Source organism: Falco rusticolus, chromosome 7, assembly GCF_015220075.1.
Source record: "Falco rusticolus isolate bFalRus1 chromosome 7, bFalRus1.pri, whole genome shotgun sequence".
In the NCBI taxonomy this organism is placed as follows: domain Eukaryota; kingdom Metazoa; phylum Chordata; class Aves; order Falconiformes; family Falconidae; genus Falco; species Falco rusticolus.
The window spans coordinates 55,348,058-55,492,236 of record NC_051193.1 but is presented as its reverse complement, the minus strand read 5'-3'; the positions used below and the strand labels follow the sequence as shown (position 1 = coordinate 55,492,236).

General features: G+C 38.4%; 3 protein-coding genes and 1 long non-coding RNA gene across 9 annotated transcripts in view; 3 read left to right on the top strand and 1 right to left on the bottom strand.

The window, feature by feature from the left end:
* The window catches only part of SPRED1 (sprouty related EVH1 domain containing 1), a 59,626-nt gene extending 12,412 nt beyond the window's left edge, over positions 1–47,214 (top strand). For 3 of the 4 annotated variants that reach the window (XM_037394225.1, XM_037394227.1, XM_037394226.1), the window contains 5 exons: positions 22,617–22,791; positions 30,551–30,719; positions 32,023–32,072; positions 40,512–40,670; positions 45,437–47,214. In XM_037394225.1, the coding sequence (XP_037250122.1) occupies positions 22,617–22,791; positions 30,551–30,719; positions 32,023–32,072; positions 40,512–40,670; positions 45,437–46,096 (1,213 nt within the window). In that variant the 3' untranslated portion in view covers positions 46,097–47,214. The remainder of the gene's footprint in view (positions 1–22,616; positions 22,792–30,550; positions 30,720–32,022; positions 32,073–40,511; positions 40,671–45,436) is intronic. The other variant, XM_037394228.1, reaches the window with a different exon arrangement.
* A 28,585-nt stretch (positions 47,215–75,799) lies between these two features.
* Positions 75,800–91,542, top strand: FAM98B (family with sequence similarity 98 member B). Of its 2 annotated transcripts, none has more exons than XM_037393410.1 (8): positions 75,800–75,932; positions 76,734–76,882; positions 77,736–77,870; positions 78,568–78,746; positions 85,639–85,719; positions 86,113–86,229; positions 87,249–87,416; positions 88,232–91,542. In XM_037393410.1, the coding sequence occupies exons 1-8, from the start codon at positions 75,868–75,870 to the stop codon at positions 88,577–88,579; spliced, it is 1,242 nt and encodes a 413-aa protein (XP_037249307.1). In that variant the 5' UTR covers positions 75,800–75,867; the 3' UTR covers positions 88,580–91,542. The 2 variants fall into 2 exon arrangements, with proteins under 2 accessions (XP_037249307.1, XP_037249309.1); XM_037393412.1 differs by lacking the exon at positions 75,800–75,932 and adding an exon at positions 76,005–76,339.
* A 1,002-nt stretch (positions 91,543–92,544) lies between these two features.
* RASGRP1 (RAS guanyl releasing protein 1) lies at positions 92,545–135,118 on the bottom strand. 2 transcript variants are annotated; one of them, XM_037393408.1, is made up of 17 exons: positions 135,013–135,118; positions 132,486–132,655; positions 116,513–116,618; positions 114,305–114,367; positions 112,342–112,473; positions 111,109–111,262; positions 107,822–107,995; positions 107,002–107,118; positions 105,068–105,343; positions 102,758–102,838; positions 102,042–102,146; positions 100,896–101,005; positions 100,104–100,248; positions 99,338–99,374; positions 98,655–98,801; positions 97,114–97,487; positions 92,545–95,761 (listed from the first exon to the last, which is right to left on the bottom strand). In XM_037393408.1, exons 1-17 carry the CDS (start codon positions 135,042–135,044, stop codon positions 95,627–95,629), a joined length of 2,358 nt encoding a protein of 785 aa, XP_037249305.1. In that variant the 5' UTR covers positions 135,045–135,118; the 3' UTR covers positions 92,545–95,626. The 2 variants fall into 2 exon arrangements, with proteins under 2 accessions (XP_037249305.1, XP_037249306.1); XM_037393409.1 differs by lacking the exon at positions 135,013–135,118 and adding an exon at positions 134,348–134,429.
* Positions 135,119–135,236: 118 nt separating this feature from the next.
* Positions 135,237–141,176, top strand: LOC119150720. Its single transcript, XR_005105189.1, has 2 exons — positions 135,237–135,328; positions 139,557–141,176. It is a non-coding gene; the product is annotated as an uncharacterized LOC119150720 (long non-coding RNA).
* The last annotated feature ends 3,003 nt before the right edge of the window (positions 141,177–144,179 follow it).

The following is a 144,179-nucleotide window of genomic DNA, read 5'->3' as shown; positions in this document are numbered from 1 at the left end:
TCCAAAGAAGTATTTTTGCTTTCCTCCACAATGAGTTCTTATTATAGCTCAGCAAGTAATTTTGTCAGGAATTGCTTCTGTTTGACTTTGGGATATGTCCTTCGGCAATAACAAAGCTGGTAAAAAAAAGGAGAAGTTCTCTTGGTCTAACTCTTTCTTTGTGAATTATTCCAGTAAATCACAGACCAATACTTCTCAAGGTTTAAATAGCCAGGTAGTATTGGTATGCCTTTAACTTGCATAGGGAGCATGATCAGAAATGCTCTAATATGTGACAACAGAAGTAGGGAGGATTATATATTACTATTTTTTTTTTAAGGTTTGTTTTTTCCTAATCTTAAAACTTCTGTTCATTCATCTTCATTCTCTTGAGCTCCATTATATACCTTTTCCTTCAAGAAGGAAAATGTTTTTTGTGTGGTTTATTCATTTTAATATGTAACCTTGCAGCAGCAGTTGCTTAGTGTGGTGGTTGAGGCTGCTGCCAAGTAAGGGTCCAGGATCCACAGGAAGTAAGTTGCATTCAGTATTACCGATACTATTTGGGATTGGATGAAATTATCTGTCTGTAGCTCTGAAAGCCTGGAAGTTGATGCTTGCTCCTTTGTACAGCTATGCAAAGAAGGGTACTTCACAAGCAAATCTTCCTAATTCTGTAGGTGTTTTTAAGAGATGTAAATCTGAACTTCTTTTTAAATGCTCCCTCCCCCAAGTGATATAACTGATGTGTGCAATGGGGGGGGGGGTTGTAATGGTTTTTGATAGACTACTTAGATAATGTGAAATACCGAACTGTTCAGAATGGGTTTGCGCTTTTGGTTTTGGGTTGGGTTTTTTTAGATCCTTTCTGTGAAGTATGTCAGAATAAGCTAAAGTTGCATAAGTACACAAGTCATTTAAAACAGAAATAAAAAGAATTCCATTAAGGCCCTACATTTTGCCAACACTGACAAATCCAGTTTCACTAAATAAATAGCACTGGTGCTGTCATTTTGATACACAAAATAACTTATTCTCAGTGTAGTTAATAGCCACCTCTTAAAGCATCTAAAGCAAATTTACAGTTGAGATCATTTAATGAGAGAGAGTGGGAGTAGATTTATTTAAAATCCACTGAACTTAACTGCTCACTTGTTTTGCTTTTTAATGGTAGAACAGATCTGTGGTTTGAAATGGTTTGGGGAAGTTTTTGTGACAAGGCAGATGATGGTTCAGAACTACTTGAAAACTGCAAAAGAGTCAGCTACAGTTTCTCCTTTCTGAGAGATTGGAAATGGAAATGTCCCTTTGAAAATGTTCAAGAAACTTGTTGACATCCTCTCTTTGACTTTTCTACTTGCTATACTTGGTTAAATTCCATATGCATCTGTTTCCTCATCAGGAAGTTTGAGCTGAAATATAGTATGTTTCTTGAATCTTTGGTAGAAAACTTTACCATGTAGTTGTTCGGTAGGACTTCATTTTGCTTTAAGTGGCAGTTTAGTTTTCAGTGGCTTATCTGTTCTTAATACGTGTGTTATGTTTTCAGGCATTCATAAGTTGAAGTGAACTGAAATTGCTAGTGCCAGATGATTCGGTTTAGTATTCTGGTATAGTTTGCTCTTCATGTTTGCATGGTAGAACTTGAAATGAGTCTTAGTATCTAAATGGAGTGTTTCAGAGCATTGTGTACTGCATGGGTATTTCTTTTCTTGAAACTGTCTCACGAAGAACCACGTGAAATAGGTGATGAGACAAAATGGGAAGAGTGAGGTTCTAGGGAAAGACTTGGCAATTCAGTTTTGTTAGGAATGCATTGAATTTATGGTCACATCAGTGTCAACTGCTTGCTTTCTGATGCTGTAGTGGTGTTTTAGCAGAAGGAGAAAGGGGATTGGGGGGTTGCTGGTGCTCTTGGGCTTTGGCGTTGAAAAGGGCCTCATGAAGTGGGGAGGGATCGCCGGTGTCACCTTCCTTCAGTCTCATGCAGTCAGGGCTGGCTCATTAATACTTGGAAACTGCTTTTTTTTTTTTTTTTTAGATGCTGCTTTACACTAGGTACATCTGACTGATTTCTTGATTAAAAAGTTAGGTAAATACTTCAAAATTTACTGTGGTGTTCCATTTGTCTGTAGGTATATCTGTTATTTTGTACACAGACAAAATGTGCTTAATAGAAATCAACTGAATGCAAGGAATTTCCACTGGTTATTTGGACCAGGGCAATGTAAACTGTAAATGTGAAATCATATGGGTTTGAGAGGGCTGTTGAGTGTTTTAAATTACTTTTTCCCCTCATTGCATTAGTGTTGTTGGGCTTCCTGTAGACAATTTCTTAGAAGTAAATTACACCAGGGCTGTTCTTGTTGTGTACAATGCTTTCTCAGCTGTAAAATTGTGATGAGTATCATCAGTGAACTCTTGTGTTTTCAAGGTGGGATTAGAGAGATGAAGGTATCAAATGAAAATAAGGGGAGGTGGGGAATGGAAGGGCAAAAGTAAACCCACTGTAAGAGCTACCTGTGTGTACAAAATATATTAATTCCTTTCCCCTTGTTAGATCTGGGCCTTCTGCCAAGACAGATCTGCTGTTCCAGCTGGAGCTCACAAAAGGAGTAGTGGCTGCAGGAGGTGATATATACTATTCTCTTAATTCTCAGTGACATCAACAGTTACCAAAGTTCCCTTTCTTTGCTCAAGTTTATACTTGCTAGAAGTTAAAATGAAAGGCAGTAAGACAGTAAGACAATGCTGAAAAGATAAAGACTGATGAGAGAAATCTAAGGCCTAGTTTTAGTGATGCATTTAAAAGTCAATTAGGCAAAGTACTGGCATTACATTTCTAAAATTATTTCAGATGCCTATCTTGCTATTCAAGAGCTTTTCTTGTAGCAGATTGTTAAGCTTTTTCATTGAACATTAAGAGCAGTGAATATTAGAGTCCTTTATTAAAACTGCTTCTCATGTTGAGTTACTGTCCTGTCACCCCGTGCATCAGGTTCTGGAAAAATACCTAGTAAACTCCACAGCCTATTTGATGTACTGTTTGGAAGTGTTGGAAGCTGTAGATAGTTTAGAATTGCTTCCAGTCCTACCAGTGGTATCCATAGCACTAGTAAGAAACCATTTCCAGGCAATTCTTATCGGCTTTACTTGTTAGCTTTCTTGCTACTTTTAAAGAATGCCCAAACACTATTCTGAAACTTTAACGAAAATGCAAAGAGAAGTTTAAATGTCTCTGTGGGCTATGCAGCTGCCACTCTTTATATGAAGAATGACAGGCTTCACCAGAATGCCTGGTTCTTAAGGCAGGAGACACATTAGAGCAATGTTATTTATATTCTGCCAAAAGCAATTATCCTGCAAGAGTTATAAGTATGTGTTAGCTTTTGTGTGTGTGATAAACTGTACAGGCTTCCACAGAGATCTGTAGGTCTACTCAGAGTGATGTATTTAAATTTTTGCAGGACTGAAGCTCAAGTGCTTGCATAAAAAGATGTTTCTGGTTGCAGGCATATGCTGATTATTCAGTAGTGTGGCAGAAGTGTTTCTACAAGATTGGTCTGTTACAATTAAGATTGTTATTATGCCAAGGTAAAGAGTTTTTACATTTAATAGTATTTAATAAAAGTTGTTTTAAGAAACCTGTTTTGATCCACCAATATTTCAAATAACTTCTAAGCTCCCAAAAGCTCTTATCTGTCCAAGAACCCTATTTACAATTTCTGTGAATCCTTTACTTTTCCTCCCCATGAAGATTATTATTCCTTAAAAGTATCTTCAGTTAGCTACTTTAAGCCCTAAAGTGGCCTTGTTTTTGTGCTGTGTCTTTCATCGCTCTGTGACAGAAAATGGCTCCACTGTTCAGGGGAAAGGCCTGGACTTTGGGTCTCGGCTACTAAATAGAGCAGCTTTTCTGTTCGCCCCACAGCTGCTGTTAATGTTTCATTCTGCAACTGCTAGAGGATGGGCAAGTAACCATCCTCATACGAGACAAAAATATAACTCCATTAGTCAGCTGGCGTGGGTTGTTGAAGCAGAAATGCAGGCAGTATTTTCTCCTGGTGGAGAAAAATCCATCACATCCTATTAAAGTTGCCATTAGCTGACTATGGGGGAATGTACATTTCCTGAATCCATGATTGCCTGTTCTTCTTACTTTGATGACTGTCTACTTTAAAACTTGTAATTTAGTCATAACTATTATAAGATCATGTTACATCTCTGGGGTTAAATCTATTTGACATATAATCTGTCTCAGAAAAGCCCTTAAGAAATAATGGTGCTTGACACTAACTGAACCTTAAATTATTGTAGTGTGAATTAGAGAACCTTGTTCAAAAAGAGGTTCCATGCGCTTTCCGAAATCTGTATCACCCTTCTAAGATTTAGTATTTTAACTTCTAGACTATTTAGTATTTTAACTCATTGCTGTTAAACATGGATTTCAAACTTTCTTTCAAAGGTGGGTTGGTTTGGGGATTTTTTTGTGGGTTTTTTGGTTGGTCTGGGGGATTTGGGGTATGTTTTTAATGTTTTTATAGCTGTCTTCTGAAGGTTGAGATCTAATAGGCTGGTAGCATCTTTGAGATCCTGTTGCCAGTGTTCATTGTAAGGTTTAAATGAGGGAGAGTTATATAATCCTTCAACTTTTTCATGCTAACCTTTGAACCCTTAAGGTTCCTAAGGTTTTGGGATGTTAAATCTTTATAAACATGCAATTATGACATAAAGCAGGACCAAGAAAATACAAATGTGCCTTCTCTTCATAGCTGCTTATCGATGAAAAGAAAATTGGTTTTCTTTTGTTATTCTGGAAGTGCCAATTTTTAGCCATGTCTAGAGCAATGTCTCAGTAAAGGATGACTTTCTCTCTCTAAGGCAAATCCAGATGTGGTCAGGCTTCCTCTTAGTTTAGTGCTTTGATTAGTTCAGTGCTTAGAGATTTTGTTAAAATCTCTTGGACACCTCCCTCCTTATTTCTTTAATTCCTTATATACTTTTATGAAGTGTGGACAGAGAGAAATATTCAGATCTCTTAATGGATGAATATTTAACCTTAATGTGGGGAGCAAATGGTACTTTACAGTAACACTTCTGGTATTAGTATATTAAATGTCGTGGATCTGTGATTGCAGCTTACAGGTGCTTTAACACCTATAAATTAAAGGCAGAATATTACTCAATCTTATCCTGTATGGCCTGCATCTGCCTCCACACTGCATACAATATTAAAGTTGAAGAGGAAATGATGCAATGGCAAACTGTGGTCTAGTCTTGATTTCTATTGTAATTGTTTTAATATAGGCAGATCCTGGATGTATGTCCAACTAGTTGGCAGTTGTCTGTCTCTTGTGTTTTTCATGCTTCTTTGGAGCAGGTAATAGGCAACGCCTTATGCTGCTTTCAGTTTGGTCCTTTCTGCCTCAGGTATCTTATGGAGAACAAGAATCAACTATATCAATGTGGTAGTAAAGAACTTCCAAACACAGTAGTGAATAGTGAAGTTAAAATAAGAAAATTAGATTGCTGTGGTGTTATACGAATATAATTTAGTTATATACTTAAAGACTCTACTAGGTGAATTAAATAAAATGTAAAAATTATGCAGCTCCAGCTGAGGGAGCTATTTTCTGTTAAGCCAGTTCATTGCATGTTCATGCAAATTATGTTCCCTAAAACTTAGTACAAAATTTTGTGTACATTTCCATACCGTTTTAGACGAGAACTTGTTTGGTGGGCTACAAGCTGTGGTAAAATGCAATGATTATTTTATAAGATTGAAAATGAAGTTTCTGTAAAATCTGTTTGTTTTCCAGAAAAGGAAATGAGCAAAATCCTCCTCTAATGTATTTGATGAGACAATCCTAGTTTTACCGAAGAACTAAACATGACTTTGTGTATCCAAAGGTTGGGCCCTTGTGAGAAACTTACCCACTCTTTGCTGAGAGGGAGTAGTGGAATTTCCTCCTGAGGTGCTGTGTCTTGGGGGTTGTTCTCCTATTGGATTTTTGTACTTTGGTGTTCAATAAAACTTCAGTGTTTTTCCCTCACAAAAGGAAAATCCATCTCCACTACATTTCTGGTTGGTCTGCCTCCGCCTGGCACCTTCCAGGCAGCTATGGAGGTTTCTTTTTAGCTTTCAACCTTTCTCCTCTTCAGTTTTGCTCTCCTGCAAGCAGGCTTGCTCTCCTGCAAGCAGGCTTACTCTCTGCATGCGTTGCTCATCAAACAGGCACTTTTTCTTCAGTACTGTAATTTTATTTATGTCAGAGCCTCCCTGCATGCTGAATAATGCATCTGAGTCTTTGGTTTTCCTTTGGACCACTCAAAGTTGCCTGTTTTGTGTATGGTGGAGAGAGAAGCTGGAGGGTGCTGTAAATGCTTATGTTAGTATGGGCATGGCTGCTCTTACCCTTGAAGCAACGTTTTCTATAGTTCCAACCTGTTACTTTAATGACAGAATTTAGTAACTGGTCTTTGCTGACACAGAGGTATGAACACTCTGGTATCTGTAGACTTTCTCACTTACCTGGATCTCTTCAGATTGGGTTGGTAGGGAGCTTGTTTTGCCTCTAACAAATTGAAAGAGATTGCCATATGGTCTGGTATAGTTCATGTACACAACTGTGATCCGGTAGAGGAAAGGCAAACTCCCAGCCCCCCTACTGCTGTTTTAGAAGGGAACAGACAGGAGGAAGTAGGAGTGAGAACAGATTTCTGGATAGATTGGTAGGCAGCAGGGAGAATTCTTAGCACTTCCCACCAGAAGTTTATTCTAATAGGCATTGGGTTTTAACCATGTAACTGCTGCTTGGGAAGCTGGGACATGAGGATCAAGAGTAAATGCATAAATAGACTTGTAGGCCTAATTTCAAATTGAAATGATAAATGTATTTATTTCATATCTGAAACAAGGCTGTGATGCTCTCAGCCTCTTGTTGTGTGAGGGTTAATCGTTGCTTGATTATTTACTTTTTTTAACTTCTGAGGTTTTTTTGTTTTGGGGTTTGGTTTTTTTTCCAAACTTTATGTAGAACTGAATGTAAGCACTACTGGCTATATCTGGAAGACGATACTGTAGCAGTATTTTGACTGAATGAGACTTTCCCAAGATTCATACCTGGTGATGGAAGTGTATGTATAATACATCTACAGTGATAGAAATATGTCAAATACAACAGAATTTTTTTCTTCGTTTCTGGGTCTCTTAAAACAAAGGGGTAATTTTGCTGATATGTTCCCATACTATACAGAAGGAACAAATGCATTTTTATGTTGGACAAACAGCTATGTTACTGGGCATCAGTTTCAGACTGATTTAAACTGGAGTTAAAGCAGTAAAACAAACAAGCAAACTGTTTAGAATTAAAATTTGTGTATGGACAAGAGAACAACATTGATGGCTTTCCTCTGGATTAAAGATGAATTTCTATGTAAGTGCACACCTCCACACACCCCTCCGCAATGACTCAATTAGTAGTTTAGAGAAGTCTTTAAGTAGTTGTGTAAATCTTCATTTCTGATGATGAAGTACAGTTTGTGGCTGCTACTGAAAGGGATAGTTTGCATTCATCTACACAGCCTTGGCCTTAGATTTAAGGGGTACATGATGGCAGGTGATTTAGGGCACTGATCTGTCAGAATAACCTTTTTGGGTTGATGGATTTTCTGTTTTGGTTGCACAACCAGCTTGCTTCAGTTGCATACTGATTTGAGTTAAGGAAGTAGCAGAATTGTGCTCCAGTTCTGGGGGAGAAGAAAGCAGTAGGCATTCAGGCTGGATTTAGGTGAGTAGGTTTAGTTGCCTTCCCATTATCCCACAAAATTGAGTAATTTTTGCTGCAGACCTACAGATGCTGAATCACTAGTAGAACTGTACATGTATGACTGCTTAGACATCTTCTATGAATAAAACCTTGCAATTAATAAGAAGCTCACAAAATGAGAGATCTATGTAGCATTTATGTGCTATGCACAGTATACTGTACTATCGTATAACCGTTCAATGGAGCATCGCTCTTTAATTTGTCTTGTAAAGAGATGCATCATCTGTCTGTGTCAAAATGCTTGCAAGAGTGTGATCTGGAAGCTGTTTTTCTTCTGAGTGCCAATGTACTGGAACCCAGTGTTTAAAGCTTGGAATTCATGAATTTTGTATTTCCTTGCATTCTCAACAAATACTGAATAACCTTCTGGAAATAATGATCCTTATTAAAGGATGAATAGCTGCAAAACTCGAAGGGTTTTCATGTTGTGGTGTGGTTCTGGTTTTTTTTTTTCTTCTTCTTCCTCTTTTGAAGAGGGGAGTTTTGTATTTCCTCTCCCTTATGTGCTTGGCATAATAATGCAGGAGCACAAACTAACAAAAAAAAAATGGTAACAAGCAACAGTGGTTCATGATGCCAATAGTACTGCAGCTTGGAAAATGTGTTGTACCAGTAAATTGACTAGTCTCAATTAAAATTTAAAGAGTCTCCATTACAAGTAGTTAATGAACAGTATAGTCATTTCATTGATTTTTGTTATTCCTTAAAATGAATAAATGCTTTCTAGCAGAAAGTGTTCAGTTGTCAAAGGAATTTTTCTAGGTTGTTCTTAAAAGCCACTTTTCTATTTTAAAACTTTTTTTGGGGTGATATTTCCGTGAATATTGGTGACTCTGCATCAATGGAAATGAGCTGATGAATCACTTCAGACAAATCACATTTGTTTGGTATGTATTAAACTTCCAAATAGAGGTTGCTATAACTCCTTTCCAGTAAAAAGATCCAGATTGAGTACTCTTAACCCTTGCAGAGTCTCATTACAGTTTGCATTCAGACTTCTAAATTCATAAAGTTGGACTACAATCCTTAGTGTTACTTTACTGTAAAGTTACTGCACTATGAATATAAAAGTTTGGCCAAATATGTGATATCAGTGTTTTAATCTGCGGCAAGGTAGTGCTCATTTATTTTATCTCAGTGTTGAAAATAGTAGGTTTTACATGGATTAGTGATAGCAAAATTAAAAGGTACATGCAGGTTACATGTGCTCATAATTGATTCTCATATTGTGATGTATCTCTTCTTGAAAACTGTGGTTTCTCTATGTCTCTGTTTTCACCGTGTTGTGGGATAAATTTTTTACAGTGTTCAGAATATTTGTTTTATGTTCTGCCAGAATTAATCCTCTTGCATCTTCTGGAATCAGGAGGGCTTTCCCTTTGTGTATTCAGTCATTACATAAGGAAATTCAGTTTGTTTTGTTAGCACGTAAACTGGGCTTTGCTAAATACAAAGTGGGCCAAAACCTCTCACAGTAAGAATTTAGAGAAAGAAAATATATGTTTCTTGGTAGAAAGCTATTCATAACTTTGTTACACGTTTGATGCTCATCATTCCACATGCATGAAGCCAAAAAAAAAAAAAAATAAAAAGGGGAGGGGGGAATTGAAGACTTAAGTTATGTTGATACTGCAGAAAGAGATCAAATGTGGCTAGCTTTGTGACTTTAACCCTTACATGAATGAGAGCTTGGCAACACTTGCTGATGGCCAAGCAAACGCTCAACACATGTTTTCAGCCACTGCCCTGGAACTTGTGTTGAAGTATGGTAATCCCCAGAACCGCTTTGAGCAGTTACAAGATCACATCAGCTTCCCAGTGTTCATAGCTTTTAAGTTGCAGAAGCGGTGGAGAAAGCACATGGCAGGAACAGAGATCCGGCAGGGCAAGAGAAGGATGGAGAGTACTTCTGGCAATAGTGCCAAATTGTATTATTTTAAAGTGCTTGTAACAGCGATGGTAGTGTAGGTATGAAAGTTGCCTTGGACTTGTTAGTAGAAGATAATGTAGAACTGTCAGTAGTTGTATTCTCTCACCAGTCTTTGTTAAAGGACAGCCTTAAATCAGGCTGCAGTGCAAAGATAAGAAATCTGATTGCCATACATTTCATTTTCATCTGTCTCTGCTTACTCACTGTGGAAGTGCTTCTTTGAACCTTTCTTTCCACTCCTTCATGACTTCTTTACACTCCTTATGTAACTTAAAACTATCAATATGGTATAGACTGTAATACAGTAGCTTCTGTTTGCTGGAAATTACTTAATCCATATACAGTTAAAAATGAAAATTTTCAGTATTTGTGCTTTGGTTGTTTTTTTTTTTTTACTGGAACCTATCTAATCAAATCTTTACTAGTTTAGATTCAGCTGCAAGATTTTATACTTCCCTTTTAATGCAGAAAAACCCAGTGTATCACAGAAAGCTATAACCTAAGAATCGCATGCTGAACAGTGATATGCTTTGTGATTATGCTTCTCTTGTTTTGTGTTTGTGCTGCAAACATTGAAGAGCAGCACTCAGTTTTTCCTCATGTGTCTGCTTCTTGTTTTGGAGAAGGAGATGGTGTTTCCTCTCTCTCCTACCTGACCCCGACCCCCCCCCCCCCCTTTTTTTTTTTTTAATGTTATTTGCTTGGTAGGGAAGAATTTATGTAAGCCGTATTCTCCCACCCCCACCCCAGTCTTTTCATGTCACTGACTTCTGAAACTTCTATTACTTAATTGTTGTTACTTGAGTTCTGGCATTTTTAGCTCCCCTTTCTTCCCCTTAAATAACTCTTGGGTAATCTGTTGGGGGTTTTTTTGTGGGTTTTTTTTGTGTGTGTGTGTGCTTCCTAAAGAAACAATAGTGTCAGCTGTTTTTCTTTAAATATCAGCTTTTATGTGGAATAGTCAATATCAGTTTTTTACTCCATCTTTTGTCAAAAAGCCTCAGGTAGATTGTGTTGAGTACCAGTCACACAGCACTTCTCAGTCAACATATGGGTGAAGAAAATAAGGATGAGCTACTTTAGTCATCAGGTAGTTAAAATTGCAGTGATGGTTCTAGAATCTTTTGAGTCAAACAATCAATTCCCTCTTGATTTTTCTTTTAGTCAATAAGTTTTAAAATAATAGTAAAAAAGTCTGTAGTAACACTGGGAGGGATAGATAAAAATTACAGGCAAATTAATTTTGTCTAGGAATTACTGCATGACTAGGGAATATTCTTTCTTCCCTTCAAACACAGTAGCCTCTTAAACGGTTAAGCTATCAAAGTCAAGTAGCAGGACCCTCAAAAACACTATTGGACATCCTGTACGTAAAACTCATACGTGATGAATGCATTCCCAATGTTGGGTTGTGAGCAGTCTATAGAATTGTCAGCTGAACTTTTACAGTACAAACAGTACTTTAGGCTTAATTCCTGAATATTTTGGCTCAAAAATTAGAGATTATTTGTTAGCATCACTAAAGAAGTTACTTGTGATATGTTATTGGTCTTTTGACCTTGCTTTTCAGGATGCATAATAAAATGCTGTATGCTTTGCTTTAGCCAGTAAAGAAATTAATGACTTCTGGTTTATTTGGATTATTTGAACAGTCTCATTGCAGATAAAGTACTCAAAATTCATTGTTGTAAGGGAAAATTATTTGTAATTCTTACTGTTTTAATAGTAGGCCCTGTGTTCAGGATATGAATAAAGGAAGTTCTTCTGTTGCTGGAATGAGAGGAAAAGTCTGTAACAAAACACATGGTTACAAAGGAAATGGCCAAATTGAGATTCCAGTTTCTTGAGTTTGGTCTTTGCCATCTACACCTAATTGTCCATTCCACTAGTTTAATTTCTCCTTGTGTTTATTTGGTATATAAAGTCTTTTATTTCTCTAAGCAGAGCTACTTAATTTTCTGTTTGTATTTCTTCAATTATGCAGTCAGAATTCATTTTCAGTGCTGTTAAATACAAGAACACAAATATTTGTGGAACTACTTAATGTGTGTCTCATTGACTTTAGTAAGATTTTTTTATTTTGTACTTTATACTGTATTTCATAAAGTATTTTATTATACCCTATTTTGTGTAATTGAAGAGGCAGATAGCTAGTTGAAACATTTTTAGGGTGGATAGCAATCTGTTTTGTTTAATAAAACTGTGCCACATAGATATTAGAGCTGCACCAAAAAAAAAAATCTGCCTAGTTGTTCCTGCGTATCAGTTTTGTCTCAGATTGACTGGAGCAGAAAGACCTTTCTTTTACTCCTTGCTTGGATTCTACATCTAAAAACTGTTTTGAGCTTGCATTATGTCATATTGCACTTCCTTCCTTGATTAATCACATACTTTGTGCAGTTTGACTTCGCTGCCTCCCATGCCCTTTTCAGAACTTTGTGCTTATGGTGAAGGCCTACCCTAGACCCATAACTTCCAGTGGTGTTAATGGTTTTGAAAAGTCCGAAGAGGAAGCTACAAGATGTAATCATAATGCTACATCATCTCGTGATCTCAGTGTTGTAACCCTTTGTTTAGGACTTTGTCATTGCCAAAACAAAGAAGAAGTATCTGGTGGATCCCTTTTCAGTTACTGAGTAGACTGAGAGATTCAGTGATTACTGTAGAAGTTCTCATGACTAGTTATCATTTTTGAAAGTGGATGTATTGCTATTTTGTTTTGTTACTTTTGGGGGGGGAATGCATGTATACTTCTTACTCTTTTTCTGCGCAGTCGGTTACAAGTTTCTACTTTTCTTCTGGAACAGCAGCAAGTAACATGACTTAAATAATCTTCCTTTTGAACTGAGAGGCCTTTCAGTGTGTTTTGCGTTATGCTCTGTTTCTGCCTGACCCATGTATTCATTACATACAGCTTATTGTAGAAACTTGTGAAAAGTGTTACTTTAGCAGTAGTTGGAGCACGGAGTGTAGTTACACGAGGCTTAGTTACACTTTTTTTGATGTGAGTTTAGGACTTGTGAATCATCTGTTTCTAGGCTTGAGACTGCTGGCTAGGATCCTAGTTATTACTGAGATTATCAAACATAGATCATACAGTTGTATATTGGCTATGTAAGTTGCATGGGTCATGCTGACATACTGCAAATATGAAGGGCATACCACTTAAACATTTTGTATAATCTTGTTATTTGGGATTTTCTCCTTTGGTGGATTATTGTAATAGAAGTCTCTGTGTTTGTCTTTCACTTGTCTGTCTCGGTTTATTTCTTTTATCCTGAATATTCATAGTTTGTTAAAACTACAAAATGATTGATTTAAACCACAAAGTGTGGTGCCACATAGCAAGGGAATGGTACCTTCCTTTTGGTCACTGAAATAGATCTTTAAAATAGATCTGTAAGTTCACAAGCTATCTATCTTAAGGCTTGTTCAGATTTTCTTTTTTATCCTGATTTTGGTGCTAGTTTTAAGCATTTTGCAGTTTGGCTTACAGTCCTGTTTTGTTAGTGTGGATGTTTATGATTTGTCCATTTGTTTGTGTTTGAAACATCCTTTTGGATGTTTGTTGTTTCCTTATTGTGTTAAAAAGAGCAATTTAGCTTTAGGGATTTTCCTGGAGTATAATTTACTTTGTAAGATCACTTTCATATGGGCAGGTTAAAGTCCTTGAAAAGCCGCATCAATGTAAGCCTTGAGTCAAGCTTTTCATTTAACAATACCAACAAATGATACTACGGTTTTAATTCACATAGTTTTAAAACACTATTTCTTATACAACATTCATCAGCAATCTCACAACTCAGCAAGGCAGTTAAAGGAAGATTATTTTTATAAGTGTGGATATGCTTTTTTTGGTTTCAGGTTCTGTTCTTCTGTGCAGGCTGAGTGGGAAATGCATGCCAGGAATGATCTGGACCTTCTATAAATTTGTTTTAATGTGACAAGATTAAAATTTTAATTTTGTAGTTGCCTACCTAATACCAAATGTTGCTTGAGGTGTGTAAACTCAGTGGGACTGATGCTTTTTTCTTCCATAAATGTATTGCCAAAAGATGAGAGCGTGTAGCAGTTCAGCAGCTAAGCTCTGTATACCGGCATGCACTCAGGTCTTTATTGAATTACGCTCATTGTAGATGGTCTCTGTCCCAAAGAGTGGATAGTCCAGAACAACCTGAAAGAAATTCAGACATAGTAAACCTAAAATCTGAGACAATGTTTTCTGGTGTGTTGGAGAAAGTATAGCAGGGTCTGTTTGGTTTGTCTTTTATTTTTGCTAAATAAGTACTTAGGTTTGTTAGGAGGAGAATAATAGCTTTTTTGAACATTGTGGAGCACAATTCATAAATGCAAGGAGCAGTGGAATAAAAGGTACACAGGTGCTTGTTTGAAAAAAACATATTCAGTACAGCTTGTCATAACTTCTTAGAGTAGCTAAAATTGTTCTTAAGGAATTTTACTATGGTCTTCTTTCCATGTACTAGTTACCTTAATCTTATGTTAGTGGTCAAGAACTTTATTACAGAATGACTTGTTGATTAATGCATTCACATCTCCTGTTAAGAGTCTCCAGAGTCCTGCCATCCTTAATCTTGATGGCTAGATGACTAATAGCTTAGACTACGAGGGTGATCTAATCATGCTTGCATACTTGAGTGAAGCTCAGGGACTATGTAAGTATGTAAGACTGAAGGAAAATGGCCCTTAGAGAAGAGAGAATTCTGACTTATTCAGATATAACTATTACCTGAAAAAGTTTCCTTAAATTATGTATCATATGTTCCATAAATTATGTAATCATTGCTATTCCAAGGAAAATAAAAGGCACAACTCTATCTGTAAGCTTCATTTAAAAAATAAAAAAAAAATTCCTTCTAGACTGGATGGATGCTGTCTGATGACATTGACTGGAAGTGTCAAGTTGTCTTAGTTTCACTGGAATCCGCCTTAGGCTGCAAACTTGTGCTTGTCCTAAGTTTGCTGAAGTGCTGGAGAAAATCAAAAGCTTGTCTTCCATCATTTCTTTAGATGTTCCTCTGTTTTTGCAAGGTTGGAAAGAAATGGTAACTTTTCTTAGCTAAAAAATTAACTCTTTCTCTTGTTTTATTTGTGGAATTTTTCATCTTTGTATGTTCCATGGTAAGCAAGTCACAATTAATACATGGCATCAGTGTCCAATAGCTTGATTGCTACTTGATACGATACAAATGGTGATTTTACAAAATTAGAAGAGGGTACAGACAGTTCTGTGCTATAAGTGGAGTGAAGAGATTCCTCTGGATCTTCAGAATTTCTGTGGTGAGGAGGAAGAAAAATATATGAGAACGTATATAGAGAGGAGAAGCTGGGCTGGGCTGAAGAGTGGATATTTCTGGAGTTCATGGCTGTCAGCTTGTAAAAATGAGGCAAATTTAGTGTTTTCTGGAGGAGGGCCATTCAGTTTGGGGGGATATATGAGTAGCAAGATCTGACCACTCAAATTCTGTTATCTCATCTGCCTAAAATTGGATAGAATTTAATCCAGGAGTCCCTGGTACCGGCAGAGTAACAGCAGTCCCTGTTGTTAAGCAGGCAGCTGTGGAAGTCGTTAAAAAAACATCTTCCATATCTGGCTCATCTCAGCAGCTTTTACAAAGGGGAAACTACATAGTACATACTATTCTTTTAGTTCTGCTACGTGTCCAAAACCTGCGGATCCGTCTTTGAATGTTGCCCTGGTTCTTTTTAACTTCAGTGGGGAAGGGTAGAAAAAAAGTTTGGATTTTTTATTTGCTTGTCTATTTGGTGTCAGATGCAATTTTCTAAGTAATATGCCTTGACCAGATGGTGTTACAGAATCCATGCTATTACGACAACTTAGACCTCCAGAAGGCAGCTTTTTAAAAGAGGTGGAACCCAAGGATGTGTTGTGATCTCCCTTAATCTGCTAAAATACTACTTCATTTATTCAGTCCTTATGGACGACATGCAGAAGTAATAGAACTAGTCACAATTATTAAACAAGAGGAGCTGCTGGGGAGCAGGGCTAAAATGTTATTCACATAAATGTCAAATGTCTACTTTGTGTGTAATTTTCATGGTTTTCAAATCCTTTTAATAGTTTCTTCATTCTTTATGTGTTCTTGTGCTTTGCAAAAGCTCTTGTGGTAGTAGCTATTCTTCCTTGCAGCATCAGTTACTTTATACGGTCACATACCTTAAGTTGTCCATATTCAAATAGGAATGTGGTTCTAGTGCTCTTATTTTTTAATTACTTTTTTCTGATGTTGTGTCTAAGAGAACACTTCATGACAGCAATATGCTGTTTTGACTGTTTCCTGTTCTGGACACATGTTCATTTGTGTCTCATTTTCCCTTTTGAATTGTAGGTGCACCTTGTTTAATAAGCCTCTCCTGCTAAATAATAATTGTGTAATCAAGTATTTTTGGCTCTTTCAGGATACCAGTTATCCCCTCCTTACATAATACCATTTCCCATGTTGCTTTTTCCTTCCACCATTTGCCCTTCAAGTCATTTTGCTCAGTAGTTAAGGTTTCTGTAAGTAGATTGTTTGGGCAGGAGTGTCCCATACAGGTTTTTTGGCAAAGTCCAAAGCTCATCAGTAAATTAGTATGGGTAGCAGTATCCTAAATGTAACAGCCTTTGTCTATAGTTTCTGCTGGAAATCTACGTGTCTTCTTGCTAAACGCCTCACAAAAATAAATTTCCTAGGCATAAGTAGCTGCACGTGGTTGCTGTACCTCCTGTCTTTAGTGTGAAGAATACTTCTTGCCTCTCTTAAAGGAGAAAATCTGCAAAGTTTTGCCTTCTGCCAGCATAATAGTTTGGTGTATATTCTGATTTGCTGGTATAATTGTGAGGAGAAAGAATTGTGAGAAAGAAAGTCATGTAGGCAAAGCCTTATATAGTAGTTGTTATGGCAAAAAAAATTATATTGAGCACATTTCATAAAAATTAATGGGGTATGCTGTCACATTTTCTTGATGTAAATTATGTTGTGTCTTTAGTACTCATGTACAGTGTTTGCATCTCCTTCTGTTGTAGGTAAGTCATTAAGGTTTTGTGCCAGTGGCAGTCATTCTCTAAACCTGTAGTAATAAAGGGCTTGATATCATCAGCAGTGTACCAATATGTTCATGTGATACTAGTGAATTATTTTTTTTTTCTAAATTGAGTCAGTACTCAACGAATGTTACCTGCAACTGAAATAGGCTTTAGCTCACTGGTCTGGTATTACCTTTTGGTACTCTGGGCATGCTTGTGCTTGCATTTCTCTAGCTGGGTATCATAAAATCTTCTGCTAAGCTGTTTGGATAATAAGAACTGTAAAAAGCCAAGTATGGTTGATGTGTGCTCTTTGGGTGAGGCTGCAAACACATAAGTATATTGCACCAGAAGTTGGAGGGGTTAAAGTATGTGTCTAAAGTGCCAGTCAAAGGTAAAGAGCCTTGATCCATGACCAGTTCACATCTGGAGATCAGCCTGGAGCTGTTACTTGTGTGCCAGTAGAGATACTGTAATTTCATAGCAGTGTGTCATGATTTTTCAGAATGCCTTTATCTTATTCCCTTGTCAGAAGTTTTGAAATGGCAGCTGTGCACAGTGACAGCTCTTACTTCAGAGTATCGTGAATTCTCATAAATTAACCCATATTAGTTATATTTATAAAGTTGTCTTTTATTGAAATTGCTGTTCTTTGAAGTAAGGTATTAAATAAAAGAATCATGGAATAACTGAGATTGGAAGGGACTTCTGGAGGTCATCTTTTCCACCCTTCTGCTCAAGGAGGGCCACCAAAAGCAGGTTACCCAGGACTATGTCCAGGAAGCTTTTGAATTTTTTTTCCAAGGATGGAGACTGCACAACTTCTCTGGGCAACCTGTGCCAGTGCTCAGGCACCCTCTGGGTGGAAAAAAAGTGGTTCTTGATGTTCGAATGGAACCTCCTGTGTTCCAGTTTGTGCCTGTTGCCTCTGGTGCTGTCACTGGGTACCACTGAAAAGAGCCTGGCTCCATCCTCTGCACCTTCCTTTCAGTTTTTTATGTATGTTGGTAAGATACCCCCAGTCTTCTCCAGGCTGAACAGTCCCAGGTCTCTTAGTGTTCCCTTGTATGACAGATGCTCCAGTCCCATAATCATGTTAGTGGCTTTCAGTGGACTCCCTCCAGTAGGTCCATATTGCTGTTCTACTGGGGAGCCCAGCACTGGGCCCAGCACTCCAGGTGTGCCCTCCCCAGGGCAGAGCAGAGGGGCAGGATCACCTCCCTCGACCTGCTGGCCACGCTGCCCCTAATGCAGGCCAGGACACTTGGCTTCCTTTGTCTCAAGGGTGTGTCACCGGCTCACATTCAGCTTGGTGTCCACGTGAAACTGGAGGTCCTTTTCTGCAAATCTACTTTCCAGCTTTGAAAAAAAACATAAGGCTAAATATTTTTACTGAAGCTAAGAGGGTCAGTTTCTGGCATGGTTCAGTTTATAGTTCAGCTTGAAGATCCAAGTGATGGTAGTAGCCTTATAGTATTAAGAAACAATCTGCAGTTGCAGTTCACTTGTCTTAATGTTTCTGAGATCACTTATTATTTTTCAGTCCTATATTAAAAAAGAAATGTGCAAGATGCAATACAAATGAAAGAATTGTAATGTTTAATACGAATCTAGGAGAGGGAAGATTTGCATACTGTTGAAACTGGGTTAAAATAAACAATAATAAATAATGCAACAAGATAGCTGCTTTTTTTTAACATCTTTTCAATGATTTTTTTCAATTTTTCAATAATTTTTTTCTTCAACATCTCTTCCCATTTTTCTCTGGGAAAAATACTTTGGCAGAAAATTCTTAACCTTCACTCTCTTGGATCACTAATGGAAGAAAGAACAAATGTTGTAATAACGTTTGGTGTCTTTAATTGGCTTAATATTACACGTAAGAAATACCCCATATTACCAAGGTAACTTATTTTTTACCAAAAAAAGCTGGAGTGTTGAAATTAAAGTTGTTCTTCCACCCAGCCATCAAAAGCAGGATTGTTCATGTTGTTCATTAGTTGCTGAGCTGAAGATCCCAGCCAGCTGAGGTCAGTGGAGTGCTTCCTGGGCTCGAACAACAGTTTGGTCATCCAGGTCATAAGTCAGTTTGGGCCCAAGAGCATTACAATGATATAAATACACAGCTTTTGGAGGGAGGAGAGAACCTTTAAAACCTGTGGTCAGATTTTAATGCTTGATGCTCTTAAAATAAAGTTGATAGTGGCAAAGGACTGCAAGTCGTATATCTTTCCTGTCCACTTAAAGTTTCTAGCCCTTTGTTTCTGCCCCCTAATGCTTTCTCAGGCTTCTTAGTTAACTCCACTCCAGCTTTTGGTTTTGGTACAGGAGTCATCTTCATGTGCTAATATTTTTAGAATGAAACTTTACACAATATGCTATTCTATCTTAAAATTACTTCAAGTTTAGTAGGTATACCACTCAGACACATGCTGTACTTTTCAGTAGCTCTGAACTACTAGGGGAAAATAACACTGTAGATAACTTTTGGTTTTCTTCCCCTGCTTCATCACAATCTATAAGTCACTGTAATCACATAAGAATGCCGTACTCATCTCCTTACCTGAGGCACTCAGAGAGATCTGTTTCCATAATTGTTAGGAATTGATCTTGGATTCCAGAGTGGTTGTCTCCGATTTTCACTGGTGCTCAGCACTGACTTGTGAAGCAGCATGTTCCTATGGACAGAATCCCATTTGGCTTTTCCTGTATACCTTCCTCTGCCTCAGGAGTTTCCAGTGGACACAACTGAAATCAGGACATCTCAGGAACGGTTAGATACGATGCAATAGGTCTGAGCCAGCTGTTGGCAATGCTGTTGCTCTTGCTATACTTAACATGTTTGTGGTAGCTAGTAGAATTTTCCTAAGAGCAATGCTCAGCTGATCACCCTGTTGATTGGTTTTATTTGTTCAGTTATTCCTGATAGAGCTGCTAAACAATGTAAGAGTACGGTTAAAATGTTTAGGCTGTAGAGGTGGTGCTGGAAAACACTGTAGCCTTGTCTGCCCTTTTTCCCACAGCTAAGCTACACCAGCAGTTTAGCAATTTGTTCCAAAATTCCCAGAAGTAGATGGGGCTATAGTGCTTAGAGATACAAGGACATCTGGGTGGTTTCAGTAGTATAGTAGTGTGACAGACAGATGCTGTTTTGTTTGCAGGGATTCTGGGAAATGGAAGTCACTCTTAAGTCCTGCTGCTGCTTTGTGGGTAATTGCAAACCAGCTTACATTGTTACTAAAAATAGCTATTGTTAACAGTTGTGAGTTCCTTTAAAATATATATTTAAAAAAATTAAGGTACAATGAACAACAACAATAAAAACACAAAACTGAGCGTAATATCTTTGTAGTCTTTGGCATTGTTGCAAGTGCGGTTACGTATCTGTCTAGTTAATTTACAGAGTGGTTGTCTGGAAAAACTGTTTCGTTTCAGTTTAAGAGATTATTCATTAAATATTACCTGTTGGGGAAATTTATTTTGGCTCTTGCACTAATGCAGTGGATTTGACAGCGGTTTCTAAAATATTCAAAAGGATAATTTTTTTTTTTAAACAGTTTACAAAATATGGAAGCAAAACAGAAGATTGTGAACTAGACCTGACTAGGCATCTCTGTATAGGGAAGGGGTGAAAAAACCCAACACTGACAGAAAACTTCTGGCAGATGGGTATAACTAAGCCACTGAGGTATGATATATATCCTCCATCTTTGCTTCTCCTTAGCAATTCTTGAAAAGAAAATTGATGTGGTGTGTGAAGTTTCACTTAATTTTTCTTTTTTTTTTTTCTTTATCTGTTGTAGTTCAAGTTTTCTCATGTAGCCTAAGTGAAGTTCTGTGATATCCCTAAATGATGCTTGACTGAACTCTTGCTGCAGTCTATGGGTATACAAAAGAAAGCTCTAATATTCAGATTTGGAACCAAGTTTACAGATTAATAACTTCAAAGATAAATTTGTAGTTTGCTTGAATGAAGAATAGCAAAGAGTGTGGAGGTTTAACCAATTGGTACATCTTATTTCTGACTGTTTCAGAGGAAAGTCCCAGTGTCCTCAGTTTCTGTCAGAAGAGACTCTTCACCTGAGAGAAATGAGGCAAAAGACTACCTGTGTCTGAAGTGTACAGCTACAATCTGAATTTACCTCTGAGTGAAATACAGTGATACAGACCAGTTAATGATTCAACTTCCAGTAATACTACTGAGCATCAAGATACAGCCATTTTTATTTGCAGATATTAGCACTGATAGATGCATACAGTGAAGGATGGATTTTTCTTGATTATATTTGTCTGCTGTGTGGGAGGAGTTACTAAAAGATGTTGGTACAGAAATGGTGAGAAACACTCACTGAACTGTCATTTTGACTATGATGTTTAGGGGGAGGAGGAGGCAAACAAAGTCCCGCTAAACAAATTCACTTGCCTGTAAGCTAAAATTGGATAGTCTTGTTTTATTTCCCATTTTGCAAACTGTTATGTATTAGTTTAGATGCTTGCAGCAAAATTTTTTATATATAAAAGTGAATCATATACATGAATCATATGTGTGTGTGAGAACATAATATATCAATTACGCAGAAAAGCCTACCTTCAGTTATTTTGGGACATTTAGGGTGTGTGTGTGTGGAAATAAAGCAGTGATCATTTTAAAATACAACAGTTTGGTGAATGGTTATATCACAAATAATTTTGTCAGACATGAATGAACAACTTTGTCCTCTTCTAATATGTCCTCTTCAGTCCTTAAATTTGACATCACCAATGCAACTGGCATAAGTATTTAAACTCTCAATCAGAAATACGTTGCAAAAGATACCATGACATTTATTTCTTTAGAAGTGTGGAATGTTCATTCATGGACTATGGAATTCGCGCAGTAAACCATACTTTGAATGTAGGCTCTTAAAACATCCGTGGTAAACCATGGGTTTTTCCAACTCATGTAGCAGCAAATTCATAACCAAAACTAGAACATGTCTTTTAATTTAAATGAAATAAAAGCTGAGAGAGAGATCACCAAAAACTTTTTTCCAAGACTCTGAAAAAGGAATTTATATTTTAAGTAATGAAGTGATAACCATTTTTTTATTTAATAAAAATGCTAAATTATGGAAAAAGCTGTTAAATTGTAAAATGCAAGTAATTTTTCCACACACTGCGAGTACAGGAGAGAACCAGCTGGTAGGCACTGCAAATATTAGGTTTTAAGTAGCTATAACTGGTTCTGTTGTGGAACCCTAGAACGTGTGTGTCCTGACCTACCCTTGCAAAGGAGGGGTTATGTGCGTGGGGAGGAGGGAGGGATGGACGAAGGGAAGCGGGGTTTCTGGCTGGAAGCCTGTTCTTGTTTAGATTTCAGTGGCAGAAGGCCTGACCTCTTTCTGCTTTCTTGTTCTCTTTTCTGTGCGATTTCATGGTGGCTGACTGGCTTCATGATTAGTCTAAAATAAATCGGGAGTTGATTCTTGTCCTTTTCCTGCCTCTGGCCCTCTCTAGCTAGATCACTGACTGTAAAGGTTTTCAGAAGAATATCAGTTTTGACTCTGAGGAACTATATTGTCCAGTTAAGTTTCTTTACAAGGAATCTCACGTAAGATCCAAGAAGTCTTAACGACATATATTAACCAAGGTATAGAAGTACAGAGGAGCATATTTTGTAGGGTGGTCTTAGACTGGTTTCTTCTAAGTGACTTAGGAAGGACTGAACCTCCACAATGTTAATTAACATCTTCATGGTTGTGGGTTTGTTGTTCGGTTTTTGTTTAGTTTTTTAACTAGACTTAGATGATTTGCGTTTATGGAAAACTAATTTCTTCTTTTGCATCTCTTCCAGTAATAGTTATGCACGAGTGCGAGCTGTGGTGATGACCCGGGATGACTCAAGTGGTGGATGGTTACCACTTGGAGGGGGTGGACTAAGCTGTGTCACAGTCTTCAAAGTCATTCCCCAGGAAGAGAATAGCTGTGCTGATTTTCTTATCCATGGAGAACGACTCAGGGATAAAACGGTAACAATTTACATCCGTTTAATGTTCCCATTAAAACTACGTAGGACCTAAGAATAGATGTTTGCTTATTGTTGCTTTCAGACTAGAAAGTAAATTTATAGTCTCAGTCTAATGTTGTTGCTGAGCTTTTCTTCTTATCAATGATTGTATACCTTAGAGAGCCAATTATTTAAGTGTAATACCATGCATTTCTAGAATTAAGCATGTTGATCTTTTTGAAAGTTGAAAACATGCTCTTTTCATTGCAGATTTCCATCCATTTGGGGAAACGTTTTGCTATTCAGGTTTTTTTCCACTGGAGGGTTGAAGTTAATCTTCTTGTAACCTGTTTATACATAATGATACTGTGTTTAATAGGATTATTGGAAGGTGAGATAACTTGTTAGAAATGCAAAATCTGAAGGAATTCCTCAGTAATGATTCAGTTAATTTTGGAGTTTGGCTATGATAAAAAGTAGCCATTTTACACAAAAACAACTTTTATATTGGAAGAAAGCATGAGCTGACAGGTCCAAGAGCTGATCTGGTTTGATGAACACATAGGCAATAGTCATTTTTCAGCTGTGTTAACTAAAATACCAGTAATAAACTTGTCTTGAATGGCATCACAGAAGTCAGCCTCACAAAAGACAAACTGGTGTAGGAACCCAGCTGTTTCTGCCTGCAGACCTATAGAGGAGGACGTTGGCTTAATAAGGCTTGCTTGGTTACTTGTGTGCCAAATAGGTTTCTGAAAGGGGGGACAGTTCTCACTGTGGAAACAAAGAGAAGTGGGGAAAGCACAAAACCTCCATCTTAATGACTTTTGTGACAAACTTTTTTCTGCCAATCATTATGACTCCTGTGTAAGCTTAAAAGGTAGAATTGCTTCTGAGACCATGCTGCTGATTCTTTCTCAAGCATACCAGTTTTTCTTTTGAGGCAGGACTGCTGAGTTTTCTGCCTTGATGTGGCTGTTGTAGGAAGAGAGCATATAAATAGAAATTCTGCTGACTCAGTTGTTTCAGCGAGGCGTAGTGCTATTAGCAGAGTACCCTGTGTTCCTGCACCGCTATGAGCACCTGCAGTTCCTTCCTCACTTTGCAGTAGTTCCCTTCAGAACTTTTTTTAGCCTTATTGAGGCTGGTTTTGAGGAGCTTAATTGCATTTAGAGATACTTGACAATTTTCTCTTAATACTTTCGACATTCACAGCTTGCCTTCAGAATCTGAGGGTAATAAAACACTCAGAACTGAAGGCTGGTTCAGTGTTTCTCCTGCATGCCTATGAAAATGTCACAGCCATCGGCATCCTGATCTGTTTGTGCTCTCTCTCCTGCTTCCCCTGGGCAAGCCTTGTTTTGTTTCCACTTCTGGTAGAAGGCTTGAAATGTCTTTGCTCCTCTTCCTGTCCAAAAGAGAGCTCACGTTAGTATGAATGTTTTCTGAATTTTGGTTGTCCTGAAAAGATTTTTTTGAGTCAGGTTTTGTTTTGTTTGGGTTAGGTTTTTTGTATGTCACATCCTGGGGCTGTCTGTCCCCCCCTTCCCTGCTACTGTCCCCAGATGTGACCTACTAGTCTGCAAGGCAGATTTTCATCTTACTGCAGGTTTAGGAAGTTGCTGTTGGAAGTGAGCCCCTCAAAATCACAGGATAAAAGATGGAAGAAACGCAGCTGGGAAGAACATCTATCCAGTGTATATCGAATAAAGCTCAGGGAACTAACAAATACGGATTTAGGCTGTGGGGAGGAATACTGTAGAGCCAGTGTACTTCGGTAAAAGAGTAAAAGGAAGCTATGTATGCATGTATTTCCTCGGATTTCAAATATTGCACTTACAAGCAACAGCTAATGTGTAATGAATTAACAACAAAGTTGCACAGTATTCAGCAAGACCCCTGTTGGCATAAAAGTAACAAGATCCTACGTCAGGTACGTGAGGACATTGCTAGGTCATGACAGTTTTTAGAAGGACAGTAGCAGGGACTGGAAGAGAAACACCAGACAGGGATCCAGTCACTGATTCTGAAACTGTTCTGAACTTTATGCTTTCAATATAGTTAATGAGGTTTACATTTGTTCTTAGGATATTCCTGTGGATTCTTCCTGCTAAAGCACAATTTTTGACCTTTCTTTAATGAAGCCAAACAATTGGGTTTTTTAGCCCAATTGAACTGATAGGTGACTATTATATGTCATAAAAAAAGTAATAAAAAACAACACCAAGACGTTGAATGTAATTGTCTATTCCACACTGGAAAGATTGAGAAGGCTGTGCTTCTCAAAGAGACAACCCTGAAACGGACTGTTGAAGATTACTTCAGTGGCTTAAAAATGCTTTCTTTTTTTTCCCCCCTTTAAACATAATCGTAAAGTGGAAGTGTTTATGGGTTCACTCTGTCTCTATTCTGAGTATGAACCAAATAATTTGTATTCATCATCTGCTCTGAGTAAGACTTACATTGCATTCTGCTGTTTCTGTGCTCCCCAGCATTGCTCTGATCTCGCTTTTTAGGAGTGGCCTCGCTTTGGTGTAGATCTGCATACGTGAATAATCTTTGAAGGTAGTTGTACACTGTTTCAGTCAGCTTGCCTCTGCCATTGTATCTGCAAAGAGAAAGTAGCAATATTGTTTTAAAAAAAGCTTCCTAAACCATTTCAAACATTTCAGCTATTGAGCACATGTGTCTTCAGGAATGTGTGAACTATTGTAGTATTTAGACGTCATTACAGCGCAGGAAGCTGGACCACGATTTCCAGATCACTCACCTTTTTTGCTGGGTACACACAGACATTTTTAAAAATACTTCTCTGGATTAAAAATGAAAGTAATCCTTACAAACAGAGTCTCTTCCTCACTCCAAGTCCCATTACACACTGTTAAAATACCTTTATAACTGAATGATATTTTTATTTCCTCTGCCCAGTAAGTCTTTCTTTTGTGCACTAGCGCAGCTTGCAGAAAAGGTGCAGATATTCCCTTATCCTGGAAAACCTATAGCATGGAAGTTGGAACACTTTTCTGGGACACAGGGAAGTATGGGTTTTAAAATACCTCAGGTTAGAGAGCAAGTGAAATTCAGACCTATGGCTTTTGCTGAAGGTACATGGGAATCATGATGCCAGTATTATTCTTCAGCTTATGCATCAGTAGAAGGGTGGAATTTATTCCAAAGCAACCTGAAATCCATAGGTGAGGTATTTGTTGGAGGTATCTTCCAGATGCTTCTTAAAGGGTTATAGTCAAAAAGAATGAGAACTTTTACCTCTTGTAAACTAGCTTTACTTGCTGCTTTTCCAGGTACCGCTTCTGACGCTACATTGGCAATTCCATTCCAATGTGCCAGATGTCCCTATATATTTTATAGGGTATGCAGGCATTTAATTAGGATTATAGATTCAGTCTGTAAGTCAGCTGTATAAACGAAATACTTCGGGACTGAACATAAAATACCAAAGTTCCTTGTTGGGGGCATTTCTCATCATTTCTTTATATACCTGAGAAGTTAGGTGGTTCACAAAAAGCATCCTAGTTATCTGAGAAGAAAATCAAAAGTTGATGGCACCATTGAAGTAATTCAGGAGAGGGAATGCTCCCTGCTAGTTTGCTCAGGTTGTTTAGCTCTGCTTTGGAATGTAAGGGTATTTTGTGAAGACTTTGACATAATTACAAGTTTCCTGCTTTATTATATTCACTTTCCTAGATCTGGCTCCAGCCAGTCTGCTTGGAACAATTGCACTCCCTCCTAACCTGGTCAGGTCTGCTGCTCTCTTTTACTGTGTTTACTGTGTCTTCTATCTTAATAGCACTAGTGTTAAACACACACTAGGCTCAAGCTTACAGGTTTTTAGGCTTTGGTGAATTTTACATTCTTGAATGAAAAGTCTAATAGACTTCTCTGTTTTATTTTTTTTCTCTAGTCCTCTAGTCCTTTGCCATGCAAGTTTTTGTTGAAGGAGGAAAAAAAATATGACTAGTATCTTTTGGATTGTGAGTCAGGAGTGACAAATCAGTTTAAAACCTTTCTTTTGAAGAACAGGTAATTGTGTAAAGGGAGAGAGAAAAAGCTGAAGCTGAATATAAATACTGTTCTTTTCTAAAAATCTTCTGTTCAAAAACTTAGTACATCATTTAGTTTTTAAATTGGCTTTAAAGTTTGAGAAGAGGTTGATTATGATGGGCTGTAGTACATTGTCTTTTTGAATTGGAAAAAGAAAAAAGGACGCATAGAATAATAATCACGTCACAGGGTCGTGGTGGCACTGGGGCCACATGCTCTGTAGTATGCATAGGCTCAGGTCGTGCTGCTTGGTGCCAACACTAGAGAAAAGCCTTTCATTCTGTTTAGCTGAAAAGGCATTCAAAAGTTTAATCAAAAACTGTATACTTAGGTGTTTGTAGATTTGGGCTGGGAATGAGAAATTGTGGAAGTCTATATATAATACTGTAAGCTGTTGAAAGTACACCTAGAAACTAGTAAAATAATATCCAGTGTCTAGAAATATTCAATTATGGGGTCTGTTATCAAAATAGAAATTTATATCAAATGCAGTAAGGTTCTATTCATATTTATTTCCAAAACAAGCCCTAAGTAATGATGCCAAGCTCTTAAATAGTCATCTTATTTTTGTTTAAAAACACTTGGTTTTGAAGTGTTGAAGTTCAAAGTTTCTGACTTCAGCAATTCATCTTGTCTATACAAACTAAATAGTTCCTAATATCTTTAAAGAATGTAGGTTGTAGAGGTGAGGAAAGAAACTTGTAGCAAGCAAATATTTTTATGAGTAGCTATGAACTCATTAGTGTTGTACTTGTGACATCTGGATATTAAAAGATTTTTTTCAGTAAATAGTAGTAAGTAGACATACAGTCCTGTTTATGCTCTGAGAATTTAGATCTTGATCACGTGTATGTGGAGGTCTTCTGTCTCGAGCCTGATGACTCTGCAACATTTTCCATTACATGCTGAGGTGGCTGCTTCATATTGGTATGGAAGTCTTATAGTCTGTCTCCAGATGAAGAAAACAGACCAGTAACCCATGTTTATTAAAAAATGCATTTTTTTAAAAAGCCATGACCACTTAATTTACAATTTTGCATGTCTTTGTGCTTATCAGTGGAGATCTTAGGGAAGGTCTACCTCAAAAGGTTTGAAAGGCAGATGTTTGGTAACAATGTAGGAAAGTATGATATCATCTTCATAAATAGGGAGAATTCTGAACTGTATCAAAGTGTAGTAAAAAATAATTGAAGTTTTGGATGTTTGAAGACTCAAAAAAAATATCTGTATTGCCTAAAGCTTGGTTTCCGTTTCCAGGCTTTGGAGATATGTGTGTTGTGGTACTTCCTCCCCAGCCGCAGTGACAGTTTGCATGCTTCAGCATAAAGAAGCCTTTGACGGCATTATGTTTAGCAGGGAAAAAAATACATTCTTGCTGCAAAACATAGAAGTGTTTTGGGGGAGAAAAAATGTGCTTTAAGCGATGCTTGGGATTTTTTTTGTTTGGTTGGGGTTTTTAGTATTCTGGATGCAACAAAAACTATCGAAGTCTGAGTGTTTATAGATTTGTGTCCCACTGCTAAACCTGACCTACAGGTTTTGAGTTTTCTCTCTGGTAGCGCAGGCATAAAGTCTCACCTGTATAGATTCTTGTGTCTGATAACACGTACAATTTTGATGCAACTAATTTTTCCCCTTTCGATACCTTTAACTGCTTATATCTACTGTGTTTACTGGTCTGTTTTCGTACAGCTTTAGACATGAAAAACAGCATCGTCCTGTCAAATTTGTTGTTTCCTTAAGCTGAAAATTGTTACAGCGTTGGATAGGATATTTGCTTGTTAATGATTGCTCGTCTTATAAAATGTTTTGAGGGTTGCACATGGGGGGATGCGTGGTAGCAGAGTTGCTTTTGGGGTTGGGGGGTGTTGGTTTGGGGCTTTTCTGAGTTAGTTTAGGTTTCTTTGAGAATCATATCTTCTGCCCAGTAAAGCTTTAATCCAGTAGTTTATCTCTAGTGCTGCTATCTTAAAAATGTTTGTCATCCAGGTATGAATTTTTAGTATAATCTGGATTAAGTCCTTTGGGAGTAGGTGTTCATTGAGATGCTATAAAAACAGTCCTGTGGTACTTTTTGTGGATATTTGGGTGAAACTGCACACAAAATACAGTGTGTAAATAGTTGGTATTTAGTATAGTAGAGACGGCCCAAAAGTGCTCACAGACCTAGAAAACGCAGTGACATGAGAGATCTTAATTTTTAACTCCTCTTTTTAGGAGGAAGCAAGTTTAAAATCATCAAAAGGAACAAAGAATGATCATGTAATACACCTTAGAACTGCAGAATGATACTTTTGGTTTTTCTGCAGCACTTTTTTTGCACATTTACAGCAAATAATTAGTTTCCTTCCTATGCTTTCTTCTAGGCTGCTGTATCTACATATTGTTGACTATTTAGGGAATTTGGAGTGGAGTAGCAAAATTTTTGTAAACTCTTTCAGCATTAAATGTCCAGAAAGAAAATGTCATCCTTCATCGAAAAGGCAGTAAAACTCAAGAGGACATGATTAGCGGTGGGATGTAGGGTAGGGGAAATAAATAATGAAGAACAGGAGAAAAAAAACTGTTTGCCTATGTAATAATTAGACAGGGAAAAGAGTGGAAGAACAAAAAGGATACATAAGAACAGACAGATTTTTTTAATCTGGAGATTTTTTTTCTCAGTTTTGTTTATGATTAACCTCATTTTTCCACGTGCTATAAGAAATGTTGTATTTTTCTCTCAAAAAGCTGCATATGTAACAATGAAAATTCTGAAAATACATTAATGTTTAAATGATAGAATATTAGAATTCCTCATTAACCTCTCAGTGTAGGTTTTCAGAATCTAGTAATACAGAGATACAGGTGGTCTTGCTGTGCATTTTGTTATACCTAGTGCTACAGGAGCAGATCACTGTGTGTCCCTTCCACTTACTGTCTTGTTCACCTTGAATTTTTTTTTATCAAGAAACATTCAGTGTAACAGTGTTGCATAAAATAATTTTTTCAGTTAAATTACATATGCAAATATATTTTAAAAACCAGCCAATTTAAAGTGGGAATATGATGTAAAGACTGAGACTTTGCTTCATAACTGAATATGCCTGTATACCTGTAACGGTTTTGTAGCCAAATAATTCTGTTAACTATTCCTAATTATTGTTTTAATTGTAGTTGAACATGAGCCATAAATGTATTTGTCTCTAGGTACAGGCAGTAATGCATTAAAAAAATATTTTAGCTTTGGTTAATTTCAGTTTTTAAAACAATTCTCCTGTATTATTTTTTCTTGTCTGATAGCCTTTCTGGGAGAAAATGGGTATGGCCTGAAAACAGCATAAAGTTACTCTAGTGCCCAAAAATTTTATGGAATATGTGTACAAATAAAATTCCAAGTGATGCAGTAATACTTGATATCAGCACAGTAATGTTTTTTCAAGGTGTGGCCTATTTCATTTGCTGAACATGTAGCAACCCTGTAGTAACAGAAGTGCTTGCTGCAGGTATGAGATACTTCTGAGGCTGGGAAGATACAAATAGTGTCCTTCACCCATACCCCACTTATCAGCAACTGTTAGTAAATAATTTTGCCATAATAGAAACAAAGTTAAAATTACATCCTTGTAACAGGAGGATATTTATGATGTATGTTTTCAGGTAATTCATAAACTACATTTTGTTCTCAAATTTGATATATTGGTCAATGATATCTTTTCCTCCCGTCTTCTTTCTGGAAGGTGGTCTTGGAATGCACATTAAAGAAGGACCTCGTTTACAACAAAGTTACTCCTACTTTTTACCACTGGAAGATTGATGACAAAAAGTTTGGCCTCACATTTCAGAGTCCTGCTGATGCAAGAGCATTTGACAGAGGTATTCGGAGAGCAGTAGAGGATATTTCCCAAGGTATGTATTTCAGGTGAAGGGGCTAGCAGAGGTGGGGGGGTTGTTGAGTGTTTAATAAATGCGATAAGTCAAAGAACTTTGCGTAACGTTACTATTGACAGTATTAAGAATTTGGATTGATCTATAGCATATTGAGATTTTAACAGTTTTTAAATAGTACTTCTGGCGTTTTTAAAGTGCCATTCATCAAAGTGTCTTAAATTGTTTCACAAACACTAACAAGGTAATTTCCTGAAACATCCCTACATAATAAAGCATTGCCTTTTTTTTTTTAGAGATGAAGAAATGGAGGAAGCTAGTGTGTTACATTGTCTTACTTGGATCTTCTCAGAAGCTTGTTATAGCTTCTGTGTTCTTGGAGGATAAGCTATGAAGCTCAATGATTTGAGACCTCTTGAGTTCTTTTTTTTTTTATCTGAACATACTTTCACTTAATAGTTTTACTTGTTTGCTAACAGCTGTCAGAGTAGTTCTGAGGGCAGGTTTATATGGGACAGTAATATGACTTAACTGGTTCCAGTGCTTCACTGACCTCATGCAAAGTAGTAAGCAAAGTGCGGAAGATGATCAAGCCTCAATTCTGAGCTGAAAATATGATAAATGTATTGCTGGATAAGGAGAGGGAGGGAGGGAAGAGAACAGGTGTCTGTTGAATGGAAAGAACATCTCTTTCAAGCTTGTAAAAAGTAACTCAAAAGGGAGAAATTTAAAAAAAAAAAAAAAATTCTGTGCCGTGCTGTAAATTTGGGGATTTAATGTGTGTTACCATATTAGCAAAGGGAGAAACATGTTTCTGAAGGGAAATGCTTTCTGACATACTAGAATGACTTCTTTTGAATTGTGCTGATATCATCCATATCCCTGCAAGAGAAATAATTAGAGAACATGTGAGTCCTTTTCTCTCTTAGGGTCTCACAGTGCCAATTTGTGCTGATTTATAGCAAAATAAGCACAGCATGCATTCATGCCAACCAAATGTATCTGCCTTTAATTTTCAAAATGCTACATTAACAAGAATATACTCCCTTCCTTCTAACTTATGGTGACGCTTTCAAAATGCTTTTACAAGGTGTGAACATGAGAGGAGTGTGGCTAGGAACACTGATTATATAAAATCGAGAATGTAGAAATGAATGATACTAAAAATGAAATACAGTGATCTACTGGTTTAAAAAAAGTTAAAAAAGCATATTTGTATCGTTATAGTTGGATATTGAAGGATGATGTGAACTACTGGAAGCAGTAAACTGTAAATAAAAAGAGATTAAGCTTATCTGCTTTGGTTTTTTTACTTTTCCTGTAGGTTATCCACCCTCCCAAAATGATGTTGAAGTGGCAGAAGACTGCTTTCAAGTGAGTATTTAAATTTTTAATAATTGCACAGTTATTTTTGAAGAAATTTATTGAACAGTTTTTGTTCTCATTAATGAGAATAAGCAAAATAAGAGCAATAGCAAAATTCATTTTAATGAAATACGTTCCAGAACAGTTATCTGGAAGACTTACAATATTGTCTATCCTAACCTAAGTAGTCAATATTTAATCAATAGGATGATTAACCATCCTGAGATTAACTTTTAAGTTTACAATGTCTGTTCTAGGTTATGTGTCCTCTTTGAACTCATGGGAACATGAAGTATTCTTCTGGGGAAAAAAAATAAATAGGGGATCAAGAATCTTCTTTTACACACACATCCTATTTGTTTTCCTAGATTTCAGTCTGCAGTGATAGACACTTCTACCGTTATGTGGTTAGAGTTGAAAAGCTTGTAACCATGCTGAGACAATGGTTACAAGAATCTCATCCAAACAAGGGTGGAAGTTCAGGTAATTTTTTAAACCACACTGAAGGTAAAGCAGTCGCTTATTGAGATGCAAATTTTTATTGATCCTTATTTGCATCGTTCAATTCCTATAGGTCATAGGAGCACCAGAGGTAAAAAACTTACCTCCTACTATGCTTCAGAGTTGTAGTGCTTTACACAAATACTGTGTCAAGTACTGTAACACTGATGTGTAGCACTGCCTGGTAGTATCCAAGAATCCATGTAATTAAAAAGCCAGTATAAACAAATATTATGGATGCATATATAGAGTAAATAGCTGTAATATAACTGAGTAAAAACCTACTCATGTCTGTGTGTGTTTGTCATGTCATTTCCTGTTTACAGTTTCAGGGAAAGTCTTGGCTCTATTCACATGTTCATTTTTTGGCGTGTAGGTATTTAAGTTAATATGAAGCTGGTACAGAAACAAATTGACTCATGGGTCTTGGTGACAATTCAGAAAACTGATAGTATTTCCTAAGGGGTTTCTTGAGGGAAAGAGTTTTGTCGTTTATGCAATATTGAATTCTTTATCGGTGTAGATAGATGCGGTGTATCTATCACCCATAGAAAATTAGCAGTCTACTTTGAAGATACAGGTAAGAATCAAATTATGATAGGAGTCTTGAGAGTTAAGTATTTAGAAAAGATACTGTAAGATACTGTACAGTGGCCAGGTGGAAGAGTCTCCTGATTTCATTTTATGGTCGAAGTGTATCTCTGTGTAAGTGTTGGCTGTGCAATCACCTGTTCTTTATTTGCAGTGCTTTATTTTAAGGCAATTTAAAGTAAAGTTGCTATAAATATTACATTTTTTGGATTTAAAATAGGAATGAGATTTTGATAAGGTAGAGGAGATGTGTGCCAAAGTTAATGCGATCCTTGATCAGCTTTTAAAAGACTTGTTTAAACATGCTTTGTTGCAAGGATTAATAATTGAGCAATTTCTACAGGCCTAATAAGATTAGAGGAAACTAATTACCTCTTGATTATGCAGCCTAGTTATTTTGTTTCTATATAAGGATGCCAAAATTGAAGCAAATATCTGCGATTCTTTATGTTTGCAAAGTTTCTTATTGGGAAAGTGGAGAAAAGTGTGTTTACATCATCTATTCTATATAGGTGTAAACATTACATATATTTAGATATGTAAATAGATGATGTATGTTTACTTTATGTATTTTTTAAATAAATATATATTATAACTTACAGGTACAGACAATCCTGTTTGGTGCAAATGGCTGGTAGAATTATCTGTTACATTCCATACAGGAAAACATACTTCATGACTTCACCACAACACACTTTTGCTTAATTATGGATTCGTGCTGTGGATAGATGGCAAGAATTAACTGTTTTCTAGAGGCAAAAAAGCTAGCTAGTTTCTCTTACCATATCTCTGCATACCAAAGTAAAATAAATGATACTAGAATTGCCTATTGATAACAATACCAGAAGTGGGGAAGAAAAAAAAATGCAGGGAAGCCTGAACCCACCCTGGTGAGGTTAAGTTTGATCTAAATCAGGTTTATGTATCAATACCGAAGCCATAATTGCAGGGTTATGAATGTCAGTGTGTAGAAGGCTGCAGCATTTTAATTACAAACACCAGGTCTAGTCATCAAGAATATACCAAATAGTGTACATCCTACTCCAAATGATTAATTCTTACCTCCTTTTAAGATTGATACTCTTGTAAGTGGAAGTTGGTACCCCAGAGTTTTTTCATTTGAAAGCCTGCTCAGACCATTTTGTTTAAAGATAATTCATTACGTATTTGAAAAGTCATGTTGACTTGTCCCCCCTTCTTCCCACTCCACTATAGTTTAAAAGGACTAGTGATCCCCCCACCCCTGTTTATTTTATAAGCTGTTTTCCCAAGTGTCTAATAGTATTTTTGAGTAAGTTTTGGAGTATTAGCTATGCAAGGGCATTTTAGTGTGTGGATAGAATGCTAAAGAGCAGGTTGACACATGGATATGAGGGCAATGGGATATTTGTTATTTTGTCAGAACAGTCCCCCATAACTGTAACTTTTAACCTCATGAAGTATTACAAAATCAGGCAGTGGAGCCCCTCCATTAAAAATATTAAGTAGTCATAAGCTGTTTCTAAAATAGCAGAATATCAAAAAGAGGAAAGGGTATTTCACACTTTTCATAGCGTGTTTGTTAATGCACATATCTTTGTCTGTGCCCTGTAGTAACACGTGTATTGGTATTCTTCAGTTTCATTTTTTTTCTTCACTAGTTGGTATGGTAGTCCCCAGGTTGTCATCAAGGTGCACTTGAAAATACTGATTTTAATAGGCCTTTGTCAGTTACATCATCTGCTGCCCAGGTGTTTTGCCTACGCTGTCCTAGTCTTCTTACACAGCAGGAGTCCTATATTTAGTGCATATTTGTAGTATGAATATAGTTTGTGCATAAATTTCATTGGCAGTGGTTTTTTTTTTTTTAAAGGAAGATGATAAGTGATGAAGAAAGCAAAAAATGCTTCATAAGTTATTTTGCTGGCTGGTTATATTCAACAGTACAGAGAACAAACAAGACAATCCAAATAAGATCAATACAGACAGCCTTCTGATCTAGTCAGTGACACTGCTGTTACGCTCCAATGCTTACTTGTGATAAGTACTATCACATTTTATAAGTGTAGCAAGCAGAAATAGGGGCTGTCCAAAATTTACATGTGCAACTCTTAGTTTAGTGTTTGGATTTTCATTTCTTATCTTGTGCTTTCTAGGCTAACATTTTGCTCGCTATGCTTTATCCTGGGTTACTAGATTTTTATTTTCTTTTTTTTGTACAGTTTTTAAAATCTCATAGAAAAAGCATTCTTCTTACTGAAGATAAAATATATCATTTTAAGAAGAAATAGCTTTGTTATAGATTGTTTAGATGCTCTGTTGTTCAGAAATAATGTTAAAATCTTAGTATCAAAAGAAATCACTTAAGGGTGTTCATACTTGCTTGTAAAGGTTGCTTAAATAATTACAATTACTATTAGTTGTTTAATGAACGTATCATTTGCAAATTGTTTATATCATTAAATAAGCCTTAGTTTTACTAGATTAATTTCAAATAGAAATGCACAAATGAGTTAATGGGGACCTATCTGGCTTCCTGTAACGCTTGTAAATGGACCCTGGGAATGTATATATACTTATATGGAAATACATACTGGGAATTAAACCAAATAGGTAGGAGGTTTGGATTTTTTGGTGTAAACCCAGACATTTTGGACATTTTGAATGTAGTACGCAAGCAACTTGCTTTAAGTCAGTTTGCTTGTTTATTCAAAGCTTGTCTCAGATTCTTTTCCTCTACTAAATGTAAACTTGTTGCTTTAAAACTCATCTAGCCTAACTGAAAAAATATGTAAAAATCAGGTGGAGTTTTTTTTTTATAAGTAAATCTAAATGAAATTTAGAGTTCATGCATGTAGAAGTACTTTTATGTGTGTTTTGAATGCTGAAATTGCTTTTGAGAACTGAAAAATTGAGCAGTTGAGTTTTGATTTCCTTCAGGTTTTGTTGATTCAGCCATACTGGCATTATTTATAGGCTACCAACACATCTTAACAGTTTTGAAGTAATAAGAAATGGAGCACTTATACTTCTGAGTTTCTTACTACTTGCAGAAGACTGTAGACCGATAAATTATAAACACAAAAATAAGTTTGTCATGTTCTTTCAGAAATGAGTACATGGATTATTTTTTTGTCGATATGAAGGGGTCTGCAACTTACACCATCTTACATGGTTTTGATGCAGTCAAGGAGGACAAAAATGTTTCGTATGCCTCTTTAAATGCACTATTTAGTGACCATTTAATTTATTTTGTGTGTTAACAAAAGGTTCACGGTTTTAACTTGCAGAAATAACTTGACATTATGACTTGTAAGGAAATGTGAAATAGTTTACTCTTGACGCTATTGTTTTTATGGAGCAAAAAATACTACATGATAGAACACTAAAGATTAGCAATATTTAGTGCACCTAAATTGACTAGGTGTAGTTCCTAGAACTAAAAGTAATATGAATTTATATTATTCATTTAAAATAAATCTAATAATATGTGGTGCTAAAATTATTTGTGTGTGTTAAGCTTTTTTGTGGAGTAGTATTCAAAAAAGAGGAGGAAGTTTCTCCCCACCCCACCCCTCACCAGCATTCCTAACAGCCTCTTTACATCTCCATCTCTCTTATTTCCTTGGAGTTATGTTTTGTGGTTTAATTTATTAGGTCCTTCCTCAGAATCCCTAAAAACCTCTCGTATGCTTTATACATTCAGGTAGAAGAGCCCTGGAAGAAAAAGGCATGTCAAATGCCTTATTTTTTACTTTAAACTGTGTGAAATGTTCAGAGTAATCTAGGTAATATTTCAGTCAGTATCAGAAATAATACCCGATTATAACAGTTTCTTTGCCAAATATGAAAATAGTTGCTCCATCAGTCTTAGAAATAGATAAAGCAGGAAGAAGTTACTCAAATATTTTTGAAACCTGTATCATTAATTCACCATTAAAAATTTAAGGAAAAAACTTTCAAATACTACTTGTGTTGGTTAGCATCAAACAGCAGATTTTCATGCTTCGTGGGAAGTAAATACAAGAACTGGGATGCAACGGAAATGTGGTCTCTTCCATCCTTCTGTGTAATCATTAAACTTACTTTAGAGCAGAACATTTTAAACAATGTTTGCAGAACAATGTTGAATTCTCTCCCAGACTTAACTCTGGCAAACTGGGAGAAGTAAGGAGAGAAAAATTGAAGAAGAGAAGCTCAGTCTGGTTTTCATTTTCTCTACAGCTGTCATCTGGCTTTGAATTCTGCTGGAGAGCTACAGCTGGAGTCATTTTATTGCTTTACCCAGCATCCTTTTGCCTGCGCGCACAGAAATGTTTTAGTAGTCTTGGAAAAAAAATTCAGAGTATCTCTTAGCAACCATAGGACAGTAATTATTATACCAGCAGCTGGGAGCAAACCAGATTTCCGTTGTGCATTAAAAACTGGCGTAGGTTACTTTACAGATGATACTGAATAACCTATGCCAGTACTGTACTTTGCAGACTGTGGTTAAAGATATTGAATGTGGGCGGTGTAATTGCTTTGGACAGTATAAAAGGGGAATGTGTGCATCTGTGTGTGTGTCTAATATTCTGTATATTTAATATACTAAGCTTAGTTCTTGTGGAAAACTTTACATGTTTGGGTTTTACTTAAATGCATTTTCAATACAATAGAATTTTTGTTTCTAGGGCCTCTCCCTTCAGGTTGTCAGTGTTTCCATTATAAATGTGGGTTTTCAGGTGTTTATGACCTTGTCGTAAAATGTCCCATTGGAGTGGGAAGCGTTGTCCAAAGGAAGCCTTTTTGATAGTAATAAACGTGGTTTGGCTGTATCTAAACTATCAGTTATTTAAAAATAGGGAGTTCAGGATATTCATCTGGCATTTCTGTAGCTCTGCATAGTGAAAATTCATACACTAAATAAGATCGTAACAGACCTGATGGCTTTTAATTTTTCATAAATACCAGAAGTGAGGCTGTGTCCCCTTACCTGTAGTTCTGGGTTGGTAGGCTGAGTGTTGTGCTTTCCGAACAACTCAACCGAGTTCTTGCCTTACAAAGGTCAGATGCCTTTCTCTGTCTCCTGCCACCCCCAAATTTGTCCTTGAAGTCAATTAGCTTGAATTGTGGTGCCTGTGCTGGAATTTTATAAAAGCATTCCTTTATAATTGCTGTGTATAGGGCACAAAGGCTTGCTTTAAGATTAAGGTTTGTATTTCATACATCAGTGTCTGGCACTGCTAGTTAGCACTGTAATAGATGAGCAGTGCTTGCGTCCTTTATTAGATGGAGCCCTTCTTGACTGCCAAGGGGAGAGAGTGTCTGTCTGTGTGAGCATGTGCATGTGTCCTTTTTGCTCTATATTATAGGTACTTTATTTCCAAAGAAAAAAGGTGTGAATCACCTGCAGGGACAGGAAATAATGCAAGCTGTTGCAAACCTTACCCAGGGAAAAAGACTGGCTTGTGCGTAGTATGTTTTTTATCCCTGGGAAGGAAGAAGCAGTAGTTTCTGTAGTGCTCATCCTTCTCCCTAGACTACTCAAGTTGATGATAGCTGGGGAGAGTAAGGGGGCTACATAGTGCATATCACTGTGGTTTTTGTAAAATGGCTTCTAGCTGTTCAGTGTGTTCCTAGCTTAAATAATTTCTGCTCATAAGCATTTTTAACATTGCTCAAACCAAAAATAGTTGTAGACATTTCTTCCTCATTCTGAGTGCAGCTCTTCTGTGGTTTGAACCAGTGTTTTGGAAGCTTTTTATGTCATTGGGCAATGTACCTGCAGGAGTACCTCCTGCTAGGAAGATGTTTGAGATTGCACTAATATTTGATGCTTTTTGCTCTTAAAATAAGTATACATCCATGAAACCTAACTCTTGCCAGTCATTTTAACATTTCTTCTGTACTCCTTTCCCAGCGATGTTAACCAGAAAATTTAATTTTGACAACAAGGTCAATTGCTTAGCGGTGGTGTCATGCTCAAGGATCTGCAAAAAGTACTTCTTTCTGTAGTTTTGCCTGTCTTGAAATTTTTTCAGTGAAACTTTAATCTGATTGAGCTATTGTCTTTCATGGGGCCTATGCTTTTTAGTATTAATTAATCCCCAATTTTAATTTTTTTCCACTCAGAGTGCTTCTGAACAATATATATAAATTCTTAGGGATGTGATTATTTCCTTTCTCCTGAAGATCAGCTACAGAACAGCTACTTCCACTTCATCTAGATGTCTGAGAACTTGATACGTTAGGCTTTAACGTATGTGAGGTGCTAATGTAATCCTAGAAGTTCCTTAGAATCCTAGAATTTCCTAGAAATCCTAGAAGTTCCTTAAGTGTTTTGGTAAATGAAAACTAGTGAATCAGTGTTAGTACTTAACCTGCCAAAACTTCAGGCTTGCCTCTGCCTCGGTAGTTTTCTGCAGTACTCTTATTGTTTCCCACTTAATGTTTTCTTGATATATACAAATCCTTACAATAAAGCTGAAGCATTCTCACTGCTGGAAGTTGGATGATGCCAGAATTTTCTCAGTGCTATCAGATGATGACAGCCAGTTAACTTCACGGCATCTCTCAGTACAAACAAAACGTTGTACAGTACATTTTTTGGCAGCCCAATGGGATCTGTATCAATATGCTGTACTGTATCCTAAGTATATCCCAGTTAGTTAAAGAATGAGAACTGTTTGTTTTTCTATTCTTTCCGGAAACTGGATCATCTCACAAGCCAATTTTCCACCCAAACATACTTCCTCCTTATTCTGTGTGGCACATGTCCTGCAGATATCTCATTATATATTGCCACGTGGTCTCATTTTTGTATCAAATTGCCTGGTAATAACCTTAATGTCAAAAAGACAGTTATTATTAGGGGGTTTTTAATACACACTTGCTGTAATTAGCTATTTTAATTGAACCAGTATATGTTAAAGCTAATTTCTGTTCCTTTCCAGTGGATCTTGCCTTTAATTTATTAATAGGTCTGACTAGCTTTTGCCTTATTAGTCTCAGAAATATTTTCCTCCAGTTGTATATTTTTCAATACTGACAGCCTCGTGGGTAGTTAAAGAAAGTATAATCTCAGAGACTGAGTTAATCCTTTCTTGAAGAGGTTTCTTGGTCTCATTTGGCAACTGAATTACAAAGGCATGTATCTCTGATGTCCAAGTTGTGTATGCTCTGCAGCGAAGGAACCCTTATTTTCCAAGGCTTACTTGGAGTAAAGAAAACACAACTTATAAGTACTTCAAAAATGTGCATTTAAAAATACTTGTGTTTATAGATGCCTCTAACACATTATGTAGAATATTAATGCATTTATGTATGAACTTGGTGGTTTTGGTGTGGTTTTGTATAAATGCAAAATCATTTTAAGGGAGTTCTTATGTATTCTAGACTACTCAAGAAAATACATCCGGTTCATTAATGAAAGATCACCTTTTCCAACACGAAACTGTAGTAACCAGTGAACCTTACAACAGTACAAATTTAAGGCCTTCAGCATTTGAGGATTTCAACACCAGGAGAGCCTGTTTTCCTAGCCAACCTAACCAGGTAAGGCTACCAACAAAAAAAGCGGTTCTTTACTTGCTGCATTAATGACACAGTGTAATTTCTGACAAGAAAGGACTTTCATTCTAAATCCCTGTATATAGCATTATACCCTCAACTTGTTGAAATGATGAATATAAGCCTTGCAGCTGAAATGTTTCCAGCATTATGATGGCAGAGGTAAAGCTTTGTGAAGGTATTTACCCATGCTTGTAGGGCAGCAAACATGAATAGATCTTTCACTTTGAAGTCAGTTTTCTGTATTACAGACTTCTGTATCTGCATCCCTGAAAATCTGTTTATATTTGTTCAGAAACTGTTGATTGGCCATGAGCTCAGTCTCGGTTACACATGTACTAATACTGTTTCAATTAGAAATATTGAAAAGTATCTTTTAAATTGGTATCTTGGATGTATTACACAGTGGGGCACTTGTGCTAAAAATTTTTAGTGGAACATTGTTTATGTTTTCTAACTGCTTATTTAAACTAAAATACTCTTATTTTGATACAGTAAGGAAAACAGTGTATTAGTTAAGCGTAAAAAGTATTAAGCTATTGATAAACACATTCTTAAAACAGAAAAAAAAACACTACTGTGAGGAAGGCTGATATACAGGCATTTTCGTGAAGGTGGTCATATTTATATAACATTAGATCTGAAAGGCAGTGTTACAGCTTTTCCTTTAACAGTATACATTTTGCTTATTTGTAAGCCTCAAAAGAACCCACATTTTCTGTAGACCGTAGAAGTAGGCTTAACAGCAACTTGGGTAATAATTAATTTGAGGGTCTTATACCTAAAGCAAACACATGGGAAGATTTTTAGAATAAGCTTAATAACAGAAGTCAAAGCAGAATGCAAGTTCTAGTTGTGAACACTTCATCAGAAGATATTTCTGCTCCTAGAAGTGAAGCTTTTTAATACCCTCTGTCATTGTTGCAAAGCAAGATAGGATTGTGTTAAAGTCTTGTATCATCTGCTTTCTGTTTTATTGGGCAAAAGAAGCAAACAGTGTCATCTGGAGAAGTAACTTGAAAAAAGAAGGAGCTTGAAATCATGAACTTCAGATTTTTAATCCTTTATATGCACCAATTATCTCTTTCTGTAAGTTACCTCACCAGTACATATTTTTCCCTCTTCCCATTTACTTGCAATGATAATTTTAAAATTTCTTAAGTAGAATAGATGGGTGATTAGCTTATCGGAGCTAACGCTTAACAGCTGCAGTAGCCAGTGATGTATGTGCTGTTTGTCTTCACTGAGTTGTAAAGACAAGTGCAGTAGCCTAAAATACCTGTATGTTTTAAGAGCACATACATAATTATAGATACTGAGAAAATGATAATTTAAGCTGTGGTACACTGGGTAGTGTCTGTCTGATAGAAATGAACTAAGAATTTCTTTGAAATGACAATGCTAGAATTCACGTCTTGTAGACTGAAGTTACAGGAGATTCCATGGGAATTTAAGTAGATATTCTTTAAAATACTTTTCTCATATTGTAGCACCACCTGCATCTGACACTCCATGCTTTTTGCATGGTCCTGTGGTGCACACATTTAGAACATAGGCAAGTCAGCAAAATCTCACATTCAGTATGTGTGCACACTGCACTGTCCCTGCTGAACTCCATGTGTGTGACCGTGTGGCACAGCAGATCTTGAGGTAAATACCTATTTTGTTTCAATTTTGTATAAATTAAGTTTGAATAGTCTTACTGAGATCGTTAAGTTGAATAGCTCAAGAAGAAAATGCTCAAACTAAAGAAGTGATTAATGACAGTTCAGCTCTTTACCTGTTATACTTTGGCTGTTACTAAAAAGTACCAAAGTCCCTCAACTCTTCAGCTTCTGATATACTGAAATGTGCTTATCTTAAATTTAGTACTTGACAATGATATATTCAGCTGCTGCTGTCCTCGTATTGTGGAATTGCAAGCTGAGCAAAATCAAGTATATCCGTTTGAGGAGAGACAGGGAAGGCTACAACACCAAGCAAGTGTCTGTGCCTTCTTTAGAGGTGCAGCCCTTCAAGTAAAGTGTAATACTAGTGAGTTCAGTCATGACAACAAAAATTGTCTCCCTTCATGTTTCAGCTGTTACACAGAGATGGCACTTGTACTGAGCTACAGTTTTGAATGGCTAGAGGACTATGTGTGTTACTGTCATTGAATTTTGCTTCTATTTGTACCTAACTGAGTCTGGATTGTGTATTCTTCAGGTTTCCTGTACCTTGTGATTTCATATAGGTCCCATTAAGCAGCCAATATGTAACCACTTTATTTATAGAGCTTTTCCAACGTTTCTCCTGTTTGCTTGTGTTTCAGGATTTCCCACTTGCTTTCTTAGAAACTTATTAATATCAGTTGCATAAAGAATGTAATGCTGCCTTTTTTTGTAACATGTCAGACCTTAAGCACTTCAGTAGGTGTTTGGCTATGAACTTGGAAAAAAGAAATTAGTTCTATGTATTGTGTGTGTTCTGCTCAAACAAAACAAAACAAAAAAAGACTTGAAGAGAGGTCAGATTTTAGTTATTAGTCTTTATAGTGATCTTTAATGGCTGTTAGCTGTCTGAGGAATGGGAGGTTGAGGTTGGGTTTTTTGGTTTGAGGTTTTGGGTGGGTTTTTTTTCTTTTAAACAATGGGTTTTATTTAATGTCTTAAATGTATGCATAATATTCTGTGTGGACAGTGGGGTAAGGATCCTTTATGCTTGTAACATGCAGAATCATAATAGCATTTTTTTGCTTTTTCCCTTAAATTTATGCTGTTAACTGTTTAAAAAAGCCAATTAGCCATGGCTAGTTATTGATGCTAAAACAATAGGCTCTTTTTCTTGTTTGAAAACAGAATAGTGTTGAGAAGCACTCCGCTTTTATAAGCAAAGGAGAGGCCCAACTGCTTGCATCGGAGCCTGGGGAAGTATGGAGAGCAGTGATGTTAGCTGAACGGGATATAACCTTTCTTCACCCTGTATGCTCCAGACTTTGTGGAAGTCCAGCTATGTGGCTCAGAGCCAAGGAAAAAAAATTATTTTTGTTAGCATACTCCCGTTGAAACTCCCAGGGTAAAGCAGCTCTAATTACAGTTCTGTACTTATCACACAAGGATTATTAAGCAGGGGGGAAGTGATGGTTAGAGCAGGCTACAGATATTCTTACATAATCAGAAGTTGGCATATTTTAAGAAGCTATCCCTTCCTCTTTCCCAGCTGCCTTCTGTCTTCCCCCCTCTGCCTTCCCAGGGCCTGCAGACCTCAGTGCAGTAGGAGCATAGGCATGTGCAAGTGAAATAGAAATGTGTTAACCTAAAACGAGATCTTCGGTAGTTTGTTGTTACACACTGCAACAGACTAGGAACATGCCGTTCAGCTGTTGTCCTTGACTATGGAATGGTGACACATTAATTCTCATTAATTTGATCAGTACTAATAAGGTAAAAACACTCTCAAAGCAACAGTACTGATGTTGAACATGCATTCCCAAATAGTTCATGATTCTGGAAGAATTTGTAAGGCTGATGGTTTATGGAGTTATTTTTTTTTTTTCTCAGTCTTTTCTGTGAGATGGTTTGCAGGCTGTGCACTTGACAGGAGAAAAAGGCGGAATTTGACTTGAAGCTCGCTTATATTCTGGCTCCGATTATAATAGCCCTACAGTGTAGGAAAATAATTGCCTGTCTGTAAGGCAGGAATACTGGGACATACTGAGACTCTTGATTTTTTGCTGCACTATCTACTATTTTCAGGAGGTCCTTCCATACACGTGCTACATTTTTATCCTGTCATTATTTGCACTTTTTCTTGAAAGTCATTTGTAATGTGATTTCAGTAACGTTTAGTGGCAGTCCCCTATCTTACACTTACCTAAGGTCTGCAGTATTTCATTTTGGACGATTCAAATTTGCCACCTTCAACAACTTTTTCATGCCCCCATGCCCTTTCATTGTAAGGCAGAATAAACAACTATCTTATCTTTCTGCTGTTTGTTTTGTATGTTCAGCATGTTCCTTCTTACTTGCCTTTTGAGGCAAAAGGTCTTGAATTATGGTCAGCTGGTTACAAGTCGAGAATTTAAAAAGTACTTGGGCATTTGGTGTCCTAAGCTAATTGATTTAAGTACTGTGTGTTAGCTAAAGGGAGATGCATTTAGAAGCCCCTGTTATTTATTGATCCTGCTACGGAATATTATTTTTCATCTGGCAAAATCCTGCTCTAGATTACAGCTTTGAGAATAACTAATGAGTATTCAATACTCTTGTTGCACAGGTGGAGAGAGATTGAAAACTTAGAGCAGAAATAAAGAGAAGCTTCTCCTAAATAACATGAGTAACTCAAAGTGAATATATCAGGGAGTTAATTTTAAAGCACTGTGTCATCACTGACGTGAAATCAGCAGGTTCATGTAAGGCGTAATTGATCTGAGGAATTAGTTGCCACTGTAAGATGTTAAAACCTGAATTTTGAGCATAATTCAAAGAATAGTATCAAGTTCTGTGCAGATACGGAAACATCCAAAGCTCTTACGAGATCCTAAAAAGTCAGAAGAGAATACTAAAGCTCATGGTCCTAATATCATGCAAAAGGCTCGTTATTGTGAGGAAGTCTGTAAATTGTACTGGTAAGAAAATAAGCTGCAGTTTTTCTCTTCCAGCAACAAGGAAAAGAAAACCTGTTTTTTAGTTTTCTAATCTAAGTTTTACTTTGTAGGTAGATATAAATTTGGAACTTCAGTATAGTAAACTTACCTTGCTTTGCCATTTCAGGTCCCACGGAAGTCAATCAGGCACGTTAGCTTTCAGGATGAAGATGAAATTGTTAGAATAAACCCTCGTGACATTTTGATACGTCGTTATGCAGACTACAGGCATCCTGACATGTGGAAGAACGACCTCGAGAGGGATGACGCAGACTCAAATATACCATTTTCTAAATCAGACGGTAAAAAATCTGACTATTTATACCCATGTGGGGATGGAACTAAGTTGAATTCCCTGAAAGACTCAAAGAGTTCTGTGGTATTTAAAACTCAGCCTTCCTCATCAAAATTTAAAAACTCAAAAAGAAGAAAAGAGGATGGTGAGCGTTCACGCTGTATTTACTGCCAGGAAAGGTTTAATCATGAAGATAATGGCAGAGGAAAATGTCAAGATGCGCCAGATCCTATTAAAAGATGTATCTACCAAGTTAGTTGCATGCTTTGCGCAGAGAGCATGCTGTATCACTGCATGTCAGACTCTGAAGGAGATTTCTCTGATCCTTGCTCATGTGACACTAATGATGACAAGTTCTGCTTACGCTGGTTAGCACTGGTGGCACTCTCGTTCATTGCTCCATGTATGTGCTGCTACCTCCCCTTGAGAGCATGCCATCACTGCGGTGAGGTATGTGGGTGCTGTGGAGGAAAGCATAAAGCTGCGGGATGAATCAGTCTTGTGCCAAACAGAGCTGAAAAATCTTTGTTTCCAGGAAGCATCTAACTTGGATTTGAGGAAGCTTTTTGGCAAGCTGAAGGGAATCTTCTTTCATGTAAGAGATGCTTGATGTGGAGGAAGCAACAAGACTTGTCAGACCTTGGCATTTTACAAGTGCTAGCCATGCCTAACTATTTCCTTTGAGTGCGTGGCGTTTGTTGCAAGTTGTGAAGGAGATTTTGCAAAGGAAAGCCTATTCTTATTATTGGCTATAAAATGAGTATATAAACTATGATTATACTAAAAGGGATTAACTTTTGCCACTTTGTACATTCATGGTTTAGGTGAGGGGGCTCTTTTAAAAGGATTAAAACTTATCTGAGGGGAGATTTTAACTAAAAGTGCACTAGCGACAGTTGATTTAAGATTAAGAAAAGTTAATACTCGGCAAATGAGAAATGAAACTGATTTTAAGTGCAACTAAATCACTTATTAATAGTTTTTTGGAAGCGACTTTATGTATAAATAACAAATGTTTATATTTAACTAAATGTGTAAGGTACGAATTATTACATGTTAAACTTTCCTTCCCTCTGATGTAGTAGGTATGGACTATATCTACTGTCACATTCCATGGTAGTATTTTAAATATTTATTAGTTAATTTAGTCTCATTTTTATTCCAGATGGACAAATTGGTATTTTTCAGTCCTGTTTCCCTTCAGCTACAGTTTGTGTTGAGTTGTATCCATACATTCTGATAATCTAAAAACCTTTAAAATATTAATTATTCTAGTCTTGAGTGACCAATATTTTTTTTGTTAAGCACAGATGTAATTGTCTAAAATGTTCTTGTTAGAACATAACATTTATTTTTATATATAAATTACTTTGATTTCAACATAATAGCAAAAAGGAAGTTGTTTCTGTTGCTCAACCAGCAAGTTGTTTTCTTTTGGGGTGTCCTCCAAAAATACTTTATTGCATATTCAAATGTTCATTAAGCAAAAGGTACATTAAGGCAGTTGTAACAAATTGTCATCAGTGTTCTTGTTTATCCTTCTGTCAAACTAGGATCCTGTTCAGCTGTTTATCAAGTACTATGATTAAAACAAAAGATTAATAACAAAAGTGAAATTGTTTTCATTATTTTGAACTGCAACTTTTTCTTACTTGAACGGGCAAGAACAAAAGTACTGTGTGTTTTGCTCAAAAACAACAAAAGACTTAGCTTGAGAAAAAAATTACAGCCCAGGCAAAACTGGAGTGAACTTCTTAATTGAGGAAATTTGGAGGGAGGATGGGGGAGGGAGTGAGAGAGAGAGAGTGTGTATGTACGTATGTGTGGTGGTATATTGTGTACGATATTTGCTATGGCTTTGTACTTACTAAGTGTTCAACTTTCAGGTAAGAATTAACTGATTAACCCATAGAGAAATTTTTTAATTTTTTAATGCGGTGCTCTGTCATAAAGTAAGAAACATTTCCTTCTCATTAAAGATAAGTGAAACACTAAAACCAGTCATAATTCATTAACAAAGGTGCCTATTTGATATCCGGGCTGGAGTTGGGGCAGGCTGTCCTCAGTATACCCTTGTTATTAAACAAACAATTTAAAAGATGCACGACCTTTCTCACTTCTTTTGCATTTCTTTAGTATATTTTGTGTAATTTTTCTTTCTGCATGTGTCAGTGCCCTTAATTTTCCTTTGTAGCCCAGAAGTAAAATGAGCAAATGTATATAACACTGTCTGTAAAATACTTTTTAAAAGAAAACATTTATATTTATATTACAGCTTGAACTGACCACCTTGTGTACATAGATCATCTCAAAGTATTATTTCACATTGAAAAGAAGACAAATATATTGATAACTGTAGAAGTTACGGAAGAGCTTCTAGTTTTGTATTAAGAGTTGATTGCATGAATTAAGTCCAAGAATATGACACGGTAGCAGCAGTTTTAGTTTTTACTGTTTATATATTTGAAAGCTGCTGCTTTGGTTGATTATCATTCTTCACACATTTTCAACTAAACTTGGTTGCCTAGAATAGACTGTTAACTTTAATAACAAATTTGATTTTAAAAATAGTGATGTTTTTCTAGTGAACTGAGAGGAAATTAATATTTGTAAGTGCTAGGTTCCTAATTCAAGGTGAAGAGAGTTACGAACAACCTAAGAAAAGAACTTGCTGGCTGTATAAGAAAATGCTACAGAATCACATTGTGTATATACTTCAGAAAGAAGCAAGTTTAAGTTTCCTCTGAGCACTATACAACATAGTGAAACTTCTGGTCCTGTACTGTATTTTATATGAAACATATATGCTTTAATATTTTTATTGAATGTGTGCATTAATATTTTCACCTTGCATTTAACCATTTTGCTGCTAAAATGTTTTCACCTTTTGCTTTCCTCTTTGAAGGCTTGATCCATCTAAAGAGGGTTACTGAACTGATGTACGTTCACTTTTTCTTCTTGTGCTTGAAAGTATCAGCCAGCATGCCCTGTTTGAGAGCAACTAAAAGAGCTGCAAAGATACATGGTTACATAAGGTTGGCTTTAGCAGGATGCACATGTACTTTTTCTTCTGGGGTTAGGGATCTTACCCGCTGTTGCAGTTAGGAGATGTGTAGTGGAATGTTGGACATACAGCAAACCCATTCCAGAACAGGCTGTTACATCCATGCATCTTTTGGGTTTGACAGCACGTAACATTTATTCTATCTCTTTTGAAACACTTTCTTAAGCATTTGGGAAAAGAGCAATTTCTTCCCCGATCCTTACTCCTCCCCTTGAGCTTAACATCAGAACTGTAGTTTGTTAGGCATGTAGTTGCAGAGCTTTGTGTTGCTGGGAGGGGAGACTGGAGCCTTGGGAAACCGTCACTGGATATGAAGTCACTCACCTGTTGAAAGCCTCAGTTACCGTGAAAATTAAGTATTTCCCCTTGAAAGTGGGATAAAAGTGAAATGACAGCAGCACTCCTGCACCATCTACTGGGGGAAAAACATTCAGCTGCGTTCGGGCAGAATATTTGATTATGTAATAATTTAACTGTCTGTCGGTGCACTACTTAAGCTGCAAAAAAATATGTTAAGCTTTAGTTATGAATTTACAAAACAGTAATTTGGACTTTTACTATGATTCTTGATCTCATCATGCTTCTTAAGTTTCATTATTAATATTGATTGAAAGTAAAAATGCTTTAACTATATATTTTGTTAGGTTTAAAATAGCCACAATGGCTTATTACACAGAGGCATAAAAACTAGGAATGAAATGAAAATTCTTTTGATTCTGCCAAATTAATTAATTTTATTTTTGCTCTTGAAATTCTTTCCCACAGCAAAGTGATGGAGTTTTGATGTTCATGTGGATGGAATCTGGCCTTTTGGTTTGTGATACTAGTCAAATTTTGAGTATGCACAGGTGGGTCTGTGCGCTTGCACGTGTGAATCAGTAGCAAGGGGTGTACCTACAGCTGTGTGCAAGATTAAAGCAATATTCTGATAGGAATCTACAATTACTATGGTAACTGTTCAGTAGATAGTAAATGATGGTGTAAAACTGGGATGCCTTTCCAGAGTTTAGGAAAGGGATGTTCCAGTCTTGACCAATCCAGTTCCCTGTAGAGAAACAAAGGTATTTTGAAGAATGTCTTAATTTTGCATGGTGGAATATAACATTCCCACTTCAGATGTGTTCTCTTCAGAATGATCTCTTCCCGTGTACCTGGAGGATAATGTTTGAATTCCTGTGTAAATAATGCACAGGTTTAAATTAGACTTTAAATCTTTTCAGAGCTTATGGCACAGTATGCAGCCAGTACAGTGATCCATTCGTGCTACTAAAATGAAGATCAAGGGTGGTGGCTGGCACAAAAGAGTTAACTTTAAGAAGATGGTTTATGGTGCTGTTAGCCCAGCAGCTGGGTGGATAAAACTTCCATTTCCTTTGGTGCAATGATAAATACAAGGAGGGGTTGGAGGGGTTTTGGGGGGGGTCGGTTTTGGTGTATTTTGTCCCTGAAAGCTTCTCTTTCATAACTGTGAAAGTTGTGGTTCATTTAAGAAGTCAAAGCATTTGGTGAAGAAGAAGCCTTCATGTTCAAAGCTGCAGTAATAAGCTGTACATAGTTTTCCTTCTTTCACGTGGTGCCGTTTGCTTTCCACCTAATGACCTCAAAGTGCCTCATGTGTATATTGTTTCCATTAAACCCGAACTGCTATTTCTTTCTACTGAATGATGTATGATTTAGTTAACTCATCCGATAGCTGTTTCCTCTGTGTATATGACTATAGCTTGTTACTTTGAGTGTACAATGTAAATATGCCTTTAAGTTTGTAACTGGTTTGTTACATCATATCCTTGTAAGTTGACTTATAACACCATTAAAATTGTTTAAATGTTTTTTCCTGTAATTACCTGATTAAAACTATCTTGAAATGAAACAACTGACATGTTTTTGCATTCTGTGTTGGTATTACTTAGAACTATGTGTGAAATTAAATATTGCAGCTCAAGAACAGAATAAAAAGGTGTAAATACAGGTAATCATTTTGCCAAAGTATTCTGCTTACTAGTTAAACAAAATGTTAATCAGATCATTTTATGGTTTTAGGACTGGTCAAATAAACATTGTATTAGCTTCAGCTCCAGCATCATAAGAACCATTTTTAAGAGTTGCTATGATGTTTTAAACAAACATGTGCCTGTACCAGCTTGCTTTGTATCTACAGCAGTACTTGTCCTTGACATCATTTGACATCATGTGATGGAGGTCAAGATTCCTTCATATAAATCATGTTTGAGTTTCTACTCAACCCCACCACAAAAGTGTCTTATCTGACTATAATTCTAAGCTTTGTGCAAGTTAAAGAACAAGATACACACCAGAAAAGGAAGGAAAATGCATCAGTCCATGAAGAAAAATGGAGATGAACACAAATCTGTGAGTCTATCATTTGAAAGCTCAGTCGTCAGGGTTTAGGATGGATTATTGTAAACTGAGTTGTATTTGCCGCTAGCTTTTGCAATGTTTCTTACTGGTTACAACCAATAGAGTAATTTTGTTCATCTGATCAGTTTCTAATGAATTGTATTGCTGGTGTAATCATTACATGGACTATTAACTGTTGATACTTGAGCTTTTAACTGAGGATTTGAAAATGCAGCTCTACCAGAGAAATTCAGTGGCTAACAAGGTGAGGGGTTAATAAAGCATATTATAGGATTGTGTGAAGACCGCATATGAGAAAGTGACTTAGCATTTAAACAAGGTTTCATAAAGATTAAAAACCTAGTATTGGATCTTGGACAAATGCACCTTAACATCATGGGTAATGCACGATCTTCTGGTTTTGAACAAGGAAAAAAAAAAAAAGGATAGGTAGGGGCCTCTTCTTTTTTGGGAGTTGTTTTGGGGTGGGTTTTTTGGGGGTTAAGTCAAACTCAGTTGCTGGGGGTTACAAATTAAAAACTGAATTTAATCCAGAGACTATAGTCTGTAGACCACAGACCTATGGCCAATTTCTAAAGAGAGTTCACAAAAATATCCCAATTATTACCTAGTATTTTGTATCGCTGTTTCTTGAACTTTTTGGCTTCTTGTCACGGATCACTGTGCACTCCTGTACCGGAACAGAAAGACTTTAGTCTGTAGGATTATATCATCACTTCCATCATTTGGGAGCACTGAGCTATGTAATGTAATTGAACAGCTTGGCAACAGACATAGCAAGTAAATGGATGAGAATAAAAGCTAATCCCAGATTTCATACCTTTAACTTCAGGTTGGAAAGTGTGTGCATGCACACACAATGGCATCTGACTAAATTATGCTTCAAGTACTGCGTGATGTGAATGACTAGCAATATTTGTTTCTACCTACAAGGAAAAGAAAGAGGTAAGTTGGTTCTTCAAGAAGCTTGTAGCTCTAGATATCCATGCCTTGACTTGAGAAATTTGGGAATACTTGTAAAGATAATGACTTTGACTGACAGAATGAGCTTCTCAGATGAATTGTGATTTCAGCTAAGTGGTGATTTGGCAGACTCCAGGCACATCTCAGTACCCACCAAATTATATCTGATGTGGTTTTAGCAACGTACAGTTATTTATGTCAGTTTGAAGTAATGCACAGGAACAGTTATTTCATATTTGGCATTTACTGCTCTTATTTTTATTTTTTTAAAAAACCACCAACAAAAAAACTCTTCTGCATTCTAATTTTGAGCAATACATATCAGGGTAAGATAAGCTGACCAAAAAGCCCGGTGTTTGGTGGGAGGATGGGTGGAGAGGAAAAAAAAAAAACCCAAACATGACCAGTAAAGCTCTCTTTAGGTCTTACCTAGGCCTACATGGTGGGCAATGAAAGAACTCTTAAATGAAAGCTGTTGGAGTATGACCTGCTGTTTAAAAGTGGAGACTTTGTAGAAAGATTTAGCTGCTTTCTGCAATAATGATCAACCTTGCTAAGAGATGGTTCTGATCTCACCACGTGCAGATGTTAATGAGCTTGCGAACAATGGAAAATACTGGGGGTTTTGTGATAGTAGAACCATATTTAGTGGGATCAACAATAAATGTTTCAAAGAGGAGGAATTATCCTTTTAAACATAGATCCAGTATTGATTGACCAACTCTTGTTTCTCCAGTCAATGCTACAATTGGCTCTAAGAAAGCCTGTTGAGATGATTAAACTTCCTGTTGCATGCAAAACTGGCCTTGAATTATGGGGCTAATCTCACCTGTTCCAATACTGCAACCTGCCAAACCACTGCTGTGTGAGCTCTCACCTTCCACTACCACATTTGTAGAAAACAAATCTCTTTACATGTGCTAACGACCACCTAGCCCCCAGTGTAGGTAACTTGCCATTTTGTACCCACATGAACAGCAAGTAGTGTAGTGAACTGTTTCTTTCAAGCTGAGGTTATGAGACCATTTTCATTATTTCTGAAGTAAAGGTGGATGTGAAACCATATTCCTGCTGTTAGCAGCTGTCACTGTCCCTTCGCCAGAGCTGACTGTCCCTGCGTACTTGCCTTTCTGTTGTTGCTGTATATTGCCTACGAGAGAAGTGTTACAGTGACTTGATCTTGCCTGTCTTTTCCTTAACCAGTTCCTTTTCATGTTGTCTGAAGTCCTCTTCAGCTTTCTGTGCCAGCATATGGAGTTTTTACAGTCTGTGTGTGCATCTGATAAGTATAGCTGCTGATTACTGGATGCCCATTATAAATAGTATTTAGAAGTTGTATTGCAAGGGCCAGAAGAGTATGAAATACTGCCCTTCTGCTCAATATGGTAATGCTGAGAAGGTTTCTGTTGTGTGGGCATCCAGCCACAGGCTGACCGATCCAAAGAATTTGTTTCCAAGTCTGGTATTGTTTTACCTAAATTTTAATTTCTCTCTTGCCTATTTGCATGTAGCTGCCTGTAAGGTAGGTAGTGGGATGAACTCTCCTGTACGTTATTGGACAACTCTAAGGGAAGGGGGGACACGACCAAACCCTGAAGGTGTAAACAACTCTTAGTTTGCTCTCTTGCCCTAACAATCACATTTATAAATACAGTTAAATAATTTTAACAGTTGTTGAAACGAACATGGTAGGACAGATTAGTTTGGGAGGGTTGTCACTATGGGCCTTCAACAGTACTAGAAATGCTGCTGAGTCACCAGCTGTGCAGGATCTACTGTTCTGGTTTTCCGTGATGTTAAAATGCTGCTCCTGGAGGAGAGAGCTCTTTCTCTTTCAGGGCTACTTCTTTCATGAGAATGATGACTGTTCCTTCTTCCTTGGGCTTGGTGGTCTTCAGTGAGTTTTTAGAAGCCTGGAAATCAGTGGAGGCATGAAATGCAAGAATGCTGATCCCTAAGCTGAAGAGGTATAGTGTGGGAGAGAGGTTAAATTTTGTGTGTGTGTGTAATAATGGGAGTGGAGAGGGGAGAGCAAAGGAAGAGCATTATCTGGGCCCTGTTCACCAAATTAACTTCTTCAGGGAGAGTTGACAAGTGATGCAGTATTCGCAAGAGATTTCAAACTTTCTGAATACAGCTGTGCAGCTTCTGACTTCCCCAGAGCCTTTGAGCCTCATTGTGTACCTGAATAAATATGTAAAGTCTGTTAAGTCCAGGTCCTGGCCCTTCCGTAAGAGGCACTGTCCCTGAAATCCACCAAGTCACAGTACAGAACGCTTCTCTTCATAAACACTGTTTGTCGTCTGGGATTTGCACAAAGGAACAGCTAAGTGATTGGTGTTGAAGGCTGACTGATCTCCAGACATTTCAGTTAACACCCTCTTCTAGTGTGGCGGTTTTACTCAGACTAATGAATAATTTTGGCTTGTGGAAGACTTGCATAGACATCTCTGCGTTAGCTATGTTAGTAAACTTTAGAAATATAAGTCCTGGTTGTGAAGGAGTATTCCCAAGGCTTTACTGCATTTGGAGCTGGTTGCCCGGAGAGGTAGACAAGTCTCCATACTTGGAGACATTCAGAACTCACCTAGACATGTCCCTGAGTAACCTGCTCAAACTGACCCTGCTTTGCAGGGTGGGGTTGGGCTAGGTGATCTCCAGAAGTCACTTACGGCATCAGCAATACTGTGGCTTGTTTTTCAAGAAAATGAAGATTTTGGAGAAGCAAGAGAGCAGTCTCAGAAAAGTGATGTGATTTTTTGTGCAGCTAAATCTGGTCTCTAGTTTGGAGGCAAATCCCCCTGTTAATGCTTGGATGTTTCAAGTGCCATAGGACTGTCATTTCAGTTGTGTCATCATTATGCCTCAATATTTTTCACTGACAGAATTATTAAAATACGAATATGTTTCAGAATAAAGTCTTCAATGTAAGTTATAAGTATTAGCATAGTATTGAGGTGAGGGGGAAAGCTATTCCAACTGTTAGTAAGCTTAAAAATATGCGCAGGTGTTTGCATAAGTACTGAACAGCTGCTTCACATGCTCTTTTGGCAAAGAAAATGTTTTCCTAGATTTGCTAACTAAATTTAAGATAGTTTAATAATAAATAAATAAATCTGACTCTCCAAACTTTTTCCAGATTACCAATCTAACTTAAAAGCATCTCTCAAACCTGGCTGGAATCTGAGGCAAGTTTCGTGAGCAAAGCCAGGCAAAAGTGCCCGAGCAGTGTGTACTTGGAGGGCACATGCACATGCTCAGACTGAAGCATCAGCGGCAGGGTGAGACTAGACGTGGGTGTCCTAACGCACGCAGAGCTATCAGCTAGTAATAATAACCAGCCCAGGCTGTGGCTGTGGGACTCTGTACCTACTACAAAATTTATACTGTGCTTGGTAGCTAGAGCCAAAGAATGGGTGGGGAGCTGAGAAGATTTGAGTCATACCCCTTCGTGCCTCTCCTAAGAAAAAACATCAAAGTAATGTTACTGCACACAAACATCCATCCCATTTTTAGATAATGTTTGTTTCAAGCAGTTACTAGAATAGATTTTTAACTGTATAATTGCCAGTTCACATTTCTTAGTCTTGTTTCTCTCTTACAAGCTTGAAATAATGAAATATTCTAAAAACTTTGGCCATTTTTGTGCTTCTAGAATATGTGAAAGTACCTGCACTACGCTGTTTGCTTGTCAGGTATCTTATGGTCTATGGATGCCTGCTAGCTTACCTTCAGTTGGTTCTGAAGTGGTAACTCATTCATCAGCTTACTTGGTAACATGCTGATCATGACTCAAGTCCTTTCTGCACTATCCTTGATGACTTCATGCTCTCTGTAGCTTTTCTCTCCATTGATCTACCAGCATTTCCAAAAAATGCTTATTTCCTGAAGTCTCTCTTCCCTTTGGACCTGTCACCTCTTTGCTTTCCTCTCTGTCCTCATTTGTTCAGTCTGACACCTCTGAACTGACTCAAACGGCCATGAGTGTGGTACAGTTCTGACCACGGACAGTATTGTCTTCCTGTATTTATTACTTGCAGGTCTCGTTTCCTGGTAAACACTGCCTTGAGGCCTTACAGTAGTGTAAGTAAAGTAGAAGGTTTTTGCCCCCAAGATAAAAAAAAAACAAAAAAAAAAAAACGAAAAACAAAAACACTGCAAAACATAAAGCAACTCTGTGACTCTCCTTCCAGCAAGGTGGGAAGTAAGCTGAGGGGAGGCGGGAGTGGGTATGTTGGTTGTACTTTTCCATGACATCCCTCCCCGGTCTTGCAGGAACGTACCCTTGGACAGGGGGAAAGGTCACACAGACAGGCACTGTCAGGATTGTCAGCTGCTGGAGCTGCAAGACTCGCTCTGACTTCACAGCCTGAACATGTGGCCCATGTATATCTACTGAAACTCCTTCACTGCAACAGTTATCTCCATTCTCTCTTCAGCTTCTCTGGTTCTACTTTTTGATTTCTTTAATGTATATGTTTACATTTAGAGGGAAAAGCAGGGTGAGAATGCTAGCAGGTTTGTATTGTAACAGTTTGTTAGGACAGTTACTATTATTTAAAAGGCTTTAGAGAACAGGCTCAACCAGTTGAGCTTTATATTTCTAGATCACTTGAGTAGTTTCAGATCTTCGAAACTAACTTTTGTGCTGTGTTTTGTCCAGTGCAGATATTTCTAATCGGCTATATTGAAGCATGACCTAGAAGCTACCTTTAACGTACCCCTAGGGTTTAGGCTTCAGTTACATCTCAAGTGCAAAGCTACCTGCGCTTGGCAACTGCTTTTTTTCAAGTCCCTGATCCCTTGATTTGTATTTTTTCCACTCTCTTCCTAAGCCACCTGCACTTGAAAGTCTACTTTTAATCTCCTGAGGATGATACAGAAGCCTTCCTCTTCATGGAGCAGGGAAATGTTAGGTAGTATAGTGGAGGTTTTTTGTAGACCAGGACAGAACACTGTATGGGCTTGCTCTTCAATTCACAAGTAGCATGTACTGAATCAGTAATGGTTTGCGTTACCATCATTTATCCACAAATGAACTTTTAACAAATGTAGGTGCCCTTATCAGGCTGTTGGTTATCAAGTTATCAAAGTGATACAGATTTGTAAATGGTCAAACTAGATTCTGCTATGTGTGTGGACTTCTGGGATTACATGCCTTCTGAAAACTGCATGTCTCGCTGTGTAATTAATTATTATATTGTAGAAAAGATCTTTAAGCATGCTCAGTTCAAAACAGTGTGTGTGGTAACTGGACGTAAGAACATTTAAATGAAACTGCTCCCATGTGTTGCAATGGTTATTTAGGAAAGGTTGACATCATGAGTGATTCACGTCTGCAAAAACAGAGCGACTGACATACTATCACAACATCACTTGAGATGAAAGTCTTGGCTGTCAGAGCATTTGGTGAACATGCTGCCAGGACTTGGCGGAACTTTGACATCTGTGGTGCAAGCCCAGTTTGCATATTTACGTGGATGATCAGATGGCACCTCATCAGTCGCAGTCTATCTTGAAATGATTTTTTTTTCTATTTCCACTACATGGTGTAGTTAGGGCTTAACCTCTGACTTGAAAGACCAACTCTACTTGCAGTAATCTCACCAGCTGCTGACATGTTTGGATACTCACTTACCTGACTTTAAACAGCTTCTGAAATGTGGCCGGTAAAGACATGCTAATATAATTTTGCAGTGAGTTCTTTGCATCCCTTTTTTGGACAGTAAGTAGCTTATCAATAACACATCTACGGTGACAGTTTAGAGAAGATCATGAAAGATTGCCAGTTCAATCTTATCTTGTTTTGTTACAAAAGAGGAGCACGCTAGTCAAGAGGAGGGTAGGTATCAACAGGTGCTTCTTATGTCACTGCACATAGCTAGAATGCAGAAGCATTCAGAAGCATGCCATGTCATCACGTGTCATCACAATATCTGAAGAAATAGTGTCTTGCCCTTCTCTTCATGATACTGACCGTTAGATGACAGTTGACAGTAATTTGTGATGTCAAATCAGGACTGAAGCAAAGATTCTTCCCAAATGGTGGGGTTTTTTGGTAGCATCTTCAAAGTGAATCATATGGTGGAATATAGAAACTTATAGTGGCCATAGATATTCAGCATTCAGGATGTAAATTGCGAAGAATTGCTGAGTGCACAGTCTTGGTTTCTTCCAAAAATTTAAGCTTGCTGAAGACTTCTACAACCTGTAGGTATGTCAGTGAGCAAGCAGTGGTTTATCAGGCAGCTAGATAATGCTGTAGACAATGTCTTAAAACAGCTTATTGAAAGTCATCTTCAGGTGAAATAGCTCCTGATGAGTAATTGAGGGCTGATAATAAACATCAGCTGTACAAGGTAGCTGCCATTTTTTTTCAAGGCATTACTGGTCTAGAATGGGATTTACCTCGGCAGCTTGGTATTCAACCTTCCTCGGCCCCGAATTAGTTCTGTTCTTGTGTCCAACTCTTCTACCAATGCAAATATCTCATGCAGCACTTTGCAGAGACATGGCATGAAAAGTTTCTTTTCAGTGGGGCAGAGCTTAGTGAACCACGGCATGTCCCCAGGAATGGCAAAAACATCCACTCCCTTGTTGAAATAGAATGTGGTATCTCAAGCAAAATCTCCACAGCGAGGTGATTCTGCTCCTCTCCTGTCACCAAATACATCCTAGAAAAGTGGGGGTTAGTTTTTTTTCTTGTTCTTAGTCATTTGTTTGCTTGCATGGTGTTCCCTGTGCAGCAAATGTATATAGTTAGGCTCTTATGGTATTTACCAACTGTAGCATTAGGAGGACAGCAACTTTGGGGATGCTTGTAGAAGTGTCTCCTCCATATACATGCTGCTTTAGAGTCCTTTTGAAAGGGTCATGGCCAGCTCTTTAGGAGATCTGTTATGAGCTTGCTATGACAGCAAACATCAGACAAGAACATGGTGAATATCACTTGCAGTCTCACAGGTTCCTGTGGTGTGACTTGAAGCCTCCTGATGCTTTTTGTTAGTCTGGCAGTGAGTGTTACATTTCATCAGACACCCCAACAATGACATTGTAATCTTGTGCTAATATGTACAGACCATGACAGAGTTTTCTACTGATCATCCCCTAGGAACAGAGAGAAAAAACTTGCAAAAAAAAAGCATCTCCTAAACAACACTTCCAGAAAGAGAAAGCATGTATCAGAGTTTCTAACGAAATAATTTTGCAATATTATTGTTATTAGGTTAGAAGGCAGTGTACCTTCAGTTTGAGGTCCCAGCAGAGGAACACTCCTTTTGAAATTAGGAGGTCTGATTCGATGGGTTCCCTCATCTCATGTTCTTTTTTTTCACACCAGCTTTTCTTCTTGCCTCAGAACTTCAATTGTGACCCCACTCGCCATTTAGTGTTTTCATTAAAGGACATTATTAAGCACTACCTGCACAGCTTCAAATGTTGCAAGGCTAATCTAGCCATCTACAACTGCCCCTACATGTCCTGATAGGCCAGGTGGGAATCCCTCGCTTCCTATGCCACCAAAGCTCCCAGATACCTAGTTTAATTTTTATATATTGAATCACTACATAACCCGGAATGCAGCACTGCCAGTGTGTGACCCTCCTGCATGTCGTGTTCCGATGGCCTTGTTCTGCTTGATTTTTAGCTCACTTTCAGACTGTGATTGTTCCAGTTCCACTCTCCCTCTTTGTTCGGTCCAGTACATCCATTCCAGCTGGTAACAGGCCTCTGAATTTGTCATTGCTCAGTGAATGAACTACATGGATAATGTTTTTGTAAGTTGCATGGAGAAACCCTGTTGTGCTTTTCCCTCTTCACTCCCTCTGCTGTAAGGAGCTTGCACTTAGTCACACATGAATAAGACTCTTTCAGTGTCGTGAAAAAAATTGTCATTGAAAGGCCAGTTATAAAAACAACTGTAAATTCCCTTAAATCCAGTAGAAGCCATATATACTCACTTTATCTCTGGATCAGCCCTTTAGCTAGTAAAACTTCTTGTTTAGGTCTGTTATTATGCTATATGTTTTGAGTGACTACTTTTTTCAAGCAAAACGGCATAACTGCATGGATTTCAATATATGGATTGAGGAATGTCAACAGACAAACACATAGAATACTTCCAAAATTGTTTTAACCCATAAGTGGTTAATGTTAACACTTGTCTAGTGCCAATAAAGTTAAATTTATGTGGCTCATAATTTAGGAAATTGAGTAGGCAGAGAGCTGGTGGATGCCTTCGTAGCTAAAAAAAATGTTCACTTTCCGTTAAACACTCACTCACATTTGTCATAGCAACCTTGAAGGTGGCCATAATGCTAAGCAAAATAAACAGTGCTAGCATAATGTTCACTGTAATAACATGTCTCATGAGCTAGTTCAGTACTCCTTTTTATTACTTTATTTTCATTGCTCATTCACTGTGTTGGAGTTCTGTTTTGTGGTTTAATCATTATTACATCATTTTCCTTTCTTAATTTAAAGCTGCTGCCCTTTTCCTGTCATTCCATGCCACCTCTTTACTGTGTGCACATATCCCTCTTTACTTGCTTTATTTCTTACTGGTGAGTTCTCTGCTCTATTTGTTCCCAATAAAGGCTAATAGTTGGATAAATTTTGTGTAAATCTAACTAAATAATGCTTTGTCATTAGGAAGAAAATAGAAAGATTAACAGGAAAAGCCAAAGCCATTAACAAAGTATGACAACACAAAATGCATAGAAAAGTTAATCCAATTCCATCATAGTCACATCTGTGCAAAAAAGAATTTTGAATTTTATAGCTACTGTTCATTGCATTTCGCAAATCATGATCAAAGCACCCAATATTTTGTAATATCCTTAGTGTAAAGTAGAAAAACCGTTCTTAATTCCAGTCTTCTTCTATCCTCCTCTTCCTTTTGTAGATGAAGAAACCTAGATAAAATCAAGCATGTTTACAGAACAACGTATCGGAGATTTCCGGCAGATGGACAATTGCTACTTTATGTGCCTTCCCAGTCATTCCTAATATATATGGCAAAATCCCCGCTGACTCTCCCTGGGAAAGGCCACCTGCCAGGTCAGGACTGAAGAGGGACAAGGATTCAGGGCTGGCGCACTCTATTTTGCTCCTTTAACCCTTTAATAACTGAGCTGCTTATTCTTAAGCAGCATAGATGTACTGTATGAAGAAAAATTGAAAGTACTCTATTACCCTTTGCCTTAGGAAAAACATGCTAGTTCATCGTACTGGTAGCTATTTTTATCTGGTAGTCCTCCTCATCTGAGAGATGAAACTCTGTTCACCTCAGATGGCTCATGCAGAAGAAAAGAAATACTTTTCAAAAACCCTTCTGAGTCCCTTTCACTCAATTCTATGTAAATTTGGGAAAATAGGCAGTTTTAAAAAGGTTTTGTATTGTCCAGCCTCTGATATTCTGTCCAGGTCTCTGTGTATAGATGTATAAAGAAATGACCCTTGTCACATCCAAAGTACCTCTCATAACGTTTATCCACAGTGCCATATTCACGGAAGGGCTATCTACAAGTGACGTAGCGTCCTCCAGGTTTTAAAGAACAGCAGAAGGAACCCACAAGATGACAAGAAATCGAATTTAATGATACATTATGTGTATTTGCTTGTAAAACCCCAAAGAAAACGTCACAACTCCTTCCACCCAATCAAAAATATAATCCACAGAAAACCTACTTGTTTTAAGGAGCGTTTCCCAGGTGCTGATGCTTCAGTGATTGCTGATGCAAATGCTGAAGTGCAGCAAAAGCAGCAAAGTTGCTCTCATTTAACTGTCTGCACTGAATATGATAGGATTATTATTGCAATGGTTGCATGGTTTCTCTCATTTCTCACTAATCCCCCTCTCCCTGCCCAATGCCCATCTACCAGAATAATGAGGAGGAAATGCCATTAGGCAAAACTCATTTCCAAAGGTCTAGCTGCATGGGTAAGCACTTGCTTGCAAGGGTGCAGATTGGAAGTCTGGGTCAAATTTGTCAAAAGTATGATAGCTTTCTTTAAAACCAAACCAACCAACCAAACAAAAAATCCCAGCCCCTTTCTTATGCCAAGTGAAAAGGAAATCCATATAAGCAACATCATATAAATGGAAAAAATGGCCTTTACTAATACTTTTTCAGCACTACAATGTGACAATTCAGTTATGGAATTGGGTTTATTTGAGTACATATGCCCTAACCTTTTCACGCGATGGTATTCTGAAGAAAGTAATAGGTTAGCCAAGAGCTGGTGGGCTAAGCTGTTTGTCTTTATTTTATGATGTTAATTAGGTTTACTTGATTGTCTGCCATTTACCTCAGACCACAGGATTAACTGAGTGCCCTTCATATTAACTCTCTCATCAGTTAATTATCATTGCTTTTTCCATGCAGTATTATTACATACAACATTTACTTTCATTTCCTCCAAATAGTGAATAAAAAGTGTATTCATTATATAATGTATTTACTTTTAGAGTCATGAAGCCATGAACTCATTTTAAGGACTGAGGAAAAGAAGCAAATACAAAATTACTATGGGCAAGACATGCTGTCTGCCTCAGCAGTCAGTTTAATGTCTATCATGGAGAAATGTATTTTCCAAGGCCAATTGTGGCACAAGTATTTTTAACTTGCCCTTGCTTATGCTGGTTTAAATCTGGAGTAACTCACTAAAGTTAGAGTAGAAGCCTGGATGAATTCCACAAAGTGAGAAAAGAATTTGGCTGCTAGTATATAAAGCTAAAGCTGTTAATCTTCCTTTTGATTCTAGAGTTGGTCATTTCTTTATAAATGTTTACTACATCGTAGTATCTAGGAAGTAGTATCTAGGAAGAGACCTATTGAACATTTTTGGCTTAAAATGTATTTTCTCCTCCTGAAATCTGTATTGCAAGGAAATGTCTTACTCTATCAAATACATTAATCTCCCTCCCTTTCTGTACAGCTGTACTGCCTCTACACTTCTGAATCTTACCAAGTGGTTTCCTTTACAATATTTCCAGGAAGTAAGAATGTGATAGTGTTCCCATTTCATGGTGAGCCAACGGAGTCTCATAAGGATTGTGGGCTAAATTCAGGAAAAGGATTTTTTCCTTAAGCGTCCTTGTAGGCCTTACAGACATATTCTGTTGCCTTATCTACTTCACACGGAAAGGCATCTGAAGTCACTCAATACCTAGTCTGTCATGAGTGAAGCTATACTGTCTGTTGGACAGACATACAGATAAATCAAGTTGCAACCATATCAAACAGCTAGCTGCTGGGCAGCTCCGGAGCTCTGCCAGGATTCACAAAACAGAGGTTCCTCATCCTTTTTTACCCATGATTCTTGATTTACGACCTAAATCTGGAGTAGAAATTCTCCAGTAAAACGGGCATATGAGGTGTTTCCAATAGTTTGGCCTGCCAGAGTAACCCCTTGGGCTGTGGGTCCCAGGCTTGGTCCCCATCAGTGCTGCTAGCCGATTGCTGCATCCACCAGGTACTCTGATAAATTTCTTTAGTGGAGTTTGCTTTCTACAAAACACATATTGGCTGTGCCAAAAAGGTGTGTTTTCAAGGCATGCAGCTGGGCAGAGGAGAACTGGGTTCTAGAAATTTCTCTGTGAAACCAGTTTATTTATAACTGATGATCTCCAGGAATAGGGCTTGCCTGAGAAAGCCTCAGCCTATCGGCTACACAGTAGAGTCTTGAATTTGGATCTCCCAAAATACACAAAATGCTGGAATAGTGAGTTGAAATGTGCCACATCCAACCCTCCTTTCTTAGCTATTAAAAACCCAATTTGACTGTTGCTTAGAGAAGAACAGTGACACTTAAACCCTTGCCCGCCCCTTGATATCTTTTACTGGATAACCAAGCTATCTCCTGCTCAGATCACTCCATTTTATGAACCTCACCCTTTGACATCTAAGTCTTTTCATGCTTTATGGAGTATAGGCTGGGAATTTACATCAGGGCATTCATTACAGCTGGTAGCATGCAGAAGCTGAAGATTTGAGCACCTCCATTAACTTGACTGCAAGAAGACTGACCTGGAAACTCTGCTCCAGCATGTTGCCTTCGTTCCTCTCTTCTGTCTGCCGTATTTTTCTTCCTGAAATACATTTCAGTGGAATCACGAACTAAACCTTTTTTTTTTTTCATCTAGAAATACTTTCTTACTACCTTTATTTTATCTTTATGTCTAGAAAGAGAGCAAGGAGCACCAACCCTGTGTGAGAAAGGAGTGGTTAAAAGATCCTCCGGTGCCCACATGATATACTCAATTTGTCTTAGATTAAAGGAGCTTTTCTGCTGACACTGTGGGACTAGAGGGGGCCATTGCCAACTTGTATACTTTATACATGCTGTGATCTGTAAACTGCTCCCAAACAAAGAGCTTCCTGTTTTGCAAGATGCTGAACTCTTCATCTTAGTAAAGCCAGTAGGAAGCAGCATGCCTCAAGGTTCAGTCATGTCTCAACACTACTCTTTTTAATTTGTATTTATGATTGGAAATTTTCTAGGTAGTCCGGTGTCTGAATGGATGTCTGTATTGTAAAAAATAAAACAAGGATGAGCAAAAGTTCCTACAAGAGAACTCTTAAATAGTACTAACATATGTATAGATGTCACCTAATGATGGGAACAAATAAGGGGAATGATAATTTGTGAAGATCGGCATCAAGAGCTAACATAAAATGTATTAAAAGTAAGTTTATTGCTAAAATGGGGGGCTTGAAAGACTATTAAGGAATATCGTTCTCGGATAAGCACCTAAATGTATCTACTACATGAGGAGCTACGTGTAGCTGTGTGTATGGGGGTTACGATGAAAAACAGTTAAGTTGTGAAGACAAAAAAGACAAACTTACTTGTCTGTTTTTATTTATTATCTTACATGTTGATGCAGAAGCTAGAAGACCTACTGAAGCAAAAACCTAAGAACACACCTAAAGAGAAAGAGGAGTTAGAAAGAAAATAAGGTCAAAAAGTATATTTTTAAGTTAATATAACTAAAGTTATAAATAACTTCAATTGAATACACTTTTTCTCCCCAGAAGTCCTTTCCATTTCACTAAGGCAAGGCTACATAATAATCATCGTCTATAAAACTACTCTGTGCATAAATGTTGTGTATATAGACAGTATACAGAGCACCATCTACTGACATACGAAGAGCATGAAATATTCTTCCTTCCTAAATCACCTTCACTGCAGCTCATAACTATTAGTGACTTTAGTTTCGTTACATGCCACAATCTGTCCTTCATTTAGCTATGTCTTCCAACTCTAATCCACACTGTATCTATGAGGCAAATAAAAATATGTTGGGAAGTAATCAGGCTAAGGACTTGCTCTTCCTGTGTCTACAGCCAGCATATGTCCTGAATGCAATGATTTCTGTGATCAATCACATCATGTATATAGTAATAAGAATGTGAATTAAAATTAAAAAAAGTCATCTTGATATGGCAGAGTAAAGCATACCTTTGCATAATCTCTCATTCATGTGCTCATTCTGCATTATTTACACCAAAACCCAGCTTGGATGAATTAATCTTTCATGACAGTACTCTTAACTTTGCTTGCTTGTGGGAAGAAAGGGTAGAAAGTAATATATTACAGGTATCACCGTATCAGCCTCTCCTGTTAAGCAGAGTTTAAAAATTTTAGTAGATTTGAGAGCTGTTGATTAAGTACAACTGTCCTTACTTCCCTCAAACAAGAGGAAGTGGTGTATGTTGCTCTTCCTACTCCTCTGGCTTCCACCAGATGCACTGAAGTTCAAATTTCAAGACTGCCCATAGCAGTTTTACTGCTGTCACCCTCCAGATATGAGCCTGTGTCCCTGAAGCTCAGGTAACACAGTTTGCTGATACAAGACAGTGCAGCAATGTGAGAGCTGTATAGGGCTCTGCGGGCTAAATGTTTCTAATGTAATTTCCTCCCCCCCCCCCTCAGTTTTATAGAAATGAAATGCAGCTCCACAGAAAGAAGATATGAATGACAAAAGGTGTCTTAGAAATAAAAAGAAAGTTGAGTCTTCCTTACTTCTCTGTTCCATAGCATATTAATTTTTTTTAAAGTATATAAAAAGCCAATAAAGTAAGCAAGAAATCCAGATACTTTTCCCTGTGTAGTTTAGCCACTAGTTACTTGGTGTATGGATTAGCAATGCAAATAGTGAGAGGGAGAAGAGTATTTACAGAGTAGCTGGAGGATTTGTGGAAGCCGTCATGCACGCATGATGACAGTGTCTTGGTTTCACCCACATTACTCCTTCTCAGTTACAGAGCCCCCAGTTCTTTGAGGAGCTACCATATGGTTAGGGAGAGGGGAACTGATGCTGCACAGACATGATCTGGGTTTTTTTACCGTGCTCTCAGACAGAGATCTCCTTAGGGACAAGCTGGGCTTCGCTGGTTGCATAATTTTCCTCTATTTCCTAAGATTTTTTTTGCAAAATCCTTTTCAAAGGCTTGCACAATTCTGCTTTTCGTAGTTTATAATCTTATCTTAGTTTATAATCTTATCTTTTGGTTTCTGTCTTAATAACTCATGTGGCGCTATGCTATTGGCAAAAATCTGTCATTTAACAAAGGCAGTCCTTCACAGCATAGCAAATATTTTAAATAAAGGACTACACTAATATTCAGAGGATGCACAAAAATCCTGCCAGATTCTTTCTGAAAGAATTGAAAAAATTCTCAGCTTCCTGAGTATTCCCCAAAGGTTTTTTTTTTAAAAAGTCATTTGTGGATGACCCTTCTGATTTCATCTTAGCAAGAGTATGTTGAGGTCATCTGAGATTTGTGCAATGCAGACATCTGGGGAAAGGGATACAATTCTTAAAGAGCTTCAAGGGTGCTAACAATTATTGTCGTTATATGTTACCAGTAAGGTCAGAAATGTATTAGAAGCCTTCTAAGAGCATCAGCCATGATGTTATCATTTGAAATTGGACCCCCCAAAAGGAAAGCATAAGCAATAAATATGCTGGAAGGTCAGAGGAAGAATTTGGCACTGCCAGAATGGACTGGGTCTAAGCGTTTTTCCTGATGGGGAAAAATAGCCATTAGAAAAATGATTGTTGCTATTTATGAACATCAGGTTGCTAAGTGACATCATGTGATGTTCACTGCTTCATTTGGCCACCCACAGTTCTCAAGGAATAGAAACAGAGGGGGTGAAAGGGGTGAAAGAAAGCCAAAAGGCTGAGTTACTATTAAAAAAAAAGCCTACAGTTCAAGGCAAAGCTAAATAAGCTTTCTAAAAATGTCTTCTTTCTTTTTCTTGGAGAATGTAATAGAATTAGGTTAAGAACTTTTCACAAAAGCAGTACATAGGTGAATCATTTGAAAGAGAGAGCCTAAGAACCAAAACCTACCCCCGACCTCAAATATAAGTTAGTCACCTGGCTTTATATATACATATGTATATGTATGTATGTGTGCACGTATGCATGTTTGTATTAAATTTTCCATGAAAGACTGTACACATTAAAGGCCACGTCATAGATTTTTTAATTGCTTCTAATGTTGTCAGACTTCAATCATTTGCACTCAAATGCTTCTTGCTCCTTTAATTTACTCAATTTTTTATTACTTTATCCATGTCGGCTCAGCTGCTTCATGTAGATTAGACTATTTGAGCAACCATTTCACTGAAGCTTTAGCACTTCCTGTGCTTTGCAATCTCTTGAAATTAGGAGGAGGAGGAGGAGAACAGGGATAAGGACAAGAGTGAGATGGAGAGGAGAAAAAGCCTGGATCAAATACCCCAGGAAAGAATGCATGAGCAACTGATGAGCTTGGATGTAGAAACAGAGAAGATGGAAAAGAGACAACAGACTGGACAATATTTTTTTCTTTTCCTGTAGTCTTATAAGAAAACCTCTAACGGTATGGGTTGGAGGCCAGCATCCAAATCCTTACCACTTCCTATTTTGGATACTCCGCACACTCAGGACTTGAGAGGCACGAGGCATAAAGCAAGCATGCTCAGCCTTTCTAGCCAGTGTATCTTTTTAGCTGTTAATAATTAGTAACTTTCTTAATCACCTCTCCCATTATGATTTCTTTTTGATGGCTTTTTGAATACTTTACTCTGGACCACAAGCATTCATATTTACTTTATTGATGCTTTGCTTTAACCTTTAATACAAATATATAAAATGATCAAAAATATACACACGCACCCTAGATGTCCCTTCTCCTACCCTCTCACAACCTCTTGTTGCCTCTCTCCAGATTCTTTTAGTCGTGTTATCCACAGACTCTGGCAGTTTTCATTTTTAATGACCATTAAGTACAACAGGTTATTAATTTGATGTCTGTTGTCCAGAGAAAACCGTTTAGAATATTGAATTAATTTTCTCTATTCACACACACAGTGATTAGAAAGGAAAGGCAATTTGGCATTAGTGAGTGCTGGGATAAATGTGTTAGCCAGGTGAGTTAGGAGGAATGCTTGTTGTTTTTTCCCTCACAATGTGATTATCAGTAAGTACCCATTATTGATACATCATTATTAACTCTCTCAGTTAGAACACACAGAGGTGAGTAGCTTGTTTAAAGTTCCAGAATCACAAATTTATGGGATTTACATTCAGGTCACACTTTGATTTGGAGTTTAATTCCCTACCTAGAAGGCAATTTCTGTCAGAGAATGCAAAATGTCGGGTTCTAATCTTGCTTCTTGAAGCTTTTCTATTGCCAGGCTTCCTGAAAACTGCTTGTGTAGCACTACTGAAGACTTCAAATTAGAAGTGTGTCCTCTTTTAGAGAAGGAAAAGCAAGAATTTCATTTTATGCACACTTCTTTGTTGACATTTTCATTTGTGCTTTAAAAAAACCAACCAACCAACCAACAAAAAGACCAATGTGCCCTCAGTTAATTTTCCCATGCTAACAAAGTAGCTCTTTTTCCTGTGGCAAACACACCTTCCAGACAGGGAGTTGCTTTCGGACTTTAGTGGTTCACTCCCTTCCTGTTTGAGACCAATTAAGTCTCATTTGCAAAACCATTAGTCAAGGAAGTGGCTATCCTGAGGTCACTTCTCAGCCCACCCTTCCTAAATGGCACTGGTATGCCTTTCTTCCAAGCCACCAGGCCGTGAGGTTGGGCCCTCTTTGTGGTGTAGGCTTCTCCAAACGTACAAGCAATGTAAACCTTTCAGGACTGGCCACAGCTAGTGCAAGTTGAAATCCTCCAAGCTAATTTGAAAGCTGTGGTTTGAAAAATGATGCTGGCTGTTTATTAAAACAGCAAGCATGATCAGACCAAGCCAACTTGCTGGTTTAACAGATGGAAGCTTGTTAAAAATCTTTATTCCAATATGTTAAGAATCCAGTTTTGCTACAAATTGTGAAGTATGACTTGTGAGTCAAGCCCCAGTGGAATGGATGTCTCATACTTTGAAAGTCTCAGCTTTACATTCAAGACCCAACATTTGCCACTTTATGATGTTTTGATTCAGGGTTGGGTTTTTTTCAGAAGTAAACTATTCCCATCATTTAATAATATTCCATGTTTCCCGTCTTTTATTTTAACTAGGACAGATATTCCGATACTTTACATTTTATTAGTTGAGGAGAGTATGATGATGATTATTATTTATTAAATATATGAAGTTCTGGTCTACCATCTTTACTACCCGGATAACATTGGTTTTTACACCTGAAGCACATAGAGTTCTAAGTAATTTCCCAAGGTCACGCTGTGTACATGACTAGCAGAGAAATAATTTTCTTACTCTTTGCAAAAGATCTTCCTTTCTCCAGTTTTGTTCTCCTCCTCAGAAAGAATCTAATGGGGGAAACAAACCACAGAAAATTCACTTAACTGTGGCAAATCCATGGAATAAAGAAACAGGTGGTGATAAAAAAAAAAAAAAAAAAAGAGTTGTAAGCTGAGAGAGCTTTGCAAATCTATATGCCTGGCTTCCCTATGCAGGCAGCACAGCACCTGTGGTGCCCTCGTGCACACACTTTTCTGGAGAACTCCTCTGCAGCCTTTCAGTGTTGCTGACATAGGTTATGGGCACTCAGCAGCAGGTTTCTGACCTCAGGGAATCCCTCTCAGGTAACTTACACACCTGGTCACTTACCTTCTTCACTATTTAAATACTCAGCATATCTTAATTAAATTGGTATTTGCATAAGAACTATCATAAGGCTTTTCTCTGTTGGACTTTCTTAAAATGTAAACAAGTTTCAAACAGGCACCTATGACTACATCATACATGAGTATAAAAGAGTAAAATTAAAGTTTTTGTTCATTTATGAGGACATTAATTTTCAACCAGAAAATCTAAAAGCAGGAACAGTTTCTGCTTGGTTTTTTACTCCTGTAACTCTAGTTTTGAGCCGAGATGAATAAGGTTACCTTTCAGTGAAAGAAGTGAAAGAAGTGAAAGAAGTGAAAGAAGTGAAAGAGAACAGAGGATGGCTGTAATACATGAAGCTCCTCACAGTGAAGCCCCAACACTTAACTTCTAAGAAATAATGTCAGTGTAAATCATGATGTGATGAATGCTTCACTGAAATGATTCATGCCATATGGTCTGAAGAGCAAAACGGGCACAGTTTATTTTTAAAAGAATGAGAAATATGAACTTGGAATATTCATTGCTTTGTCCTGCCAGGCTGAACATTTGCTGTAGCAGGGGCCAGACTTACTGCAGGTCTGTCTTTTTTTGCTCACTTAATATGTTGCACTAGTTTGAGGCTTCAGTCTCATTCATAATGGAATCATGTCTGCAAAATTATGACCAGTACTTAGCAGCCTCTTCTGCAAGCTAAATGTTCACTGGGGACCTACAGACTAAATCGTCTTCTCACTTTCTCTTTTAAAAAATCCATGAAAAATTTCAGAAACAAATAGTCCTCACAGTGCAATGGCTATCTTGGTCATGAGAAGACAATCAAATTGAGTCCCCTTGACAGAGGTGAAAGGTGCTGGCAATTCCATGAGTCACTCAGCTTTTCCTTTTATAAAGCTGCTTGTGGTCAGCACCTTTCTTGCTACATTGCTGTGTATTAATATATTCAATGTGAGACTCCACTTAAGCAGAAAGAAATCTAGGCTCTTTCAATAGTCATAACGTTTCTCTTGTAATGCACTAATAGAAAGAAACAGAAGCAAATAAATGTAGATGCCTGATCTGCAAGGAATTATTTATTTTTATTAGTGATGCTAAAAGGTGTGAGCACATCTCACTGAAATATTTAGGCCCCACACCTACTCCTTCTAAAATAAATGACAAAAATGTTAGTGTCTTCAACTACGTGCAGTTAAGTCTATAACATTACAAAGCTAGACTGTGCCTTACTCATTTTATTCCAACTCAAGGACAATGAAGAGCCACTGTCTCCTTAGACCAGTACTAGAAAAAGAGGACTAGTCAGTATGCTGCAGTCATTGTGCAAGGTGTTGATGACTACCTGGTTCTGACCTCTCCCCCCCCATCTGTGCAGAGACATGTGCCCCAAGAAAGCAGTTTGAGAGCAGTCCATTTTCAAGAAACTGAAATTTTCATTGCCCTGAATTTATCACTGTCCATAATTTCTAGAAAGAATTCTTTTTGGATTGAAAACTTTGATGTCACTACTTCAGGTGGCTTGGTTTAGTCCGGGAGATGTTAGAAGGGTAATTTCTAAAACAAATGTTTATGATGGGAGGTCAGCTTCAGTTTCAGTAAGCTGCTCTCTAAATTGGTGGGCAGGAATCTTGTAGCTAGTGTAAATCCATTCAGGTTCAGTGAAGTTAGTATACCCATCATTCACATTTACTTTATTTGCAAGACTGATGTAATTTATATATAGATCAATTTTAACTTGCAGCTCAGTTCCACAATGTGTAATTAATTTGATACTGCCTGGGGTGGGTACCCAAATCATCCTTAAAGATAAGAAGGAGTTTATCGAAAGATTAAAAGCAATTTAACATTAGTTTTTAAACAAGCATGATACACTTGTTTAAATGTCAGCAAGTCTGAAGAACAGTACTTATTATTTTAATAGGTTAAAAGAATAGCTAGTAAGTTTTTTTACAGATGGAAGTTGAACAGGTTTAAGATCTATTAGTTTGATGAAAAAGATATGTGCAAAGAAGTTACCTCATTTTAACAATTAAACCTGTTATTGATCTGTTTTAAACTCAATTGATAAAAATTTCTTACATTGCGTAAGCATGCAAGAAGTGCTGTCTTTTCTCGTTTTTAAACTATGCACATACAGTACAACATCGCATGCAGGCAAGCTTGTGTTAGAAGAAAGCATTTGTTACGCAGTGTATTCCATTCCTTCTCCACTCCTATGATCCCCTCTAGTGGTCAGTAATTGTCTGCTAAATGTTTCTTAGTATTCTAAATTATTTGTACCTCTTCTGCATTAAAACAGAGTGTCTCCTGCTCACTTGAATTCAAGCGATCTGTTGTTTATTCCTGTGCTGCACATGAGAAGCACAAAGCAAACGAATCTTTTGAAATGTGCAGCTAGCTTGTCTGCAGGCGGTTTTACTTTCCCTACTAGAAGCAGACAGATTGTACACAGCACATACAACTAAAACCCTGCTTTGTGGGCAGTGTAGACCAGGAGGGGACCACTCTGTTGCAGCGGTAAGCAGGACCCTTCCATCTCGCCCTTGCCAGTAAGCAGTATTAGAATGCCCAGTGCCCATTTGCAAGCCTGGCAGTAGGAACACTTCCTGAGCAGTTTTGAACAGCGTAACATGTAACTTGTTATATTCATAGTAGTTTGGTAAGTGGTTGAGATTTACCTTCGTTTAACATCTATAGAAAACTGAGTTACGTATTTTGGTTTTTTAGTAAGATTACAGGGAACTTGTAATTGTGGATATTTGGTATGAATTGGCAGAAGACCTGTCCCCCAAGTTCCTATCTTCACCTGGCTTTCAACTCAGGGTACTTCCCAATATATTTAAGAGAGATGTAGACAGCTGCAGCTGCATGCTCAGTTAAGATGCCATTTCATATCAATTCAAGTTGACCCAAGTCAGTGATCCAGTGCTATCTTCATTTTCTAACCTTGGCTGTGCATTTCTACTCAGTCCTTGTGCTAACACCAGGACTTATCTGACTGCTGAGGGAGATGACTAACTGGTAGATTAGTGAAAAAGAAATCCTGACAAAACCCAAAAAGCTCTAGGGTGCTGGTGGCCTAGTTGAAGCCACATACACCTTTCATGTGAAAGTAATAGCTGTATGCTGAGACCTCTTCCTTTGGTGGTGGTGTTTGTGTATTACAAATGCCATGAGGCAAAGGCAAAGTCCAGTCCCATGGGAGCAGGCTGCTACAAAATATTTTTTAGCCGCTTTATCATGATATTTTTTCCTCCCTCAGGGAAGAGAAACTCAGGAATGGACATGGAGAAAGTTGTGGACTGAATGAATGACAAAGTTGTGAGAAGGTGTTAGGCAACCTAAGTAGATGATCACAACCAAAAATGTGTTTCACTTGTGGGTCTCAAGACACAATTTGTGAAATTCAAACTTGTATGTCCTCATATACATAAATATCTCTGCTATACAGAAAAGTTGGGATTTTTTTAAAAAATCTTGTGGAATTAAAACACTGATTGATGCATGTGCTTGTCTATCATATATGTGCAACATTATCAAAAGACAGTAGGAGAAATTACTAGTTTATGAATTGTCCTATAACATAAATTAGCAAAATACATTTATGGCATGTAGGAAAATTTACAGGAAGACCCAGGAAATGATGCTGCCACCTATTTATACCACACAGTACCTCTTAAATTACCGGATTACTTTTTAGTTTTGATAGATTATGTTGTGCTTGTTTCACTTCCAGTTGTTCCCAGTTATGGGAACATTCAGTGTTGGGCGGTATGAAAACTACTTGGTTTCTCAGAACGACCATACAGTGGTGATTCATGGCAGGTAGCATAAAGATACAACTTTAGAAAAGAAAGGGAAAGAAAACTGGCTGTTTCTGTCTGCATATCTTGTTCTCTCTCTCTATTAATTGGACATTAATGTTGTTTAAACAGGAGTAAAGAGTTCTTATTTTCAGAATCTCTGCTCTCAGATGTATGCACCTTCATTTAGAGAAATTGTGTTAACCCATTTGAAACAAAAGTCCTTTTAAAGCTCAGTCACATGCAGTGAGACACAGTTGAGAGTTGTGAAAGAGACCGCTGAGCTACTGGCACCAATGTACATCATACAGTCAACATAAGCCTATCAAACTTTAATATGCTCATCTTTCCACTGACTGCCATGACTAATGTTTTTAATTTCTAGATTTCTGTCTGTGTTTGTGGGAGGATGTCATGGCTATCCTCATCCCCATTTTTAAAAAAGCTTAGTACTAAATAAAACCACACCTAAATGGAAATAATTCAAAATAGTTGCTTCAAAAACTGTGGAGATTTCACTCATTAAGAATATCTATGTTGTAATTACTTCAGTCTGATTGCACATCTTTATAGGTCTTCATCACAGATTCAGCCGCTGGATTTTCTGAAGGTCCACATGAGGCAACACTGGTAAAAAAATTAAAAAAGGAAGCAGAATATTCCTGCTAGTTAATAGGAAAGATAGGAGTCTACGATGAGCTAGACGAAATCAAAAACTCTGAGAAGCTAATGTTGCAATATTGTTTTAGAGGGAATTTGGGGGATGCTTCACCAGAAGCGGCTGTGCGTGAGGGATAAAACAGGGATAGTTTGGGACCAAACAGACAAAAAATGCTAATAATAGTTTATGCTTCTCTCTCAAAATTGCTGTCACTGAGGAAAGTTTGGAAATGAGAACCCAGACCTCTTAAAATAGAAGACAAAAGAACATCAAAGAAAGTCACATGTTTTGGGAGACCTGCCTTCTACTTTTCCAAGAAATAGGTCTAATGGTACTGGATCTGGAAATCCCTGCAGGTCACAGGACTGAAGGGTGATGTGCTCAGAGAGACACAGCAGGTCACACAGAGACACCCACACAGACACAGACACACACTACATGCAGTACGCAGTCCCACTCAGGCTACACAGCTTCCACGGCAATGGCCACATCCAGTGGGAAACTGCATTCCTGGGCAGCTGCTGGTCATGCTCATAGCGGGCACCAGTCAGCACAACACAACCCACCTATTCCACATTCCCTTTGTAATTTATTAAAAATACCATGAACAGCCTGGATTTTTGGCTCAACCAGGCTCCGGGAGCAGGTACCCTCCAGGCGCACACCCCTGGGGCAGGGCTGAGGGCGACCACTGTGCAAAATGAGGGCCACGGAGCCCTGCAGTCATGGCCTACGCCACCTCAGGCGGATTTTCACAGTCTGGAATACAGTGAGATCCCAGAAACACTGCAGAGGTCCAGGCCTAAAAACCTGCTTTTTTAAACCGTCTCGCAGAGGAGGCGTGAGGCAGGCCGCAAGGGCGGGCGGCGGGGCTGGCTCCCCAGGCACAAGCCGTGTCTGGAGCCCCAGGGGCGGCCATGGGCTCTCCCGGCCCTGTATTTCTCCAGGCGGCCGGTACCTGACGGCGGGTGAGCCGCCTGCAGCGGACTGTGGTCTGGGGCCAAACGCGGGGCAGGGCAGCAGGGCCAGCCGCAGGGCCGGCACTCGAGCCCCGCCAGGGAGGAGTGAGGCAGCCTGGCCACCCCTGGCTAAGGGAGGAAAGCTGCCGGCCTGTGTGGCAGGTCACGGGTGGCGCAGGGCGGCCCCACAGCCCCTCCGAGCGGCGGAGGCAGCTGCCGGGAGTGGGCGGGGGCAGCCCGGGGCCTCCCGCGGGGCGCGGAGCCGGCGGCGGCGGAACGTAGCGGCGGGCGCAGGTTGCGGCGGGCCGGTTTGAGCAGGGCACAGCGCGGCGCGGCGGGCCGCGGTGCCAGCATGAGGGAGCTGGCGCCCGGCGCGAAGATGGAGTGCGACATCTTGGACGCGCTGGAGGCCTTGGGGTAATCGGGGAGCTGCAGTGGCTCCCCCTTGGCGGGGCGAGGGGCCGAGGGAAGCCCGCCGCCGCGCCACCCGGCCGTGCGCCGACAGGGGCCCCTTCGCTGCGGGCGTGAGGCCGGGCCGGAGGCGGCGGGGGGACGGGCCTCGCGTTCCGGCGGGTGCTGGGGGAGGCCCGGCGGCGGCCCTGGCTGGGCCTTCTGCCTCGCTCGGGAGGCCGGGTCGCCCGGGCTGTGATGGAGGGAGGCAAAGGACGCGCGGCTGCGTGGGCGTTGCTTGGGGTCCGCAGGGTGTGAGAGCGCTGGGGCGAGCGGTGGGGCCGGGGCTGCCACCGGCCGGACTGCCCGCCCCCTCCGTTCGTGCCTGCCTGCCTCCCGTGAGGGCGCTTCAGCTGCAACAGAGCAGAAAAAATGTAAAATTTGGGTTAATTTTCAGTTATCTTATTGCTAGTACTCTAGGGCAGTGAGTTGTTAATGTTGGAAGGAAATCTCTTTGACTAAACACTTGAATTAATACTTTAATTCTTGCTTGTTTGACACCTATTGAGGCGTGAAACTGTTTTCCTGTACATGTGATATGTGAAAATGCCAGCCTCCTATTTGCTGACAAATAATTTTGCTTGTAAATTACCACTTTTTTTTTGTTGTTGCGTTTAAAAAAGATCTGAATTATTTCTCGACAAAAGTAACTTACAAAGATTAATTTCTTTCAGAGTAGTTGCTTACCAGCTTATAGTAAAATTATTTTTAAAATGGGTATGTTTTATGTTAAACTTGCTTCTTATCACGATGTTTTTCTCTGCGCAGGTACACGGGTCCACTGTTGGAGGAGGAAGCCCTGAACAAAGCAGCAGAAAATGGATTATCTTCCCCAGAATTTTTTGAGCTTTGTGTTTGGTTAGGTTCCCAAATAAAGTCACTTTGTAATATGGAAGAAAGCATCACTTCAACAGATGGTATATGAATGTTAATTTATTAAAGCAATTTAGTGTATGTTCAAGTGGATTTAGACCCATACTGTTCAACACTGTAGTCTCACTATTAGCTGAAATTTAGAAGATAGCTGGAAGATAGCCAAACTGAGACTGATAATATTTCTGTGCATGTGGCTCTTAGATTAAAGTCTTGTCCTTAAAGACAAGAAAGAAAAGAGAGAAAAAAAAAGATGCTTTTGAGTTGGTTTTCTATCTACATAAATATAAAAAGTACATTCATACATCCCCTGAGTGGTAGTTATATATAATCATATTTTGATGGCTTAAATTGCAGTGTCTGGTATTTTCAGCTAGTTGATCCAGTGCAGTGTGCCATTCAGCACTGTGTGTAGATACGCAAGTTGCTTGTTAGTGCTACCTGATTTTTTCTGTTGAGTGTTGGAACTTCAGTGAGATGTTATATTGCTTGTGTTTTCACAAAAAAAGTAGTAAAACTAAAAATGACCATTGAAAATAATGGGCTCATGACTCCTGTAACTTGTTCATCAGAAAATTAATTACATTGATATGCTGTTTTGTGACATAAGCTGTTGAGTTCCTAGTGATGTTCGTTTGCATTCATGTCTTCAAAGACTGCTGTAGCATCGCCTTCTTGTTCAAAGTATGGGTGCAGTATTGCTGTAGCTATTAAAAGGCTTGTCTGCTTGTATGTAGGACTTCCTTAAGCATAAGAAAATATTACTAGGGTGGTAAGTGGGAAATCTTTCTCTGGGCTATTGAAACCTGCAATTGAATTGTATAAATTAAGAAAATTAGATTCAGATTTTATGTTTCTGTAAAAAGCCATTAGCTTTGCGTTTATTTATTCCCATAGGTGATAAAGATATAGAGAGCTTCCAGCTTGAGATTAGTGGCTTTCTGAGAGAAATGGCTTGTCCATATATGTCACTTACATCTGGAGACATCAAGGACAGATTAAGAGAGAAAGAAGATTGTCTTAAACTCCTTTGTAAGTTATAATTTACATTTTTCCCGTTTATAATACAGGTTTTTTATATACATCCTCCACTGTTACTGTATAATTTACATTGAATAGGTCTTTATGTATATTTGAGTGTATATGTACAACCATTACAACCTAGCTGAGCATGCATCAGCTGCTCAGGGGTGCAGAAATGGAAAATAGAAAACTATTTTAGTAGAAACTAAAACTTCTTTGTGAAGTATGGGTCAGCCTCCTGAGGCCTCCTGATCGCTTTCTTGATCCACTTCCAGCTCAGCTGAAACTGAGACCTTGCTTGCCATGTTTCTGAGAGATTTCTGGGCAGCTTAAAAGAAAATGCTACATGTTTTGAAGGTGCTGAAAGCAGGATTGAGAGAAGCAAAATCTACGCTTAAGCTGGACTTGGTCGAAGGTGTAGCAGCAGGAACCAGTGTGATAATATGAAACTAGCCAAAGAACTAGGGGTCTGGTGGCAGAAGTGGGTTAAGCAGTTAAATATGATGTGTAGGCTAAAGGTAGGAAGTCAGGTGAGAATTAGTTCAGAGTGGGAAACTGATACTAACCTGTCCAGGAGAGAACTGAGAAAGAGTCTCCCTTTTATCATTGTTGTCTTATAAATGTGTATATTGTATTTGTATATAAGAAGGGATGCAGAAAGATTTGAGTGTCTCTAAATCTGCCATTATTACACTTTTCTCTCTAGTATTTCTAAGTACAGAACTTCAGGCTTTAAAGATACTGCACAGCAAGAAAATTAAAGGCTCTCATTTGGAAAAGCACAATGAAATTCATCAGGAAGTGCAAGCTATTTGCGATGCACTGGGCCTGCCAAACTCCTCGACTTCTGATATTCCTCCCTTGTTAACCAATGTGGAACAAAAGGTATGGGCTTTTATGTGTTCTCTCTGTTGTTAAACTGTAAGCATAATCTCTTTAAGCATATATCTTAGAGTTAAGGGGCCAACAGCCTGATCTATAAAAGCCCTATCTGACAAGTGCACAGAATTTTTTATTCTGAAAGCCAGCTTAGTGTTTGAATTGTTTCAGTTATGAGGTGAAGTATTTCAAGTACGTCGCATCCGCAGGGAGATGCTGATGAGGCATACTTTGCCATGCAAAAGGTATGAGTTGAAGTAAGTTAGTTTTCCTGTTACCCATTCAGGTGTGCTGCAGCAAGGAGAAGACTTTGGGTAATAACTGATTGAGTGTTTATGTACCTGTAGTCATTTCTGGCATGTATTTAAATTTAATAGCCAAAACCTAAATTTTTGCTTTTCAGTTTATGAATTTCTAAATTGCAAGTATTGATTTGTTAGTGCCATTTCCTTAGTTGTAGAAGAGGATGAAAATGTCTGAATTACCAGTGAATAAGCCAATTTAAACCATACTCAACAGGATAGCTCTTTCAGTTGTGTCCCACCGGTTTCTAACTGATGTGATCTTTAGTCTGACTTCCTCACTGCAGAATGTAAATAGGCTCTTGGGGTGGAATTTATCTTCTGTCAGGCAGCTAGAAGTTCTGCTCTTTATTTCTCCCTAGTATTTGGAGAAAGAGTGGGCGACCAATCTCTAAGAATTACAGGAGATACGTGGAATGAATCTGTCTGCTGCTGAGTCTTTGAGTTTAGTAATTTTACGTGATTATGCTTCTTTATTTTTCTTCCTCCTCTTCTCATCAACAGCAGGCAGTTGAACATTCAGTGGTTTCGGGGAGAGGGCTTGTTACTTGCATGGTTTTCTTACATTTGTATAACTTTAGCGTGACAAGATGAAACCTTTCAATACATTCATTTATAAAAAGCAGCATCCAGGTGGCTGAAGGCCTATTCCTGCACCATTAACTGTGCTTGATCTATTTAATTCTAATGAAATCTTTATATCCAGTCTTTCCGTTAAATATTTTTGAAAGGATAAAGATACAATCCTAGCACTGTGTTCTCTGGATTAAAAAGTCAGTTTTACAAGTAATAACTAATTGATTGAAACTTGCCTAGTACTGTTGCTCTCCCTCTGGGTGTTAGCTGTGTTTATATTCATGGGGGTTTGTGGGCTGCAGCCATGGGTAGTGGCCTTCCTTGCTCACTTCCTTGCTTCAGTTGAGTACAGCTTAAGTTTCATCCCATGTTAAAGGGGTAGGACTCTAGTTCTGCAACTGCAAGACAGCAAAACCAGATCTGATGGGCCAGTTCCTTCACACACACATAGAGAGTCTAGAAAGTTTTCTTTGAGTTACTAGACTCCTGCCACCTTTTGCAAAGTCCAGGATTTCTTTTCATAAGGGATCAGTGTCTTGAGTTGGTGTGTAGGGTGTTACTGTTACAGTTTATGTAAACTGTTCCAGTTTTGTAAGTACTAAAATGAGCTGAATCTTTAAAGCATGTTATCTTTTTTTTTCCCCCCAAATAATACTGTCTGCGCTGTTTTGCAATTGTTTTCAGGTCTGTCGGTTCCACAGTAGTTATACGACTTGTACTCACTTCATACTGTAGAAAGGCGGCAAGACTAGTTTGTTCCTCTTCTGCGACTCCAGATTAGTAGTGTAATTTGTTCTCTGCATGTTTCATCCCTTACAAACAAAGGATTTATTTTTTCCTACTTCTCAGGAGATTTTTGTAGAATTTCTACCATATGTTTCCTTGGCCTTCATCCCTCCCTTTAATATCGGACAGGCTCAGAGTTACTCTGATACAGTACAGAGTTAGACACATTCGTAGCTGTAGCTGTGTTAGATCAGTGATACCACCAATCGGAATTCCTTTGCTTTGTACACTTTTTTCAGTGCTATTTGTTGCTCTTTTTAGATTCTCACAAAAATTCACTTGAAATTATTGATTTCCTTTTCTAAATATTTTGTTGCTTTTGATTTAATTAGGTTCCATGTGAAATTGCACTGTGGGTTTTTAGTATTATACTATATCATTTGTAATAGACACTTACATACCTATCTAGTATTTTTGTTGAATTTGCAAATGTATCTGCAGCATTTCAACATGTCTACTCTTTGTCTCTGTCTAGCATCTTCAACATTGTCAGTAGCTGTGGGAATAGTTCTGAGAATAGTTGGGCTGTGCAGCAGCAGTCTACCAAAGGGACAGATCACACATTGTATTTTGGTATGGACATTAGCACGTTGATTGTTTTTAATAATTTGTCAGTTTATTTAAAAGACTAGTATAAAATCAGGATTTCTTTCTTCATTCAGACTATGAGTTTTATAGTAGCAGTCACGGGAAGTACCTTTGGAATTTGCATCTCCTGTAATAAACTGGGGGGGTGGTTGTCAACATACTTAAGAAAATGTGAGAGATGAAATGACAGTGTTACAGCCTCCTATCGCTAAATATATTTTATTCTATAGCATTGAAAAACTAATAGTAATTTTGTAGTTATTTGGGTTTTTTTTTTTAATGTTGTTCCCTTGTAAAGTATGTTTACAAAGGGTAACTCTGGGAGGCATTCTGGAATTCAGTACCAAAATCCCCGTAAATTCTAAATGACCATTCATCAGAGATTCAGAAAGGTTTATGCCGGTATTGTGCTTTGTAACTCATGCTCACATCTGGCTTTTTTCCTGTCAAGGTAGTGTGCATTTCACACCTAATTACAAAGTGACATTCTAATAGTGTTTATTTGAAAGACTTCTTAATATATTTTTCAAAAGACCAACAAAAGGTGCATATTATTTGTTTTCTAGAACATTTTTAATTTGTAGAGAATGAAAAGAAACTATAAAGGGCTAGCAAAGAAACTAAATCAGAACTAAGCTAAAAGAACATTTAAGTGAAATACTTTAAAAATATTTGGGAATACTTCCTAGAATTTATTCATATTTGGTGTGTGCTTTTAACTGTTGGTGTTTAAAAATTTTGCAGACATAATTAGGCCTGTATGTGAAATATCAGTGGAGTTACAGGGAGCAAGATGAAAGAGTTGTTCTGTTCACCAGGCATAAAGGTCAAACAGAAATGTCTTTGAAGTTAGTTAAATATTGAAATTAAAATGATCTGCAGGTAAATGGAAGACAGGTAGAGGGTGGCTTAAAAATATTTTGTGCTTAAGATTTTAGGTGATCTTTCTGCAGTTGTGCAGTATGCCTCATGACTAATCAAGACAGTGTTCCTTCCTTAAAGCGTTGCTAGTTTAACTTAAATTAATAACATGCCACCTCTCTCCAGGTAAGGTTTTTTCAAAATCTTGGAAACCCTGGAGGTGCGTGCGTGTATGATGTTTATCTGTGCAAATGGTGTTAAGCATAAAATTACTACTCGCTTTTGACAGAGGGTAAAGATAATAAATATATGGAACGCAATAGTGAAACATGAGCTATAATTTTTTTAAGTAGTATAGACTTATAAAACAGATGAGAAATTTCATGTTCAATACATAAAGATATGCTGTATTTGGTAACAACAGAATAACTATATTTTTATACAGCAGATTTTGAAGTCAATGTTTTTGTCTCAAACAAATCCAGTAACTGATTCATTCTCAAACTGTTTTTAGAGGGTGTGTGAACTTCCAAAGCAGTCCTTTAAATATTTAATGTTACCAAGGTCAGTGACACAGTATGTCCAGTAGTGAAGTATATTTATCTCCATCTAGCTTTTAATTAGTTGGTTTGCTTTTTACAGCTGAGGGTGTGAGAACTTTGTGATGATTTGGCTGTTGCAGTTTGTTTTACATTTCTATGAGTATGTTTTCACTGCTCTTTCTATCTGGGCACTGCTTTTAGTGTTGTTCCCACTTACACATACGGACTTCTTTCTGGGTTTTGGTTGTAGTGGTGATTTTTCTTAAAACTCCTGCTTATCCTTTTTAACGTAGGGCAACTGTTACATTTAAGAATGTGGGTTATAGCATAGATTCTTGCATCAGTTATTTTCTCGTCTTCTGGTGGAAGATGCTTATGTCAAAGCTCTTGTGCTCCTAGTTCTGTCATCAGTCAAGGCTGGACAATGTGTTCTGCAGCGGTAAGGCGGCTCAGCTCATGTCACCATTATAGCTGCAGGATATGCACTCGGAGCCCGGCTGATGGCAGTGAGGGAGTAAAGTGGAGATGCAGTCGTTTGGGCATGACTACAGTATGTCACAAACATGAACGTAGACCAGTTCTTCAGTGACAAGATTCTTCCTTAAGTGTTAACTTGATTAATAAACCTGTCACTGGATAAAATTACATAGGTATTCTCTAACCTGGAAATAAAAGGTTGCAGAAATTTGGGAGCAGTTTCCCAGTCAGTAAAGGATTGTTTCATTTAGCTGCTCTTGTTTCATCTAGTTCTGATTTTCACTGATTCTCTTAATTGTTCTCTCTAAACTTCCTTTCATTTTTCAGTTTATGGAAATCAGGAATATGTAGTGCTGGGTTAGGTCTTTTAATTGTGATTGACTTGTGGCAGAATGTGTGGCTTTTGTATGTGAAGCCCAGTGTTGTATTAACCACTTAGCTGCCCTTGCAGCTGCAAACTTGCTGTAATTCTAATCTCTAGATAGTATTTAGCATCACTGGTTTCCAGATTTTCTTCCACTCTGTAGCTATGAATGACATTGAGAATTTGTTTTGGTTTTCTTGTGTTTCAGCAGCCAGTCTCTTTTGATAGATTCTCTTCCTTTCAACTTGTTAGAACCTTTGAGGTTGTATTTCTGACCTTAGTGGTATACAGATAGACACCTCTTACCTAACAGAATTTTTAATTCATCTGCTGTTTATTCTTTCTTCTATACTAATTAGTGATTTCTCCATCTCTTGCTGTCATGCTGATTTTATTATATTTTTCATTGTTACCTTTATTTTTTCATTCTTCAGACATTTGTTTAAATTCAAGCGTACTTTGTGCTTAGGTACATCTGAATTGTGAAGTAGATTATGAGAAGCATTGTGTACATGCTTCACTAAAATCAGCACAAGTTGGCTATGTTTAGAAGACAGACAAATTGGACAGCCCTGGAGGGCTTTTTGGAAAGAAAATAAAGGTTCTAAAGAAGCAAGAACTAGCAAAGAGGAGCATAGAGATCAGTAGGCTACATGGAACTGAACTTCACCTCTTATTGTAAACTTTTTTTTTTTTATATGGATGGAGTATAACAGCAGGGAAACTAGATGGCCACTTTTCAGAAACTACTAGGCTGTCTTTTCTGCTGGAGTCAAAATACTGGTTTTGCGTAATTTGCTTACTGCACAGTAATTTTTTTACTTCAGACTTTTCCTGGGGGTATTGCATTTTTAACTTGCCACAGTGCTGTCCAAAGGTGATGTAAAAAGAACAAAATATACACCCTGGCTTTCACACAAAATTTGAGATCAGATTTTTTTCCTTAGTATATGCAAAAAAGGGAAAAAGAGATAACTATGAAATCCCCGAAATACGAGAGTTGATTTATCAAGTATTCCTTTTCAAGTAGCTTTCTTTAATCAATTAACTAAGTGCTCTAGAATTTTATTTCTGTCTGAGTTGGTTTTTTTCATAGCGATCACAGAAAATGATACTTCTATAATACATGGAACTCAAAACTCTGACAAGATGAACTAAGATAATACTGGAAGAGTGAGCTTTGAACCATATCTTTATGATAAATTTATTGTAAACACCTGTGTGACTAATGAAATCTTATAATCCTTGCAGATGTATCTAATGGCTGTCCTCAGCTACAGGTTGTAATGTAGATTGTGCACTACCTTAATCCTTCTTTGTGATATCTAAAAGAAAATTAACTCTTGGTTTTAGTCGTTTGACTTGGTTCCCCATAATTATTTATAAAAGCTAATGAAGATTTAGGTCAGGGGTCCTCAAACTTTTTAAACAGGGGCCGGTGTGCGGATGAAGTGGCAGGCAGCCATCTGCGGCTGCTTGGTTTCCACCCCCAACCCCCGGTGGGGGTTGGGGGGGGCAGGGGTGTGTGTCTGTAAATACCGGGGGCTGGATTGAGGACCCGGGGGGGGCCGTATCCAGCCTGCAGGCCATAGTTTGAGGACCCCTGATTTAGGTCTTCTGTGCATCAGAGTGTGTGCAAAGCTTGCAGGATCAGTGATACGCATGCATTCTACTCCAGCTGAAAAATCAGTTGGCTGGAAAGTTATGTACAGGTGTTGTGGGTATTCATGAGTTTTAGAAGAACTGTGCCAAAGGAGGTTCCTTCAAGAGGAGGAGGTGGAGGTTTCTTGTAGTGAGAGAAGAGAATGCAGTGGAGTCTGGAAAGCAGAGAGAGACCATAATGATCAGGGATGAAATTAGGACAAAAACTAATGGAAGAAGTATAAGCAAGGCAGATTTGGAGTGAATGCAAGTGTTAGACATAATGTTAAATGCCAGCAATTACAGGAATAGAAGACAATTAGTGAAAGTGGTTGCATACCCATCATATCCCCTGCCTTTCTTACTAGCACCCATCACCAGATTTTTGTAGCCAAGTCTAGCATTTGGGAACAGAACTCATAGTAGCTTCCAATTTTTACACTTCCTTAGTTGTAGTTACAGCACTTAGTAATAAATAAAATGAGTAATTTAACTAGTCCTACTCCCTCTATGCACTTGATAAATTTGCTACATAGATACTGTTCTGTTATAATTGGGAGGAGAAGTGGTGTACCATAAAATATTTTTGTGTAGAGGTTGGTCACATAGTGAAAGTATTCAGGAAATCTTTGTAATGGATAAGTCAGATGTGTATCTGTGCTATACTTGTAAGATCAAATAGCAAATTGTGATTGCAGAAAATTGTGCTGAAATAAATGTAAATATAATTTGTATTCTGAGAAGTATGTGTTTCGTTTCAGATAAAGGAAATTCTCTCAAAAGTTCAAAATAACCACGTGGGGAAATCACTGCTAACAAAACCTCTGAATTCCGACCAAGTGGTAAAAAAAGTCTCTCCTTTTCTTTTCTGCATTTAACAGGATGGTCAAAATTAATGCATACAGCTTCATCTAACTTTGTCCATTTCACAGTCACTGTTCTATTGCTACATATTAATACTAAAATTTAGTTGCTAAATATTAACAATGCTAATCAGATGCTTCCAGAATTAATGTTATAAAACAGACTTTGGGTTGATTCATCCACTTACTAATTTCCCAAATATTTTGTATATGCATACTACTGTAGCATTACACAGATGCACCCCTAATTCTATACAGTTTATAGTGGTGACCTGGGGATAGACATCTTATTTGCTGAATGGGGTTAGCTTTAAATTGACTTCTATAACTCTATAGATGTGAACATTTGGACTTTTTATTGTAACACTGCAGGAAAGATTGGAAAAAATCAATGATGCGCTTTGCAGTGAGTATGAATGCCGCCGACGTATGTTAATGAAGAGGCTAGATGTGACAGTACAGTCTTTTGGCTGGTCTGATAGAGCAAAGGTAAGCTTGATGCTTTTTTTTTTGCTTCCTGTAGTGGGAATCTGCTACAGTTCCATGGGTCTTGCTACCAAACATACATACTATGTAAATACACTTCAGTTTTGTTTATAACTTCTCCAAGAAGGTTTTGGGGATTGAAAATGTTTTGGCATTTAAATAATTTAGATGATTTTTTTTTTTTAAGCCAAGAGGCAAATTGTTGTCTTTTTTTAATTTATTTGTTAGCTTGCCTTTTTTCCCCACTGTTGAATAGGTTTAGATACCTTTCTCTACTTCAGATGCTGTGGCATTTTTTTGTGGTTTTTTTTAACGTGTTCAGTCCCCAAGACAGGTAAGTGTGCAGACTGAAATGGATCCATAAATGGTGTAGTAACTGCCTAGCAAAACAGTCATGTAAAGAAACAATACCTGTTGTCTGGTCCATCCAAGATCAATTTATTTTTTTTTTTTCTCTGAATGGCGATCATTCTTGATGTTCCCAGAAAGTGTACTTGTTTTTCTTTTTTGTTAAAAAAATGAAACATCAAGGTGTGTTTGGAAAAAATCTTTTCTCTCCCTTTCACGGCTTGCAGAAGTGTTTTGCTCCATTGATACATTTAAATTTTTTTCCACAAATTTACTGTACTTTGAAGCTGCTCTTTTTTAATTACATTTAGAAGTAATTTGTTAAATACGGCTATGTAAAGTTTTTGAGAGAGCAGGCTGGACTCCTAAATTTAGATCTTTAAATATGCTGGAAAACCTCAAAGAATCTGTTTGATGCCAGTGGATAGGAGAATTTCTTTTGTAATGGTGCTAAGTTTCAACATCCGTTAAAACATAATCAACATTTTTGTATAGTAGCTCCTCAGCATGAAGAGAATTGGTAACAGCTGGCATTGTATTTTGTAAGGTAACTTAAATTTTCAGACAGTGTGTGTTCAAATTGAAACTTACAGAGACCAATGCATGGCTTATGGTAAGTGTGTTTCTGTGTTTTATGCCTAGCAAGTAAGTTGCGTTTGATTTTTATCATTTAGGTAAAAACAGATGACATAGCACGAATCTATCAGCCCAAGCGCTACGCGTTATCTCCAAAGTCAACTATTACATTAGCTCACCTTCTTGCTGCTCGAGAAGATTTATCAAAGATCATAAGAACAAGTAGTGGATCAACACGGGAAAATACAGTCTGTGCAATCAACAAGGTATACTTTTTCTTTCTGGGATGCAATAAAAGGACATGGGGATTTACAGACCTATCAAAAGTAATTCTGGAATTATACTCCTTGCTTAATACTTTCATTTCTTTTTGCAAGATACCTGGTGCTTCAAGAAAGGAAGGTTTGCAGCATTCCAGTAGGCATTGCAGCAGCTTCTTTTTTTATCTTATTACACAGTCATTCTTGCAACAGGATGAAACAGTAGTGGGGGCTGTATGTGTGCACATGCATGTGTGTATATGACCTCTTGAGTTCAGTGGAACTGCACGCCTCAAGTTGAGTCTTTCTGGTATCATTTCCTGGGCTACCTGTTTGCAGGATTATGTTGTTCAGTTTGTAAACGAGTGTCTTTAGTTAATCAGTATATTTGAAATTTATGTTTAAAAATTATAAAAGTTTCTGTGGATTTGTTGTTTTGCTGCAAAGTAGATTTATTTGGTTTGGCTAGAGTAATTAATCAACATTGTACTGCTTTCTTGATGATAAAAGCTGGAGTTACTAGTTTCACCACTGTAATGGTGACTAAGCCCATTTTATTTACAGATTTTTCTAAAGTTTTGTGCTTCATTTAGATACACTTTAATATGTTCTGATCCCAAAGATTCTGAAATTTCTTAATTATTGTAGGATCTCAGAGAAAAGTTTTTTTCTTTCTTGAGAGGACTTTTAATTGGAGTGCCTGGGACTGACCAGAGTATGTTAACATTCATCACACAGTGAGTTTAGGAAATTCAAAAGCAGTAGCAAAAAGACCTACTACATTTTTTTTTAAACTCAAAACAACCTATTTTTCCATACAGGTTCTGATGGGGAGAGTACCTGACCGTGGAGGCAGGCCAACAGAGATTGAACCACCTCCTCCCGAAATGCCTCCTTGGCAAAAAAGACAAGAAGGTGGTGGAAGGGGTGGCTGGGGAGGTGGTGGTGGTGGAAGGGGTGGCTGGGGGGGTGGAGGGGGTAGAGGAGGAGGAGGAGGAGGAGGTGGTGGTGGTGGGTTTGGAGGTGGGGGTTTCAGAGGTGGTGGAAGAGGTGGAGGTGGCTTCCAGGGGGGCAGGGGAGGTTATGGGGGCAGGGGAGGTTATGGTGATAGGGGAGGTTATGGTGATCCATATGGTGGAAGAGGAGGGGGAGGATACCGAAGATACTAAAACACTGTAAATATTAAGAGAGTAATTGGCAAAATATAGTGGTGGTGTTTACTGGTATGAGAAATTTAGATATGTTAACTCGGGTTTAGGTTAGAATTAAGTATGACCGTATGAATCATTGCATTAGACCAACTGATGTTGTCATTGAATTCTTTTAGTTAACTGAACAGAACTTTTATACTAAAATGTGATGACTAAAGTCCTTGTTTTTCGTACTGCTCATAGGGTGGTTTTTATGTCATTTTATTTAAAATAAGCCTCAGAAAAATGAATAAAACCCTTTCTAAACAAACAAAAAATACATTATGTAACGTTCAAGCCTCTCCAATTATTGCATGTTGCATGTCCACTCCTCTGCTCCAAAATGCCGTGTAGAAAACAAAATAGGCCTAAGAACCAGATGGAAACACTTGCAGGAGACTCTAAAGTGCTGCTTTCAGGCTTTTTCTCTTCCACCTAGTTTTCATATGGGACGTGTAAACAAATTTTCATGTCAAATGTTAAAATCCTTAAGGCTTTCATCAAAATTATTCAATTGAATTTCTTATTCTTCCAGAATTTCACATAAAAGTAGCATTCTGAACTAATACTCTACAGAAACTAATAAAATTAAGGTTGTTTTGTGTGTTCGTAAATGTATCGTAGACTACTTGAAAGTCAGAGCATATACCGTAAACTCACAATCATGGTGAGTTTTGATAGCGTCTATTTTCATTTTACCTGTTCTCCATTTTATTTGTGTTTCATAGAAATATTTTAAGTAAGATCAGATTGGGCAGGAAACTTATGCAGCCATCGTGTCTCATAAGAGTTCATTTATATATTTCTTCTGAGTCAGGCTTGAGACATAAAGGTTGAATAAGCTGAGCTTCTTGAGAAAGAACATACCAGTTCTTTCCCCCTGCGTGCCACCCTCCCTCCCTTTTTTTTTTTTTTGTCCCCGCCTGCTCTGTGTTCAAGAATGGCCAGCTGCCCAGATAGTAAGGTGTCTCACACAGCAGTTGTCCTTCCTCCGTGACTTTTCTCTCTCTTACTCTGCTAACCCATTGGTCTGGTAACCTGAAAGCAACCATCTTGTTACGGTGTGGGTGCCTTCTCCTTCATAAACAGTATTACTCTAGATGAAGGAGTTAGCTTTCGTACAATTATGGCTCTAAATACATGTAGACAAGAATTTAATTTTAGAGCTCTCAATTAAAGACGGCAGTTTCTGTTGTCCAGCATCTTTTAGATCTCCCCTGTTGTGAGGCCGCTCGTGAGTACAGAGGTGGAACAGAAAGATGATGCCCCAGTATATACTCATGACAGTATTTATCAGGGTCAGGTTACTGCAGAGAGACTTGGCGGTGTCTGTTGATTGCATAGCACAGAAGCCATGAAGCATTTTAATTGAGCATGTAACTGCAGGCTTAACTGCGTGTTGAACTTTAGGATTTGATTTTGGGTTTCTGTTCCACAGTTAACGAGTTCTTTCTGCACAGATTTTCTATTGGTGTCCATGTTTGGTATGCTTTAAAGGTGTTACTTTACCTTCAGGAACACATGCATCATGTGTTTCATAGGCAGCTTTATGCATGAATGTAAAGCTGTTCGAAATCAGTTATTATCTCTTCCAAAAGCCTATGGCAGATTTTAATAAGCCATCACCAGCCTGCCTTCTCATTTGAAATTTTAATCCAGATAAACTTCAGAAGTTTCTCTTCTGTTGTTTCCTCTCTGATCATAGGGTGCTTGAGAATGCTGCTTGTGATGCGGTAGATACAGCATTATGCAAACTTTAAGGTCCCAGCAGCTGCCTAACAAAAAGGGGCAGAAGTTTTCCTTGCTTGAACGTGTTAGCTTGGATGTGAACTCTTGAAATAACGGCTTAACTTCACCCAGCTGCTAGCAGTACAGTTCCTTTGCCAATTTTTTTTCTACATTCCATGCTGGCCTAAGCTGTTGCCAGCTTCTGCATTCAGTATGGAGAGACCCTCATGGATCCTGTGGGAGCACAGTACTGGGTTTCTTGCTGTTGAGCTTGGGTTTTGCCTAATGCTCTGGAATAGCTTGCAAATTGATGACGTAGCAAGTGAGACTGCTGGCCTTGGAGGTGAAGTGTTGGTCAGCAAAGCAATGGAGAGAGCAGTTTTTGACAACCAAAGCCTTGATATAAAATTCTGCTTGCTCATCCCAGTGTTGTGTTTTGGTAGAAGCAATTTACAAACAGCAGGCAAGGATTTAGCTTTACCAAGGAAATATGCTAGGAAAATCAAATGGCTTATCTATACTTAAAGATTTCATCAGTCTTAAGGTGTGCAGTTGTACTGGTTTAGTTGAACTGTTGTAACTGTGGACGTGCCTTGGTGCGTTTACACTCGTCAATTTATCCTGTGTGTAGCAGGCAGGATGGTTCTGAATGAAGTAAACCCTGACGTGAACTAGCTGTGTTGCCCACATGTAATTCTGACAGTTACATTATTTCAGTACCATACTTAAATTATATTTATGTAGACCATGTAAAAGATGAGACATTCAAATAGGTTGGAGGTTTGTTTTTTTTTAATCTGGCCATTTCACTTTTTCTTGAATAATTCCAAAATGTGAAGCCAGTAGTGGAAAACTAAAGTAAGCACCACCACGTTTCAGAGGTATCCTTTTCTGTCCTGTTGTCATAATGTATGCTTTTAATTTATCAAAAGATGCAATAATACCATAGAAATAATTGATTTAAACCTTTTCTCAAAATTTGTATGTTCGTCTTGAAAAAGTATTTTCAAAAATTCTGTTGCAAGTAAAATATTTTCATATACATGTTTGTGAGATTTTTATGTTTATTCACACATAGTGAACATCTACCTGAATATTGTTTTGTTTGATTAAGAATTGGAAAGATAGGTTGGGTTTTTCTTTTTTCAGGATTTGAGAGTCACTTTTGTTAACAGCTGTAAACACTGAGGAATAAAGTACTGTATTTGAAGTTATTTGCATCACTTGTGTAGTGTGATTTGGCTCCACTATCACATGTTCCTCCTATGTTTGTAAGGAATAATTCCTGCTGGTGACTTACAATAGTGATGGAACTTAACTTTTTATGATAAGGAAAAAGAACAGATATATTTATACCAGCATTGAGAAGGCTGGAGATAACAATATAGGAAAAATTCAACAGGCAGGACATGTCACAAATACATCCCTATTACATTGTCTGTGATTACTAAGGAATCTCAGTTAAATTTTTCTTAGTAAAAAAACCCAATGTTATAGATCTGTACAATAATTACTTTTGTCTCTCCATAAAGGAAATATCCTCTAATTACTTCTGAAGTTTCCTTTTCTTAATTTCTGTAATTATGATGTAAAACACAACTACTTTTGTGTGTGCAAGACTGTAGAGTAGATGTGCCCATATAAATAGGAATTCTGGTTTTGGTGGTTAGTCAGCACTCTACGTCTTCATCCCTTGCCTCCCTCAGATGATTGAAGATAACTGAGTAAATGTTCATTAGCCCATGTAAGAACACATTTGAGGTGAGGTATTCTGAGGTTTACTACACGGACAAGAATAGCAAGTCTTTAGGGTTATATAGTGCTGCCTGTATAATAGCCAGCAGTGGCAGATGCTTACAGAAGCCCTGTTGAAACTTGGCTGGCGGGCTGTGAAATCTTTTCAGAATTAGAATTTTTAACAAAAGTGAGAGATTCTGCTAATGAAGAGTTGTGCTTTCTGCTAATGAAGAACTGTGCTTTGTAATACTTGGAATAGTGAGTAGCAAAACAGTGTACTGTGTCAACCATTAAAATACCAAAAGAATAATGCGCAAATACCTAGCTTCCCGAGTTTTCTCAAAGCAATGTTCCAAGGATTTCAGAAGGTGGAGCTAGACTGGGGACTCGGGTAACTAGGTTAATTCTGCAGCAGTGTCTCATATGACTGAGTCAAGGAAGATGAATACAGGTGGTTTAGATTTCTTTGAGATACAAACTCTGAGGCATGAACTGTGATTTTATTTTTTTTCTATTATAAATAGTTAACAGTAATCTTACAATTTATATAAAATCTTTACAATCTGTACACTTTTTCAATCTTCTCAAACAGCATCAGACCAAAAATTTTTCAAGTTGCCACAGAGATCAGTTACAACAAAATAACAGATTGCTACTGTAACAAAAATGTATTTCCAAAAACATATAAGCTATTTAAAGGTAGTTGTGTTTAATCTGAATATGAACAGTAGCCCTGCCTTAATTAATTGTGATTGTTAATTGTGATTATGACTCCATCTATTTTTATCTTAAATTTAGAAATTAAAAAGAATTAAATATCTAATTATCAGAATTCACACTTGAAAATAAACTGTACTTGGTAGGGGGTAGGCACTTGGTTTTTCTTCCTTCCTGTATGTACATGAAACACAGCTGAGCCTGGAGAAGGAATACAGGTGAGTGCTTTTCATTTAAATTAGCCATGACGACAAAATTTCAGTATCAGTGTTTGCTAACATTACTTTTAAACAGCACTTAGTACTTTAATTGTATTTTTTTTCCTAGCATGAAGCAGCTTGGGAGATTAATACAGATATGATTTTTGTTCAGTAGCTCTGTCAGTATCCCTGTAGTCAGTTTCTGCTATTAGTCTCTCATGCAGCAAAAAGGAAGTCCCCAAAGAAAGAAGGGGCTCCCATCATAAACAAGCAAACAAAACCCCAACTGTAAGGAGCTTTGGGCAAACAGAGAACCTGAAGGTACTTTGAGAGCTCAGAGATTCTCCAGGTACCAACTGACTTCGAAGAAGGAAGTTTTCAGCTTATGTCAAGCACCACATACTTATTCTGTAAGGCATTCCTGCAAACAGATCCCTTCTAAGGCATTCAGATTGTAGGAGCAAGAAGAAAACACAGAGAAATGTTAAGTTAGCAGTTAAGGCTGTACAAATCTTTGATTGTAACTCAATTTTGAGTATTAAGTACTCAACCTAGTAACACAGTAGCCTATAGGCCAGCTGTTGATGTTAGGGAATTTTCTTAAGTAACAGCTTTTGTTCATGATCTCCACCCCCCAGCACAAAGTGTATGCATACACACAAATTCTGTCAGAATCCAGAGTTTAGACCACAAGCAAACAGTTATCTTGGCTGCACAAGATTCGTAAGTCTTCGCTGCTCTTTTTGGGGTATTTTCGAAGTACATAAAACATTCAACTTTTATCTTGTTTATTCCAATTGTTGCAGAAACAGACTTACTTGCTAAATGCCTATTAGGAATATGCCTTGCTGTAGTTCCTTGAGTAGAGGACAAAATCGAGAAGCTTGCAGAAAACGGGCAAAGCAGGTTTGCAGTCATGACCTGAAAGCCATTCTGACTGCTTCATTGATCAAAGTGCAATTCCATGTTAATTGTTAGTAATTCAGGTTTAGTGTATGAGGAAAAAAAGCTGCACAATCTTCACAGCTGCTGGTTTTTGTCCTATGCGTTTCAGTTATTTACAGTAAGGTAACAAAATCTATTATTACTACAGTTTCCCTCCATTTGTTTTTACTTATACATGGGGATGCAAGCACAAACAAAATTCAAACCAAGAATTTAGAATCACTTAAAATTAGCTTCAAATGGACTTTTTTTATAAATAAAGCATTCATATACTTGATAATGACTGTAAATTGCAGATGGAACATACACTTATACCACTTTCAACAAAGCACGCATGCTATTGTAATGGGTTGACTAAATTTCAGCCTATAACGGACTTGGAACTTACAAGTTTTGAAAAGCATTGAATGGACTTTGTAGATAAACATATCAAAGTCATAAGGTTCTGATGTTTAAATGTGTGATGATGAATCCCTCTGAGAAATGCAAGCAAGTTTTATGCAGCTGTCAGTGTACAGACTAAAATTGCATTTGCATTCCAAGACAAAGTTGGCTATTCTGATGAGCAGATTTACCAGGAACTTGAAAGATTGTTTTGTCATCTTTTACAATATGTACACTTTGTAGCTTTAAGAGAATTAAGTTACCTGCCTAGGACCTTTTACTATACAAAATTTACACACATAAGAGCACACTCATCTTGACTCTTTACCTAAAGTGCATGTGAAATATAGAAGACAAACCCATGGAGAAACCCTAGTAGTTAGAATCATAAGTTAGGAGCTCTGGAATACAGTAACTGTGACACTAGGATTACTGTACAGATTCCCTCATCACATGGCCCTTGAGGTTCTACTCAACAATGCCATCCACTCTGACATGACAGAAAAATAATCAGCCTTGTCCTGTATCTACGGTATGTGGACAACAAGTTATCCCTTAAGCCAAATAAGTAGGGCTAAGTGTTCCAAGCTGTGGCGTGGAACACAAAAACAGGAGCAGTATTCAATGTAAACTCTCTCTAGTTTCATCTGTTTTACCTCAACAAAGGTAAGTGTTTGAGCAGCAGGATTTCTAAAGCTCTGAAAGAGGTTTAAAAAAATTGTCAGTTTATCTTAAAGTCTAAGAATCAAGTATCATTAGCTTAACCACTTATTTTAATATTCTTGCTAAACTTTGGAAAGATGACAGTTCCCTTCATAATTTTAATTGGTTTCAGCCACAATAAAGAACCGTTCCTCTTAATGGAATATTTCTACAGTTTTACTTAAATACTCTGATTTTTTGAACATTTGTTTCTACAAACCTGAATTTGGGGAAAATCTGAGACGACAGTGTCTTACGAATACCTACTTTCTAAGAACACTTGTAGAGTAAGGTGTGCTGCTGCCAGACAAGTCACTGGGGAATCCACATGGTCTTCATCATTAACAGAAACTTAAGCAACAATGTCACTCCTTTTAAAAGCAATCCCAGAAGATAGCATTTTCATTGCACAGATAATGCTAAATGACCTTTAAAAGTCAAAGGAATGGATTTATACATTTGGGAGTGTATGTTTAATCTGGAAATGTGTTGAGTAAAGAGTATTTCTGTTTAACATCCTTCAGACTCTCTCTCGTTCACTTGATAAATGTGCCTTACCACAGCTCCGCCTTCAGTCTTACGTTCTTCCATAGGAGATTTCCTCTCTTGTCTGCTAGGAGCAGTCTCTGTATTGTAGGTTATTGACTACATGGTTTCTTCTCTGGATCGTGAGAGACTCAATTGTTTTATGTGCCTGTTCCAGCTGGATCTTTAAACCTTCATTGTCTGCCTTTAGAATATTTCTTTCCTAAACAAAACCAAACCACACATGCAAAAAAAAGAGAATGGTATTATATTTTGAATTTGCTTCAGGACTGTCTGATTGTATGTTTAGGTTGACTGGCATAAACGTTAAGTTGGTGTAGCTCTTATCAGAACAGAACCAGTAACTTGCTTGAATGTTTCCGTAGTCACTGGTCTGTCCTTTGTGTATACTCCCCAGCAGCTGGCGTCTGACACCCTGTCCACAACCTGCCTTTATCCACCCTCCACTGTTCCTCTCGTAACAGCAGCAGTCTAGGGGAAACAAGAACACAGCTCACACTTTACTGCTCTACTAATGCAAAATTTGTTGTCCAATAATCTGAGACATTAACTTACAACATCAGCTGCTGTTCAGTAATTGAGGTCAGGATCTGCTGAGGAAGCAAGGTAAACTGTGGGACTCAGATGAATGGGACATTTTAAAGAACCAGTTCTTACTAGTACATCCATGCTTCACACCCTTGTCTACATCGAATGCATTGTGTTGACTGAAAGTGGTCTACACTGAAGATTCTTGCTAATTGTCTTAATCTCTGTCTTAATAAGCCAACCATCTTTCATTAACTATCAGCAGCAAAGGATACTTTGAAAGTTATACTGATCATTCAAAGATCAGGCTGTGGCCTTGTTGTTGGACTGTTTCCATGTTCTGTCTCAGAATAGTGACAGTAATTAAGTATGAAAGTAAGTTTGCCTTTGCTCCTCATAATCACATCTGGATCTACCCATCAGTTGCATTGTTGATACTATGATTGTCTCTTTAATCTGTCTCAAAAGGTGGTGTTTCTACAAACCCGAATGTGGGCCAAATCTGGGGTGACACTGTCTTATGAATAGCTTATTGTCAAAACATTCACAGAGTAAGGTGAGCCACAGTGGGGCTGATGCAGGTGAAATCTAGCAAGAGGTGTCATGTCTGTTCACAAAACAAAACTTCTTGGTGACTTAAAGTTATCCAGAAAAGAAAAAGGGACTGTCAGTTGAACAAAAGCAGAGCTCCCCACTCTGTGTGTTCTGTCACTTGGGGGAACAGAAGCCATCTGAAGAGTCCTGAATTTCTTCCTATGTTGCTTGTTTTATGGAGTAACATCCTGTCCTAAGATCATAACAAGGGCTTCAAAATTTGTGCCCTACACTAGTATTAAAATTTCTACTTAAAGCAAAGCATTGCTGGAGTTAAAGTGGCTAAGAATTTATGATGTCACTCATGGATTGTTCTGGCAATTAATGATACAGGAGTAAGGTGACACCTTCCCACCCAGCCACTCCTCCATACCCTACAACCACTTCATGGTACTGTTGTGTCAAACAGAAGTTGTGTCACCACGTATATACCTGCTCAAGTTCCTGATATGAGGGTTTACAGCTGTGATGCTCCTCCTTCGTTTTCTGGCCGGAGTCCTTGTTTTCCCATTTAACATACGCCTTTTTGCGGCCTAGAATTGGGCTTGGACGTAGGGGTGGTGCAGCTGCCTGGAGATAAGGATTTTCTGGCATCCTGTGTTCTTTCTTCTCTGTCTGCCTACGAGATGCATCACCAGCCGGCGTGGCAGAATCAGTCTGTGTACCTTTATGAACCACAGCTGGTTTCAGTCTCACTGAGATTTTCTGAGCTGAGGAACCCATGAGCATAATGGTTCGGTCCTTGCTGTCTTCACTGTGTTCCACTAATTCTCCATTAGGAAACATGAACAGTCCTTCCTCTTGTCCTGGAGAATATATGCAGTAAATTGACTCAAGATCTTATCCCAGGAAAGGAGAAACAGGAGGCAAGTGGAGGCAAGTGCAGGGTCCTGCACCTGGGGAGGAACAACCCCAGGCACCAGTACGGGCTGGGGGGGACCTGCTGGGGGGCAGCTCTGCGGAGAAGGACCTGGGAGTTCTGGTGGGCAGCAAGTTGCCCACGAGCCGGCAGTCAGTGTGGCCTGGTGGCCAAGAAGGCCAGTGGGACCCTGGGGGGCATTAGGGGCAGCGTGGCCAGCAGGTCGAGGGAGGTGATCCTGCCCCTCTGCTCTGCCCTGGGGAGGCCACATCTGGAGTGCTGGGCCCAGTGCTGGGAGGGTCCCAAGAGGGACAGGGAACTGCTGGGGAGGGTCCAGCAGAGGCTACGAAGATGCTGAGGGGACTGGAGCATCTCCCTGATGAGGGAAGGCTGGGAGAGCTGGGCCTGTACAGCCCGGAGAAGACTGAGAGGGGATCTTATCGATGGCTACAAATATCTTATGGGCAGGCGTCAAGAGGATGGGGCCAGGCTCTTTTCGGTGGTGCCCAGTGACAGGACAAGGGGCAACGGGCACAAACTGTCATACAGGAACTTCTGCCACACAGGGATGTGAGGAAAAACTTCTTTACTTTGAGGGTGACAGAGCGCTGGGACAGGCTGCCCAGAGAGGCTGTGGGGTCTCCTGCTCTGGGGACATTCAAAACCCTCCTGGACATGACTCTGTCAACCTGCTGTAGGTGACCCCGCTTTAGCAGGGGCTTGGACTAGATGATGTCCAGAGGTCCCTTCCAATCCTGACCAGCCTGTGAGTCTTTGAGAAAGTTAATGGAACCTGTCAACTGTTCAGTTCATGGCAACTAGTTCTCAAGACAGTCTGGCAGATTTAGACAGGTTTTGAGGAATTCGTACACCGTACATTGTGTACTGTGCCGAGTCCTCCCAGAAAGGGCGTCCTTACTTATTCAAACTAGAACCGGAACAGTGTTACTTGGTACAGGCTCACTTACACCTGGTTCTAGTTTATTTGTGGATAAAACACTGCAGTTAACTAACAAAACCTAAAACAATGCTGTACAACTCGGCTTTAGAAGAAAAAGGAGCAAATGAAAGATTAACAAGATCAAAAGATCTAAATAATGTAATCTTTTCTCACCATGGAATTGCTCTTTGACTCCTACTGGGCAGAGGCTGGAAGCAAGAGCAGATGTTGGGCTGCTGTCTGCAACTGAAGTTTTGGGTCTTCTCTTGCACTCTATCACAACCAGATCTTTGCATTGCTTGTGACAGTTCATTCCGCAGTCTGTAAACAAAACAAAGTTTACATGATTCAGTGGCTCTGTTATAGCATCTCAAATCAGCTCTAACACTGCACCTATAACAACATACATCTGGTAAACAGACCAACAACATCCCTTTGCTATATAGGTCTAAAAATCCTTTTCATTGTGAAAATGCAAAATAGCAACATGGCAACAGTGTTCTGATGGTAGGAGTTACAGAGAAAGACACCTGTACAAGCAAGAAAATTCTGTTAACATACATGTTGTGAATGTGCTGCACAGTTTTCACAGTGTTGGTGTTTGCACCCACTGGACTAGAAGGGTCTGTTCCCAAACACTCTGAATTCAGTGACGTTTTGCAGAGGGTTACAGCTGTCAGTTACGAGTTCCTTCATTGCATTTCTTCTGGACCATCTACCTGTCACACTATTCTGGCATCAGTCTTCTCCTCCCTGACAGGTCAGATTAATTAGGTCCATAGACACAGCAATGGATCTTAGGACGATGAGGGTTTTTTTGTCATTCACCATCAATTACAGAGTAAAATTAACAGTACCTTTGCATCTGTATCCTTGTTTAATGACTCCCCATAGCTGAAATTCAAACACACAGAAAGACTATATATTAATACATTTCCCTGTACATGTGATACCTCCAGATATAAAAATCCATTAACAGCTCCACTCATTTCTAAGATCTGAGAACCTGAAGAACATCTTGGTTTTCTACCCTTTTAATTGAAAGGTCAAAATATGAACTATTTACCTCTTTAGCATACGGTAAACAGAACATTTTGTGTGTGACCTTCAATCACAAACAAAATACCTTAGAGCAGTCTCCAATGAATAATACATCACCAGATCTGACAGCCCCCAGAGCAGCTATGGAGCTGGAGTAGACTGAGAACTCCATCTCAGCATCCTTGTTTGATCTCAGGTAAACTGGGGACTGGTAGGACAGTCAGTTTTACTAAATCTTTCGATAACACAGGCAGGGGGCATCTTATGTCTGTACCAGAACATGAGTTCTAACAGCCTCACAGAGTGGAAGGCTCTGGATTTGGAAGTCTTTCCTGTGAGATTGTGTTTGGTGACACAGCCAAACACCACAAGAAAGGAGCCATGTTTAAACAGGTAATAGTACTTCCCAGAGGGGTGTAAAGGCTACCTTAAATAGCTACACAGGCAGAAGCCTGATGTTCTGTATAGCTTCACTGCTGTTGTATATAGATCCATTTCTGTACATGACACATGGTGATTATGAGATAAAACCCAGTGTTATTAAAAACAACATTAACATAATCTACTAAAAAGTAAGCTTACAAATCCAGCACAGTTGTCGCAGAAAGTAGGCCTTAAGTAAGTGGTCTCTTGGAAGTTGTGAGCAAAGCCAAGTCCTAATTTGGAATAGATTGAGCTAGCCCTCATAAAGTAAGCTGTTATTTCATCCCTGCTAATCAGACCTTCCCTGAAAATAAACAAGAAAGTTGTTTGTGAGGCACACATTTTCTTAAAAGCCTAAGAATTAAATATATCTTTCTTCCAGTTTATAACGGCAATAGTTTCATAGGCCAAAAACTACAGCGATCTCAGTAATCTTGTCAACTGCTCCCAAAGTCTACAGAAGCTTATCTAAACATTTAAAATGCAGCCTGTAAGGATAAATGAAGTATCTACCTATGTGATGCAACTTCAAAACTACTTCACATAACACCTCTGAATAACCACTACTGTATTTTTCCATACTTTTAATAGGTTAAGAAAAAATGTTCTTAATTTGACTACAGTACACAATTGCCAATTTTCTATTTTTGAAGGACAAGTTCATCGTAGGGAAGTTCTTTAGTAGTATATACTGAATATAATTTGAAAAAATATTTTTCTTTTATCTGTTCTTCCTCCTACATCAGCCTGGTTACCAATGATATAAGCTCATGAAGACGTCATTCACAACAAATTTAGAAGATGCTTTTGTCTGTTATGTTTTCACTTCTATTTGTGGGTGAAAAAGATGATTTTACCACCCTCATGATAGAAATAAAATCTAAACACAAAAAACCCAGACCCCCTCCCAAACAGATGCTATGAAGTTGATAAGCAGAATTAGGTACTCACCAGTCCTTAGCCATTACACAAAATGAGAATGGAAAACTGGCAGCTATCTTTTCAAATTCTTCCTGGGAAATGTATCCATCCTGATCATGGTCATAATTTTTGAAGACAGACTGTTCAAGGTAATAGTAGAGTAGTTTACAGTGAGGATGGGCTGAATTACCACTTTAAAAATTCTCCACAATATTTATGGATTTCCCCTCTCACTTTCTCCCAGTATCTATTACACAACAGTCTAACTGCTTCTTTTGCTTGAGACCAAAGAAGCATTATGATTTCTCGATTTGTGGCAAAGCGCGGATAAGTCAACATAGACTGGACTAAATACTTCACTACACAATGACAGCTCTTTTTTAGTTTCGTTTTAAGACCATCATGTCTGGGCATACATATACAACTTGTACTAATGCTCTCAATTAGTGCTCTCAGTGATTACCTCGGTAGCTAAATCAGTGTAGCTGCCTGGCTTGTTTCATCAGGTCAATGTTATGTGAAAAGTAGTTATGTGACAGAATTGTCATGTAGACACCTGTTTCCAGTTGTGGAATGACATTACTGTTTGTCTCTGGCCCTAAGGCAAGGAGCACATCTAGGCCAAATTTAGAAATATATTCCAAAACAGCATGTATCAAATGATACCTAGCAATAATAGAAGTGTTTAGAAGGAAAAGAGATGAAGCAGAGATGCAAAGACAAACTCTTTATCTCTCTCTCTGTCAGTTCTGGAACCAATCAACTGATTACTTGGCGATTTCAAGTAAAGTGGATGACCCAAAAGAGAGAGAAAAAGCAATGGCTGCTAGTAACAAAGCTGCTGAGAGGTCCACCTTCAGACTCCACCAATACCATGATGTTGGAGGCGCTGGTAGAAACAGGCTGCCTGGCTCCTTGGAAGAATGACTCTGGAAGCATACCGCCCAGCGTTCACACTCCCCACTGCCTCCATAGCCATTTACGGCACTTCCTTCCACACCTCACGGGCTGCTGCTGCTATTTACAGCTAGGCAGAAGTATATTTGTGAGGACAGAAGTGCTTATAAACTCAGCACAGCTTTGAACGTGTTCAGTGTCTTTCCCTTTCTTTTTATCTTCTCACACCTAGAGACTAAGAGACTGATGCACAAAGTAAATGGGCTTAACCATACTTACATCTACCATCCTCTGAACATGTTTGCTAATGGTTTTTGGATCAGGTTTTGGGGCAACTCCTGAGGCCCAGTCTGCAACTACCGGTGGTCTGGAAGGTGTCAAAGGCTAGAATAAATTGAATGGAACTTTATTTTAATAAATTAGTACCACACGGAGATTTTCAGTATTACATTTCTTTCATTTGTGACAATGGGCTACGTGATACAGGACTGCAGAAACGGGCCGGTTGGACCCAACATCATACTTCTGATAATTACATGATACTTCAGGGAAGTTCTTCCCTGAACTGTCCAAAACAGTGGTTGTTCCTTAAATTGCCACCGTTCACTGACAGCCCTGTAAATTCACTGTCTTTTCCATATTTGTAAAACAGGAGCAAAAACTATAATGTAATACTCATGGGTTTCATCATTTGAATCACATAAGAATTATTCTTTTAAAAGAATCAGTATCAATTGTCAAGATTGAGCCTGATGTCCTGTCTCTACACAAATAACTTTGCTTGTGTTCATATTATAAAACCTGATATGGTGTCGACTCTCCTATATATTCCAGCTTAGGCTTCATCATCAACCAATGTATGCTTCAACAGATTTTGCTCAGTGTATAAAGGTAAATGTTTTCAATTAAGCATAAAATAAAATACAATGAATGCAAGGGATAAAAGTTACGTTACTAAAAAAATCCTTTTGTTAAGAATCTGTAAAGGCCCTTACAGCAGCTCGGTGACTTCGTGGCTCTCGTGCATATGAAAGCTCATAAATTTCATCTTCAGTGTAGTAAAGATCAAGGGAGAGCTGAAAACAAACACAACTTTAGTTTAATCTTGAAACAGCCTGTTTGATAAACTTGCTTCTGGTGTGCATTAGTATTTTTTCATGGATTAATTTTCAATTTAGGTTGCAGCTATAAAAATGCACTGGAGCTGCATAGGGATTCAGTGATTTGAAAGAGGTACATTTCTAAATTCCAGACTGTTATTGCCATTATCTGAAAATCTGTAACATTACACAGCTACAGTCATTAGCACAGCAAGTGACTGTAGGGATAATTAGCAGTCAATTAATAAGTAACCTGAAAAAAACTGTTACTCCCATAATATTAAAAAAAGTCTATCGTGCAACTAAGCATAAAACCACTCCAATGAAACTGTCCAACAACTCAAATTCTCAGAAAATTCTTGTTTAAACATGTCATATTTATCCTATCCAGCTGTGACCATGATGAACTAAGAACTATATGATGAGGATAGAAGATGGACTTGCAGGTATTTATTGAGAACATTTAGCTGCCAACAGCAGTTATGTAAAGCAAGAAACTTTACGCCTGGGTAAATAAAGGAATTTGAAAAAACAATCAGATTTATACCTTTGCTTTTGCATGTGTCCATGAAAATAGTACAGCAAATATTTTAATCACTGGAAAGAAATTTCAAGCTAAGATTGAAGACTGATAACATGAAACTTCTTGAATATTTATATGAAAATATTCACACTAGACATGCAAATGAATAGAAAAGCCAGGCTTAAATGTGTTATAAGCCTCAATCTATTGCAAGTCCAAAGAAAATATAAACTTGTTAGAGAGTCAAGATTGCTGCAGTCATATGCATATAAACTAGAAAACCAAAATATGCTATTTTATTCAATGAAAAATTTACTCAAATTGCAGATACGCATCAATTTTCTTGTGAACAACTGCAAGAATTACTGTTGTAGTCTTAATAGTGAATAATGTTAGATTCTTGGCAAAATTTTAAAGGAGCTTCTGACACTCAAAAAAAAGTGCAAATGTTATGATACTTCCATGAATTATTGAGTTATGTATGTAATTACAAATACCTCTTCAAACTGATTTGCCTGCTACTGGAAAAGTAAATGACTAAAGGAAACAGAAGGAGAAAGACTGTTGGAAAAATTGGGGAATAAACAGGAAAATTTATGTGCCCTGGAATATTAACAGATTAGAAGCTGCTGCTTTGAAATGAAGTACTTCTTTTAATTTATGTCTTGTCATATATAACGGCATGAAATTGTAGCCAAAGTTATATATATTTGTGATAGCCATTTTTATAAAACATTATTATTTGAAAAACAGGGAAAAAAGGAACTTACAATAATTTGAGACAAAACATTTAAAACGTTTAGCAGAAAGAAATTCACCACCTCATGTATCTCTATTCCAGGCCCTGGAATATGTGCTTAATTTCACACATGAGTGCTCCCAGACAGAATAAATAACCTCAAGCACATAAGCACTTTTATCTATTAGCTTTTTGCTGAAACAGGGCTTGTAACCAGAAACTGGAAGCAGGCTATCTATTTTTTCCAAGATGAGGTACTTGTTAAGGCTAAACAAAACTGAGAAAAGGTAGTTTTACAGTTTTAAGAAAAGGTAGTATTTTAACTTACTAGAAGCTAAAATCATTGTCGTGACATATGTCCTAGGTAGTATTAATCTAGTTAGTAACATGGCACTAACTAGATATGACTGGAAGAGTAATACTACAACTATATTTGATTAATGTTTGTGTCAAGACAGTTTTTTCAGTACCAGAAGAAACTTGGCTAGAAACATGGTATGTTTAACCCTACACATCTTGAGGGACTAACTTCTACGTGAAAGTTTGTGTGTTCAACACAAAGAAGTTTTTTAAGCAATCTGCCTCCAAGGTGCATCTAAGGAAGCTTTGTACCTTTCTGCCTATTTAAGCAGAAGATTCAGAGTGCTTCCTTAGTGAAAGTACAGAAAGAATGCATACTACTATAGTGAAGCAGAAATAAACATTTCCTTCCCTTGTAGAAATAACTGGAAGCATACTGCTGAACTGGCACCTCTACCCTTGCTGCCAGATAAATCAGTATCACTAACTTTTTGTCTTCTTCTGTTATTGTATGTTTCCTTAAGGAAAAAAAATCTTACGATATTATGTATTTATAATTAATGGAATCCTCTACTTAATTTCATATACCTTTTGAACAACTATTTTTTTAAATGGAGGTATTTATCTCATCTAACGGACTTACTGTAAGCAAATGAACAAGGTCCATATTAGCCTCCAGGGGAAGTGGCATTTCCTGGAGTTGTACCAGCTCATTTATGTGGTTATACAGAGAGTACAGTTTGTATATGTTAATTTTTTTGTCCTCTAAGTAGTCCGGCATGCCCTCATAAAGTGATATCAAGTCTTTCAAGTGGACCCCAAGGATTGGGATCTTAAAGTTACTGCACTCGTTATAGGCACGTCGGTAACTATCATAATTTTTGTAAGATGAAAGCAGTTCTGTCATTTCATTAAACACCTAAAAATAAAAAGAGAACAAAAATCAAAATTGGTTACTGCTTTTGTTCTGGTCATCCAGCACATCAACTTCCCACATTATTGTTAAGGAGTTTACTCACAATGACTCTTGAAAAGGATTTCAAAACTTTAGGCTTCAAATGAAATCTAGGTATTCACTTCACCTAATTTAACTATCTATAATACATAATTCTAGACAGTTAACCTATAGTCTAAACTACAATGCTGGTATTCCTACATTCCTATTTAGTCAATGACAAGAAATAGCATCCTCTCAAATCAAGGAGTTGTGCATGCAATTAATGCATAAGCACAGCACAAGCTGTCTGGCCTTCATAAAACCAACCACCTCCACCTTAAAATGTGTAAGGCACTTATCTGGCTTCCAGGTCACCAGCTGGAATTGCTGGAACTGGAAAGTCCTGGCAGAGAAACCCTAGACTGTGCTACAGTCCCGTCACAGTGTGACCAGAACTCCTACTATAGTTGAAGGTGGCACATCTGTGTCTTTAAGAAAACTTCTGTTCCACAGAAATGAAGAAGAAACAATATATTGGACTTGTAAAGGCCACATGAATCTCAAGTCTAGCAGTATAAGTATTTCCCTTGTTTAAAACAACACAGGTACAAAGTTGACTCAGTGTTACAAAATCAATGGACCAATGTTTTCATATGGAAGTTCCTGTCTAACTCCTTGATTTTTAACCCTCACAAACTTGATGCAAAAAGTTATTCATATGATTGACACATATGCAGTTCACTTTTCATAATGACAAAATTTTTCAAAACTCCATGCTTATTCTAAAATAAGCTTGCTAACTGGTTTTGCAGATCATGAAAGCTGCAGCCATTGTCAGTGGGAGGTCATACTCCAGGTACGTACAGTTCATTCAAGCTGATCACACTGTGATCAAAACAGGTCCATTAGATACCTACATGAAATATTTATGGTCCCAAATAAGATAAAACAACAAAGCATATTAGTCTCTTAAGAAGCCATTTCACTGCTGAAAAGTATGCAGCTACTAAATCTGTGAAGAAACGCAATCTCAGCAATATGAGCATCTGTATTTCACAAGAATTTAATCGGACATTTTAACTGATTCCTAAACGTTCCACTGTATTCTAATGTGTGTGTATTATGGCTCAGTTTGTTCAAGACTGAACGAGACAAAATCTGTCATAAGGAAAGATCAGATGAACAAAACCAGTCCTTTCAGTTTTAAACTCAAAGTACAGAGCTCTGTGCTAGCATTTCATAAATTCAGGTTGGTCAGTGTTGCTATGGATGACAACAGCTTTGCTTTCAAATGTTCTAGGATCCCATTCTCTGCCACCATGTTTGAATGCTATTCTGTACTACTGCATGTAAATGAAAATGCAGCTTGTCACATCTGAATATTAAAGAGAAACTTTAGAGAAGCTATACAAATCTTGAAGAAAGGTGGGGTTGGAAGTGTAGGAGTTACTGGTGACGTAGAGATGAAATGACAAAGAAAACCCCTCCAAAACAAACGGAAGTCTTAGTTTTTCTCCCCCACCCCCACATCCCGTCTTTCTCTCCATCTTATCCAATGAAGTAAGCTTCTTTTTTGTGGGGGCAATTACAAAAAAGTTAAAGGTTATCTTACTTGTAAAACTTAGAGGAGAAATACCAACCTTAATTACATCATGAGGAACACATGAGCTTGTTTCCTTGAGTCTGGAAATGGAACTGTGACAGAGACCTCCTATCACTGCCATTAATGTATTGAAATTCTGCAGCTGGTGGAGCTTCTGTGTTGGCATACAAAAAAAAAATCAGTATTTATTATTTAAAGGTTCAAATTCTGTATTTCCTCTAAAGTCTTAGAGGTTTTGTGCCACTATCCACTGGACTTCATTAATTTTGGTAATGAATTGTGATTTTACTGGGTGTAACACGTACTTATTCTGCTGTTATTATATCAGATAACAATTCTGCAGATTCAGTAAATCTTCAAAGGACTTCCTCAGTCCTTCTCCCCCTTCCTACAGTCTGCCACAACTAGGAAATGCTGCCTATTATGTTGGTTACGACTGCAGTTGAATTAGCATGCAAAGAATACCAACAGGACCATAGCTCTGCTTCTATCCAGTAAGGTCTATCTGGTAGAAATGCTTTTAATTAGAGCCAAAGGCAGGACAGTGGTTCAAGCTTTGGAAAGGTATGAGGTCACAGCTTGGAATCTCACCAGCTGCTTCAAAAGCAAGTCTAGTTTTTCAGTGAAAACAGTTTCTTCAGAACGGATAGGAGAAAGTCATGGTGCCATGACACAGTAGTATCTAAATACTTGGTATGAAGCCAGAGCATACACAAATATGCATGCTGTATGTACGAACCAGGAGGCCAGTGCCACCACTCCCAGCTGACCCTACAGTAGTAGCGTGGGAATAGCAATTAAGGGGCTCTATCAGAGAAAGACAAAATAAACAGAACACATGTCAAAATTTAACTGACCTGTGCAACATGAATAAACTTGATGAACACTTCAGCCCGAAGCTGTGGCGTTGGTCTGCTGAGAACCATTAGCTGCACCCACTGAGAGATACCATTGCAAAGAGCAATTGATCGTTCCATTGTTGGATTCTCCTTCACACAACTATTCACAATGTAGTTCTGATAATCTGAGAACTTTAAAAAAAGTTAATTGTAAATGAAAACTCATCTACAGTTTTATACACCTCGTGATCTGTGTGCAGATACAGCTCTGCTGTTTAAATGAAATATACAAGATATATTTTACACCTTAAATATCTGTAAGACTGAAATCTCTCCTTTGTCAAAGCAGAAGGCTTTAACTAATTGGATCAACTGAAAGTATCTTTTTACTTTAATTTGTATCACATCATTTGCATCATGTGTATCTCAGTAGCCTTGGCTCTTATAAACCCTAGGACAAGTAGAACTGGGGCTTTCCTCCCAGCCTCAGTGGCTCCATCGATTCATTGAATGTAGGCTTCTACAGGGAAGGTTAAATGGAATTTAAAGTAACTAAGTAATCTAGTAACTAAGTGATAGTTTAAGGAAGTATAAGGAATTTCAGTGTTCGGATTACATAGTTAGGGCACACTTCTGAATTATACTATGCTAATACAGAAAGCAAGTTCAATAAAATTAATATACCTGAGGCAAGACCTTCAAGAACGAGGGCTACAGATTCCTTAATATTTTTAATACAGCTTGTGAGATTCTCTTATTTAACCAAAGCAATCTAAAATTGTTCAGTTGACACCTGTACATGATAATGGGAAGAATGGCTTAAAAAAATCTGTTTAAGATCAAAAAGAAGTAATCATTTGTTTTTGTTGATGCAATGTTTATCCATTCTTCTGATTTATCCATTAACAAGAACACACAATAATTTGAATCATCAGAAAATGTGACATGGGATTTATACATCCATTTTTACTATGACCATCTATGAGCATCTTACCAAAAACATTCACTGCTCTATTAGACACCTAATCCTTTCTTAAGGCCACAGGAATATGCTGAATGGCATTGAAACTTAAGAAAAAGTTATAAATTGTGAGCTGCTGTTTGTTTCTTGCTCTCCCTCTCTAATTTTCTCTCCACTTTTCAACCTTTTCCAATCCACGTAGTAACTACTGAAACTTTAAAAACAAGACATGACAGCAGACATCTCTGGATTTGTCCTCTTATTAAATAAAAAATGGAAGAAACATAAACATTAATAAGTAAAGCTGCCTCTGAGTTTACATAGTACTCACAATTACTCTTTGAATTTTGAACCCCAGCCAGATTTGGCAGGATCTTGACATTTAAGCAACTAGTCTAATACAAAGAGATAAGTTTTCAATTCTATATTTTGTTCTCAGCAGCTCTCTTCTTCAGATTTTTTTTTTTAAATGCTGAACAAATTTATATCTAACATACTACTGAAATTTTCAAAATAATTTTGGTAGAAGAATTTATTAACGAGGTTAGCTGTAACAGGATTGTTAGTTGCAGATAAGGTAAAGAAATCCAGGTACTTCAATAATGCAACAGTCTGATATTGCAATGACTAACATGAGCCTCAACAGAAAAGCAGAATCCAGATTCTTACAAAACAGTGTAGCCTCCATGTTTTTTATAACCATAAATTAAAATGGTTTCCAAACACCAGCATACCCGCAGTCATTACCCTGTGAACACCACTCTGCACTTCTCTTTGCTGTAAGATACATGGTATCTTGTGGAAGATTTTGCTAGTGCTCTATGTGTTCAGGGGATCAACTGTTCCTTTCTGACTTTCAAATGACTGAACCTATGAATAGTTATTCTAGTGACTAATAACACTGCAGGTCATTTGCAGCCTTCTCCCAGTATATTTTAACATGTTAGAATAACAAAAGGAATCTGTGGCTTAGCATATCATGAACGCATTCTGCAAAGAGTTAACGAATATAGCTATTTATTAACATTATTTTCTGGCCTGAGTTCTCAGTAAACTCAATTTATCCCAAAACATATGCAGGGGACCCTGCATAAAAAAATGTATACAAGTATGTAACTGTTGGAATTCTATGACACATCTGATACTGTGACTGCAATCATCCTTGTTATGTTCATTAGTCATTAATTACTTTATGTCTGCACAGAGCTTGAAAATGTTAACTTATATAAGCTTTGCATGTTATTACTGCCTACAGACAGCAATCTGTGCATGACTTTGGTTCTATGGCTTTTTGAATTTAACCCAAAACACGAAGAGTCATGTATCGTCAGCTCAAGATAAACTACACTAACACATGACTCTGAAACCTTCCACAATCTATTGAGAGCCTCTTTCCTTACAAGACTTCATCTGCAAATTGTAGTGTTTCAAAAAAACCCACTAAAATACCAAAACAAACAAAAAACCCTAAAAAAACCCACTTTGCTTTCACTGTTATCATCACACTGACTTCGCAACCATCTTAGATTTTAGCCTCTAATATTCGCTTTTCTTTTCCGTGTGTGAACTGCATCAGGTTTGAATAAAAGTAATGTTGTAGCACATAAGGATGCAAGTGAAGCCAAGGTGCACAGGGAAGTTAGCATCTTATTGGTTACCAACATAGCTAAGAAAACAAATCAAATGAAAGAAAACATAAATGAGAGAAATCCTTAAGAGCTGTTTGTGTACTTGAAAGCTTGCCTGTTAACATATTTTAAACCCTTTTTACATTAAAAAAGGCATTTTCTCAAGTGCTTTCCCACCCCTAGTCTTTGTTATGCACACTCAAAAATGGCAAGCGGAGTCCAGTGGACATCTTCTACACAGACAGTCCATTAGTCACTGCATAAGAATGTTGCAGTTTCCTACAATCACAGGAGGTTAGCACTCTAAGAGAATATTCCAAGTATCCTTCATCCCATTTCAGCCTGATTACTGATTTCAAAGACAGCTGTTTGTTCCTGTGCCCAATGACACCATTTGTTCTAACAAAAAGATTACTTGGAAGAAGATCAAATGGTTTACTCCTCTTCCTTCCAACTGACCTTTCCCCAACTCTGTTCTACAGTTGCTTAAAAGGTTCACTCTCCCTCAAATGACTGCAGGAAAAGGGTAATGTATTCAGAATTTTTAAGTACCACTGGCCACCTTCAACACTAATAAAACAAAGTGTCTGGACACAGACTCAGCTTGGCCAATGGCTTCCATTGCAAGGTTGATCTTTTAATAATATCCTTCTCCCATCTTTTCTACATCCTTTCCATCTTTGTTTAAGATAAATAAATAAATAAATGTCACTTACTGATATTCTTCTGAAAGACTTAAATTCAAGGTATGTAAGGTGGTCTGACAGCTCCTCTGGCTCAAGATGATCAAAAAGAAGCGAGACTTTCCGTTTCTTACTGGTGTTGACCTTCACACGCTGTGTCAGCTTTCTAGACCAATCCCTAGAATTTCTTTTTGACAAATTTTAGAAGAGAGTTACCTTGAGTTATCTTCCAAAGAGCAAACTTTTCCTCTGTCCCTAATACAAAAGTAACAGTTTTCATGCCTTACTGCAATAGAAAGTGAATTATTCTAATTTCTAAACAAGCTCCTTTCATGCATTAGAGATTATAAAACAAAAACATTACTTTTAATCTTTATTATATTGATGTAGCACATAAGTACAATACAGCTATATTACTAAACAGCATGAGATTATATATCACACTTCCAGAATCACTGTTAACTTTGTCTTCATTGAACACACCCAGTGCTCCTCCATTTAATAATTCTTACAGATTTCCTTGACCAGCCTCTGAGTATGAACAGTCCCCCTATGCTATTTGCCCATGGAGTAATGAAATTTAATTCTGGATGTGAAAAACTAAATACCCTCTTTCATAATCAGATATAAAATGTACGCAAAATTCTGCTTTTACCTGTACATTTCCAACCAAAGTACGATTTGACACTATTATAGAGTTCCACAGAACTATCATACTCTCATAGAACAAGGAAGGTTCTCTTCCCAAAAAAGAACTATGTGATGTACAGCTGTAGGATTTATTCTTGACAGGACAAGTAATTTTATAACTAAAATCACATAAAATAGTATCAAGAGTTTGACAACGTAATAAACTGTATCTTCTCACTTAACTTAGGTGTTAAAAATACAAACACACTTTTTGTACCTCATCTGTTACCCAGTCAAAATGTATTCTCCTTTCTCATTGACTTCAAGTGATCTTTCAAAATCATTAGACCTTTACAGATTTTCCAAGTTCCCTGGATGGAGTAAGTTATCTAGCATAGAAAATCAGCACAAAGCCTACACAGCAGTTAAATTCAACCTAAGCCATTCTTGAAAGGCATTCTGTTCCTCTACATAATTTTAATCTATAACGATGTATAAACTCTTCTAAGGATAGGTAACATGACTTATTAAAGCTAACACACTATAGGACCATTATCCTGCTACACTGGAGAGACATTATATTTGAATAAAGGAAATTCAGAGCACAGGTTTGTTTTCCGAGACTTTGGCACTCACATTTGAGTTGTGTCGATCAGACGACAGTGTAACTCCTCACCATTAGCTTTAACCAGTTCCTGAAATTCCTCCATAGTTGTGGACAGTTTAGAGTCCATTTTGAACATAACCCAGAACTCTGTAATCCAATACCTATTGCACATTGAAAATACAGAAACACAAAAAATAAAGGTTTTGCTCTAACATCAGCAAGGTTGAAATTTATGCTCCTTTTTATGAGTTGTATTTCCTCTTGACCAACTTCAGGGAATAAATCTTGCTTTTAGATGCTTTTGCTAGGCTACCTTGATTTTATCAGCAATCAGAATTTCAAGATTAAAAACAAATTAGGAACTACCTGGCTTAATGCCATATAGAACTATACTACATATATGTCTGCAATAAATTCAATATTAAAATATTTAGTTTCACATTAAGTCTGGAAAAAAATGCATGCTGGTTTTCTCTTCATGAGCTTCCAGATAATTTTATATATTCCTTTAAAACTTGAACTTATTTGGTCTGGACATAAAAAAGAAACCAACAAAAAACCCCACAAACAATGCACTGTGCTAGTCAGAATTTTATCTATAAACTGAAAAAAAATTACTAATTAAATATATTTAATAGTTTACAGTGATTCAGTCTCACATGCACAAAATATTTTCAGAAGAGTGTATTTCGCCACACATTTTGTATTTTAATTCCTCTACGTGACTTGTCACCCACTGTGGTGGGTTGACCCTGGCCAACAACTGAGTACCCACCCAGGTGCTTGCTCACTCCTCCCCCCTGCAGTGGGATGGGGGAGCAAATAGGAACGGCAAAAGTGGTAAAAATACATGGGCCAAGATAAAGACAGTTTAATAACTGAATGAAAGAAAAAAGCCAATCAAACAAGTGATACAAAGGCAATCACCACCTCTCGCAAGATGCTCAGCCAGTATCCAAGCAACAGCTGCTTTGGAATGACGAGCCCCCAAGTTTTTATTGCTAAGCATGATGCTGTATGGCATGGAACACCCCTTGGGTCAATTCAGGTCAGCTGTCCTGCCTGTGTCCCTTCCCAACCGCAAGCTCACCCCCAGCCTACAAGCTGGGGGTGGGGGGGGGTGGGGCAGTGTAATCACTTTTCATCAACAGCTAAAACATTAATGTGTTTTACTCACAGATGCAAAGCGCAGCATCACAGGGGCTGCCCTGAAGAAAGTTAACTCCTCCTCAGCCAGACCCAGTACACCCATGCATGTAAAAGTCTGTGCTTGTTGGAAAAACGGAAATGCACATTCTCTTGGATGCATGTATATATGAATTTGCCAAGAAGCAAAATGTTCCCAGACCACATATAATACCAAAGCATTCTGACCTAACCAATAATTTGCTTCGAGATAATAAAATCATCATTTAAAATAAATTTTACTTTCCTAACTGTTACTACTTACATCCCACTTTGTGTAAAAAAGAGATATTATATGCTAATCTATTACCAGAGTTGCATCTTTATTCCCCCTCTTCTGTTTTCTCTAAAGTGAGATATCAAACTTTACTAACCTTAATTAAAAAAAAAAAAAAAAAAAAGGCGCGCAATCCAGGATCATTGCAAGTGACTAAGTAGAATTACTAAGAATTACCTACCAAATACAACAGTTTTGCTTAATATTAGCTGCACCATCCCACTTCATTTTCTTAACAGACCAATATAATAAGAGACACAATGCTATCAATTCCTGAGCACTGTCAATTTTCACTGATGTTTAAGATACAGATTCATACAGACTGCTGCCCAAAATTGTGACATGCGCTGACTTCAACGGATCTGTACAAAGCCGTTGGGCCTTTTTTTGTGTAAAGCTGCTAAAGTGAACTTAGAAAAGCTGAAACAGTATAGCTGTTTCTCTTTTTAATGTCAGCTTAAGATGTAAAAGTGTTCTTATGTATGATACATGGATAGCTGCAGACTAATAGCTACCAAGAATATTCTTACCTCACAAAATAGCATATCTTTACACACAGCATTGAAGACTTATTTTCTAAAGCATTAAGATAGGTAGAAAACTGTTAAGGAAAACCACATCCATTCACATGATATGAAACATAACATGCTTGACACTTCCGTACCTGTAAGCAACAGGAATCATTCTAGTGATGGCATATAAGACAAGACCAGGGTTTTACACAAGTGTATACAAAGTATATCCCAAGATCGTTAGCAAAAGTTTATTGTAAATATGACTACTATGAGTAATACTGATGTGGCCGCCTAAGTGCTGAGTAGTGTTGAGTAGCAAAATGATTCTGCTTTCTGCATGTGTTTCTTTGCAACATACCTCACAGTTTCTAATAAAACTCATGCACTTGCACATCTCACTAAAATTTGAAACAGTAATAGCAAATTTATCAACTACTACTTCTATGAAAAACTCCCATTCAGTTAATTATGATTCACTGGAGTTTTTTTAAAAAAGATGCTATTTTCTTTTAAACATAACTAGTGGCATACAATGGTAGAAAAAAAATGTGAAATGCCTCTCCTTGCTAACCTCACCTTTCTAACTACACAACAGTTTTCACTTGACTTGCTGTGACAACTGAAAAGAAACACACATATTTTTAGTCTCTTAGCTCTATAAAACATGTTTTGATATTGTAGCCATTGTCTTTTAAAGACATGTAAAATCAATTTGGGAAACGTATTATGCATATCTTGATTCTTCTGCTGTAGATTACGTACGTATTATCAGTACTAAAAAATATAACTTAATGAAAAACCTTGTGGATCCTCCTACAATCTGACTGAAATTAACTGCAGCCTAAATCTACTGCAACTGACAGGACACACCATCCACAATTTAAGCACTCACATTACAGTCAGCCTAATTTAAGCACTTAGAACTAACGAGGTCTGAGTTAAGTTCCCAAATCCTTTGAAGGGTCCTGAACTGAATGTCTGAAGTTAGATGGCTTACAAATCATCCATAACCATCTAAAATCATTCACATAATTTAGGGCATGGAAACTAGTGAAACTGGGACATTTGCAAGGATTTTGAAAATACAAGAGCCCAGACTACCTGAAACATTCAAAACTGTCTTCACCTTTCAGTGTCTTTACAGGGAGCTATACACAGACTCAAAAACCAACCTTGCAAAATATGCAAATTTGATAAAAGTTTGAATCACTTCTCTGACTGTAGAAAACACTACTTCTCAGAAACACGCAATTACTTTCTTCCATTTTCGAACAGCATATGAGCCAAAGTTAAACGCAACGCTACAGCATAGTTGTAGCTTAGCACGCTTGGCTAACACTTGTGGTTAGATAAGGAGCAGGACAGTCAAAATACAACACTAGAGTAAAGCTCTGTTGTAAATGATGCTGCTTTTAAAAGCCAGTAAGATACAGAGTTTGGGAGAAGAAAGGAAAGGATTATCTAAATTAAATTTCACCAAAATTGGCTGGACATTCTTAGCATGTCAGGTCTGCTTCCTGTACTGCTCTCATCTAATTAGGAGTAAACATTCCATAAAGCTAAGAACTCAGGTAACATATTCCACAATCGAAAATTCCTAAGAAAGGCTGATATTGCCAATATGACCTAGTAGCTTTGTAGTGAAAAATCTAATGAGCCGGAAACACACATGTATGAGTCCAGGCAGTCACCTCGAAACAGGAACAAATAGGAAGGAAAAGCTTATGATTTATTTCAGTGCATTGGAATGTTGAGTATGTGAGTTAGAAATCATATCTGCTGAAAATTTCCTTTCTAGATGATACAATCAGAATATTTTCAAAAATTGCACTTTTGTTCTTTGCTCTGCTGCTTGTACGGAGGACAGAAAGAAAGAAATCTGAAATGTAGGCCCAGGTTCCCAGTACCTAACTGAGGAAATACATTTATCTAACACCTGCTAGATATTCCCTCCACAGCCAACGGAGGGTCATTTAATCTTACGTTAAATTGGAGTTTCATCACTTTCTCTGTGGATGATAAGCTAAACCAAAAAAACAAAAAACCTCAACCCTAAACCAAACAAAACCGCACGATACAACCAAAAACTGTATAGAACAAGTATATTGTTTAATCAGTGGAACAGTAATACACCCATAGATTAAATATTCTCTACTTACCCATTTCAAAGTTGTAAAGCTATCTAATATTACCTTAACAGCAGCTGAATATTACAAAGGATATAGATCAATGAGTTTCTGGAGCATGTCTGCAGAAGAGATGATAAGTTGATGCATGGCCAGAATTATCTTTAGCAGCTGATTGTTCTGACATGCATTTCCTTCTAAATCTGAAAAAAAGGAGTACTCATATTGAAATCTTGGTATACCTTGGTAAACAACTTGCAAGAGGCTTTTTCAGAATACTAATCAGGCCTGCTCACTTACGCTATTTCAAAGACAGCAGTAACTTACTAACTTAGGAGCGCATCATTTTTCTTATGAGAGCTATATAAGAACTGTATTTTACTACCAGGATTTTGAAGACTCTTACCCACCCCACCTCCCAAAACAAAACCCACAAAAAGGCAAGCAAAACAGTAGCTGTCTCAAAAGTATTCAAAATATGCAGGCAATTATACATGATACAGCAATGCACTTAAATGCTTAGCTTTAGGCAGATAAGCATAACCTTTGAAACAAATTAACGAATTGCAGAGAAAAAGAATTCAGTTACTGACCCATAGAGTCAGTCAGTGGCATGACTGAACTTATCAAACAGAATGGCAATATTCTTAAGTGTTCGAGAGGCTTTTTGTACTGCTGACACGCATAACACCAAAGTACATGCACAGATTAGGATCTACACCTAGATGTGCATGGAAGGAGCTACAATGTCTGCAGAAGTCCTGAGATTAATCTGTGCAGACTCCCAGTGGCGGACCTAAATGTCCTAACACATTTTCTTGAACTACGCATTACAAGGATTTCACTTGAAGACTGTTCTTAGACTACATCTATCTTCTGGGTCTTGTGAGGTTTTTTTCCATATTCAGAAAAGATCAAGGACATCAAATGTAGCAGAACATTTCAAAGTTTCCATTTCTGTAACACAGTAGTGAAAGTGTGTCTAAGTATTAACAGATTATGTTTTTCTACAGCATGCTGCGAGAACCTAAGTAGCTTGAATTGGAATTAGACACCCTTTCAAACACAAAAGAAAATTCACCTTTTTGAATAATTTTAAATACACTGTCCTCTCTGAGGATAAATATAGTTATCACTTAAAATAGTAGTAACTAGAACAATATACAGAAGCAATGTGCAATAAGGAAAAAATGGAAGAGGTAAGTGAAACAGCAGATTTGCAGCGTATGAAATGGCATCTATTACTAGAGGGAAAAAAAAACCCCATTTTTAAATTGCACAAAGCCAAAAACGTACATTAAACTTAGATGACTTACAAAACAAGATAATTGATGTTAGCCATTGAGCAAAAGTTTCCATGCTTTTCTACAGCAAGGTACCAAATGTGAAGAAAGAAACCCAGAGCCTAGGTGGTTCCTTTTGAACAATACATTGGATCTTTGGTAGAATGAGTAAAACTTGATTTCCTCTAGATCTATCTTCTGTATTCTTCACCCCCATGATAGTCCTATTCATGCCCTTAATTACTATACTCTCCCCTGAAAGTCTTTTCTTTGTCTTCCCAACAACAATGCCACAACTCCTTACTGACGCTTAAAGCGATCAGCTACGCAAAGCAATACATGCTGTGGCTGAATGCAGGCTGACTGGCCAGACAGCAGATCAAACCAAACCAATGCTGGGCTCACACAGCTGCCCCTACACCAATGTGAGCACTGATCTGGACGTCACTCTTCTACACAAGCAATTCTTTGAGATTCCTATCTTTCCATCGAATTTAGTTTAAGCTGACAGCCTGCAGAGTAGATGTCATTTAGTAGGAAGGTGACTCAGAATGGCCTAGATCTGTAGTTTACAAGTGAAGCTATTGTTTCAGCTGACTGTTTGAAGCCCTGAAAGCAGAGTATGTGCAGGGTATCATATATCTGGTGTGGGTAACTTCATTCTTCTAGCAAAAGCACAGTCAGTTTGGAGGAAACTCAATACAATAAATAGTATTGAAATATCCTACTACAGCCAGCCTCTCAGGCAAGGCAAGCAGAGAAGTCCTGATCAGTAAATTCTGCCAGACCTATCTGAACATGCAGCAAGCCACTCAGCACTGTCAAACCCAGAATAAGAACTTTCTGCATCTGGCAATCTTCAACACGGAACATGAGGGACCATTTTCCGTACCTACAATTTAAGTTTAACTACAGAAGGTAAGTAGTAATTCTACCTACAGCAATATGGGCAGGGGGAAAGTCTGCCCATTCTACAGCCCCATAAATGGGAGCAGTATAGACCCCATGTAACTAAAAGTTCTTGATCTGCCTTTTGACTTACTACAGGTTCTCAGTTTTATAGCATGAATCAAAGTTTATGCATTCCTTGTTCATGTTCTCACATAATTTCATTCGTTACCTAAATAATCTTTCTGGGATGTAAACTGCCTAGGTATCACAGCAGGTGCACTGAGGGCAAAACAGCAAAGCATCCAGCCAGAGAAGTGGGAAATTTGCAGAGAAAAGCTGGGCCAACAGGGATCAATACTTATTCGTGCCTTTAGTATTTGGCATTTTGTACTCTTCCGTGTCTTCAGGAAGAGTAAAACTGTTTTAGGCCTTGCATACAGACACCTGTATCAATTCTCATCCATTTTACAACACTTGGCTTTCTGCCAGAGCCTCCATCCAACAGCTCTTGTTTAACCAGAAAAGTTCAACATATGCTTAACTTGGAAGCCAAATGGTTACATGCACACATACTATTAAGTATATATAGCTGTAATTAAATCACCAGCTTTTCAGAAGTGCTCAGTATAGATATCTCCAGCTGTCAAAGACAGCAAATAACTCTCCTAGCAGTTTCTCCTCTGTACATTCCAAACTCCTCTGCAATGACACAACACAGGTACCATTTGGCACCAGGTTCCAGATTGAATACCTGTCCTCTAGAAAGTCTCTTTTCCATTTTACAAAGTTGTAGAGAAAAACAGTATGCTCTCCTTACTATTAGTGATTAGGTCAACACATTTATGGTATTTTTTTGCATAATAAAAGTGCATTTATGCTTCACAACATCCAGACCTCATTATCCCACAACAGAGACAGATAGACTTCATTACGATGACATGCAATTATTTTGCACGCATCAAAGTAGTACTCAGTTTTGTGCTATCCATTATCTTGCCCAACTAAAAGGCTCATATCCACAAAAAAAGCATTGTATTTGTGATAGCTTAAAGACCAAAATAAACCCTCTGCAGCAAAAACACCTTAAGGTCCCCAGTACACTTCAGCACTGAGCAGCAAGCCTGCATGGAATTGCAGCAGCACACAATTTTACAAACACATGCAGTATCAAACATTTAATGTCGTCTTCCTGCCCAGTTTTAAAATGAAGTACTTTTCAAGTGCATACACCATGATACAGCAAACGTTACTAAAAAGAAAAATACTGATTCTGACCCCTCGTCTATTTGTATTTCACAAATTTGCAATTCATAAAAAATCCATGGCGTTAAACAGGTAAAAAGGGGCCTTAGGTGAGAAGAGACTCCAGCTCAGGTTTGGTTTCAGAACTGTCATTGGGTCTTTCACATCTCTGACCACCAGGTCACATCTTTTCAGAAAGCTGACCTGCCAAACGTAGTCATGTATAAGGAAGTAACAAAAGTTATGGTAAACTATCTTTGTGCAAACGGCGGAGCCAGTAAGAGGGCTTTCCTGACAGTGTTGCAAGAGTGTCTCTGAATGCCTCTGCAGCATTCTCTTGAACCTCCAGCAGCTTGTTTTAAAACTTTGAGACTCATTTTCATTTCCGTTCATATACCTGTTTCTAACCACACACTCTGCTGAGCAAAAACCACTAAGTGAATACTAAATAAAGTGGAAAGGGTGTGTTTCAGTTAGTCAATTTAAAGCAAGCTGCAAAAAAATGCATAAGCCTCTGCTTTGTTTCACTGCAGCAAAATACAAATAACCCACAGGTTATGGTTACAAGCTTATCCTCCTGTATATGCTCTTATTGTACTAAGATGTTTTAATATATATTCTCTGAAACAAACAAGGAAGCAGGAGTTGAATATACTTTTCCAGTATTTAGAAATGCAGACATTTAGGGATAAATATTTTATTATCTAGATAGTTACACTAAAAACTACAATTACAAAAGTTCCATTGCATATGTGACCCTCAACACACAGGGGAAAGAACATCCTAACCTAGGCCCATCAGTCACTCTATTGCTCAATCCAATTTGTGGCACCCTGTAATTCGTAATGTAGAAACAACTGAAGTATCACTTGTTCCTAGAATAGTTGAAAGAATCAAACTACTCAGAAGTCAATAAGCAAGGCTTCAAGAGCAAACTGCCTGCTTTTCACCAGGTACTGATGGCCATGAAGCCTGTGGTAAATATACTTAGCAGAAAGAGTACATTCAATAGACAAGATTGTTGTACTGAGACTTTCCTACTCGGGTGCATTGGTAAGGCAACTGGAAGAATACCAAAGATGTCTTAACTGATCTGAATTTTGCAAGAATGAAAAGTTAGCTTTTCTAGGTCTAAAAGGCCTTTATTTTATAAGCATTGGTTTTATTTCATAAGCAGGTTCCAACTCTATCACCTAGTGCACAACTTGAAATGAATCAGAAGTGAATCACAGAGCACGGACATCACGTGATCAGTGACTAAGCTACTAAGAACATCTTGTAAACTCCCTGAAGTGTTCCAGTGGTTATCAAAAAGAAGCACAAAAAAACAATGCAATGCAAGGAAGCATCAGAAATTGGCAGGTGGTCTTACTAAGTACAAAGCTGAAACTTGTGGGTTGCTATACTGATAAGCTACATAGAATTCTTCAAGATTTCTACAAAGTTTCTTTCTGGTGGCTTAAAGAGGATGGTGTGGGGATGGTGTTATAAATCTCGGCAAAGATCACTAAAGCAGCATGGGATTTGAAAATCAGGGTAACTGATATTCTTGAGATCTCAAAGACTTTCATAAAACACAGATACATGTATGAAATATGGAGGTACATGTGGGAGTACACGGTAGGGTTTAGTGACTGAACAGAAACAGCCATAAGTCAATGTCTCTGCCCCACGTGCGAAGTGCAGTACTAACAATAACTGTAGAATGGCCAGAAGCAATCAAAATTGAATGAAATATTTCATGAGTATTTCACAGATACTTCCTGGAACATACTTTCACAAACAGGAAACACTCTGTTCCCCTTCAGCTTAAAACTTATGCAACACATAGTAGTCTTCCTACTATAGGCTTATTATTGCCGCATTGGAATTTGGTACCCTGTAACAGAGAGGTAGTCATTTAACTCTCTTCATTAAATTGATCACACTTGGTCAGAATCAGATTCATAAATTATGACACCTGCTCATCAGTTATGACACCATCATTGAGGGTCAGCAATCAAATTCAACTTAAACTAGGGCGTTCACTTACTGAGTTGGAAATAGCCTTTATTTTTTAATGACACCTGAAAGCTCAGTTGATGGCAGAAATCAGGGCTAGGAGCTAGTGGACTCTATTGCCTTGCCCCAGAGCAGAATCAGCTTTCTCAAAGCAGGTATGCTTCAGAGCCAGTATGCTTCACAGCCAGTTTAATTTGTTGTTAAAATTCTACAGTGATGAGGATTTCACAGCCTCTGTAGGTGACTTGTTCTAGTACTTGAGCATCTCTGTCATTACAGCGTTCTCCTTACTGTCTAATCAAAGACTTCAGGCAACTTGGACAGCTTAAGCCTGTTTTGCCTGGCCCCCAGCAGACAGAAAAAACATTCTCTTATCAATATGTTTCTAGATCTCTGGTCAACACAGAATCCTTTTCTGAACCCTTTGCAGCTTCCACATTTATGAAGCAAACCTGAATGTAGTACTCCAGAGGAGGTCTTAGCATCAGAGTTAGATTATTTTTAATACCCTGTACATAATACCTTTATATACATATGCATTTTTATACATGCAAGTGTACTTAAATAATATGTATATATACTTAAAAAAAGACACACACACACATGCATGCATATACTCATCTCCTTGAAGTTTCTGCAGTGCTACATCAAACCATTTGCCATTTTAAAATCCATCTTCACATTAAGATTCTTCTCTGCGGAAATGCTGTGTATCAAGGACTTTACCATACTGGTTTTACAACCTGTTACCCTAAGCGTAGAACTTTGTACGTTTCCTTAATGAGCATTTCTGTTTCAGATCATTACTTTAAGTGCTTAATATCTTTCAGAAGTAACACCATTCAACATCCTTACAAAGATGATGTACTAATTAGGTAAAAGAATGATTGTTTTAATTTAGCTGCAGCAGAAAGCAGGTGGAGTCTTGAGCTCTCCCCCTTACCTTTAATTCTAGACAGGATGGTGGTGTTCCCCCTCATGCAACAAGAATGTTTAGCAGACAGCACCAAAACACTTAGGGAATTGAGCTAAAGCTTTTCTTTCTGTCTTTTTTTTTTTTTTTAATTGGCTTATTGTCCATACATGCTTGCTTGCAACCACTGAGTCATACAGAAATTCATTTATACAAGTAATTGGTCTTAGGAGGAAAATCTCCAAAATTAAAATGAGAACAAATCAGTATTTTTCCAGAGAGGAAAGCATCATGCTATGTGATCAATCCTGCACCAACACAACTCTAAAGAAGCCAAGTAAATACAGAAGTTGGAAGAAACCCTATAAACTTGACGTTTCTTCAAGTCTACCTCTCCCTTCAAACTCTCTACAGGAGTAGGGGCAGGGGGGCACTGCTGCTTCTCCAAATACTCATTAACAATACAAATATATCCAAGACACAAGTGAGTCAAATATGCTTCCAAAAAGGATAATAAGACTGTTCTTTGTGAGGGTAAGGAACATTAGGGGTAAAAAACCTCAAGGGAAAGCCATTACCCTTTCTCAGAAACAGCTTTTGGAAAGCTACATCTTGCAAAAAGAGCTCTGGGTGGGTAATTCTTTGAAATGAAAACAAGATAAAAGCTCTTGTCAAGGGGAAATGGGATGATTTTGAGAAATTAAAATGTACTTTGAGAGAAACCAAATGAAATGTGGGTGGAAAGCATTCCATTAGCCTTGGAAATTCAGATCAAGTACACAGAACAAGTTAACATATACCCCATACATTATTCTACAGCATATTTAAAATACTGATTTTAGCAAATTTAGATGAGAACTTTTTAACCAAATAGTCTTTTTCTCTAAAGCCTGCAAAACATAATTTGTGCGTTCAAGACTTTTTTCAAAGGTCTAAACCATGATACCAGAGCCACATGCAGCTTCTGAGCTGCAGGCAGCTCTTGAATAATTCAGGTGTAATGCCTGACAACACAACTGTCCTGGCATAAGCACTGATGGTCAGGACAACGGAGACTCCCAGAACAAAATCAAGAACTTCTGAAGCCAGTATCATTATTTGACCACTGAACCCAGATGCATGCTTAGCACTTACCCATCCCACAACTGCAGTGTGCTATAATAAGCTTCTAACTGCATGATTGATCCTGGGGCAGCCAGTCGCCAGTCCATGGAAGCACAAAGGTTCAAATTTTAACAGACTAGCACAGACCAAGCTGCTTTCCTCCCAGGGACTTGAAGATGTTGCAGATCACTTAGATCCCAGTTCTGAGCCTTGATTTTCATTACTGATGCACACTCCAGCTCTACTCCTGCTCTAGTATATCTGACTGTTTCAGGTTTCCCTCCCTTATATACCTAAGCTTCCTAGTCTTTTCTCTAACTTGCAGGTATGTTTCTGGAACCAGTGTTTACAGACTCTCCGGAAAACTAGTTTCTAACCCAGCAGCTGGGGCATGCCTTCTCACACAGCCCCACCAGTGAGTAGGCTACAGGTGGACAAGAAGCTAGGAGGCGATACAGGCAGGGCAGCTGACTCCAACTGACCAAAGGGATATTCCATACCTCTCCATACTGGGCTCAGCAACAGAAACTGGGTGGAAGTTTGCCAGGGCTGCCTTTGCTCAGGGACTGGATGGCCATCAGTTGACTTGTGATGGGTGATTAGAGTTTTTCACATCACATGTTTTTCTTGGTTTTGTTTGGGTTTTTTTGGTTGTTGGGTTTGTGGGTTTTTTTAAACTTATTAAACTGTCTTCAACTCAACTCACATATTTTCTCACTTTTACCCTTCCAGTTCTCTCCCCCATTCCACTGAGGGGGCGGGTGGAGGGGTGTGTGTAAACAAGCAGCTGTGTGATGGCTGATGGCTGGGGGTTAAACCACAACAGATCACCCTTAAACTGAAACATCTCTTGTTCACCATGGACCAAAAGAACCAGTTAAAAAAAAAAAAACAACCCGCAGCTTCACTCTAAATTTAAAACATACCTAATCCCAGGTAGCACTATCAAATATCTGCATACAGAAGAAACTGCCCAATTGCTGATTCAAGCTAGGGGCAGTATGGCAAATTTTCATCTGAGAAACATTTTTACATGTGTTTAAATGTAAGCTTTGTTGGCCCCACTGTATCACTTGGTCTAGCACTGAACAAGAGTATTATGCCTCCTAAGTATTGCTGCAGGGCATTTCTTAACATCACTAACAAAGGTATCTGATCATTTTCTATGATATTCAACCTAAACAAGTACTCTTTTTTTTTTTTTAAAGTATACTTTTAAAAGAGTAACACTACATAGTGGAGATTGTCTTCTTTCCTCCAGGAGAACCAGTTATGTTTAACGTCAATCTCACTCATACCCAATGTGAGTATTCTTTTAAAAAAATGTAAAGGTTAAAAAAGAAAAGAAGCTTTTGGCATCTCACACTGGTTCTCTGTCAGAGAGGTTCCATATTTTGTATTTTGAAAGAAGAATATTATGGCATACCTCTAAATGATCTTTCATCACAACATAGGTGGCACAAGGCACTGAATTTTGTTTAACATGACCTCTATATACATTTGAGTATTAAAACTGCAGTGTCCCTAAAGTCATCTCCAATGCAAGTGTAATCTTAATATGTCCCAACTGTAGCTCTCTCTTATCTTTGCCTTTTGCCAGTTGCATTTGCACCTTCTTACCTCGGTAATATGGGGAAAAAAAGTGGTATCATGTTTAAAAAGATATTTGAGCTTTTAATCTCCAGACTGTCCTGCATAAAAGAAAGATGTACTGAACTATGTAACAGCCTAAGGGAAGCCCTTTCTTTTTCAGACTTTTAAAAAAGCAATGCAAAAGTACGTCTTCACACTTGGTGATAATGCAGCAAAACACTGAAAGACTTCACACTAAAGCACACACAAACCAAACCAAATAACAAAGTAAAATGCGGAAGCCTGAAGAACAAGTGACTGACTGCTTGCTTTAACTTCATACACAGATTGAGGAGAAGAAAGAATTAAAGTCATACTACATTCTCAGAAGAATGAATTATTTTCTATTGCTGTGTAAGTTTTTTTGCATTGCTAAACAATAGTTTGGGGTTTTTTTTTTCTGAAGTCATATTTAGAGGCATGAAGGTAGAATTTTCTGTCATATCCCTTTAGTAACTATAAGTAAATGGGAGATTGCTTTATAAAGCAAGAAGCCTGAGTTCTGTTCTTTTTAAAAAAAAAAACAAAAACAAAACTTGTTTCTTGACTTTGGAAAATTATATTGAAAAGACTGGAGTCAAATTAGCTAAATAGAACTTTTAGTGTATATATATATATAAAGATATCTAAAGTTTCTTTTCTTTGGGAAAACTTTTTCCACAGACATCAAGTTACAAAAGAAATCTATTTTCGTTTTGGCACAATCACAATTAACTTTAATAGTTAGCTGAACAGCACTTAGTATTCTCCAGAGCAGTAACTACTCTTCTGTTCCCACAATGTCATGCATTCTACAGAGCGGTAATGACTCTTCTGTTCCCACAATGTCATTAATTAATCATTAACATAGTTTCTGTTGCCAAGCAATACTAAAGTTTCTGCACTGTATTTGACCAAGTTGTACCCAGATTACTTAACACACAATGATCAACAACATTTTAACACAGAACAATACCATGAACAAATTTTTAACTACTTTGGGGGGACTGGAGACCTCAACATTCAGCCTAGGCTTCAGTGGTGCGGGGTGGAACCCTGCAAGTTTGTGGAGCATGAGATTAAAACAAATGACTGCTCAGGCAAACCTAACAGAAAAACGTAAATGACCAAAGCTGCCTTCTGTGCGTATGCATACGCCTTGAAAACTGTAACTGCTTTTGAGTCAGTATTCTATGTTAGAATTTGGTATATGGTAAATGGTAAAAGGACAGAGATAAACTTGAAACTTGAACTGTGGTTCTTTTACTAGTTATTGTATGCTTTAACTAGACTGGAAGAATGTACTTTTGTTAAGAGTAGAGTGGGTTTTTCTTGATAACTGAAAAGTGAAAAACTGGATAAAACTTCCAAATTTTCTGTACTTTAGAGAAGATGGCTATGGTTCTCCTAATGACTGAACTCTAATTTGCCTGTTTCATTGCTTGTAAACTGGATGCAATACTTCCCCAGCTCTCAAAGAATTCCTAAGACTCAATATATTTTTGCATGATGTTTATACAAAAGCAAAATATACAAGTATTATCAATTCACAGAACTGTACAGTTCTGCTAATGCAGTTATTCTTTGTTCTACAAAATGTTAACTACAATTAACTTGTACAGTTTTAGGCAGCTAGCACCTAAGAGGCAACCAGCACCTTTGCCAGATTTCTGATTTCTATCAAAACAATTCCACGGCATCTTTCATTCAGATCAGTCTGGAAGTGGTTTCCAGAATTTCTAGTGTTTGTTTGATCTGAGGTTTGTTTGATCCCACTTGATCATACATTGGTGCAACAAGCTAGTTTACCACTGATCAGACACTGCAGAGCAATTTACATCAGAACCTACTCTTAGGCCTAGCTGTCTATGAGTATTATGACCATTAGAAGCTGCAAATTACACTAGGTTCACATAATTCTATTAAGAATATTGCTAATCCTTAAGATTATGATTTTAAACTTCTTTGGAAAATAGTAGCCATGGTTTAAATCTTTTTAATTTTTCATACTGAAGATCGACATAGCAGTAAAAACAACTAACTCCACTGCAAACAATTTACCAAAGCTGAGCTTCCACGTAAAATTATGCTACATGCTCTAGGAAATACTTCAGTTGCTTTCCTGAAGACCACTACTTACATTTCCCAAGAAACCAGACACAGGGACATTGCATGGTGACACGCATTCAAAGATGATGTTTTGTGATTTCTTTTTTCCATTGACACACTCATTGTGTCTAGCAGTAAATGGAGTGCCTGAATTGCAGGATAAGCCTATCTTTTGTGTGATACATTTTTAAGTACTAGAAGCAGGTTTAGTGTAAGAGACAAATGAGTTAGATCTCACACTCAAAGGTTAAGGAGACAAATACCTTCATAATACTAAAATTTTGAGATCTTAGGGATTTCTCATCTCTTAAATGACCCTCAGATGCTTCTAGGAAGACACGAGTGTTTGTCTAAGTTATGACTTTCAAGCACTCCTGGAATTGTTTCTTAGCTAGTACTGCAGACAAAGCAGGGGGATAGGAAATTGACACTATGCTGAAGATACATTTTGTCCCAGCTGCAACACAGTTTTTGAACACTTGCAAAAACAATGTAAACAAAAGTTTTGTGAAGGCAAGGAAAAGGCCTTCTGACCCTACATGGTCTATAAGCTTGAATGCGTGTTAAAATATTTCATTGACTCTTTGAAAGGTGTATTTGTTTTAGAAAATAAGGACATTTAAACCTTACTCAAAATTTTTTTTAAAAAAAAAGTAAATTTATAAAGATAGATGCTTACAGTCAAAGGAAAGAAACAGGGACCTCTTACCATGCACAAACATATAGTGAAGATACAAATAGGAAAAAAAAAATAATCTTCCAGAATAGAAGCTGACTTGATAACACATAGTCAGAACATTGAACTCACAGTAGCATGAAGATAGCCTAGAGTGAAAATTATTATGAACAATTATTATTTCATTTCTATAGTTAGCAGATATACAGTTAACAAATTAATCCAGTGAAGTGAACACTGCTGATATATTTCCTCTCTGACCTGTAACACTTTCTGGACTAAAAATATGTTAACGTGCATTTACACAGTCTCACAGAATTACTATAAGAACTAGCAAAAAGTAGGGCTGTGCTACTAAACATATGCTTCCTGTGTTCTACTGAACTGTCAGCACGAAATAGTCAATATGGCCGTGGACCAGCAAACTAGACCCTACTCTGTCAGTTTCAACAACAAAGCTGATAGCGTAAGTGTCTTTACAACTAGCAATGAAGTAGGAGACAAAGCCATACTGGGTTTCAGAGAACTGTCTGCCAGTCAGAAGTACATTCTTTTCCAGGAGTTTTATATACTACGTAATGGAAAAACATGGATGCAGGGGGTTAAAGTCACTGTTCTACTTACAATTCCACTCCAGAATCACAGTCACTAATGAAGATTTCCTCCAGAATAAATTATCTCCCTCCTGAAGCTGTCATATCCAAGCCAAGATCTATTAATTCTTTCTTTGCTTCCCTGAACTCACAGCCTCAGCCATCTTATTGCCAGCTGAACATCTACCTTTAATTTTCTCTTTATGACCTTTCTATCCAGAATTAACCTCTCTGATGGAGAGCTTTCACTGAGTCTAACCTTTCTACAGCCTCTGTGTTTTCTCGCCTTTTCAATAATCTTACCCTACCTCCTGCTCCTCCTCTTCATGCACTCTCCTCCCTTCTTCGACTTCTCTTTTCCTCCACTTCCCTATTATGACTTTTCTTTCTTTCCACACAATCACTTTTTAATCTCTAAAAGATACTGTGAGTTCCAGTTATACACCACACCGCCTTCTTTTCTAAGGCAATCACGTGTGATGCATTCACCTGAGCTCTACAGCTTTTCTTGTCAATCCAGATCGTAGCAGTAACAGCACCTTGTAGCTACTTATAATGTTGAGAGACCTTCCAAGTCATATAGAACATGTTTTAAATCACTGTCTTGTACAACCACATCTCTTATTTTTAAACTGATGACAGCCAGTTTCAAGTCTCTACAAACCTCCTAATCTCAGGATCAATATTCCTTTCTAAGTCACTTCCTGCCTTCAATCTCTTATCATGCTATTTTTCCTGAACTCTTGCCCTAACTTACAACCTGGCTTTTCTGCCTTTACTTTTCACAATTCATTTGCAGGATGATTCATCTTACTTATTCTGATGCAACCTTTGATGAGACTTGAAGAAACCTCTACTTTCAGCATCTCCTACTCATCATGTTATTGAATAAACACTGATGTAATGCTGATCTCTCAAATGTAGTGATCACCTACATGACTTCACCCTACCTCATATGGTCCTCACTGTTTCTGTCTCTAAAGCATATGTCTATCATTCATCAGTTCAAGCTAAAGATGACAAAATTTGAGAGGTGAAAGAGCACACACTAATTATCCCAAAGAAGGTATTGAAGTTAATTACACTGAATATGCTTTTGGTCTTTCCTGAAAGATGAAAAGCCTCCCACCTCTTTACTTTTTGAAATTAGCAAGTACACCACCACCATTGTAATTTACCCTATTCTGCCCACATTCTAGCATCACCTTCTGCCCAGCACTGTTGTAGACCCAGAGATAATATCACTAATGCCAAGATCCAATCTTTGCTCCTCGCCTCCTTTGCGTAAGTTTTGGATTAAGTTGGCTCTCTGGACAAAACCTGTCTTTCTACAAAACATCCTGGAATCAGTTTACAACACGGTGGCAAAGCTTCGCCTTTTCACCCCAACTTTAACTTTGCATACCCACCTTTCTCATTTTTTCCCCCCTTATCCATAATTAGGATAAGTAACTTACACTAGTGTTCTTCACAGCTGTGTGTATTAATTCTTAATACCTTCTTGTGATATTCAACTGCATATATGGCAAAAGGCTGCTAACTTCCCCTTATGCACCATTGTTGACAGCAGCCTCTCTTACACATTATTTGCTTTTTCCAAACTTACATATTGAGTCCAGGAACATAAGTTCAGCTGCATACTTTATATAGGAATTGTATTTGTAATTGTATACATAATATTAAACTGCTATTTGCTAATACTAACATGATACAGTATCTATTCTGAAATGTGACACACCATCATCTCTGTCTACTACCTATTGTTCTCCTTAACTCTAGACAGCAAATTAATCAAGAGGGTTTTTTTCCAGAAAGCAAACTTAGAATATACAAAGGAAATCTGTGCTTATGTCTTGAGGGTTTCTGTATTTTTAGTATTGAAATAAAACTTGCTCAGATCACATTAATGAATTCCTAGAATAATATACAAAATATTATAGGTCAGCATATCTGAGACTGAAGAGATAACCTCCGTCTGAATAGAACTATTAGAGTACAGGGTGATAGCTTTACTTTAGTACTGCGCACAGGAACAAACACATTCAGTCACTCAATTTACTTGTAATCATTCAGCAACTACACTCTTTTTCCACCATTTTTCTCTCTACCCCCACCCCTTCTCAAACTCCCTGATAAACACTTTGCTAGACCTACGCACCACTTGTCAAAGTTCAAGAAAACCCTATTTAGCAGACTATGGTGTATTTTCTAACTGAAGTATGAAACCTTTTGCAAAGATTCACATGCATGTACAGCTGAACTGGACAGGTACACTTGCTTTTATTGTCACCTTAGTCCTTACAACATATGGATGCCCAGGAATCTGAGAACATGTGTATGCCGTTATATGCATGAAGTATTAAAATAATCAAGCCAACAATAATCCCCCATTCAGGGCTTCACCTATACTACTTGAAATTAATCACCATAATTTTTTCATGAAAATGTGGACACATTAATATTGGTCAAGCAGTCACAATATTAAAACTGTATGAAGGTCTTACACATGCTTTAGATGTCTTATTTCATTCACAATGAACCAAAACTTATAAAAATATGAATCACCATTTGTTTAGGAATTAGGGCTTTATAGCTGTTCAGTGGATATGTTCTTCACAACAATTAAATGAAGGAGAAAAGAAACCAAAAAGAAACAAAGCATTACTGACACGTTTCATCAACTTTACTCAGACATGCATTTCACTGCATGTTCTGATTATAAAGCATTTCCAGTGAATGTGAAAGATTCCACTGTTTATACAGTATCTCCTGCGTTAACTAGATCAGCACTATGTGTTACTATTTAACTATACAGATTAATTATTAGTGGGTGTTCAAGTACATTTATTTTCTAAGGACTACTCTGCAACTAAGACTTTACCACATAAGCTTTGGGAATATCTCATAACACTGGAAGACACAGCATTAACAAACAGATGCACTACTTACAAGCAAAGTATTCAGAATCATTTTGAGTGCCTTCAGTACCAATGTATTTTAAAAATATAAAAAATAAACATGTTTACTAAAGAAAAAGTTGGAAAAGGAAACTACGGATGTAGGGCTTGGGCAATGGTCATGCTTGTCTGTATATTACAGTTCTTATTGTAAAAAGACAAATGGATAACTGACAGGCTCAAAAAGGTATACGGTTGTGATTTTTATTTGGATTCTTTCTCTTTTGTAGAGAAGCAACTTTAAGTCTATACTGATGATGCAAGAAGCAATCTAATGTTATTTCACTTAATTTAAAAATAGCCCTACTCGTTTCAAAATGTTTAATATAAACACAATGTTTACACACATTATATGAATATTCTGCAATATGCAAAATATAATGATTATTTGCTAAAGTTTACCAAACCAGTACTTGAAGGAATGACAAAAACCACACATAGTATAAATGATTGGCATTTGTCTTACTCTCAAGAAAAAGCAGCAGTCACACTAATATCTTGGAATGTATTACATACATACGCATAAACAGATCCACAAACCTATAAATATGCAGTCCCCTACAGCACAGAAAATTCTCAGTTACATCTTTCTACTCCACTGATAATTCAATGTCATTCACTAGTAAGTGACCTAAACAAAGCCAGGATAGAAATAAATTAGTATGATTATAAAAACCTCCAGACACTCACCAAAAGACTGAATGCAGGTTTCAAGAAGATCTTCCAAAGTGGCCCCTTTGGCTAAATGCCCCAATGGCACCATCGTGACCTGGGTAAGATTTGAGAGGCTGGGACAATGACTGATCTGCTTCAGCTCAAGTGCTGATTGAGGGGCAGTGCTGCATGCTTGGGCAGGTTGCCTAAAAGAAAGCACAATAGTGAAGTAAATACAAGAAGATCGAGTGGCAAATTCTACGCTGCATGGAAAAGGAGGAGAGATTTAAAAGGCAATTAATTCCTTGTAGCTACGGTGCCGAAAGACATAACCCTCCCACTTAATACGTACACCAGAGACTGCTCAGAAGTGACTTCTCTTTTTTCTGCTAAATGTGGATTGTAGAGCACACTGTTATAAAGCTCCTTGAACGATCTGTCAAAATTACCAGAAGCCTCGTTTCTTTTTTGGGGAGTTACGTTTACATCACTATTTCAGCACAAGCATTAAACCCCCTCGAACTACATAACAGTAACCAGCTGTAATCTACCACCACACATTTGTGTGCTCATCAAAAGTAAAGGAGAAAAAAAATATATAACTATAATCAAATATTATGCACACTGAAAAATGCAAGACTAGCTTTATTAACTTAATTTGGAAAAACACTATTAAGTAAACAAAATATCAGTGCAAGCTTACAGCGGAGTATTTCACAATTTAAAAAACAGGCTAATATGCATCTGTTCTATACTATTATTTCCTACTAAGTTGTTTTAAAATTGCATACATGACTAAATTAATGTCTTTGATAATAAAGGTAAAAGAGCCCCAAATAAAGCACGTATCTAGTTTTAGGCTTGTGTTTTGATCATATAATATCTCAGATTTCAAGAACATGTTTGTTTACAAATAACATTAAAGGCAGCTCATTGTTTTCATACAAATTCATAATTCTGTATAAAATTGTAAACAGGCACATTATTATATCCATGAGAAGTGCTGAAACATTACTCCCTACAAATAACAAGGATCTCTTCAGACTCTGACTTGAGAGTATAACCACACAGTTCACAAAAGGGCAACAACCACTCCTGTATCCATAAAACTTGGGTTTATTTCAGGGACAATTTACCCTCCACAGTCTTCCTAAAGAAGTGACTCCAGCATCTTTAAGGTACTATCTTAAGCTTTCGTGCAACTTTTCTTGGAACACCATGCAAGACTTTATCAATAAACTGACAGTCCTGGGAAGAAAAGGCATAGAAATGTATCCAGTGTGTATATTACATACAGGTGGGAAAGTAAAGACACAAACATCCTCGTATGGGCACTCCTGGATGAAGCTGGAGGTATGCACACCTTATGAGGACAGACTAGACCCTACATAATCCCAATGAATGTCAAGCCTTACATTAAATCTGCCTCATTTGAAGGCTGGGATAGCCACAAAACTGCACATGATGTCACTCACAGCCCAACGCTGACCCCAGGCCTCCCCGGTTCCCACGCTGACCCCAGGCCTCCCCGGTTCCCAGGTCAGGAGAGTGCAGGGCTGACCCCGCCGGGGCGGCCACCGCTCAGCCCCCCGCTCAGCCCCCGGCCGCTGTGCTGACAGTGGCTAGGCCAAGAATGTTTTCTTCCCTTCCCCCTTTCTCTAAATTTCCCTCTCAGCTTTGTGATCTGACTTCCTGTTCCCATACAAAAAGAGCAAGGGCCTGATCAGCTTTCAGGGGTTTCTTTCCACAAGCTTAAACCCCTCTCCTAACTTCATGCCAGAGCCCCTCCAGCACAAGGCTGAGGAGCCGAAACAATGCAGTAGCAACTAAGTAGAAGTTACGGCAGAAGACGTTTTTGGTCTTCATAACCGAGCATAGAGAACCTTCAGTGTCCGTACCCCAAAAAAAGTCTACAGTAACACTGTGGCCGACTAGGCAACGCTGGAGAGGCAACGCGCCGCCGCCGCCACGTCTGAAACTGTTCTTCGAACCAAGCCCGCTGCAGCAGCTACTTGAGGCGAAAATCGGACTGAAGCTGTGCCGGGGCGGCGGCGAGGGGGACGCGCACCCCACGCTGCCAGGCACGCTGCGGGCCCGCGGGGAAGCAACCGCGAACCAACGCGAGCCGACACCCCAGCGGGGGGGCCAGGCTGGCGCCCCGGCCCGGCGCCCCCCGGCACCCCGCTGCCGCGGGTAACCGGAGCCCGGCAGGGGCCGGGCCGCTCCCCCCCGGGCCGTAACGCGGGGCTCTTCCCAGCCCGTGCGGGCCGGCCCGGCGCCCACCTCCGCTCCCCAGGGTGACACGAAATCCTACCCCCTGCGCCCCCCGCCCCGCGCTCCTGGGCCCAGTTCTTTCCCACCGGGAGGGCCTCGGCCGGCCCCCGCGGAGCCCGTCCGCCCGCACTGCCGCCCCCGCGCCCCCCGGGAGCCCTCGCCAGCCCCAGCGCCCCGGGGGCGCGCCTCACGCTCTCGGGCGCGGCGCCGTGCGACCCACCGCAGCCTGCCCCGCGGCTGAGCCCCGGCCCGCCGCGGCGGGAGAACACGACGGCAACGGCGGACTCACCGGTCCTCTCTCCGTTTCCCTAGAGTTCCCATGTCGGCGCCCGCAGCGGCTCCGCCGCCCGGCCGGCTCCGCCAGCAGCGCAGGGAGCGGGGCTGCGCGGGGCGGGGGAGGCAGGGGGAGCGGCGCGGCCCCGCGCATCGCCTCCTCCCGCCTGGCCGCGCTCCCGCTCCCCGTCTCGCCTCGGGAGGAGCCTGAAACCTGCTCAAGTGGGGCAGCGGCAGCCGCCACCCGTGACGAGCGCAGGCGAAGATCTTATCGGCAGAAGGAAGTTCTGAGCAGCTGGGCTGCTCTTCTCTGAAGCCACCGGATTTACCAGGTACCGACACGCGCTCTCCCGCGCGCGCCGCCGGGCTCCAAAGCCGCCGAAACTTTTTTTTTTCACGGCACAACTGCAGCGCCACAGGGCCGGCCCTCCCCTCCGGGCAGGCCCCCCGCGGCGGGCTGCGCTGCGGGGCTCGGCACGCCGCCGGGGCTCGCTACGCCGCCGGGGCTCGGCCCCGCTGGCCAGGGACGGCCGCTGCGAGGGCACCTGGGAAGGCTGTGCCGGGGCGGGGCGGGGGTACGTGCGCAGCAGAGCCGCGGCCGCGCTGGCCTGTAACGGCACCGGCCGCTGCCGGACACCTGTGTGTCCCCCTCCGGGGTGACGATGTGACTGCCGGTGGGGTGGCCCCACGCGCGCGCTGACTGGCCGGCTGGCCAACGGCCGGCGCGGGGGGGCGGGCGCGGCCCCTCCCACCGTACCTGCCGGCGGCTGCGGCGCGGGGCACGAGGGGCGGCGCGGGGCCCGGGCACCGCAGCGTCCGCGCCGGGTTGGGCCGGGGCACAGAGTCGGGGCGGTCGCACCGACGGGTGTTGTTTGAAAGCCTCTGGCCTTATTGGGCACCTTACGTTGTCCCTCCGGGTTGATCGCGGGGCAAGGCATGCGGACCGCGCCGTTTCATGGTCCCGGTATCATAATTAGGAGTCTCAGAGAGCTGGCAGCTCCTCCGCTCCGGAGAAGTGACCAGGCAGAAAATCTGAAAGGGCAAACTCACCCCACATCCTGCAACTTTCAGTTTAACCAAACGGCCCTTTGTGGAGAGGTACGCTCAAGGGGCCAGGAGAAGAGCGGTGCGTCACGGGGCGCCGCTGCTGCGGTGTCAACAGCTTGTTTTGAGAGCTCAGTTTATGTTCTTAAAAATTACTTCGGCATCATAAAGCCATTGTGCCCCACACCAAGATCCAGGCAGTTTTGATAAACTGCTTTTTTGATATTAAGACTAGCTGGTAACGTTCAGGTACTCTGAGTAATTCTCTGCCAAGCGCCAGGGCACGTTTCTCTTCAGGTCTCCAAAATGATCCAAGGACAGACACGGCTCACTGGCAGTTTCTCCAAGGCAGTGGAAACTACCATTATCACAACAGGAGCTGTTCAGACCTGGCTTTTGCTTTGCCAAAGACCTCCAGGTAAAAGGAAAAACCCCACATACTTCTGGAAATCACATTGGTGATTCAGCAGGTCACATTCTTATGAGTAAGTTTAAAGCTCATTCCTAGCATAGAGCTTGAAGGTCACAGATACACAAATACATTAATATGTATCCAAGACCACAGGTCACACGGTCTGTGATATTGATCTGTAGCTATTATGTTAAGCCAGTCTTCTGGCTGAATTCTACTTCAGAGAAGTTCATCCCAGCTATCTTTGCTTTTTCTTTAACACATTTTCCTTGAGAAGTTCATGTGCATACATATAAACACAAATAACTCAAGGGTTGCCAGGAAGAATACTCTCTTAACTTTGTGGTCAGAAGGTAATCCGTATGTAAATCTTACAGTACGCAGTCTCATAAAAAAACTTACATGCCTACACAGCAATCTGACATACTGATCCTTGAATGTGATATTCTTCAGATGAAATGGTCTCCTACTGCAAAGTAGATTCATGCCTGTTTTGTGTCCACAGAGGATCAGAGATTTGCTCTGTGGAAAGGCAAGATATTTCTACTGTTCTCAGAGCTTCAGTCAGTAGATGATTACTTTAAAATATAACTTATGATTCAAAGGAGCCACGCTATCAAAGTTGCAAGATGATGAAGGCGAGGATGGGCCGTATTGCTCTTGAGGGAACATGACCAGCCAGATGTTTTTATACTGCTGTGCTCAGATTCCTGGAAGATCTTGCAACAATAGTAACTTATAAATTAGATTTTACTATAGGAACCAAGTGAAGACACCAGCTGCCTCAGTGCAAGCCGGATCTGTGAAGTTCTGTTGTACTTCAGGATATGCCTTTCTCCCTACAAATTAGTGCAAGTCCACAAATGTAGCTTGGCCTTGAAGAGAGTGAAAATAATTTCTGTGCTTTTGTATCTACTTTAAGTTCATGTAATTTGCCATCTTTCCTGGGTCCATATTCGTGCCCCTTACAATGGGCCAACTAGAGGAGCTTGTACAACCACAGAGTGAATTGCATACAAAGATTAATCAAGGCAAAAGACTCCACCCAACTAAAAATTATACATGTTCTGCCATACAGTTTTAATTATTTATTTCACCACCCAATCATATAATCTCAACTGCTGCCACAATCAAACAATGGCAAGAGTGTAAGACCACACATTATTCCAGTAGCTTTCACTTAGATCTATTTTACATAGATTATGTAAAATCACAGCCTGATTCTGAAAACTTTTTGGTGTCCTTGTGGAATCATGAATGAGAAGTTTCTTTGGCACTTACATGGTGGGGTCAGCAGACAACATTAGAAAGGCAAGCAAGACAATCTAGTGTAGGAAGCGATTCAGAAAAGGAGAAAAGCTTGCTAACAGAATTGGAAAGAAGAAAGCAAATTAAAAGCTATGAAGAGTCACGTATGAAAAGTGAACTTACGTTATAGCAAACTAGGTAGTAATCCAAATCATTTGGTTTAACAAGTGGACATCAGTGAGGGCCTGCTAGCCACTGCATATGAAAAAACTTCTTTCATCTGAGCTGTGACATTCCAAAGGTTATCCTGTCGGATCAGCTAGTAGGAACAGCAGCCCTATTTAAGACATCATCTAGATGTACTTCCCTGTTCTATTTAAAGTCTGTAACTATTAGAACAGTTTTTGTTGGTGTGTTAATTTCTATTACAGCTAGTAGAGCATTTCTGTTGTCTTGTTCCAAGCCTGGGTCATAAATTTTTGATCATAGGCTTTGGGTGCTTTCACTAATCTATGAAATATTTCTATCTTTAGGAAGTTGTAGTGATAATGAAGGTTTTGGTCTGATAACCCCATCAAACTTATCAGATCACAGTAATGCTCTCGCAGTTTTTCTCTTGACATACCTTTGCCATAGTGCCCAGCAATGGAATGTTCTACTTTCTGAAGCAATGTGACCTATAACTGTATTAGTTTTTGTGACTTTATCACAAGTATCTTCCTTCAGTGTGCATGTTGTAAGGTGATTTTTTGGACAACTACAGCTTTCATTTGTAGGTGGGAAGCAATAAAACTCATACTCATGATTACAGAATGAGATGTGAAAGTGTAAGACTGTAAGATTGAGAGAGTGGATAGTAAATTAGGTAAATCTCTTTTTAAACATGATCTTCAAGTCAGGTTGAAGAAGACTCAACTAATCTTGAGTGCTTTGGGTTGTCAGTAAGGTACCTCTGAGACTCCAGCTTTTCTGCAAGAACAGAAAGAATTGAGAGCACCCAGCACCAACTGCCTCCTTAACATTTAAGGATCATAGGTTATGTACGTTATGTGCAAGACATCTTACGTAGTAGCTATGCTGCTAACAGGTCTACCTATCCAATCTACCTCTATACTAACATTTCTTCTATAAAGGCTGTTTCTGTTAAACCTTTTAATGTCTGTCAGCCTTGAGCTTATAAAGGTAGAAAAGAAACAAGACTAGAATTCATGAAAGAGGAAAAGGAAAAGCTCAGGAAAATTGTCAAAACCTAGAGTAGAGCATGGAGTACCCCAGTCTCACTGGTTTTAGATTTTGCCAGAGCATTTCTTAGGTTATTTGCCAGCCATGGGTTCCCCACCGCTCTCAGTGAACACTCAGGCAGAGCATTACAGCTACTGAGTCATTTTGTCAGTTCAAATGCCAAAGGTCTGTGGGATGGGTTGAATGAGTCCAGTCCTAGTAACGAACCATGTAGGTGTAAATGTGCTGCCACTTGATGGAACATCTGTGGTTTTTAGTCTTGGAAATTATAGGCAAAACATAGTTTGTAGGTAAAGGCAGTATCTTTTATCAGACCAACTGGCAGTTAGAAAAAGACAAGGTTTTGAGTAGACTTGAAGAAGGTTTCTGCAGAGAATCACAGAATCAAAAAATGATCGAGTTTGGAAGGGACCTCTGGTCCAGGCTCCTGCTTAAAGCATGGCCAGCTGTGGGACTAGACCTGGTTGCTCAGGTCTTTATCCAGTCGGATCTTGAAAGCCTTCAAGTCTGAAGACTGCACAGCTTCTCTGAGCAACCTGTTGCAATGTTTGACTGCTGTCGTGGATAAAAAAATATATTTCCTTATATCCAATCAGTATCTTCTCTTGTTTCAGTTTATTGTCTCTCGTACTCCTGTCATACGCTGCTGTGAAGAACCTGGCTCCTTCTCAATGACCTTCTCAGAAGTACAGTCAGCCTGCTATTACACCCCTGCTGAGACCATCTCTTCTCCAGGGTGAAAAGGCCCAGTTCCCTCAGTATCTCCTCACAGGGGAGGTGCTCCAGCCTGCAACAATCTCAGTGGCCCTCTGGTGAACTCACTCCAGTTTGTCAATGTTGTTCTTGTACTGGGAAGCACAGAACTGGACTCAGTCTGAAGTGCTGACTCAAGGTGGTAAAATAATTTCGCTCGATCTGCTGGATCTGTGCCTGTAAATACAACCCAGGGTGCTGGTGGCCTTCTCTGCTGCCAGGGCGTGCTGCTGGCTCATGGCTGCTTGCTGCCTTGCAAGACGTCCACATCCTTCTCCGCAGCGCTGCTCCCCAGTTGGTCAGTCCCCAGACTACATTGGTACAAGGGTCTCTTCCTTCCCCGGTGCAGGACTGTGTATTTGTCCTTGATGAATTTCATGGAAGTTCCTGTCAGCCCATTACTGCAGCCTGTCTAGGTCCCTCTGGATGGCAGGCCTGCTCTCAAGTGTACTGAATTGTTGTCCCAGTTTGAGGCTGGGTGCAGCTTGAGGAGAGCACACTGCATCGCCTCCCCCAGACTGTTGGGAACTGTTAAAATGGGCAGGTCCCATGACAGACCCCTGCGCTACTGAGCCTAAGCATTCAAGCAGCTTTTTACTAGATGGGTATCTAGTTGTCCACCTATCCAGATCTCAATGTCCCAAACTGAATGCAAGAATTTTGTAGGAAATTATGTTGAAATCTTTAGTGAACTTAAAAAATAGCAACATCAGGAAATCTGTGTACTTTTACCTATATTATAGTAGTTGGTCTAATAAAAGGCATTATCTCTACCTACAGATCTTGTCTTGACAGTGTCTTTAAGCCATTGCAGTTATGACAGTGTTACCGTGTAGAGATGCCCCTTGAAGAATTGTTAGTCCAAAATTAGGGCATTCATGTCTCATTGTGTGTATGGATTGCCTTCAAGTATAAAACAAGATACAATTTCTTTCATAGCACCTCTGCTTCCATTCAGATCATAGTATGGATATGTAGTAGGGGCAAATAAGGAGGCATACTGATGGGAGTCGTCATTTCCAACTGCTTTGGTTACAGATGGTAGATGGCTTGTAGTCATTAAAGTAAGTGCACTGTAGAAGTAAGATTGTGGTCTGATGGCTGAGATAACTGCAGACTGCTTGTACATCTTCTATAGACTCTCCTAGAGTTCCTTGCCCTTCAAGTAATGATGCTGAAAAGAGCTTTCTACTATTGACTGTATTCCTTGGGTTTTAGTGCTTAGTGGGCATTCTTTTACCTGAAGAAATTGCAGAAATCAGAGCATCCACTAATGAAAACTAAATAAAAATATGTGCTTTGGTCATGCAAAGTAGTAAGTAATGCTGATCAGTATTTTGGAAAAAAGGTCTTCATTGTCTCATTTTGAATACTACAACTTCTGTGGCCTTTGCCTTGTATGTCTGCTCTCCCTTTCTAAATTGGAAAAACAATCTCACTGTATTTCACAAAGTTGATTGATAAAGTCTTTTCTTGACTTACAGCTGTGTTGGTGAGAATTTATCCAATTGCTTAGTAATGCTCTGAAATAATTGCATTTATGCTTGTGAAAGTGCTCATATATTCCAATGATGCACAGTATACATGAGTGCATGATTTTACAACCCAAATTAGAAGTTTCACATTTGGTCCAGGAAATCTGACACTGATAGATGGATATAAGCATCAGGCAGTGCATACAGTGCACCAGTGCCTGAGTTTCACGATTGGGATTCTGAGCAGAGACAAATCCCCCGAAAATGGTCAAATTCCTCTTTTCTTTTCAGACAAATCTTACAAGATGAAGTGAGCCAGTCTGGGAAAAATTAGGTATTTCATAGTTACTAATAACATAATTTCTCCTTCTATTTTCACCCTGGAGTCCCTAAGGGACTCCCTAAAGTCATCAGAGAGTCCAAAATTTACTTTAAGTACTATGTCTAAGTTTATCATTAGTTGTTTGTACAGATAATTTGCAAGCTGCTGCTTGGCAACAGTCTTGCACTGTCAGCTATGGGTAACAGAAACTGTTAGATTTTTGTTGGGTTTAATCTGGAAGACTTTAAATAACAGTAGAATAAAATTAATTGTTCTGGTAAGAAAAGCAATGAACATATATCTTGATAGTATATGAAAATATCAAGTCTGGTAAGTCAGAAAATATTACTAGCTGGTGGCATTCTTCTAAGTATAGTACACTGATTTGTGTGGCTTCAAGGCTCAGTCCTACAATACCTCAGCCTTTCTATTGATTAAAGATTTTGATGTTTTCCTTTTTAGGTGAATGCTGAAATACAGTAAGCACTGGTCATCTGCCTATAAGCATCATCTGCCTACCTTGCACTAATGTCCAGCAGTTTCAGAAGTACCACACAGTGGGTCTATTATGATATTGCAATATGCAGTGAAAGGTAATGGTATTGCTAACTGAAATCTGTGTTCTGTATCTGTAAAACAAAAGCCACATTTAATTCTGGAATCATGGAAAGATAAAAACTTTTACTTACCATAACTGAGTTCAAGGGCATTGTCACCATAACTTCTATTTACCCCCAGTAGTCCATAGTGAAATAGGTTTTTTTCCTTTATGGTCCAAGAAGAACAAGCACAAACAGAGCCACGCCGAGGATCCCATACCCCCAGAAACCCGCTCAGAATCCAACCACAAGAAGAAAAAGAAGAAAAAAGAGGAGGATCCAGAACAGAAGAGGAAGAAGAAAGAAAAGAGTTGACATACTTGATCAGTTTTGATGCAGGTCATCAGGATGTTTATGTGTACATACAAATTACCAATGGATTTTTTAAAAAAATGCACAAAAATTAATCTCCTTCCCTTCCTCCTCCCACTCTCCCCAAAACCCCAACCATGCTGCAACACCTTGTTTCTTAAAATGCATGTGTGTAAAGTATGGATAGATAAGGTGAAAAACAGCTGGTACCCTTGAAATAGCATAGCTACTGTCCAGAAACAGTGAGACTCAAGATACAGAAAGGAAAAGTGTAACAATGCTACTAAGAATGCTTCTTTTCAGTTCACCATCTCATTTAAAACAACAAAACAGCTACTTAAACAGGATGTAGATAACATCATCCCAAACGTCCCTTTGTAAACATTTTCCAAGGAGGCAGTGATTAGCTACTTCCTCCACAGGATATCTGTTTGTCAGCAGCAAGAGGCAAGACACCACTCACTAGAAAATTAAGTGTATTGTTTTAACCTTTTAAAAGTAGTTTTGCAGATAATTTTTTGTAGATATAACAGTCCCTTTGAAGTATTGCAGGATGAAAGTTAGGCTCACAGAAGTGGTTTACTTTTTCTGTTTAATGTAATATTTACTTAGATTTTTTCTGTTTAGCACATAGCAGCTAAATATTACAGCGCTCCTTCAAGCTGGTAGGAAATGTAGATGTGATTTGGATGTGGTTTGTTTCTGACAGAGCTGCTTCAAAATTTCCAAACTGAGAGGACAAAATTTTAATTTTACTGCTGCAGTGTTCAAGGCCAGTATTAATGATTTTGCCCTTGTTATTTGCAGTGACTGTCAGTGGTAGGGATTGTGTGAAGAAGCAGGAGTGGCAGGTGAGGTGAGATGAGGAGTAATCACAGGGGTTTCACAGGAGGTGGGTGTGTAGGAAGTAGAGTTTCTCTGCCCTTTCTGATCTCATCTGCAGGAGAGGAAACTTTTCCAAGGGGATTTCATGCTGAATTGCAGGTTTGTGCTGATTTGAACTGAACACTGGATTGAGTGCTGAAAATGTAGGTGGACATGATGTGCCACAGAGAAAAGGCCTGTGCTCCTCCTCTGCTGAGGAACTGTCCTTTTGCATTGTTTTAAGGGAAATGCTCTTTTCCCTTCTCAACAGGTTTTGCTTCCCCTCTCTCTGTTTCTTTCAGTATGCTCAGTATGTGAGTCAGCTGGGGAAGAGAGGAAGTGGGAGAAGAGGGGAGGAAGAGCATCTTCTCTCAAACCCATTCCAGCAACTCACTGGAGCCCTTGGTGCTGGGGGGTCAGAAAGAAATAGAACAGGGCTGAGAATAAAGGCAGTGTAGCTACAGATAATAGCAGTGCCTTCCAAGGGCTTTCTGCCTTCTGTTGTTATTGATACAACAATTAACAGTAAGTCGATCAGTATTTAAAAGGAAAAAAAATAGTCTTAGTTGTGAGCTGAAAATGGTAAGTTTACCAGCCACACATACGTATGAAGGGAAATATTAATCTTTCTGGGATTCTGTTTGTCTCTCGTGTGCTCTCTCGTTCTCAATTAGTCTGTAGACTTATGGCTTGACCTGGAGGCTACTTGCTCCACATGTACTGCAGAAGAAAGAGTGGTTGACTGAAGAATTTATCTGATGCCTTTTCAGTTGAACTGAACTGGTATTTCTTAACATATTTGGAGCTAGTTAGAAAAAATCACATTTTTTACCAAGCTGCTTACAAAAATTGTTACACACAACAGTCCTTTGTTGAATTTCTACTTTGTCCCTGAAAAATATCAGGATAGGT

Excerpts from the sequence above, each read along its gene's own strand:
- RASGRP1 (XM_037393408.1), bottom strand. The coding sequence starts at position 135,044 with ATGGGAACTCTAGGGAAACGGAGAGAGGACCG. Across the intron at positions 116,619-132,485 it reads AACCTGCATTCAGTCTTTTG|ATTTAGAAGGAAATGCATGT; the intron begins GTGAGTGTCTGG and ends CCTTTTTTTCAG. Across the intron at positions 111,263-112,341 it reads CTGATCGACACAACTCAAAT|AAATTCTAGGGATTGGTCTA; the intron begins GTGAGTGCCAAA and ends TTTGTCAAAAAG.
- FAM98B (XM_037393410.1), top strand. The coding sequence starts at position 75,868 with ATGAGGGAGCTGGCGCCCGGCGCGAAGATGGAGTGCGACATCTTGGAC. Across the intron at positions 78,747-85,638 it reads TAACCAATGTGGAACAAAAG|ATAAAGGAAATTCTCTCAAA; the intron begins GTATGGGCTTTT and ends GTTTCGTTTCAG. Across the intron at positions 86,230-87,248 it reads GCTGGTCTGATAGAGCAAAG|GTAAAAACAGATGACATAGC; the intron begins GTAAGCTTGATG and ends TTTATCATTTAG.